At 33.6% G+C, this 134447-nt stretch overlaps 3 protein-coding genes and 1 long non-coding RNA gene across 6 annotated transcripts; 3 read left to right on the top strand and 1 right to left on the bottom strand.

The window, feature by feature from the left end:
* The first annotated feature begins 18269 nt into the window (after positions 1-18269).
* On the top strand, positions 18270-20133 carry LOC141536744 (uncharacterized). Of its 2 annotated transcripts, none has more exons than XR_012480790.1 (3): positions 18270-18494; positions 18570-18724; positions 18807-20133. It is a non-coding gene; the product is annotated as an uncharacterized LOC141536744 (long non-coding RNA). The 2 variants fall into 2 exon arrangements; XR_012480789.1 differs by having other exon boundaries at positions 18570-18728; positions 18807-20132.
* Positions 20134-30199: 10066 nt separating this feature from the next.
* Tna (Zinc finger MIZ domain-containing protein tonalli) lies at positions 30200-44860 on the top strand. The gene is made up of 8 exons (XM_074257537.1): positions 30200-30571; positions 39492-39679; positions 39767-41149; positions 41251-41436; positions 41513-41655; positions 41761-42259; positions 42339-42569; positions 42682-44860. The coding sequence occupies exons 2-8, from the start codon at positions 39590-39592 to the stop codon at positions 42817-42819; spliced, it is 2670 nt and encodes an 889-aa protein (XP_074113638.1). The 5' UTR covers positions 30200-30571; positions 39492-39589; the 3' UTR covers positions 42820-44860.
* A 3245-nt stretch (positions 44861-48105) lies between these two features.
* On the bottom strand, positions 48106-56395 carry LOC141536765 (cysteine-rich protein 1). 2 transcript variants are annotated; one of them, XR_012480795.1, is made up of 4 exons: positions 56229-56395; positions 49764-49916; positions 49446-49687; positions 48106-49357 (listed from the first exon to the last, which is right to left on the bottom strand). XR_012480795.1 is itself a non-coding variant. In XM_074257482.1 (3 exons), the coding sequence occupies exons 1-3, from the start codon at positions 56266-56268 to the stop codon at positions 49647-49649; spliced, it is 234 nt and encodes a 77-aa protein (XP_074113583.1). In that variant the 5' UTR covers positions 56269-56395; the 3' UTR covers positions 48106-49646. The 2 variants fall into 2 exon arrangements, 1 of the variants encoding a protein (XP_074113583.1); XM_074257482.1 differs by having other exon boundaries at positions 48106-49687.
* Positions 56396-64250: 7855 nt separating this feature from the next.
* LOC141536900 (protein pangolin, isoforms A/H/I/S) lies at positions 64251-121147 on the top strand. The gene is made up of 4 exons (XM_074257689.1): positions 64251-65432; positions 65500-65572; positions 77736-77839; positions 118754-121147. Exons 1-4 carry the CDS (start codon positions 65283-65285, stop codon positions 118829-118831), a joined length of 405 nt encoding a protein of 134 aa, XP_074113790.1. The 5' UTR covers positions 64251-65282; the 3' UTR covers positions 118832-121147.
* Positions 121148-134447: the final 13300 nt, after the last annotated feature.

The raw sequence follows: 134447 nt of genomic DNA on the forward strand, positions 1-134447 counted from the left end.
TTTATTTGCATAGCACGTGCGCTCGCTTTACCGACCAACGAGCTTAAGCCTCGCAACACATCCTCACGTACGGTCATTCATTCTCATCCATCTAAACCATTCCCTACCGTAAACTATTGCCTTTTTGTGCATGGGTTATATTAATTACTGTTAATTTTTTTATGAAACAACAATATAATTTTTTTTTAATTACACCGGTGTCTTTTATTTGTCAAATCATAACGAATGGATATGAGTGTTTGGTGAAAATGTTCTACGTAAAGATTATCCTAAAAGCAGCGGTAATTTTCGATCTTCGATTACTGATAGAACCGCTTTTTCAGAAGCACCAGAGGTGGTGGCGGCTAAAACAGTTAATCTATCTTTACTAGCTCTCCCAGCATGACGTTCATCTCCTTTGAATACGTCAGCCATTATGAGCTTATAAAACGAAGTAAACTCTTTAATACTCACCTGAGAAAAAATGAAATTGATCTACGTACGTCTTAATTTTAGAATGTTTATAGATATGAAAAGATCAAAGGAGATCTTACCTGTAATGCACAAATAGTTATTAATATACGTAGATGTAAAAAATTTTTATAGATTACAAGGAGACTAAGATGTACGTATTATCATTTTTTAGCAGCTTTTGATAGTCATTTACGATATTTCACGAATTCTGAACCAAAACATGTTGGATGTATTATTAATCAGCAGAAGACAGATTTCTCGCTGGTTGGAATTTATCAATCAACTTTGTTTAGCTCAAACTCAACAGATCTTAACAATAATGAAGATGTTAAATTTTTGGTGAAGATCGAGTTTAATTCCATGAAGTGACTCCCACTACAGTCTTAGGATCAAGAAGCCGTGTTGAGATCCAAATGCATTCCTTTCTCTATCTTAACTTTTATTCGTTTCATTCTTTTTATGCATATATGTATGTATACATATAAGTATATAAAATATTCCGTCTTGCTTACACAAACATGTCCTTGTCCTCGGACTGAGCTCTGTAGCAGAGCGCAGGTCCTTCTCTGCCCAGATACAATCTCCTTAAACTTTTACACACTCCCAGCGCGTCATGGTGGTACTAAACTCCCACCCACTGATACACACGTTCCTGGTGTTCCTTGTGCTGGTGAAAAAGTATATAGGTACAGATAATACGGGTCTATCCTCAACTCAGGCTTGTGTATTTGTATTTGTACTTGTATTCTATCTTATTCTAACCAGCATGTAGCTATCAATGTGGTATCGCCCGGGTTTATTTTCTTTCCGCATTTCTTCTCGCCCGAACGAACTCGTCTATAAGATTAATTCCTCTTTGTGTAACTATCCAACGGCTAAGTAGCAATGCTACCCAGAATCTAGTAAAGAGAACAGCAGCATGCAGCCATAACGTCTGTCCAGCAGCTACTTTGTTAAAAACATTACCAACCCAAGTCAGAGTTAGAGCTTGATACACGTTTAAATGTATGGTTATGGTTACATTACTCCTTAGCCGGTAGAGTTGTGAGTAACCCATTCCGCCATGGGCTTTTTCTCTCCCACGGTCGTCGTCGACGCCGCGACTGTCACGGTGGCGTAGGAAAATCAGGTTGTTGCCCCCTAAGACGTAACCAACAATGATGATAGGCCAACTTATGCTGCCTTTTCTTATTTATTATACTCCTTTCCTCTTCTTTTATCCTTCTCAACAAGAACACACGTATTTGCCAATGTACGTTTATAATTCGCCCACGTACGGATAAGAGCTTGCTATTTATTACTTGTAGTGTCAGTCTTCATTTAACTTTGACCTTACACTGTTATTTTACTGCTTGTTGCTCCTCGCCCCCCCCCTCTCCCTCATCAAATACGAAATCTTCCGAATCTCCAAATCACTAAATCGAGGGTCTATTCTCAAAGGGCTCAACTTTCCTTCTGGTCCCGGTTCAACTCAGCTCCAGTTTTCTTTATGATCACTTCGTCAATAATTCATCGAATTCCTAGCTCAATTTCTTACAGCTTTTTTATATCGATAATTTGATTGAATCATGATAGTAATTTTACAGAATGTAACATTTTACGCAAATAATTATTTTTGCAAATCACACTAATGATTAAAATATTGCATCAATAGTAAATTTTCTCGAGTGGCAATGAAAATGGCTCGTTAGTACTTTCTAACCTGGAGTCACAATGAAAATTCTCTTACCGTTTGCCATTTACCCTACATTTAAATTAGTAGATCACTCTAATCTTATAGATTAAAGCAAAGTACTCTGAATTAATAACAAAACTTTCTTTTATCAGAAATCTCATTTTTTTCGTTTCCTGGCAGCCACCCACCCAAGGCCCATAAACGTACAAGACAATAATTTTAAACGGAAAGATCTGAATAAATTCTTTGAGGTTCCCATAACCCACGTCTTCACCTTTTAAGCCCCCTGAAACTGAATTTTTAAAACACTGTCATGGTTATTTACATGGCATCGTCATCGTGTGTGTCTTCCGTCTCCGTCTTCGTCTGCCTAAGCGATTTTCATTTTCTTAATCTCGTCCTGTTAGTCTTCTCATGTTGAATCTGAAACTGGTAGAGTCTCGTCTACCGGTCATCACATCTTCTTGTCCTTATTCTCGAACATATTTCTGTCTCATATAAAATATCATCCTCTTACATTAACATCACTCATCTCTTTCTGCTCTTCTTATTCTTCTTCTTCTTCTTTTGCTTCTTGTTGTTGATCTTCCTTCATACATATATCGAACTCTCACGCCACACACCAAGAACAAGTTCGACCGCCTCAATTGCTCGGCATATCTTTCTACCTGCGGCTCAGTCTTCTTTTATATTGTCTCTTATTTTTATTTCTCTCTCTCCCGGTCCGAATCTCAATCCCAGTCCCAATCTGTCTTTTTCTCTTTCTCCAGGCTGGTTTATACACAGACACACGTGTTAACGGTCACAAAAGGTGCCTGACAACGATGCCGATGAGAACAACCAACAACAACAGTCTACAGTGCCTCAATACCAGTTTCCCCAACACGTACCTGATATTTCAGAGACAAAGACAAAGAGAAGGAATAACAAAAAACGTAAACAACCAATACGATTAGATCTAGAGTGAGCACGTGAGAGGAAGCACCAGGATTCAAGAAAGAGATACAAACAACTGCATAGTTAAGAGTCCGTCACGGAAACACCAAGACGCGTGCCCGTGATTCGACCTCCACTTGCCATGCCGCAACACACACCATACCGGCATCAAGTTCGTTCCCCGTTTATTCGTCGATGGCGCCACCGACGGCGTCTCTCTTGTCTTACTTGCTCTTATCCCTCAAGGTGCGTTGGCCTCCTCCTGTACACTTATATTCACCATCAGCAGAAATATCTGAATTTGCGAAGCTAAAACGTTCTTTCTCTTCACAGATTGGCTTGCCGCGACAGGAGTTTAAGCCTCAGCAGCCTTACTCTGGTCCAGTACCATCACCATCACCACCACCACCACCACCACCACCAGTCAAGTTGTTCCACCACTCTCTTCGGCCACCTTCATCTTTTTCTCACGCATCACACGTTTGTTTTTATGCTCCTTGGCTTTTGAGAGCATCGAAAATATCCACTGGTTGGCAGTGTTGCTGTGTTGGCAGTGTAGCAGTGAGCCCGTAGACGACCTCGCTGGCTAATGTAGGAGATACCGGGTCCCCCTTAACCGGTATAATTATTCCCCTCAAGCGTGGGCAGACCACGGCGTTCTGGTTGGACTCTGCTCAACACTAAACGAACAACAGAATCAACATATCTTTCTTTCAAGAAAAATAAGAGGTTAATATCCAAGACCATCACTCTTTTAAAACAAGACCAATACATAGTCCCCCTATCACCCCCAAGACCACTTATGACTGTAAACTTTATTAAAGCTTAAAGTCCTAAAGGAATGCATGTCAAAGGACTCCAATACACCAGGATCCGAGATACTAGTGAACCGGCTTCATCAAGATTCCAATGCTTATGATTCTTGGTCTTCTTCTTTCATAAACTCTATAACCTAAAACAAACCGATTCCTGAGAATTCCACCAAGCCCTTGATAAGAGAACGATGGTCCTAAGTTTGATCCTCGGAGTTTCAGCTCTGGTAATATATTTAGTCTTCCTCGCTCCTGTGGGATCAACTTCTCGATCTCAACTCTCTTCAGCTCGAACAAATTTGCCATACCATACCATACCGTACCACCATCATCATCACACACGTATACACATACTGGGAAGTTTGCTCGTGAGTCACTCCTCCCGTGCTCGACCGCAAGTCTCTCGCGTCCATTCCTCACTTAGCTATCTCACGGTCCGATGGCCCCTTCATTCTGCACCCGAGAGATACTCGTCTTTTATTTATTTTCTTATTCATTTTTATTATTTTTTATATTTCTTTCATTCTTTTTCATCGCTCCAGAAAATGGTTCGCGTATCAACGATCGGCCATTCTCAGTCTCAGTCTCTTTTCTTCCTTCCTCTTTCATCATTATCCAATGGACGGTGGAGCAAGCAAGAAGGTATCAAAGAAAAGACTTTAAGTAAAAATGCTTCCATTAAGGATATTGAAAAATGAAATAAATTTAAGTTGGTGCTTGTGGCTTATTCACCGCGATGAGAGTTAATGTAGGTACTTGACATGGTTAAGTGCACGGCAAATGAGACCGATACATTTTTAAGTCTCACTCTCTGATATATATCTCTTCTCTCTCCATACAAACAGAGATCTTCAAGATGCCCTTTGTTTGTATACACACTGACTTTATACCAACCGGTACAAAGTACAGCCACCAACGAGATATATATTGTTGTGATATATAGAAAGAGGCCACCACCCTTGGCATCAACTTGGCCGCTTGGATTGTTCTGCTGGCATCAAGTACACTCCAGAACGTCACTGACCCCTTACTTCCTTTTTCCTCCCTTTCTTTCTTCTTGTTCTTCAATTCCTTTTCTCATCTTCACGTATATTATAAACTTGTGTCTACGCGATCTTCAGGACCTAACGGTCCCCAGTACAGTCGTAGTCCAAATGAAGGGAAAGGAAGCTTCTGTAAAAATTCACTGTGGATACAACCCCTAACACGCGATTATCATCAGGACTACTAAAATACTTGGAACGTGAGTTTTCAGCATAATGTATATAGTCTAAAATAAAATATGGTCTCAGCTGGTAGCACCGAGGGTTTTTTGTCCTCGTCCTCATCCTGCAAATGCAGATTGTCTCCACGGTAAGAATGGAATGCAAGAAGAAGAATAAGTGAGGTAAGGACCAAGGATGAGGAAAGAGTGGATCAGCGTTGGCGGTAAAGAGGAAGCTGGAGAGAAGGGAGAAGTTGAAGGAGAAGGTGAAAATAGAGGTGGAAGTGGAGAAGCTGGTGGAGAACTTCAAGAAGGAGTTGGGAGAGCAGAGCAGTGCAGAGTACTCTGGGACCAGGTTGGTTACTCTGACTCTCACTCAGATAACGATCGATGCTCGGTTTCCAGTTTTTCTTCTTTCGGGTTGAGAGTGTGCGCTCTCCTGACGCGGATTCGCACTACTAAGTTGGTAACTATGCAAATTATAAAAGAGACTTGGTAGCTCTCTTTACCCCTCACCGAGGATCTTTTTATTTTCATTTTCATTTCTCTCTTATTTAGCATACCTTTTTTGTTATTTATTTTATTATTTCTTTCCTTTTGTTATGTCTTTTCTCTTCTCCACGTAGCTCAACACTCTGAGGGGCCAATCTCACTTCAGCCTCCTGGACGAGTTCTGTTTTTTTTTTTGCTCCAAAGTCTCCGTCGGCGTCGTTGCCACCACCATCTTCATAGTCGTTCAAACAATAAGAAAGTCATTGGGATTTTATTTTCAACCGTCTTCATACATATATACATACCGCTCTCTTTGTTACACTCGCTCTCTTTACTTGTTTTACTTTGGTTCTTTGGCTGTTTACCCTCCTCCGCCACCTCCATTATCCTCCACCTCAGTCACTCTTTTCTAATTCTTTCTCTCTTTTGGTTCTCTTCATCGGCAAGTTATCCGTCTCGGTCAATCTCACTGGTTATGCTTTCGAGTAGTACTCTTGCCTCTTGCCTTCTGTATTTGTGTGTGCTGTGCATGAGAAGTCCGTTGAGAAGTTGCGACTAACTGAGTAACTGAGTGAGTGAGTAAGCGAGCGAGTGAGTGAGTAGATCGTCGACGGCCCTCGATTTCTCTTTTCTTTTCTTTTCCAAAGTCGACAGAGCACATTCTACGCGGCCCTCCTTTCCACCTCAACTTTGTTTTGTTTTTTTTTGTTTATTTTTTTTAGTATTTATTTTATTTTTATTCTTATTTTTATACTTTTAGTTATTTTTTTTTTGTATTTTCTTGGCCTTATTCGCCATTTCTTGTCTCCTTGTTCTTATTCTTCTTCTTCTTAGTCTTCTTTCTTTTAGTTCTTAGTTTTATTATAATTCTTATTCTTGCGTTTGACCCGAGTAAAGCGTTCGTGCATCTGGGATTTTCAATTAAATGAAATATTCAATTTAAACCCGTTGAAACGATAATTCTGGGGAGCGGTCTTTCGAACGGTATATATGGCACAAATTATCGTTACTCTTATTGTTATTGTTGGTGTTTTGTGCTGTATGATGAGGAATCGTGAGAGTCCTGAGGCCAACGGACGAATCGAATGCCCGCATGATCAAACAGAAATGAAACTACTGCTACATTAAACTAGTTGAGAGAAAATGAGAGCGACTATTATCTGGTATAATAATTCGCGCATAGTTTCACCGGGCGAGACGTCAGCGTGACCAATATACTACAGAAAAATCGCTAGTTAGCTCTTCAGACACACAAACGTCTTTGCTATCCAAATTATTTACGCTACAATATTACCCTAAAATGCATAATTTCTAAGATCAAAGCGCCCTAAGTTGGCGCCCAAGATCTGACTTTTTAAACGTATCAGATCTTACAAGAATTGGCGTTTGAAATGAGTTCCATGGATCATTGGCGATTGATCATTTTGTTGATCAAATGAAGCTAAAATAGTTACGCCTTTAACGGATTTCAACACTGTCCGCTAAAAAATTCCGCAAAGGATCTTACACGAGTTTTGACTTGTCATGTAATTATATTTTTTATTTATATATCCTACCGTACACGTGGACATACGATTTAACAACCGTTATCTTCTTTTGTGAGGACACTGACACAGTTCAAACTTCAGTATATCAATCATGTACAGTTCAACTACTGTACTATTTATTAAAAAATAACTTTACCGTTTCCTCGTACGACATTCGGATCTTTCAATCCCCTTCCAAAACAAAAGATCAAAAGATTATAAAAGTTAAACAAAACAAAACTAAAACAATAAATTAGTGTGGAATAAAAAAAGGCGGCTAATATTGGATGTCAGTGTAGGAGCGAAATGCCGAGTTTGAGGAACTCTGGATGTAACATCTCATGACAAAGAGCAACTAAACCTGCTTGACAACCTGTAAAATTCCTATGAATGAGTGTCGGCTCATCCACTATCCACAACCTCCGGTGACCGAGCAACGCGACCTAACCTGCAAGCCATCTTTAAATTCCTAACCTGTACCCTCCTACTCTGTAGGCACCTACAGGACTACTCATATCGAGCGTAGCGCGTGCTCAAACGAGTTTACACCAGATAAATTTAACCGTTTACCATCTATTTTATTGTATAATTCCTGCTCTAACCTCATACTATCAACTTCTAGCCAACTTTCTATACAGCTGATAATGAAATGATTTAAGAGGAAAAATTTTAGCAAAGGACTGTATTTGCAGGATTTCAAGCGTTGTACCAACACACTCATAAGCTTGCATATTTATTACCTAATTGATGAATGAGTCGGCGGTTTAATAAATGCGCCGATGAAAAGTTAAAATACTATTGCATCAATCAATATACTTGTTATAATTATAATTATCATGATAATTATAATAATCTCACGGTCGGTGTATGTAGTATATATAATATAGCAGTGTGACGTTTTTATTGAAACGTGATGTCATCTCGAAGTTATCGGCATTAGCCAGATCGTATTATATGTTCCGTAAAATGTATAATAGATGAGTGGTGTGTTATACCATATTATATTATATTATTTGGGCAGATAATTTCAAGATTCAAGATGAGATGAGAGTATTTTATTAACATCAACATCAACGTTAGACCCTGGGTGTTAATCATCATCTCGTTCGAAAAGTAGTCGAAGATCTTTACTTGGACAAATTTTATTTGGGCACGTGAGATACACACGCATTGGATGATACCTGGGGGAGGGTTCAACAAAACCGGTTATATAGGTACTAAGACGCGTTAACTTGTTCCAAACACCATCAATATTGGACCAAAAATTCTTATGGTTCGATGTACCTTTTCATTGTGTATGTACCGTACGTTTGTGTGGTTAATAGACGGTTGCGCAATTTCAATAGGTTATTAAATAATAATATTTTTAATTGTTGACTAGAAGGCCATAGGATTTAGATTATTGTTTTTATCAAGGACATAACGAGAAATCTTTGAAATCGGCCTCGTCGACGCGTCTCCGATTACCGATTTGCTAAATGTGTATTATTATATTTATTTATATGGATGTATACATGTGGATTTTATTTAAATGCGAGTGTGTGGCATTAACGTCGCCATGATCACGATTAATGCGTCACGCGGTCGCACATTAATGTACGGTCATATATTTGTATGTATAGATAATGTGTACTCTACAGCACAGTATATTACAGAACCAGTGTGTATTGAGGTTGTGTGTGTATTTATGAAGTATTTCTTGTATATAGTATGTAGTTTGTAGTATACAGTAAGGCTAAAGATATTCTTCCTGGTTATGCACTCGTACCACTTAATATATGCATCATTCATTAAAAAATATTCATATTTTATTGTTACTATTCATTTTTATATGTATCTAGGTTTTTAAAACTTATTGCTGGCGAAACATTAGTTTTGAATCTAGATATAATTTCATGCCTTGATGGTTGACACTATTTCTGATCAAGTAATCATTTATCTGAAAAAAATAAGTAACTCACATGATAACCTACGAATTTATGTAAAGGCATCAAATTTTTCTCAAAAGTTTCAAATTCTTTTAGACGGCCCATACAAGAAATTAAGATCGGCCCGATATTGGGCAAAGATTGGCAACCTATCTTCAAATATTGGCCGAGTATCCTGAAATATCGTTGGGCCAAGGCTGTTGGCGAGCTCGGATGGTAACACCAAGCCGATATAGGCGACTGAGTGTCGGCCGAACACAGTAATCAAGCATTGGCCGAGCATCGGCCAAGTATAGGCAGAAAAATCCAATTTTAGCTAAAATAATTTATTTTTGAATTATTATTATTCTGAGGTGATGGGCTACTGGTTGATAGAAATTTATTCTGTGAAAACTCAGACGTGAAGGGATTCGAACCTGGTCCGTCTATGTGGAAGTCTCAAGCTGTATCTTGATTGTTGTTACAAATTTTTCTATTTATTTCATAATTAAACAATTTCTAAATTTTAATAATAAAAAATAACTTCCCAGTTTTTTTTTAATTTTCATTTTTTAAGCAACAAATTAAAAATTATTCAAAAATGAATGATTTATTAGTTAATAACTATATGTGGGTCATCCCATGTCAAACCGACAAATAGTTGGAATCGACTCCTTTCGATTTGGACAAATTTTGATCAGAAGTTTTCTTTTATCTTATAACGAAGTTTTGCCAAAGGAAAAAAAATAAAAAAATTTTTTTCAAAAGATTTGCAAATTCAAAATTTCGCGATTTTTTTAGTTTTTGAATTTTGTTTTCGTAATATCTCGAACGCTATTATGGATACAGGAATATGTTTGTTTGTTTGAAAGGGACACTTAGGGTTATTGAAAAAAAAAAAACAATTTGGAAAAAAATTTTGAAAAATGCCAAACTTGTTAAATTTTGAATTTTGGAAAATCGTTAAAAATGACGTTCTAAGTTAAAATTTTGGCTCAATTTTTTATGTTAAATATTCTTGCATAACTAATAAATTCGTGAAAAATAAAATCGCTATAAAAAAAAATTAGGAAAACGGTTGACCCTGAAAGGCCATCCCTGCAACTTCTCTCTAATTTTCAAACTGCAATAACTTTTGAATGAATCGACCGACTTTTACGTGGTTGGCGGCATTCGACGTTTTTTTTAAAGCCTCATGAAGAATCTTTAAGTTTGAATTGATCAAACGAGAAATTTTAGAGTAATTCCGAAAATACACTTTCTCCGGTTTTCTTTTGATCACGATATCTCTCGAACTAATCAACTAATTTTCAAGGTTTAGAGCTGATTAGTTTTTGGAATCACATGCATACATAGTGATAAAATCGCGGAGATAGACAGGGAAGCTTCCTGTGACCTTAAAACGTGGAGATCTGATGAAAACTCGATTTTTGCAAAACGGGGTAAAAACAATAACTTCCCGATTTTTGAAAATCTTCGATTTTCCTAGAAGGAAGTTGAAAATATTTCAGAAGATTTTTGAGAAATTTTAACGACAATAATTTTCAAAGGCTATTCTTGCAAAATTATACTTATTCTTACTTTTTAAATAGATCTTTTTGACAATATCGTTTTTCGTAGGTTTTTTAGCTCCGACACCAATTGTACAAATAAATACTCACCAAATAAATACTCCAAAATACCAAAGTCTGATAAACAAAGTAAACTCCCAGTTAAACGTTAAATACCTATCCCATAAAGTCATAAAAGGGGGTGTGTGAAGTAAAAGGAGCAGTATAGAGGCAAATAACGAAAATTAGGGTTCCTTCCTTTCTCACGTGCGAAAGCATCGAACCGTGGACCCCGGTGAATTAAAACCTAAGAATAAGAACAAGCGAATACATGCCTACAATACATACCGAGCAAAGCCGGTAATGTAATATAATGTAATGGTATTAAGAACAGTACATACACACACTCTGGCAAGTACCGAGTTAAACTCCTATCCCCTGATATTCACATCGACATCCTCATCCACATCCACATCCGATGGGAGCCCTTACCATACAACATACAACAAACAACATATATAGAATATAGAATATAGAATATACCTTTACTTAACTTCTTAAGTTCTTTCTTCTCCACACTACATATACATATCTACATATACATAGCGCGTATACTATCCTTACCTTACGGGCTTAACGTCCGTAGTCCGTAGTATAAGTACTGATGTTCGCATTACTTTACTCCTCTATACGGGGTCAATGCCACCGTGCGTTCCACCGCGGCCCCACTTGACTTTTCTCTCTCACTCTTGTGTATTGTGGCTTAGCCTTATCCGTATACATCCATACATCCGTAGATATAATATAAATACACAAATGCCTCCATGTCTTGTTACTATTTACTCTTATGAATTTTCTCAATCTCTCAAGTATATACACATGCATTCTCTTTAATTTTATCTCACTCATAAACCGCAATCCGCCTTCTTTTACCACCGCCCTCGCTTATTTCCTTCAAGAGCATCATCGTATATACTCTAACTCAAACTCTGTACTCGGTGTAGTATAAGTACCTACCCAACTTATTCCTTTGAACCAGAGTCACTTTAGTGCGTTAATGCATTTCGCTTATTATTATATTTTTCGACCCTAAGACTTTTGCCTTACCACAAGTTATTTTATTTCGAGGAATTTCACCCCACGCTTGGAATGGACTAAGTGACTGGTATTGGCAGATTTAATTAAAATTATTTGACAGCACAAAAATTTGAGTCAAAATTCTGGATTTACTTAAAAGAATCTAGAGTAGATTTTTTCTTCTTCTTTCAGCCAGAAAATCATAATCTCAATTAAATTCTCATTTCAACAAACATACTCAATGATATTCTGTAGTCTTACCTCATCCTAAATTATATTTTGTAGTTCTCGCTTCATCCTAAATCATTAAAAAAATGTTATCCCTCTCACTTAAGTTTAATGTTATATATTATATTATTTGTAACCAACCTACAAAACTATTCAAAACATTTAGTACTGTTATTATTATTATTATTATTATTATTATTATTATTATTATTATTATAGCGTTTCAGAGCATTCCGGGCATCACCACAATACATTACTTTGTTTTTCTTTCTCTCTCGAAATCTATCCAATCTCATATTATGTTTCCTATGTAACTCGTATTGTATATATATTCGAGTTAAAGTGTGGGAGAGAAAATTTAAACTGTAACTTTTTTACACATACAACAGAAATGAGATGACTTTAAATTTCAATGCCCAGCTTTCATCGGTACAAATAAAATAAAATTCTATAACCTTTCATTCTCATAATTATTCCTAAATAATTCAATTATAATATAAATAAATAAATAAATCTTCTTTCTAATCTAATTAGTAAATTTATAATATTCATTAAAGTAATTGTTAGTCCTTGAAAAGAAAACTAATTCATACACTTGAGATTGTTTTAATATCATTTATTAAATTTCTCATTTGATTACAAGCTTTGGATAATAAAAAACAATAATCATTGAAAATTTATTAGATTTATTCATACTACGGTACAACAATTTTTTATTTTCAACATTAATTTTTGGTCATCTCTACTAAAATCAATCCTTTCGAACCTCAAAAATTTAATAACCCAAAAACTTGTTTTCAAATTTCAGCAACGAAAGTATTAGCGCTAAATTTTTCTGCTAAACGACCTTGCAAAGAATTAGACTTCCACAAATGTCAAGGTTAAGTTAGCGTCAAAGCGTCAGCCTTCACAACTGTCGCGACAAATCTTCCAGCTACTTCAGCATAACCTGAAAGCTCAGCTTCATATTTAAATGGAACGTATATGTTGTTCTTCTTCATCATCTTCTTCCTCTTCTTCTTACTCTCCTTCTACATCTTCTCCGTGCTCCCGCTCCCCTTCGCAATGGATTACAGTCTCTTTATCTTTACAGTCTCTTTATATAAATGTACACAAAGAGGTCTTTGACCTCCCAAAAATGTATTAATAAAAATACTTTTTCTGATTCACTTACAATTAATATATAGTTAATCATTTATCAATTATTAAAGACGACTCATTACTCATAACATTCGACGACGGTTTTGTCATCGTACGATAAACACTATCGGTTATTTAGAGCCGTACCAGATAAGGGTTAATCAAATCGCAAATCACAAGTTAACTCGAACACAAGTTATATATATATCTATATATATAATAAAAAAAAAGACATAAGAGAAATGAAGGAAAGAGAGCGGCGTAAAGTGATGAGGAGTTGTCGGATGTGCTCAAAGTGCATGAAAAAAGCACCGTTGTGGCATTATAACTGGACAGAGGGTCAGAGTAGAAATCTTCCTTTCACGTGTTTGGTTATATTATATGTAGACTCTTTTATAGTTCTTACTTATATCAGTTTATTTAGTGCAATGGACATTAAAATCAAACAGTATATCATACTAAATGCCGGGTAATCATGTTCTATTTAATTCCTTTTTTATATAATTGGGCCCAGGAGACATGCAACATAACTGTCCAATTATGGCACGTACCATTTTATAAGAAAAACAATCAACTGTCACCTCTATCACTTTTCATGCTGTTTTTGATCAAAAGCTGCTTTTGGTCTAATAATATAATTTTATAATCGAAAATTTCTTCAATTTATAATCACAGTTTTATTGCATTTTCTCTACTATTTTACTTTAAATAACTAAATAACTTAAAACATCAATAATTAAGTCGCAAATAACTCTCTAGTGACTAGTGTTGAGAGTTAGTTGCGATCGATAGATAATAACTCAATAAACTCTGTCGATAGTTACGTAAAACAAACAAAACTAAAATAGAAAATAATAGAATAGAACGGTATAGTCGAGAGTTTTACCCTGATTTTCCCGAAGTGTAAGTATAAGTATTCAGGCGCTGAGGAAGTAGGTGGATTGGGATCATCGGCCCTAACTACATCCACATAAACTTATACTAGCCATATCAGGCTATTTCAGTTATTCTAACTACACTGCTATTTTAAATGCTTACATTGTAAACTTGTAACTACGATGTAGATCCCAGATTTAATTTTACTTCAAGTAATAATAGTCAGGACAATTTGGTACGATTTGCCATCATGAGATTCGTAGTATGCTATGGCGTCGCGAGAGGTGGCGCAGTAAGGTTATGCGTGACCGGGAAAATCAAAAAATGTTGCGCATTTCATCGCCATTCCATGGTTCAATATTGAGTCCGGGTATATGAAGTTTAAGCTCGGTATATTAATGTATAGGGTTAGTTTGGTGTGTAGTGTATAAGTGTATTAGATACTCTACACAATATTTCAAATGAGACAAAATAAAATATCGGATATTTATAACACAGTCTTACTCACATGCAGACGTTTTGAAATTTATCAAGAAAGGACTCTGTCTTTCTTTAAGGAATTTCCGCTATCATTAGAATGGGTATTTCTATATGCTCATATATTTGCTTACCAAGGCTAAATATAACACGCAGTCTGGGTTCTTTCAAACTTTTTAATCGTCGAGAAATTCAGACCCGAAATTTTTTAACTTAAAAAAAAAGATGAAAGATGAGTTGTGATGAATCAGATTCTTAGGAAGTTTTTTTTTTTTTTCCAAAAAAAAGAAATTTGAAATTTGAACCAAAGATAGAACATTGTAATATTTTTCCTGAAAATTCAAACTTTTCCTGTAATTCATAATTCACATACAATATAAGAATAAATTTATATGTATATAACTCGAGGAAAATAATGAAGGTGGGTTTGTGTAAGTACGGAAGGGTCGAAGCAACAACGCGTTTTTATCCTCCCACTACTTGTTATTCTTAGTCTTAGCCTTAGCTTGCTCTTGCAGACTCGGTTCAGTTGTCTTCATCTTGTTTTAATTCTTCTTCTTCTTGGTCTTGTTCTGCTGATGATGCTAAAGTGTGTTTGTATCGGATCCACTGTTGCTTTAGCATAATATATAAATCTTAAGAGCTTCTATTGAGTGTGTGTTCATGTAAACTTCTACATGTGGAAGAAAGATTTTGCTCTAAAGGCTAAAGCTCATATTAAGTAGATACAGATAGAGTGAAGAAGAGAATTGTGGAGATGGAACCAAGCCAGAAGCTGAGGAGTCGACTGAGTGGAGGCGCTGATGCTGGTTTTGTTATATTGTCGTCGTCCTTATTTCTTAGTGTCGTTGTATTATATAGTAGTACGTACTTCACGGTCACTTGTGATTCTCGTCAACGACCGGTTCACGAATTACATTATATAGATATATACTATATTACAATTCCAATTGCAAGGACGTCTAGCCACTATTTAACGTGGTTTATCTTTCATGTTTATATTAATATACTTTGTCAATAATTAGTTATTAATTTTTTTGTGATTCTTTACATTACAATCAAATCCTATTTCGTCTCTTTTATAGAAGATTAATTCGATTCAAATTTTTCAGAATTTATAACAATAACTTTCATTGCTGCAATAATTTTTTTACTTTTCGAAATAATTTAAGGGCTGCAAGCTATCAAATATAATTTTTAAATCACCCAATTTTATCCTAGATTAATTTTTATTAGAAATAAGTTTGTTTTATTCCAGCTCGTAACTATAATTGGGTGATTTGGTTTTTCATGTCATTTTAAAAATTTAATTTTTTCTCTATAATAAGATGAGCTTTTACGTTTTTCATCTAGCAAAATCCTGAAATGACACCCCTGTCGATTTCACCCACTTGATTCATTGACTGATCGTTAAAATTAAACAAAAAAGCATGGGTTGTTTGATCCAAACACTCTTTCATTTAAGAGTGTTTGAAATTATTGACAAGATTGCGAGGCCTCGAGCTTTCTTCAACACTCCAAAAATTTATCCAACCGTGTACGTGAGTTTTCAGAGTAACCTCTCAACTATACTTCTCAATACTTACAAGCAACCCATCTACACCCACATTTACACCCACACCGACAACTTTCCATCATATATCTTATCCTCTTCTACTCTCATTTCTTCACAACTTGGGTTTACTTTCTCACTCTTATCCTTCTCCCTCGACAAGTTGCGCTCAACTCAAACTAAAACCCCTTATAGGTATATATAGTAGATATATATGTGCAATACTCTAGAGTCTTCATCGTATACTACATCGAAAGCGGACCACCTCTTTGCTACCACTCGCAACACCACCACTACATCTACAACCACTTGTGTAAACTCACCCCATACTCATACCTTTCCGGTTATATACTTTACCCAAGAGAGACTTACTACTACTACTACTACTACTACCACCATACTATACATTTCTTTTATCTCTCTCGACTATATTTAAACTCTGGTCTCCCTTATTCACATCATCCATTCTATGAACCAGTATGTGTGTGTGGATGTATGTTCCAACTCTGTTGCTCGACCTCTTGCCAGTCACATCCTTTACCCTCCGTTACATATGCCCCTCTCACATCAACTTATACCCTATCCCCTGTTCTACGTAACTGTATTGCACCCTATACTCCACACACACCCCACAACCTACGCTCTACTCTTCTTTCATCGTTTATTCCCTCTCGCTGATGCTTTTCCTCCCGGGGGTTTCCCTTCGCTTCTTTCCATTCCACAAATCTTTGTCGAGTAGCATTTCGTTTCGTTTCTGTTCTACAGGATTATCTCAAGTCGACCTTATACTTACTTTCTTTTCAGAGAAAGATATTTATGCACATACATTTATTCAGGGAGTAATTGTTGATTAAAATCACCAGCCCTTAAATTCTTTTAAGAATCATCATTCTGTTAACTTCAAAACTTAAGTTTCATCTATAAATTTCTTGCGCGCGCACTCGCCATTTTGTCAAGCAACAGTCGCCATTTTCTTAAGTAAAGACTCTTCTTTTTTTCAAAGATCAATTCTTTAGTGTCTACGATTTTAAAAACCACGTGAGACGTTGAATTCAATATTAGACACTAAATATCTTAGATCTTCTTCAACACTCCAATATTTAATTTCATGATTAATGATTTGAATACTAAAATACTTGTCGACTTGAAATACGAAGAGCAAACAAAGAAATAATTACAAGGCTCACCAGAACAGAAAGATACACAACATTAGTACTTATAACATATCTGTCATTATAAAATTGCAGGTCAAGAACAACGTCCTGCCGTATAAGTGCCTCGTCCTGTGGTAATGTGCCTGTGGATCACTTTCCCGTGAGTAGTAGTGTATAGAATCAAGCTAATACCACACTGTAGCTGTAGCTGTAGCTCCTTATACCTTACAGGCGATATAATATCGCTATATTATATTATATTGTACCACCACCACTAGTACATTGCACGAATATAGAAGGTTACTCTCAATAGTACAACTTTGATCCGTGTGACGGTAGCGAACCCAAGCATCTACTGACGCAACAGATTTGCAAATTAGTCGTAAAAAACTTACTATTTACGATCTATTCAATTGCCCAAAGCTATTACTCTGCAATCTGTTTTATATAATGATAGCGACAAACTCAAATTTAATAAAAAAAAAAAAAAGACAAAAAATGAAGAATATATATATACACATTTTTTTTTTAAAACGCTTCTGTAATTTATGGCAAAGATAAACAGAGATAACTTGATTAAACGTTTAGTTTACAAGGTATTTTTTCCTCTCCATCATTATTATTATGTACTATCTGGGTACATCATGCACGTATTGTGAGGCATGTAATATGTGCTGTTAACCAGCATTGTCGACCGTGAGAATTCGTATTACTATTACCCATATTCACACTATACCAAACAGCTACTAGTCTTTAATAATTCTATATTTTTCTCATTGAATCTAATGGAATAATAATTTAATTGAATTATACGTTTTTTGTATTGATCAACAAGCTAGATTGAAATGGTTGCTTTAATTAGAGCGTGACCTTGACTCAATTTGTTATAAGGTGCGTCGTATATATATATTTATTATTATATCTTCGATGCAAACATCATATCGATGTTATTAATCGTAAATTTTATCTTTATGACGCGACGCTGTTGCACTCTAGCGTCTTCTATTGTACTATTCATTCGATAAGAACAATATCAAACAATATAATATGTGTGGGTGTTGAGCTCACAAATCGGCATCACGTGATCATCTTACAATGATTAGCATTAAAAACCACAGCGATAACATATTTGTCGCAAATTAAGTTCGCTGTGTTCATTACACGCTTGTCGACAAAATATAAAAATGGTGTGTATGTGTGTGTGTGTGTGTTCTTATCTCCGTTGCCTTGGAATGAGTGCACCTACGATTTTGCCCATAGCCATAGCCATCGCCTCGGCTTTACCTTTTACGTTAAACTTACATCATTTAGCGTTCATTTTTTAATTTTTTTTGCTATCGCAATGAGAAAGTCCCGAGCTAACCTCACTTTTTGCTACACATACTTCAAATACTTTTATTAATAATTACAATAATAATAATAAAAATGTCAAATTGTAAATCGAAAGTTTGTTAATTTAAATTGTTCATTCTTCGAACCAACGATAAAAAAATAATTATTCATTTTGCAGGTCTAGGAAGACGGCTAGATGACATCCAAATCCTGAGGTGACAAATCAGGATTTTTGCAAGAAGACTTGTAATTTGGTTTTCGTTTTAGTGATGCAATAGGAAACTAGAATAAGTGTCAAGGACTACATCTAAAAAATGTTCAAATTATATGAGTGTATGTATGTATAATATTTTTTTTTTTTTTTTATTATTTGAATAATAATGTAGGGGAATTGAAACGGGCGTTCTCTCTCAAGTTTTTAAGTGTCTCGGTATATATCTTGAGTAAAGTGAAATCGTGGCGCAGTGAAATTCATCTCTACTTTTACATCACCATGAGCCACACGAGTTGCTGTATTTATACATTCACACATAGACACTGTACAGATATAGACGTACATGTGTACATAATATTAAGTCAAACTACCAGCAACTGCGCAGTGCCAATTCTCACTGATATTCGACATCCATCACTTTCTCAATAACTTATACACTAGAATGCTGTTAACTTTATAAAACTCAACGGAAGTCAATACTCCCACAATTTCATTATAATTATCATGCCCATAATCTCCAATAAAACGACGTACTAGTAATAAATAATAAATATTTATGTTAAATAATGGAAGGTTTGATCAATTTATTTACATTTTAGTATAAAAAAATCTGTTAAAATTGAATTTTGACTCCACGAATAGGAAAAATAAAATTTGATGCAAAGTAATATTACAATATTGTTTTGTAAATTTAAAATCGATTTATTAAGTTCACTAATCTTTGTATACGGGATATTCCATGCCAAATCGATCACTTTTGACTCCAATCCCTTCCGATTTGGCTGAAAGTTTTTTATCCTTTTCTGCCCGATAAAAAACGTTTTTTAGAATTCTTTATAACTTTTTTACTCGAATAAAAATGTAACTATTTCTAAGTTCAACTTATTGACACGTTGTTTTTTTCAAAAAAAATTTTTTTTAATGTACCGTTAGAAAAAGAGTAAAAAAATTAAGAAAACGGTTGACCCTAAAGGCCATCCCTGTAACTTCCCGCTGATTGCATATCTAACCGCTTAAAATTGCACTTAAGACGTTTTTGATCTTTCCGAGCTCAAAAATATAATTTGTTGTATTTTGAGCTCTCTAAGCTCAAATAGTTCGCTGTTCTAAGTTTTCGAGCTAATTAGATTTTGGGATCGATCGGTAGAGCCATTTGAAAGTTTTTCAAAAAAAACTATGCTTGAAAAAATTTTTTTTCATAGTTTTTTAGAGATTTCTCAAAATCTATTCGCCCGAATCGGTCCAAATTAAATTTAAACCCTAAGTTTGGTCAAGCTCTTTCGAATGACGGCTACTGCGATTAAATCGGTCAAGCCGTTCAAAAGTTATGAGAGGTTTACATAGTCAGAGAATAATCAGGGAAACTTCCTAGGACCTCAAAACGACGAGATCCGGTGAAAATTCGATTTTCTAAAAACGGTATAAAACCAATAACTTCCCGATTTTCAAAAATTTTCAATTTTCTTAGCGGGAAGTTAAAAAACATTATTCAAGCCTATCTTCATCGTTATTTCATACGTTTTTAAAAAAAATAAAAAATTTTTTGATTGCCATTTTTTTTTTTTTTTTTTTTTTTTTTTAATTAATTAAACTTCTAGTGACTATAGTGACTATTCACTATTTTTACAGTGCAGAGTAGATCACTAATTCAAATAGCGGTATATTTTTCACTACTAAATAGTGAATAGTCACTATTTCATAAGCGACAGTCACTATTTCGATTTAAGAGAGTACATTCACTGCAAATCCTAAAAGTTGTTTCAATAGCTACTTTTCTTTTTTTTTTTTTTTTTTTTAATTAAAGAAAACATAATTTTTGTGTTCTTTTGAACTCTCCGAGCTCATAAAAATAGCTGCTCTATGCTTTCGAGCTCAAAAGTCTGATGTGACTTAGATACAATATCATATTTTGGATTTTCAAACTACGATAACTTTTTAATGGATCAACCGATTTTTATGTCACTGGCGGCGATCGATGTTAATTTTTAGGCTCTATCAAAAATTTGCAATGGTAAAAACTGATCTAATGAAAACTTTCGAAGTTATTTTGAAAAAAAAAAAAAACCTTTTTTTTTGAATTTTATTTCAAAGACTTCTCAAAATCTAGCGAACCGAATCGATTCAAATTTTCATAAAATTTAATGACTATGATACTCTTTGGATTTATTGTCAAATTAGTCTAGTCAACAAGTGCCTTTTAGGTCAAAATTTTTTCGAAGGCTTGGAAAAATATGATTGAGGTGTCATTCGATTCGTTATCACATCTAGAAAGTTTTTGAAAAATTTGAAGATGCGCTCGCAAAAACTACGAAAGTTATAAACAATTAACTAAAAAAAAAAAAAGGCGCTTTTGTTAATTAACAATTTTTTTTTACCACTTGCATTCAATATTAAAGAACCATTTTTTTTTTTTAATCATAATTTATGTTCCTCTTTGATAGCTAAAAAAAAATCTGATTTTTTTAAAATTTGCATTGTTTATTAAATAAACAATTTGTTATAAACAATTAAATTTTTTCGGTATATTTTTTTTCTTACTGTACACTATGAAACACAAACAACTAACTACTTTTTTTTCATAAAAAAAATTTATTTATATTTTTCATTGAATTTTAAAAATTATTGCCTTCTATAGTCCATTAGACTCACCTGATTTTTCATGTTTAAACTAATTATATCTTGTTAACTAATTGCAATACGATAAAAAAAGTCAAGACTTACTTGTTCTTTATTAATCAAGGAATAAATTAAGCCCAAAATTCATAACAATGTGGGGATTAACAATTATTTAGTTCTACCGATAGGAATTCATTCTATGGTCATTGAAAAATAGCTCAGCGAAGTGAAAAAAATTTGAGATTCATAGTTTAACAATTATCTCACTTGTAATGTTGATTTACAAGCTATACGAAATTGTTAATTAACTAATACATAAATTAATGAAAAATCGCGATAAAAAATTTTTAATGGCAGATTATTATTTATTTGTCTATTCTGTAAGTGTCTGAATTTTTTCAATTTTTTATTTTAATATTTTATATGTTTAAATAATATTTTTTGTTAAAAGGTACCAAGGGGGCGTGGCTTCGGGATACCCGAGCGCCCGTTTTCGGGCGTATTTTCAGCCCTCTGTAAAAATTATAAATATTTATCCTGAAATTCCGGGAGTCGAGACTTTTTTTTAGGAAATTTCCTCCTGTTTTTGGAACTTTTTTCAAATTTTTGATATCTCAAAAAGTTTTTGAGATATAAGCAAAAAACTAAACCCCCCCTTTTTTTTAGTTAATTGTTTATAACTTTTGTAATTTTCGCGAGCGCATCTTCAAATTTTTCAAAAACTTTCTAGATGTGATAACGAATCGAATGACACCTCAATCATATTTTTCCGAGCCTTCGAAAAAATTTTGACCTAAAAGGCACTTGTTGACTAGACTAAATATCTATATTACCAAATATCTATATTTTATAAAAATATTAAAAGCTTAAAATTATTTCTTAGTATCTTATTGTTAAATAACTTTTAAATTAATAAATGAAAATGTCATTGATTTTTTGGTAAAAAAATGAAGTTTTTTTTTAATGGTTTTATGCGATATTTATTAAAGTTAAAAATCCTGAAAGAAAATTTCACTGCTTTAATATAATATACAACAAAACGATTTCTTATAATGAATATAGGATAGACAAAATTGATAAATAATCAAATACAAATTCTACCAAACCGTATAATCTATTTTTATTTTATTTCAGGATCTTAAAGTTTAATAAATAACCCATATAATCATTAAAAAAACTTCATTTTATTACTGAGAAATTAATAAAATTTTCATTTGTTATCTTAAAAGTTAATTAACAATAGGATAATAAACAAATCATTTGAAGCTATTAATATTTTTATGAAATGTAGATATTTGACAATAAATCCTGAAAATTTCATCAATTCATCCATAACTGTTGATTGGCAATCTATTTTTTAATTAAAAATACTTAAAATTTTCATTATAAAAAAATTGTTGTTAAAATGAAAATTTTGAAAAATCGTTTGGGGAATTAATTTTTCATCGTGATTATTTAAGAAAAAAATTTATAGACTTAATTTTCAGGATCAAGTGGAAAATAGCTCAAAACTGTCATTAATACAATTTTAATGGGCACAACCTGTATGAAATTTTCAAAAAATCGATTTTTTTTCATATTTCGATAGGTTATATCTTTAAAAAAAGTTTGGAAAATCCAATGAGCATGCCTTAAGCGCTCACGTCGTACACAAATTATTTAAATCGTAAGAAAAATTATTCGTTTTTTTTGTTTGAATTTTCCCGCGAGTAGTATTATCCCCTTTGTAGGTCGAGCTAAAGAAAAATTTTAACAGATGATAATACAGTTAGTAATTATACCATCATGTATGTATAGTTTCTGCTTGTTTATAGTTATTTCAATCCTGTTTTATGAAAAACTAGGAATTCAAATTGCGCGCATACGCGCGCCTTAATTTCGACCAATAAGGAATCGGGGACCATATTTTTTCGATATTTCGATATATTTCGATACTAACCAACTTCAACTTAGTCATGAATTTTATATTATAGTATAATAATATAAATGGCTGCCGAAATCGCAGAAAAAGTCACCGAACTGACAGTCGAAAAAAATTAACTGTATCGAAACGAAATTACTTTGACATACAATTTTGACAAGGGTTTTGACAAACATCCTCAGGAATAAAACAAAAAAAAAAAATTAAATCGCAAAAGTGGGTTTTGACAAAGTTGTAGTGTTGTCAAGCCCATTGCACCCGTGAATACAACGCTCTTATTCACTTAATTCATCAGAAAAAACGAGTTTTTTCTGAGAAATCTTATTTGATCGATAAGAAAAATTTTTTAACGTGTTCTGTAGTTATTATTATTTATTTTAATATGCTTTTTATCCATAATTTTTTTCGTTTAAATTATGAAAATCACGTTTTAATCGAAATCACGATTTTTAGGCGAGAGTAGAGCATACCTGCGCGCTTCGCGCTTAAGGCATGCAATAACATATTGAAATTTCAAATCGAGATTTCAAACAATTTTTGAGTTACAGCCACTCAAAGAGTAGCCATTCGGCTGCTAGAATTAAGCATTTTATCTTTATACGCGTTTTTCGAACTTGCTAGAGTGATTACTCAAAGACAAATGATCCGATCACTACCAAATTTTTTTATGCATGTTCTGTATATAGTTCTCCATACGATGACCCTCAAGTTTTTTCATCTAATCAAAATTTCAATTTTGGCAGGCCAAAAACGAGGAAAATTTTGGGTAAAATTCAACTTTTTTTTTTAAAACGCCGCCATTTTGTCAATTTTTGATATGTTTTTCGGCTGTGGTTCATCATACACACAATATCTTCTAGTTTAACGAGAATTTTTTTTTTTTTTTGGTTTTATCCACAGAGAAGGCCGGAATCACTCCAGCAATGGACCTTTTTTTTAGCGCCATCGGAAATCGCGTGTAACTCGGAAAATATTTAATTATTTTCTTCAAAAATTTTACTGTATGTTTTTAAAATATCTATTAATATACCCTTAGAATTTTAAAATAATTCATACAAGAGTTTTTTTTATTTTAATTTCTAAAAATCGCCTTTTTTTAAGCTGTCACACTTGTTGTGTCTCTTAAGCGCTTAGGTACGGAATTAGGGAGAAGTTGCAGAGGTAATTTTTTTTCTTTATCGTCTATTGAAAAATAATAGCATTAAAGAAAAATCCCAATAAGTTGAATTTTGACATAAATTATCTCTACAGTGGAAAATTTATATGACAAAACCCTATTTAACGAAAAACTCGATATAACGTAGGAAATACAAATTTTTTTTCAGCTCACAATATTATTTTTATTTTTAAACACTGTACATAGCGTTATAGACACTTTTAGTAATGATATAATCCCTTTAAGTTTAAATGGGGTGACCGTCTCAAAACCATAAACATGCCTAGGAAATATTATAGACTGAGTATTGTAATTACTAAAGCAAATGTACATTATTATACCCACATAATCTCATTTGATTTATATGCTTTTTTTTTTTATGTTCTTGCAGCCTTTGTTACTTTTAAAAATTTAGTAGAGAAAAATTTCTTCAGGCAAAAATTAAAGATAAGTTCGTTGAAAAGTTGAAGAGACTAAAATTTGAAATTAAGCAATGCTATCTTGGTATTACATTAACAGCGCCAAAGTAATTGTATGTATTTAATAAAAATCATGACGTTTTGTGAAATAAATTAGAGTTAAAGTACTTATTCATCGAATATTAGTCGTTATACGTCTTCTCTCTGTTTAATGAAAACTATTTATAACGTAAAAAAGTATCCGGTCTCTTAAAATTCGTTATATAAGGCTCATTCCATCTCAAATCGACAAATAATTGAAATCGAACTTTTTGATTTAGACAAATTTTGGTCAGACATTTTTTTTAATCATACAACGAAGTTTTGCCAAAGGAAAGAAAATTAAAGAATTTTTTCAAAAGATATGCAAATTCAAAATTTCGCAATTTTTCAATTTTATTTTTGTAATATCTCGAACACTTTTATAGATACAGGTATGGCCTTTTGTTCATTTGAAAGGGGACACTAGGGGCGACCAAAAAAAAATTATTTTTGAGAAAAAATTTTGATAAACGCCAAATTCGTCAAATTTTGAATTTTTGAAAATATTCAAAAATGATGATCGACGTTAAAATTTTGGCTCAATTTTTTTGTATGATACCTTGTACTGATCTTAAACGATCCTGAAATTTTTAGAAGGGTGTTTTTTTTTTTTTAAATTTTTTTTCGTATTTTGCAACGTTTACACAGTAAAAAATTTTGCGTCAATGCTTCAAAAATTGTGTTAAAAATTTTTTGACGCAATGACGCAAAATTTTTTACAGTGTAAATGAGGTGAAAAAATGTTTGAAAACCTTAGTTTTCACATCAGCATTTGCTAAGATTCACTAATATTCCCAAAATTAGGGAAAAATTAAGTTTCTTTATTTTTTTCCAAATTGAAATTGCGAATGAAAAAATTTTTTTTTCACTAAATATCTTCACAGATTTTCTTAGAAAATTTGTTTGAAGTTCTAATCCTGCCTTTGAATTTTTTCTACGGTCATCGGTTGTTAGATGTCAATGGTTGACGACATAAGCGTCCTTTTTCGTTGAGTTTCGGATAGCTCCGCCACAAATGGACACAGCAAAAAAACAAAGATAAGAGATAGAAGGTGATGAAAAAGGCTATCTAGTTCTTATGATTAATCAATCAAAAAAAATTTTTGTGAGTCTATGGAACAAAAAAAAAGGGGTGAAAATTTATTTTTTTTGCTCCCTTAATTTTTGCGAAAACTGTACTTAGTTGAAAAATCATATTGTTACATATTTAACAATATATTGGTAAAAGATGACAAGTCGAAAATACTTTGACATCAAAAATCGGATTTTTAAAGAAAATTACTAAATTTCTGTATACTACACTTTCGAAATTATTACTGAAATGAAATTATTTTTCTTGTAATGTTAGGAAAATAACTGTAAATTTATTACACATTCGCGCAATTTTAGTAGACAAATTGAGATTTTTAATTTAAACCATTTTTTGTATTTTTACATAACTAAATTAGTAAAATCACATGTTGTCCGTTTATTATTAACTGTGATTCATGAAGATGAGAAATTTTTTATTAAATTTATTAATAAACGTAGTATTGAAAAATTACAACAATAATTACGAAAATTTGCTTCCAAAACATCATGGGAAATATCTGATTTTTTTCCAAGCAGTGTCAATAGTAATATTATGGTCATAGAAATATATTTTATAACACAAAATTCTCTAATAACTCTATTTAAAAATAAACTCCCGAAAAAAGAAAGCATTGAAATTTTAGTATCAGCAACGAAGATGTTAGAAAACCTTTTTAAAGTTAAGAATAATGGCATTTATGACCCTAAAATACCCAGGTATGGACGAGACAATGCAGTGAGACTCAGGTATAAATCAGTATGAGAACTCAAGTCTACTCTGTCTGTACTTACTATACTTTTACTATACTGGGAAAATTTTAGATAGTCGAAGTAAACATAATCCGTTATAAATCGACGCTCTAGAAGTTTTCAGTAGAGAAAAATTAAACAAAAGGGGATTACTAGACATTTTGACATTTATTGCAAAACTATTGATCTCTGAATTCTTGTCATAATTTATTCAGCGCTAAGGGTAGTCCTGTAACATTAGTGATAATTATTTTAGTAATGACAAATATTATTTGAAAAGATCTTAGGCTTTAAATGGTTCGGGGAAATTTTTTTTCTTTTACGTCCAGACGAACTACGTAGTTAGTATTATCATTTGTTCAAGTTATTTTTTGGAGATTAAGTCGTGCGTCTAGTCTGTTAATAGATGAATTTTCGGTATTTTAATTTTAGTACTTAGTGACGTAAATAAAAACGTAACGAATTAGTACGTCACTGTACTGTAAATATGTATAGTTAAGCGTTAGGTGATCAGGGGAGAGTTGAAAAACATATAAATGACAAGCTGCAACTTGTATGTACACAGATAGGACGCGCGTGCGCTCCCGCGTCCCGCGTAGATATATAGCAAATGCGCGCGCGGTTCCAGCCAGTGGGAGGGAGGGGGAGAGGAGAAAGAACAATCAGCCACGGATTTAGGTGTTAAAAAGAGGCAAAAGGCTAGTGTTTAGTTGTTTAGTAATATAAAGAGCAAAGGCTATTTGGTGAAGTTCTGTTACGGTTGAGCAACTTTCCTTAGAGTCTGATGATCAATGACAAGATCAAAGTATGAGATACAACAACATACGGAAGGAGCTGAGCGTAATCTCATTAGTATGGCACGTGCCGTGCGAGCGCCTCCACTGGCTCCGCTGCCTCCAGACGCGTCACAAAGCCCGACTACGACGCTTTCAACGGCCTTCGACTCGAGGTCTTGGTCTCTTTCATTTTCTTTTAATTTTTTTGTTTTATTATATTATAATATACTGTAGTATATTGTAGATTAATACTAATACTATACATATTTTTTCAGGAGTATGAGCTGTGAGCCTACCAGCTAAATGATGACCCCATATCACGGTGGCAACCAAGCACGTCAACCATCCGTCCAGACTAGCGTTCGTTCTATAGACTGTAGACGCCTGTAAACTAAATACACGTATTGACCTACAATTTTTAGCCTTGGTTTATGTTTTTAACGTTCTCAATATACTGATTCACCGGATGAGCTAACTAATAATTCCACAATTACACCGCTTCTCTATAAACACTTACGTTTGCGTTTATAAATATAATAAGTAATAAAAAATAAATACCATTTGTTAGTATAACCAAGTTTTGCAATAATATTAATTATTTTAAATTGGAAAACTTTATTCTAAATATTACAAAAAAATTTGATTTTCTCACTGAGCCCAACGACCTAAGAATTTCATAACTGCGCTAAAAAAAAAAAAAAAAAAATTAATTTGATTTCAACGAAAAATTCTTTCACCAAGAAAATAATTTTGATGAATTTAATTATCTTAAACAAAAATGGAAAATTCTTCGATCAAGTAAAATTTACTTAAGCTACAAAAAAAATGTCTTAATTTAAGAATTTTTTTTATTCAATCAAGACGATAAATCTCTCAAAATGATTTTCTTGCTCTACGAATTTTTAAAGTGAATCAAGTTTTTTTTTTTTTTTTTTTTTTTTCAGTATGTTTTATAATAAAACTTAATGTTTTGACATTAACTATTCCATTAATCACCTAAGCATATTTTTCTTGCTCTAACTTAAAAAAAATGGAATGAAATGGATTTTAACAGTTCTGAAAATTAGTAAAATAATTTCTTCACAGGATTACTTAGTCGAATGACCTTGAAGTGTCAACAGTTTTACAGATGTTTGAGGTTGACCGAAAACACGTTTAAAAGTATTTTTCCAAAAAATTTAACTCAGGATTTGAAATTTAAAACCCTTACTATCTCTTTCGGGTGTATATAAAACTCCGAAAAACTTTCCCACAGATACGTTAAAACTTCTTTAATAGTCATAATACGTTTATAGTTTGAACTCATAAATATATTTTATTTACATAAAACTCTTGGCATCGACAAAATCTTCATCAATAAACCCATTGAAAAAAAGAACAAGATCCAGCGAAGCTAAATAAAAAACAAATTTCCCAGAAAAACAACTTGAGAGTTACAAATGACTCAAAATGTATAATAAAATTATAATATTTTATTTATTTATTTATTTTTTTTTTTTTTTCAATAGACCAGACTATAATATCAAGATACGATAAAATCAGAATTTATTTTTAAGCTATTAAGAATTCATATTATATTTTTCTTTGTAGCCTCAGTTTAGTGACAATTGTGTATAATTAGTTGACAACCCTGTAAAAATAATAATATAAATATAGTATAGAGAACATTAACACTAAACAGCGATGCCGAGATATCTTACCAAGCATTAAATATATCTTGCTCTTACTACTGTACTATTATATGTATGGTTAAGTTCAGTATACATACATATACATAGATATAACAGAGTTTCGTCGCAAGGGGAGAGAGAGTATGGTACCAAAAGTGAAGTGTGGGGTAAGGTGGTAGTATTCTGTGGACACATACGATATATCCACAGAAGAGACCTTTCTCTGGATGTCGTCGGGACTCCACCCACACCGGCGTCTGTTCACCCACACACACAGACATTCAACAAAACAAGACAAGAGCTACAGACTAGTATGTATTGTATAGAGTATAATACACAGACAGTAAGCAGTATAAGTATAAGCATAAGCGGGAGTACAACAGCAGCGCATACTATTCCACAACAATCTGGCAACAGTGGCTCTAACTCTGCTATAACCGATATATTGTGCCGTCGAATTGAATGGAGGGGAACTAGCTCAGGCTCAGGTCAAACCTCCCTACCCTAGCCTCTAACTCTCGGAATACGACACAACCCCTCATCCAGCGTTCAATGTAGTAGCTTCGTCCTCCGACCCCGCTCGTGCTCCACCACACATACACGCGCATACACACACAACACCACTTATCACTGTCTCATTCTTCTTTCTACTGTCCTTCTCATATCCCCCACTCCTTAGAGAGCACACGGCCGATTTCTCCCACTCAAATGTCGACAGACGTTTCTCATACTCTTCCCCCCCCCACACACACACACACCCACAACTTGCTGTTCCTCAGAGTCTTCAGTGTTGGTGTGTCGGTGTGCTTCCCCTCTACCCCTTTGCTGCCTCTCGATATCGCAAACAAATTCTTTCTCACTCTTACCCATGCATTACTGGGCCCTCGACGACACAGTACAGTGTCGCCACCGCAGTACTCCCCCACTACTTAGTATAGTAACAGCAGCCAGCATTTGGACAGACTACTATACGACGAGGACGAATGGACGAGAACTGTAGAACAGGGACAGACACACGGGGGCAACTAGAGACACACAACAGAACAGAGAGACTGCTCCTGCCGCTGGTGCTTCAACAACCTCTCACCAGTTTCAGTTTTCAGTCTACTGAAAGCCAGACAGTATTACTTTTGAGCTGGCCCGAGCACGTTGTAGGGACCAATGCTTTCTCGACCAGACACTATTTATATTTAACTTTGCTGTTTATCTGTTTATTTATTATTAACTAATTGTTTTATTTATTTATAAATTTGCATTTCTGCTGAGCATTACTCTTGGACATGGTTTTTTTTTTATTGAGTTAGTGCTGTGTTGTTTATTTTATTTTGTTAACTGTACTATAAATTTTTTATTTTCAAATTGTGCTGTGGACCAAGTCTAGTTCAGTGTCTGGATTATTGTAATTGTAATTCATTACAAATACAATTTATAATTATTGCCATGTGTTGTGTGAGTGCGATTGGATTATAATCATCAGACTTTTGGCGGGAGGCTTTTTTAAAAAAGGTAACTTATTAATTTTTTTTTTTTTTATGATTGACTGGTAAAATTTGAATTATGAATTTCTCCCGCGTAGACCGCCAAATAATTTCTAATGAAGTAGGGTGATTAAAGTTTATATTAAGTGAATGAAAGATTGTATTGAAGATAGAATGAGTGTAAAGGCAGACGTAGACGAAGACAGGTTCTTAATTTGTGATATAACTAGGTGGTATAGCGTCTAGCCGGCTTTAGGTTAAATTGAGAAACGGAGTTTTTAGCGCGCCGACAATACTTTCCGAAGTCGCCACAAGAGTGCATTTACTGAGGATCACGTTGTTTTGTGGATTTTAATAGAAATTGAAATAACTTTTTAATTGAAATATTTTTATTTATAGAACTTAATCTTTGTATATAATGTATGGTTTTTTGTTTTCGTTGTTTGTCTATCATTTTTTATTCGACCGGTTTGACCTCTAATTCGATTTCTTTTTTTGAGTCTCAAGTCTGAAGACTGTTTTTGTTGTAATGGTTTGTAAGGAAAGAAGTGAATGAGTAGAGCAGAATGGAGTAGATTTATGAAATTAAATGAAATTAAAAAGTTTAGAATGGATACGACGCTTTCACAACTAGTGATTGTTTCTTTAGAGATATGTCAGAAAGTCACGTTCATTATATTTATAAGCTTCGATTTATTGTCTTGTCGAAATAGTTAATTGTTGAATTTTATTTTTTTAATAATAAAAGAAATTTTTTTTTTTTGAGTGAGCGACAATTTTTATTTCTCAAGAAAAACTTTTGGATTTTTTTTTTTTTTTTAGTATAAAATGAGCTTCTTTGAATTTGAAAATAAATGTTAAAAATACTGAAAATATTCATAAGTATTAAAAAGAATTAAAATCTCGTTATTTTTAATATTTTTTAAATCTTTTTCTTGATTAGCTATCTCATTAAAAAAAATTCAAAATGATTTGATTTTTAATCATTTTGAATGATTTACGATCCTTCAAATCCTTTTTAATATCATCTCTTATAAGCATTTAACATGAGATAATTTTTAATTTTTTCTTTTTAATAAGGGATCACACAGAAAAAAAAAATTTTCGTACTTTTCTCTGAAAAACTCTAAAAAAGACTTATCTTAATTCTAAAAGACTTCTAGAGACTTCTTCAGAGTTTTTGAGATAAAAGTCCGAAAAATTTTCACCAGAGTAGAATTAATTTTTTTTTTTTTAATTTACAAAATTTTATTGTCTCAAAAAAATTATCTTCCTGTTCCAAAAAATCTTTGAGCTTCTTGACAGTGTTCTTGTTTCAAATAAATTTTTTTTTTGTACATTAATTGGTTAATTTTACAGAAAAAAAAAAAAAAAAAAAAAAAAATCCGTCAACTCAAACATAAAATCAGACTAATTAAAAATGATTATTTCATCAAAATGTTCATAAATCAAACAACCGATAATAATAATTGCATAACAATCCACCTCAGAATATTATGTATTCTAAAAAAAAATACATATCATTTTGGACTATTAATAGAAGTTACTCATTAAAAAAATTAAAAGAGTGATATCAAAATTTGATTGAAAGATAAATACATTTTTATTTCTATTTATAAAACAGTTTTAAAGCGTAAAAGCTGAAAAATATAAAAGAATAATAAATAACAAAAAGCAAAATAAAAGAACACATTACATTACATTACACATACAATATACAATATTGTTATACGTCCTCGCCGATAACATAAATCGATACGAGGACAACCGTCACGTTATCATGTGTAACTTATATATATATATATATATATATATATATATATATATATATATATATATATATATATATATATATATATATATATATATATTAAAGCACGCTTTAATTCAACGCACTCCCACTTTAGCAGCGCTCACGACTCGTAATCATTGTTTCTATACTTTGACTACCATTTTAAAAGATTTCCGTGTAATTCTTCCATACCGATAACAATATTCTTATCGGTATATTTAAATAAAAACCTGACAGTTTTATAAATTTTTATTTTATCCTCAGTTAAAATTCCAAACAATCTGTTAATTAATTATCATAAATCCGCAAAAATTTTAATAAATTTCATTTTATTCTTTTATTAAGTAAAGTTTGTACGTTATAAATTACAAACTATAAACGAGTTTTTTTCACCGAATGAATGAAAACCAGCGGGTGGTCTAGACTAGGGAGAGTACGCAAAAAAACATCGAGTACGAGGGGAAAAAACGGTTAGGGGGAGTGTAGTAGGGAGAAATTTATTTTCTCATCACGTTTGAATTAAAACGCGTCCTTGATTTGTCCTTTTGTAGTTCAATTCTTTACTAGGTTTACAATAACATATTATGTTATATTATAAATAAAATTGTATTATATGGTAAGATTATAAGTGTAAATTTTTGCATGTGTTCATGTTTATGTTTTGACGTTAGTTAATAAAATAAACGGCGGATGAACATAAGAGAATTGTTGACGAAAGCAGCTATAATATCACGCACCACTAACCATTAGATATTTCCCTGACAGCACCTGATAATTTATGTAAACAGCTATGATAAATCGACGTCGGTGTGCAGTTTGATGTCTAACGTCTGACGTCTCACATAAAATACTAGCTTGTTACACTTATTTTATTACTATACGACTCAATATTTTGCTTTAACAGTATTATCAACTCGAGTCAAAAATATAAAAATATTTTTCAGATTTATTTTAGAAAAAATTAATCAATTTCATTATTACTCAAATCAAAAAACAAGATTTTAAATTTATTCGTGTCATTGACGTATTTGCTAAATATTTAACCTTGTATACCAATTCAAGGCTTATTTATATTACATTACATTATATTAATATTGAGACATCAGACGAGTTTTATTTTCCGTGGTTATGCTTTTTTAAACGATATTTATTATAAGAGAAATTTTAAGTTCGGTGACACCGACTATTAATAGATGGTTAATTCATTTTTTCGAGCTCATTATTGGTAATAACGTTATCGAAGAGCCTCAGGCTGTCAGCAAAAGTGGTCTGCAGGTAAAAGAAAAAAAAAATTTTTATCTCAGTTTTATATCAAAACTAAAAAGCTTCATATTTTAAAAAAGCAATTTTTTGAACTTTTAAATATTAATTTAAAAACACAATCTTTTCATAAATTGAAAAAAATACAAACAAGCAGATTGAGGCTTCAAAAGTGACATCGACGCGAATTACAATTTCACGGATTAGTTCCACGGCTTAGAGTGTAAACTCAGACATGATATGAATGGGTAAGCCAAAGATCATCTAATATAACTAAACGTAATATATGTAATGTCACGAGGGACATTGTTACGCATTATGTTATATATTATCCACTGTACATCATACGTACAGTGAAATGTACAGTACAAAGAATTCATAACGCTGTTTCTCCCGTGTAAAACTTATTGTTTATCTACACTTTGTCCAAGGTGACACTCATTTTTTTTCAATTTCATAATTACTTATTACGTAATTAAACAATTGTTATCATTTTGTTGTATTTCCTGGTATTTAAATTTACCTTACATTACCATAAAACAGTGAATAATCAGTTTATGAACAGGATAATTGGCAACACCGCTTTTTTTTCTTCTCTTCCTTCTTTTTCTACTTATTCTTAGTCGTAGTCTTGTTTTTAATACTCATGTGTTATCTAGTCCGTCAACTGTCATACGTAATTTAACACTATATTAAACAGCACGTGCTCAGGCACTCCAATACGCTGTTACAAAACATAAATAATAAAAAAAAAAAAAAAACCAACTAATCTAAACTTATTAATTAATTAGTTAATAACTAATTATCCAACTAAAATTACTTAATTGTTGTTGATTTAAATTTGAATAAATTTATATAATGGTCAGAGGGTTAAGTTCCTGAGAAAGTTTTCGAGAACGATTGGCCTAATGCTTCCGCGATTTCGTCATCTGCCAATCAGTTTACCGACAACTTTCTCCCAATCTCCATCCTGCTTATGATGAACTAGGCTCATTATTTTATTATACTTATTACAGTTTATTTAACATTCGGCAAAACAAAGTTTGGGCTTAGTTATTGAGATTTTTGTTTTCAAAACAGTGATAAAGTATTTCGGGCATGCGTTAAGTAGGAGGAGGAAAGCATCAAGATAGGATTGACATAACTTATACCAAGTATAAGAAACTTAAATAACCGAGTCGATTATATATAAATATATATGTATATTAAATGAACGGTGTTGACCCGACCGCAGTACCACACTACACACCACATTGCATTTGTGAGTGTTTGTTGTGTAAGGGATCCAGGGAATAGAACAGAACGCTTTCCAACGCTCATTTCCGCTTGGAAATTAACTTAAAACTTTGGATTTATCGGTATTTGGGTTTGTCAATGTTTTTACGGTTACTTTGCGTCTAGTATCTTGTCAGAAGGGAAAGAGAAGAATGTCTTTTAATTTTTTTAATAGACACCATAAATATTACATTAAATTTGCGACTAATATAAACTATTTCAACAGTTTTTCATCCAGATGAATATACAATTAGAATTCAAATTTGCGCGCGCAATATCTTGCATATATTTTCATACTTATGATATATTTGACCAATTACGTTACGAATAATTTACTTACATAATATATTTTCATATTTTTCATCTAAATTATAAGAGCGGACTAGAATTCAAATTTGCGCGCGCAAGCGCGCACCTCAATATAGATTTTGCATATATTTTCATGCTTATGATATATTTGACCAATCACATTACGAATAAATTGGGTTCTCATATATTTTATCTCAATTTTATGTTGAGATCTTGACTTGAATAAATTGCAAGTATCAAAAAATGAATTATTGAATTAAAAGCTTAAGAAAAATAAATATAAAATAAAAATTTTATAAAAAATATTAAATCTTGAATATTTATACAGATAAATCACAAAGCATCGCGATTGTGATTAAATATCAAATATTATTTTTCAAGTTAAAATATTTACGGCATATTTAGCTTTCCAAGCATAACAAGTACCGTTTTGTTGTAGTTTATTATTATATATAGTGAAGTACAGTATGATAAAATAGTAGTAGTATTAATATCGCGTTTAATGTGATTTTTCTTACTATACATCAATGCTTAACTCAGCATTATATAGTATGTATGTATAATATATAATACAATATAATACCGGTACGTTATAATCGACGACCTCGAGCTTTGTATTGTACACTTAAACTCTAGTGTATAACCAATGGTACGCGGTCACGATTATCGCTCTGCGATTCACCTTACATTGCTAAACTCACCACTACATACAACAATTATTATATGTAATGTTTCGATATATGTAATGTACTCACAACCCGTGCAAATTCTAAAAATAGTAAAGTTATTTCTACAAAGCTAATTCTTAACTTTTAGCATACTAATTTGTGATATCAATATTAATATCTCAACTCATGCTTGAAAATAAGTAAACAATTTTTAGACACATTAATTGCTGTTAATAACGGAAATTATTAATAATAATCAGAACCATGATATTTATAATGATAATTACAATAATTATTATGATTTAATATTTAATAAAATCGATGAAAATAGTGGCGCCATAATTATCGCGGTGAGCACCAAGCAAAGTGCCGAGCACCGAGTGGTTTTAGTACGGCGGCTCAAGTATTATATTGTTATCGCAAATACTGCAAACAGCCCTTGCGTAACGATTTGTATTACGATCACACGATTTATTGCATAATAACCGCCGTATATGTATCCCTTATTACGTTATATTTTCCACTGCTAATATATTTATAAAACGAGACTGATTTTACTCTAATATTAATTTCGAAAAATTTTAATAATTTTTTATCAGTAATAATTACAATTTTGGAGGCTTGATTTTTTCTTATACTGGGTGGTATTATGCTGGCATAAACGTTCAGTTAAAAAATCAAGTAAATCAGTCAATTATTTCGAGAGTTACGTAGCCTTTTTACTTCGTACAGTATCCGCTGTACGGATGTACGGAGTAGGTTTTTTGGGTCTACGAGTTACTAATTTCATATAATCCTTTCTCAATTTAGTTATTTAGGGTGTTGTCTTCCTGCCTGGTAATTTTCGTCAAAATTTATCTTTTAAAAAAATTCAGGGATAAAAATAATTAAAACAGTACTTCTGAACATATGTGGGAGTTGTTTATAAAAAGTTATAATTTTATTACAGAATATAAATATAAAAATGTTGGTTGGGTTTAGTGACGGATTTCTCAGAAAAAATTTTCTTTATAGACCAAAAATAAAATTTAACGACGAACAAAAACTAATATGAAGAAAAAATATGTTAAACTAGTTAAAAGGCACGCTCTCCAGATTCTGGTTGTATATTATATGTACTGGAGCAGATGTTATTTCCGTTCCGTATATAACGTAGCTTACTTAAATATATATTTATATTTATACTATACGTGTAGTAAAGCACAGAGATATAGATGAAATGAAATGAAATCGAGTGACGGTAGATGGTAGATAGGAGGGATAGACCTCGTGTGCAACACGTGTTGTGACCAGGAATTCAAGTTGTATTTTGGTCGCGCGCTGCGTCAGAGTTTTAAAAGTCTACTGATATGACTATGATGAGCCGTAGGCTTTCAATCAATAATCGTAATTTCATATTGAATATAATATAATGATGAATATTCTGAAAATATATACCATATAAGTCGATCAAGTGTAGTTGTATATATATATCCGATTAACGAGCCTTTACTTGTTGAAAAGCGGCGTATACGTCGTTTCAAAGTTTTAGCTGTAGTGTTGTGACGACGTAACGGTGGGGGTAGCTAGCGCGCGACCGCTAATTTTAGAATTACATACAAAGTCACGCCGGGTGCCACGAGCCGTTTTTACGACTATAATACTACCTAAGAGTTGTGAGTTGTTGGTTTATTGTACGTCTAAACCAGGGTAATCATTTTTTTTTATTAACTTTTTTTTAATTATAATTTTTAATTGAAGAAAAAAATTAATTAACTGATAACAAATTCATTATATAACTCATGAAGATAAATTTACGTTAAAAAATCATTAAAAATTGAGAACAGACCTTGAACGATTTAATAATCAAATATGAAGAAAAAAAAAAACATTGTGAATTTTTTGTTATCTCAATCATAAGTCAATCGATAGAGTAATGTTTATCGAGTGGAAGAAGTAGGTGTTTTTTTGTTAAACAGTAATTGTTAAAGTCTGGAGAATTAAAGTTAAAGGGTGCGTGAACGGTTGGTAGTTGACGAAATATTGACATCCAAGAATAGAATAGTATTATATCGGTGTAGTATATATCAAGGTATAGCGGATAGGAGAGTAGTGATGGTGAGAGTACGGCGACAAGGAGGCAGTGAGAGCACAAATAGGGTGAAGGCGCGGGGGCAAGCGGACAAAAAATGCCCCTACCCCGAGAGGGGTTGTATATTATAATGCTGATGGAAGAACAGTAGTTGTATATTGTTCAGACTAAAGAGAAGAGTTTCAAGCTGAAGCATTGAATTTAAGGGGAGGCTACACTGGATGACGTCAACTTGAAAAACCTCTCCCTTTTAGACACTAATATATGTATAGATATATATTTCCCTGTCTAACGAAAACCAATATCGACACAAGCCACAATGACTAACAATCCTTTGTCTTCTGGATATTCATATTAGAATATTCCAAATTTTAATTTTTTATAAGGATAAATAAAAAATTTGGTAAACATTTTTTTTGGAGTCCTTTAGAAGAAATCAAGTCAATTGTTTAATTCTTTTGGAGTTACAGAGCTTTTTTATTACGTACAGAACACTGTACGAATCTACGGATTGAATTATTTTCGTTTACTAGTCACCAAATTAGTTTAAAAATCAATGAAATCTGTTCCTTAGATTTCCCTTTGTAGACTCTCACTTTTGACAACTATCGAACCAGAGAAACATAGATTCTTATAGAAAAAATATTTTACAAGCATTCAAAGAGAAATTTAGTAAGTTCTTTGTAGACGAAAAAAAAAATATATTTTTTTATTCTCCAGTTCTTTAAACTTTGGGGGAACGTAAATAAAAAAAGCGTATGTGTACAAGGCGGTTACGCGAGCGTACGACGCAGTGTGACAGTGGTATGGGGTGTGCATGTTATATATTGTATGTTGTGTGTTATATGTATATGGTGTTGTATAGAGTGAGATTCTGGGAGAGGGTGAGAGGAAGATAAAAAGGAGAATGTAGTCCTGCGCACAACTACAAACACACTGCGGCTACACTACGCGACTGACGACGGGCGGTAAGCATGTATTATATGTATATATAACCCCGGTGTGTGAATACCGAGCACGTGCATTTCCCACAGAAAACCAATGGGACCTTTCTGCTGTTATGCTCTACTCAGTCTTCCACCGTACGCTCTTTAGTATACATATAATATGTATAAATAAATAATATATATATATATATATATATATATATATATATATATATATATATATATATATATATATATATTTATACGGTATAGGAAGAGAACGCGCGCGCGACCAGCTGGGAATTGATGGTGGGTTCTTTCGTTCATTCGTCCGTTCGTTTACATTTAATTGTCCATAGCCTATACATCCATATCTCACTATGTAAAAAAAAAAAAGAGATGAAAAAATTAAAAAAATTCGAGTAAAAGATAGGGAAAAACGTTCCATCCGCCCTAAAACACAGAGAGAGAGAGAGAGAGGTGGATTTTTTTGTACAGCCGGATATCGACGATCTATTCTTTGTAAATTTTTCTGAGAAAATTGAAGAGATGATAGGATTTTGATGGGGTGTGCATGTGTGTGTGTGTATGTGTGTATGGGTTAGAGGAAGGAGAAAACATAATTAATGTAGCACTAATTGTTACAGATCAAACGTCAGAGGTGAGCGCGATCATCATCAGGTGAAAATCGCGCTGGAACCATCCCCTGAGTGGGGGTGGTGGTTGAGGGTTTAGTGCCGGGGAAATGGTGGCAGCTGCCACAGCTACGGCCATCGCCACTGCCTGCGTGGTGGCCATGCAGGACCGCCAGGACATACCTTCCCAATTCAATCAAGTAAGTTTCCTTCTTCCCTTTTCGATGGTGTTGAATCGAAGGATTAGTTATGAGGACGTATGATTAATTTGGTTTCTTAAATTTCAGGGCCAGCATGGAATGCATCAATCGTACAATACCGGGTACGGCCAACGCGTAGGACCGATAGGAGGAATAGGATCTACGATAAACAACTACAACGGAATGAGCTCGATGGTACCTGTTCAACCAATGAATTCTATGAATTCGATGAATACTATGAACGCGATGAATGGAGGTATGAACCCGATGTCAATGAACGGGATGAATGGGATGAACGGAATGAGTCCAATGAGCCCGATGAACGGCATGGGGACCGTCAACAACAACATGGCGGGCATGAACTCGATGATGCCCAATGCCATGCAGATCAATAAAATGAACATGCAGCAAGCCCAAGCTCAGCAAACGGGATACCCTCGAAGATTAGCACCCTACCCAAACCCCCAAATGCACATGGTCCAGAAGAGACAGCAGCAAGTTGGATACGCAAATGTCCCTCCAAATCCTATGCAGCAACAGCAGCCAGGGTTCAACACGATGCCAAACAACATCCAGCCGAATCAATACCCCCCAACAAACTATCCTTCAACTCGACCGCCGCAAAACTTCCATCCGCAGTATCAGCCAATCCAGGGCATGGGAAATCCCAACGGAGGATTCCCACCCAACCCCATGATACGCGGGTCCAATATGAGACAGCAAACGCCCAACTACAATCCGGTAGTAACCCAATCAAGCAATCAGTATTACGGTAGTAACTCGCCAAATGGAGTTGTAGGCCACCCATCTCCTGTGGTGAACATGGGCAATGGAATGCCCAACCACCAACAGCCTCATCAGCAGCAGTTCATCCACCAGCAACAGCAACAACCGAATCCCGCCAGTTACGTCAATACCTCCTATCCTACGAACGGCCAGTACACGTCTGACGTATCGATAAGAGCGTCTGGTGCCGGGAACATGAACTACCAACACAGTCCCATTCCTGGTAACCCCACGCCCCCTTTAACCCCAGCTTCAAACATGGCGCCCTACATAAGCCCGAATTCCGCAGACATTAAGCCGAACTTCAACGAGCTCAAGTCGACGGTCATGTCCCAAAAGGACGAAGAACTAAGACTTACATTCCCCGTGAGGGACGGCATCATTCTTCCACCTTTCCGTCTCCAGCACAACCTAGCAGTCAGTAACCACGTGTTCCATCTAAAATCGACGGTGCATCAAACCCTGATGTGGCGATCGGATCTCGAGCTGCAGCTGAAATGCTTCCACCACGAGGACCGACTGATGAACACTAATTGGCCGGCTAGTGTTCAAGTGTCGGTTAATGCAACGCCATTGGTTATCGACCGGGGGGAAAACAAGAGCTCACACAAACCTCTTTACCTCAAAGATGTCTGCCAGGCGGCTAGGAATACTATTCAGATAACCGTGTCAGCTTGTTGTTGTGTAAGTAGAATCGATAATATAGAACAAGAAGACTATTAATATTTAAAGAATAAATAAATTTTGATGATGATTCAATAATTAATCGGTATGTTTTTTTCCAGTCGCATCTGTTTGTCCTGCAATTAGTTCATCGGCCAAGCGTAAGAAGCGTACTGCACGGTTTGCTGCGCAAGCGACTACTGACCGCGGATCACTGTGTGACTAAAATCAAACGGAACTTCAATAATACCATGTCGAATAACGGGATGCAGTCCGAGAAAGATGTGGTTGAACAAACCGCTCTTAAGGTATGAATACATATTCATTATTTTTCACCTGCAACATAGAATTAAAAATAAACCATTTATTTTTTATTATTTATAGGTATCGTTAAAATGTCCGATAACGTTCAAGCGAATTACGTTACCGGCGCGAGGGCATGAGTGCAAGCATATACAATGTTTCGACCTAGAATCGTATTTACAACTCAATTGTGAACGTGGTGCTTGGAGATGTCCTGTTTGCACGTAAGTATCTGTTAAAATCATCAGTATCAACAGAACATAAATTGATTAGGATTTTCACAATGTGTAATTGCAATTAATAACACAATATTGTTTGTCATTTAACAGGAAACCAGCGCCATTAGAAGGCTTGGAAGTAGACCAGTACATGTGGAGTATTCTAAACACAACGTCTAACACCACAGTAGACTTAGAAGAAGTGACGATAGACGCAGCGGCTAAATGGAAGCCTTCGAAGCCAACCAACATGGTGACAATAAAAACCGAGGAGGACTTGGATTGCAAACGGATGATCAAGGCGATGTCACCGGGCAGCATGAACATGCCGACGATGATGAATTACGAGATGAATCAGGCGATGAGTCCGTACATCCCTCCCGACATGAACAGCATCGTCAGCGGCTCCATGATGAACAACACGCCACCTACTTACGTCAACAATAACATCAACCACAGAAACTCATCTGGCGGGTCTTACGACATCAACTCTGGCACGCCTAACAGCAACAACGACTATTCCAACGGTGCTGGTCCGTTGACTCATCTTAGTGATTCCGTCAATTCGCTAGATCAGCTCAATGCCATGGAGAAATCTTTGACCGATCAGGTAAGCATCGAATTGTAATGATTGGTTGGATTTTTGTAGAGACTGATGACTTATCATTTAATATTGTGTTTTTTCACAGATGCCGCACACACCTCATACGCCCCACACACCGCACACTCCTCACACGCCAGGTGGTGGCAACAGTGGACCACCCAGTGTACCCCCAGCTTCACAAGAATCAACGGGTAACCTCAACACGTCGGGTAACAGCACGACGAATATCAATGACAGCACGGATATACCCTCGGATTTGAATTTCGACCCCGCAGCTGTCATCGATGGTGAGGGAACTGGTCAAGAAGCATTGAATGTAAGTATGCAGTGTCACAACACTGTCAATTGATCAATATGATGAAAAATTTTGGAAATTTTGTGTTATTTCGGTATTTAATGGCTAATAATTTTTTTTCTTGTACTTATAGTTGTTGCCAGACAATGTAGTAGACCCAATGGAGTTACTATCGTATCTGGATCCACCGGATCTCAATACACCGCCAAGCAGCGGTGCAAGCAGTGGAAACCCATCCTCGAGCGACGACATTCTTGCCCTCTTTGAGTAAAGTGCTGAGAGTCAAATGGTTATAACTAAACGGATATGTAATAATATCCTTCGACGGGGATTACGATAGAGTCTACGTCATCTCGAAGGTGTTAACACCTTAAAAACAATGGTACAAACAAATTTAGCTACTGACATAGGGCATAGTCTTTAAATTGATAGACAATGGTTGTATAAAACATGTAATCATTGAAATCGGATACATAGCGAGAAAGTTATGTATTGTTAGAGCTAGTGCTTCTGTATAAAATTTTATCCTTAAAGGACCATTAAAACTGGATTTGCGATTTATACTTTTATGATAAGCAAAGTTAGGTTCGGTTGATTTTTAGTTCGAAATTTTCTGTGAGTTTATTTGAGATTTTTATCAAAAAGAACGAATTTTCTTAACAAAACATTCGGTTCGTCTGCTTTGTACGAAAATGAAAATAAAAAAAAAAAACGTAAGATGGCGCTGAGTGACTTTTCGCTTTTTCGTCACCAGACATCTTGTTGAGAACAACTTTGACGCAGTAAACCACAGAAAAATTCAGTAATGCCTAATCGACACCCGAAATATGATTTGACTGATCGTAAATCTGGAATTTAAATAAATCTAAGGAATATTGTTAATAAAATAAGTATATTTCGGTCTTAAATAACGGTCTAACGACCTCTGTACAGTACATTATAATTATTATTATTTAAATTAATTGATAAAATATTTTAAAATAATTGGTATTTTATTTTTTTTAAGTGTAAATAAGTAATAATTATTGTTTAGGATTAAATAAGAAAATTTTGAAAAGGCTTTGGATAGAACGCACAGAGTGTAGAATAATTTTTAAACAACACAAGGTTATTTGTTGATTAATAAACAAATTATTATTGACTATCATAATTGATTAATTATTGATTAAAAAAGGGAGTTGGGGATATAAATGCCAAATTTGCCATTTCTTTTTTGTTTTTAAGTATTTAAAAGAGAACAAATTTTTTTTTTCTAAATAAAGAGTATTTTTTAAAATAATAATAACTAGTTTTTTTTCCTGACAAATGTCGCCGAATGTAAATAATAATAATAATAATAATAATAATAATAATAATAATAATAATAATAATAACATTTTTCTATTTTGTTTCTGTAAAAGCAGCTGTGGAGTCATTGAAATTTTTCCTTATTTGAGGTTGGGTTTTACATATTCTTCATTGTTTCACGAGAAGCTATTTGTCTCCATAAAAATCTTCCAAAAAAAAAAAAATAAATAAAAATAAAGGCAATTATTGTTAATTTATAGTTTGAATTTAAAAATTTTTACTTGAAATTTAAAAAAACTCTTTGTTTTGAAACTAAAAGTATGTAAAATCTTCATAACCTCAAAATAAACAAAAATTAGCAAATCCTATGGGCATAAAAAGAAGAAAGATAAATAAAAAGAGTGCCTATTGAGACTGCCAGATAAAAAGAAGGAGAAAAATTGGATGAAAAAGCCCAAATTTTGACATTAACTGCTTTTACGTTGGTATTTCTTTGTGATTGATAACAGATTTAATAAGTGTAATTGACTAAACAGAAGAGAAATACTTAAAGTGATTCATGTAGACTATAAAAAATTTTATAAATATAAATATATAATAAAAAAACAAAATATGTATTTATATTAGTGCGTTTATTGAACTAAGACGCACAATCCAGTAGAAAGAATCTTTCTATTTAAAAGATATATTATTTACTTATATTATTATATAAAGAGAATAAATTGCGATTAAATTTTATTATATATATATATATATATATATATATATTAATATTACTTACTACATGATTAAATAAATGGATAATGTATATGATAAGGCGAATTATTGTATGATATTTGTACATATTGATTAAAAAATGGAAAATACAAAAAAAAAAAATGATGAATAAATGGTTAATTAATAAGGAGTTTAGAAGAATAGATTAATAACATAAGAAACAAAGTGGCGGATACTTATTGGCCAGTTATAAACAGTAATATTAATTAATTATGATAATAAATAAATAAAACAATAATAATAATGAATTTACTGTTTATCTTTATTACTTCTTACCTATTTTAGTTTTTTTTTATGCATGGACATTTTTTTAGATTAAGATCTCAATTTTGGTGACAACAAAACTTTATTCGTGAATTTTTTTCTTTTTAAAATAATTAAGTGACTATTGGCAGATTTTAAGGTAATTATGAAATTAAACTTAATAAAAAAATTATATTTTTCATAGTTTTTTCTGATATGCTTGTTTTTATATACGAAGAAGTGATATAAAAGCTTAAGAATATGAAGACTATATCCACTCTTATAATTTAGATTAAAAATATGAAAATATATCATGTAAGTAAACTATTCGTAACGTGATTCGTCAAATATATCATAAGTATGAAAATATATGCAAAATATTGCGCGCGCAAATTTGAATTCTAGTACTAATTAATTTTAAAAAATCTAGTGATTTAATTCGATATTCCGTATGTAATTTTCAATTTTGAAATAAAAATTTGTGCATACACATAAATATACGCAGTTGTTATAATAAAAATCCAATCTCATAATTTAGATGAAAAATATGAAAATATATCATGTAAGCAAACTATTCGGAAATAATTCAAAGCTCTAAGAAGTAAAATTTGATGGCAAAATCATAAAATTTACTGTTTAGTAAGATACCGGCGTGTAATAAGGCCTAATTAAGGGAGATTTTGAAAAAAATTGAAAATATTGCATTTAATAATTGCAATATATCATTAATTTTTTAATTAATACATTAGCCATAAAATATAATGGAGTAATGGTAATTTTCACCATAAACACACTCAAAATTAAATTTTTTCAAAAAACCTTACGGATAGGCCTTATTTTACTCATGTTTTTAAAATATTCCACAGACTTTAACAAAGACGTCATAAAACTTAAAATTCGGAAATTTATGACAGTCAAACTCAAGTAGTTGCCATTGTAAAATAATCCCTTTAATGACTTAGACGAACCTTCGACACAAACGGACAAAATTTTACAACCCATCTGTTTATCAGATGGTGACTAGACTATTTTTAACTTAGCAAATTTTCCCACACTTCGTTTAAACAACCCTGTGTTAAATAAATAATACTCTTTCCAGAATCTTCTTGTTTAACCACAATTCCAGAGCTCCAGTTATTTTCCACCAAACAAAAACCAAAATACCCTTCCCAAAATTGCACTCTCTAACTGACGATAGTTTGACCACGCTCGCCGAGCGCCTTATACCTGACCTTTACCGACTGATATACCGATTAAATTAATGTAAAAGTATAGTCAGTACTCAATAAAACAACATTACAAAAACGAAATATTTGTGATCTTTTTAATTAAAAATTACAAAATTCTTGTTAAATTATTACCAGATTAATTTGCAAGAAAACAGAGATCAATCATCACTTAAATTGAACAACAATACTTTTTAAGATCTTGATAAAAATTAGAGCAATGATTTTAAATTATTAAATATAAAATTATAAAAAATGTTTACCATTTACTCAAATTGTTTTTTAGGATTTCTTCTGCGCTACTTTGGCATATGACGGATGATGAAATATAGAAGATTTATCGGAAAAAATACGTTGTAAAATTTATAGAAAAGTTTGTAAAATTTACAAAATTCTATCTATAAGTCGACTCATGCAATATTTACAAAACTTAATAGATTATTTTTACGTGGTAAATTCTGTTATTATAAATCTATAAATTTAATAAATTGAGTCTATAATTATAATATAACTTTTTCTGTTATTATTACTGGAAATTTATTGTAATGAATTAAAAAGCATTACTTGAGTCAGCATCATTGCAAACTAATTTATATCACGGTTTTGAATTTTTTCAAAAATTTTAATTTTTCTGATTTTTTACAGTCTACTTCAAGACAAATTATTTTTTTATAATCAGTCAAAAAAAAATTTGTTCACATATAATAAAAATTTTAAATTTACTATTAACAGATTATTATTTACATTTTTAATCAATAATCAAACATAATTTTAATTCAAGAAGTTACTCTGCAACGATCACATAATATTCTTATAGCCCTGAATAAAAAAAAGTATTGAGACAAAGAAAAAAGTATTGAAAAGTATCGGATTGACTAGAAAACCAACACTTTTTTCTTTGTCTCAATACTTTTTTTTTTAATCAGGGAGATTTCATAGTATTTATCTGTAAATTTTACAAAAAAATACGTAGTTTTCACGTAAACTCACAAGTAATAATTATACTTTTTTTCTGTAAATTTTAAAGAATATATACTGTGGAAATTTTGAAGATTTTTTTCTGTAAACTTTACACAGTTGTTTTTTCCGTGTATTCATCGAAATTCAACGAAGAAATATATTGGTACGTATTTGAAGCCATTTTTCGTATAAAATAACCCATAGATCCAAAAAAGTAGTAAGAGATTCCAGCAGCCAATCCAGTAGGAAGCTCTTGTAGTGTCTGTGGAGAATCAACCGATCAGGAAGTTTACTTTACTTACCGATTACTTATTTCTTCTCAACGATGACCTAAAATGTTGTTTGTCAGTAAATTACCGCAAATCGGAAGTTAGTAAAACTGACTAACCAAAACACTGAAAAGTCCTGTAGATGGAAACACCAAAAATTATCCTTGAAATCTTTCGAAGTATATATATATAATTATGCATATTTACATTACATAAATTCAAGCGAAATCGTTTTTTCTCGGGTTGAAATTCGTCCGAAAAAATTTGGGGTACTCCATGACGCGCGTCAAGTACGATAAAAAAATTTTTTCTTAATTTTTAAATTTTCAACAAATTTTTTTCAATTTTTTCAACATTATGACGGTTTCTTGGTATTTTTTTGTATTTAACTTTTTTTTGTATAGAATGAAAATTATTGTAACGAGTCTTATTTTTTTTGCAAAGTGCAGATGTTATTGAGATGAGTTTTATGAACGTGGACTTGGCGCAATTTTTACAGTGAAACTGTTTTTGTTCGGATTTCATATCTTTTTGTTAAGTGTAATTTTTGCTCGCCTCTTAATACATTCTTAATTTTAAAATTGAACTTTTCCCGCGCAAAATTAGAAATATGTAAATAAATTAATTAATGCAGGTAAAGCTATTATCATATAAAAGGTTATTTGTTCGTTAATTTTGAAAATCAAATCCTAACAAAAAAATTAAAATTCTGTTTCTCTCATAGTAGCTAGTAGCATTAAAAAACTTAACGTGACTGACCCGTGTAAACTCTTCGATTTCAATCAATTAACTAGCTTATCAATGGGGATTTTACATTTTTATTTATATACAGTAAAAATTTTAACATTTTTTTGAATTAAAAAAGTTGTTGATTTGGATTTAATACTCTAATACACATTAATTTAATAATAACAATAATTCATTCAGTAATAATAATGATAATGATATTTTTAACCTCAATTTGGTATTACCGATATAATTAATTTCAGTCTCATAATTTTTATTATTAGTGTTATTGTTATTATGACATTGTTGTAAGTAAATGACACAATACACCATGCGCATAATTGTAAGACTTTTCACCTAAAGATTACAATTATTTGAAGTCCACTTGATTGGATAACAATGCAACCTATCGGCAACGACCACAAAATCATAGAATGGTACACTATCCAATGGGAATAACCTCTGATTATGATTGTCCATGTACAAAAAACCTTTGTTCCAACTTCAAATTGTTTATTTCTTGTAATTTCAATTATAGAGCTCACAGGACAAAAGGGCAACGTGTAGTTTTTAATAATTTTATAATAAGTTTTATTTTAATAAAGTATTGAAATTTTTTGTTAATTGTTATGGATTTTTTTTTTTTTTTTTTTTTTTTTTTAATAGTTCGTAGTATTTATGAAAATAGAATTGATGAAAATAAAAATAAAAATGTACATGCATTGATTAACAATTCTCTCGATATTTTTAAAAAATTTAGAATGAAATGAATATTTATTAGTTACTTATTTATTTACTTAATGACATTGATATTGGTATTACCATTATTATTATTTTCAGTATTATCGTTACTATTATTATTATTATTATACGGCTCCGTATACATGCGAAGTTTTTCGAGTAAAATTTGAATTTCCCGGGAATTTATATTCCTCCGTACACATCCGGAGCCGTATCGTTCATTTGCCGTACCTTTAGGCACATTCAATTTGAATTTATTAATACTTTCTCGCTAAAAGTTTAAAGTAAATCAAAGCAATGAAATAAGAAGGTAATTGTAAGCGAATCACCGTAGTTCATTAGAACATATGTGTGTGAGTCCCTTCAAGATTGGAGTTTACTTGAAGCTACAGTATATGTAGAAAGAATTCCAGTGTATCCTGGCGAGTGTAGATCCAAGCTGCGAAATATCTTTTTTTAACTATAGTTTCCCATCTATCGAAGGATTACTATGCATTCTCGAATTATTTAGTCTGTGGCAGATCACTTTGCCCATTGAAAAAAAGTCAGGATCGAAATTTTTGCGTTGCTATAGTTTGTGCTGATTAAATTTAATAATATTAAGCAGATTAATTGTTATTATAATTGCATATAATCAATTAATATCAGGAAAATAAGGTATGAATTACCGTTATAATACTAATTTAAGGAAAAAAAGGACCGTAGAATTAAAAATAAATTTGCAACCTCTAAAAAACGTGATGCTTACAGTAAACACAGTCGGTAGTCTGGCGCTCCGTTTACAACGGAATTTTTGAACGGAACTTGGCACCAGATTCTACCGAATCTGTGGATAATAATAGAATTACAGATTAGCTTCATGAAGAAAACTAGTCGTATCTATGACTATTGATGCTTCCACTTCTAAATCCTGTAAAGATTCATAAATAATGTACTTTTCATCGCAGATAAAACAATATTTTATGAACTAAAATAAACTAAATTACCTGCAGGACCAAAAAGAGCTGAGTAACACGGTAGGGTGCAGTAGGGTTTTCCTCCATGCTCAGAATGTTTTCCGACTTCAATGGTCTTGTTGCATTTTTCACAGCGGAGGCATGATCCATGCCATTCTTTTCCCAAGCAAGTTTTTCGCTCCGCTGTAATTTATTTTAATAAGTTATTATCACATATTAATATTAATTAACACATTCCACATTAAAGATTATATATTATATATTATACATTCGATACTCTCAATCCTCCAATTGGATAATTAAAGACATAGACCTATACTCGGTGTCATGAGGATACGACGGCAACAATGCTGCCAAGTAAATGTGGATCCATTAGTAATTTCGTAATTATTTATTTAAATGGCAATACCCATGAGTATCTAGGGTGTACTCGCAATTATTTGACGCGTGAGAAAATAATAGATACCCATGGGTTCTTAATCTTTATTTCCACATATATTCATATGTGTAGGTATTGTCATTGCGCGTTCATTTTCCGCATTTCTGTGACTGGGACATAGAAAAATATTTATTGTTTCGTTGATATTCATCAGTACATGGAGTTAAGTAATGTTAAGGATTGTAATTAGCGTTAGAGTCAAATTTTTATGCGTTGAAAAAACTACTTGATTTAAAAGAAATATTCGTGGGACACGGCGAAAAAAAACATAAGAATTTTTTCTTTATTAACATGATAGAAATATCCATGCGACATAGGAAAAATTCATTTATCACTAAAATTTATGTAACTTAATTTAATAATTACAAATTTACACAACAATTTTCCATTTGAGCAATTTCAGATAATTTAAAAGTACAACAGTGATATACAGTCGGTTTGTGATAAAAAAATTCGAGGAAATTTTTTTCAAATTTTGCTTTACATTTCGAAAAAATTAAAAATCCAGCAGATTATGGACGGTGTGGCTTAAATTGCCATAACTTTTTCAAAAATTGACTTATCGGGACGTTGTTTTTTTCAAAATTTTTTTTATTAAATGTTCTTTAAAAAAAAAAAAATAGAAAAAAATTATTCAAACCTATCTTCATCGTTATTTTTTAGATTTTCCAAAAAAACTCCGAATTTCTCAATGATAAACATTTTTAATTTCTTTTTTCTTTCTTTCGTATGAAACTTTGAAATTTTCTATAAATATCCTGAAAATTTCAGAATGGTGTTTTTTCGGTTTCTATTTTTTTTCAATTGAAAAAAAAAATTTTTTTCATGTCATAAATGAATTTTTCTTATGTCACAAGGATATTTCTATCATGTTAATAAAGAAAAAATTCGTATGTTACCATTAGAAAAATTCCCATGTCAACTATTTATTTTTTTATTAAAATATACATTTAACTAATAATACTTTTTATTTGATTAATATTTAATAGCAGTATTAATATTTAATTAAATCAATTTAATTAATAATTAATTAACTCATTTAAATATTAGAAAGCATTTAGTAAAAAAATTATAATTCACTGTTATTAAGTGCAATAAAATATTATTTTCAATCTAGAAGAAATGTCTATTTTAATAATTGAAAATGCATTAGTATAAGCCATATTAATTTTTAAATTAGTTCATTATAATGATATGGAATTCTTTAAACTTGAAAATTACGCCTTCATTCAAACGATCGATTATCAGTGGATCGATTCTTTCACACTCGATTTTATTAAGGATCAATTCTTTCGATAAAATTTATCGCGATTCTCGAGATCGATTTTTCTTTTGGAATCGTGCATCCCTATTCTAACTTAGAACTTCTAAGTACAAAAATACTAGAATATACAACTTGACATAGCTATCGACTTTCATGCCACCTAGAACTAATTTCATACTGTTAAATTTGGGAGTCGGTGTGCGCGCGCATCGGAAAAATTCACCCTCATCAATTTTCTCCAACGCGCCAAAAGAAGTATAACTTCAAAAATATTTTTCTTGAAAAGTAGTTTGTACATATGTAGGATAGTAGAACTGTATAATACCAAAGTATGTAATAAATTTGGTAGGTGATACACCAGTGGAGAAAAAAGCATAATAGCGAAAAATGCAGAGACGCGGTGCTCATACAGCCACAGAACATACAACAATAAAGTATCCGGCCGCGAGGACTACAACAAAGAACTTGACGGCCCGGCATTTGGTTGTTCGAGGCAATAATGAGAAAAAGAGAGATGGAACTCGTTTCGGTGAAGAATGGCCAGCAGGAGTCTCTTGTCAGATACAAACACCCACACACACACATTCACAAATCCTTACAAGTATGCATAGTATGGAAGTTTCTGCAGTCGTAGGAGTCGTAAGAGTCGAAAGACGTACGCTCTAAAATAACCGAGGAAGATTACCTATGCGCTGTATTATATAGCCCGAGCTGGAGAACCAAAAGAGTCGAATCTGAATTGGAATCGGAGTAGAAAAAAAAAGTTAAAGCCACTGTAAAGGGGTAGAAATGTAAAAAGTTGCCGGCATGTAAAAAAAAAACATTTTAAAAACTGTATGAGTCGGTGAGAGACGAGTGTAGGGTGGAAGAGCAGGGGGTGGTATGTATATGCAACGCATAGCCACCGATTGTTTAACGCCGGGCGCAACGATGCGTGCTGAGCGCAGTCTGTCGGCTCTCTGATGCAAGGAAATGCCGACGATCTGTACTGTCTATGTATCTTTGTACACATTCTCTTCTTACACTTCATGTTCTGTTTTGTTTTTGTTTCTTATTCTTTTTTGTTTTTTCCCGAGCTTCATGCTACTGTACGGATTCATAATTAGGAGTTAATTAACTAATGGTTCTGTTTTGTTAACTCCGAAATTTACTAAGTGATTACTTGATTTTTATAATTTACACGCAATAATTGTTAATTGGTGGTTATTTTCATTTTTAGTTCTTTGTTTTATTGAAATTTAACTAGGGTTTAAAATTTTACGAAAATAATCTAAGTCATTATCTTTTTTTGTCCATTTGTATACATTTATCACAAAACTTATTGGATATTTTCAAAAAAATTTTTTTGGTAGTTTGGAAAATTTTTTTTTTGTTTCGTTTATTGCTATAAGTCTAAAAAAGTTAATTTTTCAGAAAATTAAAAAAAAAAAAACTATAACAGTGATTATTTTAAAATTTATACGTTTTCCATGTAAACATAAAAATTTTTCAATGTTTTTAAAGGTGTTGGGTATTCTCTTCCCAGGGACAAAAAAAAAGTTGCTCCAGATTAATTTGAAAAAAAAAATTTGTTAAACTATAAAATATTTCTTAATTAATAGCCCGAAAAAATTAAGAAAATGAAAATTTGAAAAAAATTGCAGACTTTTGAAAAGTAGTTCTACTTAGCTAAAAATTGAGATGATTTTTAGCACGTTAAAATTCAAATTTTTATTCAACAAAAAAACTGGAGAGTTATCGTAAAGAGATTTGAGTACTGAAAAAAGTAAAAAAATAAAATCTAGTTAATGATTTTTTTACTAAGTAAGAATTGCAGCGAATTGTAAAAAAACTATTTTTTTGAAAATTTTACTCAAAAGCGTGTAACAATTCTATTTTGGAGCTCGGAGATCTAAAAATATAAAAAAGAGATAAAAAAAAAAACGTCGTAATAGGTAAAGATTTGGAGCACTATCCTCTAAATGAAAATCTTTAAATTGGTCATAGGTCGAAATTCGCAAAAAACGGGCCACGATTCATTATTGGTCAAAATTAAGGCGCGCGCGTAGCGCGCTATTCAAATTTCTAGTACATTTGAAATTAGCGGGAAGTTGCAGGAAGGACCTATTGAATCAATCATATTACAAATTTTTTTTTATCGTTGTAAGATAATTAATAATATTTGTAATTTAAAAATTGGAATTTCATGTCGTTTGATATCTCAATAATCTAATTATTATTTTTATCAATAATCAATATTAATTCATTAAGGAAATTTGATACAACAGAAAAATTTACATTAATAATGCTCTTCAAGAATTTTTTTTATCGTGTCAAGATTATTAACATAAAATTAATTATATTTGTAATTTAAAAATTGTAATGTTTAGCCGTTTGATTTTTTTTTCTATCAAATAACATACATTAAATTATTAAGAATATTGACACAAAGCCTTAGGCTCAACTGAAGTATTTTCAAGATAATCTCAGTTTTGTTTCAATTAATATTCACAAAAAATTAATTACCGAGTACAAAGACCTTGTTATTCATTTGATTGCTCAACAGCGATCTTATTCTAAATATGTTTTTAAACAGCCATAGCTTTGTGAGTGAACAAGAAATCTAACGAAATAAAATTACGTTGCTAAAATATTAGTAATTAATATTATTTTTTTTTCTTAACGGCCTACTCCAACATTATTTACATACTATGTATATGTATGCAGGTAAATGTTACTTTTAGCAGATATAGATAACAATATCTTGACAATTAGACAATTTAGTACAAAATACCGTTTGTGTGCTAGAATAAACTTTTCTACTGTTATAGAAAGTCAATTGATTATTTTTAGAAAATTATTATTATTACTATTTTATAATTTGAATATTAGCAATTTAATAACATTAATGTTTACAGCTGACGAAGCCTTTGGAGTGACATAATGTTTGTCAAGGCACACAATATATACATATATATTTTTTTTTCACCGTTCAGGGTCACGATATATGAGATCATTGATACTTTTGGAGTATTACAGTTTATCTTAATCCAGAATCTTTGATTTAATATTTTTTTTTCTGTAATCTTGTTGTGTACACATACATTAAATGTATTGCTTTGAATTCTCGTATTTAAACAGAAAATGTAAAAAAAAAAAAGTGACAAATTACTTGTAAAAAATTTGACAGTATTAATTTAATTTTTTTAAATAAAATTTTCCGTTTCAATTATTGAATAAAGTAGTTATTAAATTTTTTGAACATATTAAAAATAAATTCAAAGTTACAACAGTAATTTTTTACATTAATTGTTCTGAATTATCAATATTTATTAAAAATCTCAATTGTTTTCTTGATATAAAAAATAAATGAAAGTTTATTTAATTGCAAGAAAAAAAAAATAATTTAATTTAAGAAAATATTGAAGAATTCCGGAATATTGAGACTAATCCTACAAATTTTTTAATTCAATCATTTTTTACTCTTAATCCAATTTCCCATAGATTGCAAGTACTACGTTCCATGTACTTATCATACGCGAAAATGAAACAAAAAATAATAATAGGCCGGAATTCTTAAAAATTATATTTTTACTAAAATTTGAAGAGTTAAATAATAATAAAAATAACAATTATGATAAAAGCAATAAGAAAATTAATAATAATATTTTTTTTGAAAAAAAAAAATTTACATGATCTTATATCACCAAATATTAGAACAGAAAAAGAAAGAAAGTATTGAGTCGAGCGTAAATTTTCTTAAATCAAGAAAATCTTAAGGAAGATTGAAAATTTCTTGAACTAACACGGAAAAAACAACTGTGTAAAGTTTACAGAAAAAAATCTTCAAAATTTCCACAGTATATATTCTTTAAAATTTACAGAAAAAAAGTATAATTATTACTTGTGAGTTTACGTGAAAACTACGTATTTTTTTGTAAAATTTACAGATAAATACTATGAAATCTCCCTGATTAAAAAAAAAAGTATTGAGACAAAGAAAAAAGTATTGGTTTCCTAGTTAATCCGATACTTTTCAATACTTTTTTCTTTGTCTCAATACTTTTTTTTATTCAGGGCTATAAGAATATTATGTGATCGTTGCAGAGTAACTTCTTGAATTAAAATTATGTTTGATTATTGATTAAAAATGTAAATAATAATCTGTTAATAGTAAATTTAAAATTTTTATTATATGTGAACAAATTTTTTTGACTGATTATAAAAAAATAATTTGTCTTGAAGTAGACTGTAAAAAATCAGAAAAATTAAAATTTTTGAAAAAATTCAAAACCGTGATATAAATTAGTTTGCAATGATGCTGACTCAAGTAATGCTTTTTAATTCATTACAATAAATTTCCAGTAATAATAACAGAAAAAGTTATATTATAATTATAGACTCAATTTATTAAATTTATAGATTTATAATAACAGAATTTACCACGTAAAAATAATCTATTAAGTTTTGTAAATATTGCATGAGTCGACTTATAGATAGAATTTTGTAAATTTTACAAACTTTTCTATAAATTTTACAACGTATTTTTTCCGTGAAGTTACATTTTTTTACGTCAAGAAAATTTCTTCTTGCTCCAAAATAACTTCGGTCTTCCTTATAATTTTCTTGGTTCAAGAAATTTTTTTTTTCTGCGTATGACTTATCATGAATCAATAATAATTATTTTCTCAAACAAAATAAAATTATACACGAGATACTACAGGTGTAATAAATTCCGTCAATAAAATAATTGAAAAAAAAAAATAAAAATGTGAAAAAAATAAATAAATAAAACGCAATAAAACAAACTTACCAAAATAAACAGGTTTGTTACACTTGGGACAGATAAACATAATTGATGAAATAAGTGAATTAAATGAAGGCAATAAATGTATTAATAATAGTTATTAAATAACGTAATGAGTAATGAGCAATAAGTAATAAATAATGATGTTTCTTGCAGCGTGGTCAAACGCAAACTGGGCATCTGGGTAAGGTACAAGCATAAGCATAAGCATAAGGTAACAAGATACCACCACACCACAGTTGATTGAGCGTGCGAGCGTTACTTATTCTTTGTATATGTTGTATATAATACACTCTATACCATATATTGTATATTATCATTATGTATTTGTATATCTATATATGGCAGGTACATACTCACATGTATTATACGTATTATATTAAATATACTGTTGAAGGTGATGTAATGCGGATGAGTGCAGGTTTTAACGCGCATTTTTCATCTTTGAAATTTAAAGGTTTTTGTGCTGCAATCATGACCTGATAAATCACAAAAAAAAAAAAACCAAAAGGTAGTTTTAAATTTTTGTTTTTAATCTGAAAAAAAAAATATCTTACTTAATAATGTATATTTATTTTCAAAAATTTCAGAGTTTTTTAAATTACCTTTTCAATGGATAATTTGGGTATACACGATATGAGTTCAAGAAAAAACACTGCATCGGAATTAGAATCTGATTATTCATTGCCTACAAAATAAAACCACGTTCTGATCATAACGGTCCTGGATGATTATGTTATTAAACCAGTGATATATTATAATATTATACATTTCAATGTCAATCAATATTACTTGAGTATTGTCACATTTTTTTTTTTTTTTTGATTAATCTTATGCAATACATATTAATTTGTTTCAACAAATACTTGCGCTGATTAATATTTTAAAGAAGAAATATGTAACAGTTTTTAAATATTGTATTTATTTATTTATTTTTCAATGAGTATTTTGGAATTATAGAATAATAATAATAATTATTATTATTTTCATAATTCCTAGCAACCTTCAGTCACTATGCGACTGCCAAGATTTACAAATTATTATTAAGAAAATTTAAGCTTAATGATTTTTTGATATTTCTGATCGCATTATAGAAAGTTTGGATACTTTTGAAATAAATTTGAAAAATAATGGAGAGAATAAGCGAAAGAGAAATTTAGTATAGACCGGGTAGCTCAAATGGTAGAGTAGCCGATATGTCTTCGGAAGGTTCTGGGTTCGAATCCCAGTCCGAGCTATCTGAATTGTTTCTCGCATATTTTATAAACTCACATTAAGAAGATCCTCTCCATATTCCTTTCCCATCAAGTATCCTGTTACGTGAATGTGAATCGCTTCACGTAATAATTAACCGTAACTTCCTATTCTTTTCCTCTTCACAGTATTATTTCGAAAAAAAAAAAAAAAAACAGGATCAATTACAAATACTTTAATAAATAAATAAGACGGAACAAATCTATAGAACAAACAAACTATTCAAAACTGTTCCAAAAACCTAATATAAAAAATTGACTATCACTGAAAAATATATAAAACTGTAAAAAAGCCCAAATTCTTATCAAGACTTTTTTGATGATAAAAAATTTAACCATAAAAATTCTTTTCAAAATAATAATTTTCTCGTTAAAAATTTTTCCTTACACAGAAAGAATGAAAGTCTTGAGTCAAGCGTAAATTTTCTTAAATCAAGAAAATCTTAGGGAAGATTGAAAATTTCTTGAACGAAGTTAAATTTTTTTAAGCCACGAAAATTTTTTCTTGCTCCAAAATAACTTCGGTCTTCGTTATAATTTTCTTGGTTCAAGAAATTTTTTTTTTATGTGTACTCTCAATTATTTAAATCATGAATGACTATCGTTAAAAAAATATTAATAGCGAGTGAGTTTTACAAGGTGTTTTGTTTGCGTCCAAGTCTTTTCAGTGATCAGCTATTTGGGATAAAAATTTTCACCTTGAGAAAATTTTTCTCTTGAATATTTGATGCCCATTTTATACTATTTTAGATATTGAAAAAAAAAAAAATGATTCAATATTATTTGATCCGCCAATTTGACATGGTAGTCAATAAAAATATATTATCGAGATGTTTAATTTTTTGGAGCAAGAGAAAAGTTTCTCAAGGCAAGAAAATTTACTTTTATCAAGAACTAAATTTTTTGAAGCAAGAGGCTAAATTTTTTTACAACAAGAAGATTTTTTTGACTTAAATAAATTTTCTTGGATCAAGATACGTATTTCTTAAAGCAAGAGAATTAATTTTTTTTGAATAAGTGAAATTTCTTGTGTCAAAAAAAATTTTGTTTTTTCGCTCAAGAAAATAATTAAGAAGAAAAATATTTTCTTGACTCAAGTGAACTCTTTTTTTTGTATAGTAATAATATTAAATTGGATGAGTCTTAATTTATTCATACGGTCATTATCTCATCACACTTGTACTTTAACTGCAATTATAGTTTTATTGCATTAAATATTTCAGTACATATTGTACATACAAAAAAAAAGCGAAAAGATACATTAATGTTTGAAAACCATCACTAAATATGTTAATTAAAAAAAAAAATTGTCTTCAGTACTTTTACTATAAAAATGCTGCATATCTTCTCTTTGTTAACTATATTCACGTTATTTTAAGCGTCATTAAAATAAATCACGAGAAAATAATAATAAATCTGTTAACATGGAACAAACCAGTAAACATTTCACAGCACACATAAACGTCATTGTCAATAATATACAGCAAAAAATCTAAAACAAAAAATAATTTATGAATTACTCATATAATTTGTTATCCAACACCTCATTACTTTGCACGCAATGCCTTAAGTAATTTATAACTATAATTTTTATTAAATTATCACTTTGTTAAATTAATTTCCCTGATAAATTTATCATTCAAACCTCTGACCATTTATAGCTTTACCGATGCATCAATTAACTAATTAGCCAATTTGATAAACAAATTAATTAACAAAAAAGAACTTTTAAAATATTTCATATCTCATATTAGTCAGTCTAGTCTGCCCTCTTTAGTAGAACTTAGGTACCTTCTACAAACTCTAATGGTAACGGATTTTTGTAATATCAACTAATCAATCATCGATCAATTAATTGATTGATCAATCAAATTTCAAACTTCCCGCTAAAAAAATTGAAAATTTTCAAAAATCGGGAAGTTATTATTTTACCCCGTTTTCCGAAAATCGAGTTTTCACCAGATCTTGACGTTTTGAGGTCCTAGGAAGCTTCCCTGACTATTTCCGCGATGGTGTCTGTATGTCTGTATGTATGCATGAATGTGTGTATGTATGTAAACCTCTCATAATTTTTGAACGGCTTGGCCGATTTGATCGCGGTTGATGTCATTTGAAAGGGCTTGACCAAACTTAGATTTTGAATACAATTTGGATCGATTACGACCGGTAGATTTTGAGGAATCTTAAAAAAACTATGAAAAAAATTTTTTCAAATCAAGTTTTTTTTTAATAACTTTTAAACGGCTTGATCGATCAATTCCAAAAACTAATCAGCTCCTAACATCAAAAAACCACGTCGATCGCCATCAAGCCGGTCAAAATCGGCTGATTCGTTCGTGAGTTATCGTTGACGAAAGAAATCGAATAAAAGCGTTTTTTTCAAATTACACCGAAGCTTCCGGTCTTATCAATTTTTGTTTAAAAATGTATCATAGAATTTGAAAAACTGCGTCGAATGCCGCCAACCGCGTGAAAATCGGTTCATTCATTCAAAAGTTATTGCGGTTTGAAAATTCAAAAAATAGTGTTTTATAAAACTTCTATCAGACTTTTGAGCTCGGAGAGCTCAAAACTACATCAAAATTATATTTTTGAGCTCTTCGAGTTCAAAAATGTAATAAGCGCAATTTTTAGCGCTTAATTACAAAAGTAGTGGGAAGTTACAGAGATGGCCTTCAGGGTCAACCGTTTTCCTAATTTTTTATTTTATTTATATTATAGTTATTCTTCAGAAGAAATAAAACCTCAAACTCACGTGAGTTTTCAAGCGGAAAAAAATATTTCACTGAATTTAAACATACAAGATTGTTAAGAAGATTAATGCAGTAAATTTTAGCATTGCAAATTAAGCCGCGATAGAAAATGACAGAGAGTACACAGAGGCCAGTGGTGATGCTAATTAAATACGAAAATTGGGAGGTAGCGAGTGGACAGCGTTAATATCACCAATAATCAAATTATTCCATTTCAGTGGACAGATATATTGTATATATGTATATATCTGTGTGTATATAACTAGACATATATCGGAAGCATATATGCGTATGGATGGTCCATGACATCGTATTTAGTCAATACGTCTGTACTTACTATTTATATACACTATAAAAATGTTATTGTTATTAATTATTGATGTCAATTTTTGAATTTTAGTCTCAGCTTGATGAAAACATTGGAATTTAAAATCTAAAACAGAAAAAAGAATAAAACTTTTTAGCAGTTTTTATTTAGAAAACGATTTAATTACTTTACTTAATAAGAACATTATTTGCTTGGCTGATATAATATTGAGAAAAAGTATTTCTTCTCAGTATTATGTTATTTAATAAGTAATCGATTAATTCCTCAATGTACCTGTAACTTAGTTAATTAGTAAGCTACAAAAAAAAAAAAAAAACATACCATCTATAGTCTATTTAATTTTCGTGAGTAGAATTTTTTAATAATAATTCTTTATAATGTAAAAGACTCAGTTATTGACACTGGCCTAGCTGTTTGACACTTGCAATTTTATTCTAATTAAAAAAATAAAATATTCTCAAAAAACCAATCATCTTAAAGTTTATAACTTAAAAATTATGTTTATTAATTTATTAGAGTTGTTTTTTTTTTAATTAAAATAAAATAGCTAGGCCAGTGTCAATAACTAGGTCTTTTAAATATGTTAGTTAAAAATCTAAAAATGATAAAATGTGTATCGTTTTTAGAAGTTAAAAAATCAATTTAGATTAACAGATATCCAATAGATATCATATCACTCTAATAATTTTAGATGAAAAATATAAAAATATATCATGTAAGCAAACTATTCGTAACGTGATTGGTCAAATATATCAAAGCATAAAAATATATGCAAATCCTAAATTCATGCGCGCGCTTGCGCGCGCAAATTTGAATTCTATTTTCTTTTATTATACAAATTATTACAGACAAAGAAAAATCGAAAAACTACTTTATAAATACACGGAAAAAAAAAAAATTACAGTATATAATATAACGTGGCGCTTCGTGATAAAAACTGGAAAAATTGCAGTTTCAGATTTTAAGCATTAAAGATTTTATAAAAATTATATTGTAAAATGTAATATTTACATTGAAAGCTTTGAAAATTAATATTCAAAGTTTGAATTAGAAAAATGTTATTTCGAACTGTAATTTTTCTTATTTTGAATACGACAGGACACTTATTACTATTTATAATGTAATTTTTTAAGTTTTTCTTTTTTCCGTGTAGTAATAAGCGTCACTTCGTAAAAAAAACTAGAAAAATTACAGTTTGAAATAACATTTTTTTAAATTCAAATTTAAAATTTTAATTTTCAGAGCTTTTAATGGAAGAATTACATTTTTACAATGTGATTTTCACAAAATCTGTAATAATTACAATTTAAAACTGTAATTTTTCCAGTTTTTTTATACGGAGCGCTACGTCACATTATATAATGTAATTTTTCTATTTTTCTTAATTCCGTGTACTAGATCAGTATTAATTTATTTTCCTCTATTAAGACTCAACAATTATATAGGCCGATGAAAGGGTCACTCAATACAAATATTTACAAATAGTTAATAATTTTGGCAGAGTAATAAGTTTTTTTTTTTAATCGTTCGATTCTACTTGAACCAAAACTAAATGAATCAATTAAATTCAAATTAATTAATTAAATCAATCAAAGCTTCAAATTAATTAATATATTAAGAAAAATATAAAACAATAATTATTTTGAGTTTCTGAAAGTCTGATTTTCGTCAAGTTTTCTTCATAATCTATCGTTATTATCAAGAAATGATCCTGGAATTAATTCACGAAAAACAATATTTAATCAAATCGATTATATTTTTTTTTTTTAGAAGACTTAAAACAAGAAAAAACTTTCTTGAGTCAAGAAACGAAGAATTTTCTCTTTATCGTAGAAATATTGTGTATACTTTGTGCTTCTTTTAAAAAAATGAATTATTATTACACAGAAAAAAAAACTTCTTGCAACAAGAAAATTTCAAGGAAGATATAAAAGTTATTTTGGAGCAAGAAGAAATTTTCTTGGCTCAAGAAACTTTCAGAGACATCATTTAAGAAATTTTTTATTTATTTATTAAGAAAAACCCAAATTATAAGATATCTGTAATTTTTTTTAAATAAACTGAAGTTGATAAACATCTTATTATTATTTTTTTTTTTAATAAATAATTACTACAACGAAAATATCATAATAAATAATAATAAAATTGTAATGATTTTTCCAACTTTAACTTTAAAAATTTTTTTCATTCTATATTAAAAAAAAATCTAAGTATACTGTTAATGTCACAAACAAAAATTCATACTTTAAATTATATATTGAAATTCTCAAGCGTTACATAATTTTTTAATTTTTTTCATTATAATTAAAAAAATATCTTTAATATCTTTAAAAAATTGCACTTGTAGTTTTTTAAATCTTCAAGATCTAGAATTTTTATTTTAATTTTTCTGTAATAATTTTGTCAATAAGAAAAATCCTAAACTGTTACATATCTGTAAGGAAAATTTTTTGACGAGCAAATTATTATTTTGAAAAGAATTTTTATGGTTAAATTTTTTATCAAAAAAGTCTTGATAAGAATTTATGCTTTTTTACGGTTTTATATATTTTTCAGTGATAGTCAATTTTTTTGGAGCAGTTTTGAATGATTTGTTTGTTCTATAGAGTACTTTTTGAGTGTGAATAGATCATAAGCTACTGTGCAATTAATACCTGATATTTGATCTGAGTTTCTAAATATTTATATTTATATTTTACTAAAAGTTTGATATTTTATTATGTTGTTTCATTATATTACATTATTACTTAAGTTTTTGATAAATGCAATTTGCAATGAGGTTGAGTGATTTACGTTGATTGAACTGTTCAAACATAATTTGGACTTTAATAACATATTTAAACTTTCAATTTTTATTTTTACATCTATTTTTTTTTCTGATTGTTTTCATAAAATGCTATACTCTGTATTATTTTTGTATGGACGGCCGCAAAAAGTTTCAACTTCATGGTCGATGAATAAAGAAACAATAATAATAATAGATAATAGATTTATTCCGTCTTATTTATTCATTAAATTATTTGTAATTGATCCTGTGATAGCACTATTATTTTTCAAATTTATTTCAAAACTATCCAAACTTTCATTTACATACCTCAAATTAAAAAAAAAAAGATTCTTCATAGCAACAAAACTTCTATAATACTTGCATCTAACCTCACTTCCAAAAACCAAGCCCTTTCCATTTAAATTTCCAAAGTAAAATCTATCTTGAATAAGTGTAAATCTCGGACTACTGGGTGGTCGTTGATCGTCCAAACAGCAAATAAAATCCCCGAGTAGAGTTAAATGGACTACTCATTTCTCGTAACGTCATATGACGGTGCAATGACTACATATGACGGTCTCATATAACATATAACATATAACATATCTACAACAGCACACACACATAATACTCAGATATATTACAAATACAGATATATTTATTATTTATACACATAAATACATACCGCTTGAAGTTCGCGGCTTTCCGTAATAGCTCGCGGATCTTCGGTTCAACCGGCTGGCAATGCTCATGGCTGGCACTACTGACTAGTAGCTTCTCTCTCTCGCTCTCCGAGTTCCGAGGTTCAGTTTCTTCTCTTTGTATACTCGGCGCGGAGGGAAGCCGCGCAGCGAATCCGTCGTCGTGATTGGTCCACGCGTGGGAGAGCCGCCCGCCCGTGGCAGAGCTATCCGGCCGGCAGTCAGCACCGAGCATCCAGGTCGAGCGCACCGCGAGTGTTGTTATTTTATATTTATTATAAAATATAAACAATAATAAAATAACACTCACAATAATAATAACTTTTTAACTGCTCGGCGCTTTTTTAAATCTGAAAGAAGAAACATAAAATTAGTAAAATTAAAAATAATAATAATAATAATAATAATAATAATAATAATAATAATAATAATAATAACAACTTTAAAAAATACTTACCATGTAACTAAAGTTTTAATTTTTTGAGAAGAAATTTTTGTTATTATTCCAAGAATTAGTTTTTTTTATTTTAATAAAAATTTATTGAAAGAAAGAAGATATATTGCCGCGCAATTGGCAGTATGGCATGCCGCGGGTTACTGACGAATTCTCGCAGTGCTGATCCAAAGTTGTTGTTGTTACTGTGTGATGTGTCAACGGTGTCGACGATACCGGGTAAGAGAAACAAAAGCCCAAGTGTTTTCTGGCTCCTGATCTGAGTGAAATATGAATTCCGTTTATTTTCGGTAAAAAAATTTGTAGTTTTTATTTTATAAAAATAATTATTAAATAAAATAATAGACTTACGTTTTCTTCGAGCACCGTCATGTACAATTTTTCATTTCTTCTCAGTGATAAGTATAAATTTCTTCAGTATTGTGCTACAGATTGTCCTAGTCTGTACACCCTCGCTAGAAGAGAATGAAGAAATAGTAATAATTATATTTATTAGAGAATTGATTTTTATGTAACAAGTGTTTTTAGGAATAGCCATTGTAAAATAAGGTGCAGTGTTTTTAGGTTAAGTGACGATTTATATTAATTAATTATTAATTAAGTAATTGTTAAAAATTAAATTTAACTTTCTGCTAACCCTTTCTTCACTCTACTGCTATACTTGTAGGTATTGTTGTAAAATATTTGTTTCATATATATTATAAAGTGGAAAAGTGTGTGCGGTAAAATAAAAGAAGAAGCTGGTGGAACGACGCCCGATCGGTCCCGTCGGCGGACGGTCGGCGGTTTGTTATTAACAGAATAATGCCGCACGTGAGCAGCAGCGGCGGCGGAGATGATCTCGGCAGTGAGGACGAGGTCAAGGTTTTCAAGGATGAGGGCGAGGACGAGAAGAGGTCCTCCGAGAACCTTACCGAGGAGAAGAGCTCGCTTATCGATCTCACCGAATCAGAGGTGCGAGTGATATATTATCAAGTATTTTTATATTTTTGAGTTTGTAGTTATAAAGGATGTTTTTCAGGAAAAGGGATCGCTTGCGGGAGCTGCATATGCAAGTAAGGCCTCCTCGAGGTCTGATCTCAGTCCGGTCTTTGGTAAGTCATTTTTTTTTTTTTGGTTTTTATTTTTGATATCTCATTTTATGAAATGTGAAATTAGCTGATTTCTTTGATTGGAATTTGGTAAATTTTTTATGAAAATGGTGGACTTGAAGAAATGTTTTTGAAGAGTTTGACTTTTTTGATTCGTCAGAATAATAATTAAAACGAGAAAAATTTATAGTACTGAAATCAACAAATATACATGAATTGTTGTCAAGAAAATTTTAGAGTAAATTTAATGGTTAAAAATTGAAGAAAAATTTAAATACAATTTTTTAAAGATATATTCTGGTAATATTTGAATTATTTATTAAATAAAACTAAAAAATAATTTACTGACTTAAGTTTTATGAGTTTTTTGGTAGAAATTTAGTACATTTAAAGAAAAATCAGCTTTTCTATAAAGAAGAAATGTATAAATTATTTTAAAGACTTTGATTTTGTGGAATGTAAAGTTGAATTTATAATACTGAGATAACAGACATCTAATCATTTTTAAGATTTTCTGAAACAAATAAATTATAAAAAAGATCAAAAAAAATTTTTTTTTTAAACTATGACTGTAATTACAAAACTGTATTTTTGTAATTCTAATTTCTTCATTGAATAAAACTAAAAAATTGTTGATTTCAGCTTGAATAAAATATCTTAGCTCGAAAACTTTTTTTCTTCAAGGAAATAATTTTCTTTAATTATGTCTTCTGAGTCAATTCAATTTTTTTATTACTTTTAATACTTTTCTCTTTGTGATACATTCATAATAAAAATTCACAATTTTAAAAAAAATGAAGCTAATTTCAGATTTATACAAATTTACGAAGTAATTGCTTAAAGAATTATTAAGGAAAAATACAGTAATTTAAATTTTATCCATGATAAATTTTTGAATATCAAAAATTGGTAAAATATTTTTAGTTATTTCTTTAGAAATTAATAAAAAATTATTTGTAAAGAAGTTGAGAAATTTCTTGGAATTAAAACCTCTTGGAATAGTAGAATTGAAGGTTTACTGTTTATTTTTCCTAAAAAATTTTTTATTTGTTCTACAATAACAAGAAATCTGTTAGAAATACTCGTCTATAATAATTAGTAGCAGTATCATAGATCTGTACGGAAAATAATTGTAATTAGTAGTAAAGAGATTGTTTGAAGTCGCTTGATGGAGATTTCGGGCAGATTTAAGTTGTTTCGGTGAAACTGACTAATTGTTGGAACATTTACTGTCACACATGCTGCCAAAATGTGTACTCGGGGTTAGATTTATGCACTTAGATACTTAAGTTTACTTAAGAGTCAACCAACCCTGAAATTACTTGCATTTTAAATTAATCTTACCGACTAATTTACAACCGCGACTGCAGTTTATTGCCTATTTATATTTATATTCGTTTAGTTATTCTGATACTTAAAATTTCTTCTTTCCCAAAATTGAATTATTCTTCCGTAAACATTTCAAATAACAATTTTCATTAAAATTTATAGTAATTTCAATATATATAAAAAAAAAAAAAAAAAAAAAAAAAAAAAACTATTTTCAAGATTACTATTTTAAGAAGTAATGAGATTAATAACTAGTTACAATACGTAGCTGTGTGTATGTATGTCTAGTTAGTAAAGATACACACATACATGAAAGTTTACAACTAAAAAGGAGGAGTAGAATAAGCAGCAGCTAGCGGGCACTCAAGTGGTTAATAATCCGGTGATTGGAATGGCCGAGTAGAGTGACGGTGGTCTAAAAGTTGTTCGCCGAAACGAGACATTTGAAACTTCTATAACAACCGTATACATTCATTACTTTTTTATTTTATTTCTCAGTATTTTTTGTTTACTTAAAAACCTTTTTACTTGTTCTATTATTATTTTTATTATTATTATTACATGTATTCATGCACATGTGTAACGCAATACCAAAATCCTGGATAAACAATTCTCGAGCCATAATCTGTAGCTGCAATTAAATTTAAAGATAACAAAAGGACCCAATTTGAAATTATTCACTAATTGTCTGCCAATTTTATCTTTATCAATATTTACACTAAATTCCCAACAAGAAACATAATTCTATGGATGTAACACCTAATTGTAACAACAGAATTGATTTCTACTTTTAAATAGAACTATTATTATTACTTATAATAACAATTATTAAAAAAAAATGTTGAAAAAATGCAATATATAATTTGGGGCTTACTGTAAATATACAAATTTAACATACGAGACGTCTGGGCTCTGAAATGTAATGTAAAGCCTGGCTAACAACTAACAACTCAGGCCAATGATATCTCGTTGTGCGAAGTAATTGACGAGTTCGCGTGTAGGCGGCCGTTTATGTTAGATCGCCTGGAGCCGAGCTGTACAATATGGTGTTATATTCATATATTGTAGGGTGTATGGTGTAGTGTATGGTAAATTTGAGATTAAAGACTAAAACCAAAGGCAGTAGTGTTGAGGATGGGATGCTAAGATGGAGAAAGAAGCTTACTTTAGGGAGTATTCGTGAAATAAAAAATAATAAGACTTACTATACCGAGACCAAGAGAAAACAAGAGGCTGCATCACCATGAACTTGCTACGAATACCTTTCTGAACACAGCTACACCATATCAGATCATCTCTCTTGCTCTCAAGAACTCACTTTAACGCCTACTGTCTCCCTCTGTTTGAATATATTTTTTTTCTCATTTCTCTGGCTCCTTTCTACGCTTATTGCTTAACGGGTGTGCGAGATTATTTCAATTCTTGCATAAATTCGTAATTAAATATTAAATTTTAACACTTTTGTCTTTTATAGAGGTCTTGTAAGACCATCAATAACTCTTTTTTTTTTTTTTTTTTTTTTTCTATGAAAAATTATTGTAGTCATTGAAGAAACTTTTCACCCCCTTAGAGTTATTAACAATTCCATCCTGTTCCAACAAGACCTTTAAAGAAAAAAAAAAAAACCAAGTCACCAACCCCTGTAGTTTTTTAACTGCGGCCTTTTCCTTCATCCGGACATATCAATGTTCAGATGAACGAAGTCCGTTTTTCACCATGAAGATAACAATTTAGCTAGTTGGAAACTTTGGGAAAAATCGCTCAGGAGGTTCCTCTGCCTGAACCCTCGTATTTATAAATATATTTAGTGACAAATGATTTTAAAAAATGAAAGCAGACAGGAGGTTTGAGTTGAAATGAACCTTAGGAAAAATAGCCGATGGGTAAATGGATATTGGTGGTCCTAAGACACCCGGTATACCTTCGAAGCGAACAAGAGACCACTCTCGATTGTGCTAGGGAGTTAAGGTAGAACCTCTACTTCTACCTGCTCGCTAACGAGCCTACCTGCTGATGCAGTGGTCCTGAGCGCCGAAGAGAAAGACAGACTACAGTCCCTTTACCTTTAGCTTTAGCTTTACCTTGTCCTTTTACTCAACCAACTAAACTCAACTCCCTATTCTTATTCTCATTCTCATTCTTATTCCTATCGCGATGTAAGGGCCTCATACTCGGGATTTTTTAGTTGTATTCTCTCAACGGATCTCGCACTTTAGCTCCTTGTGGAGTTGCACCTTCCTTTATAAACAAAATTTATACGTAAACCATTTTTCCAAGAATCTAAGGCTAAGGGTAGATGAATGAATGTATCATTATTATACACATAAACGTTTTTTTTTTTGGGAACACAGAATGGATTATCTTTTTCTTTAAATTCACCTGATATTTTTTTCCCCTCGCTTCAATGATTTTTTTTTTTTTTTCGTTGCCGATTTAATTTTTGTGGTATTTTTTTGGTAACGGACTCTGGTATGTACATGCTACGGAAATAATTAATTATAGAATAGAGTTGTATCAGAAAATGGTGAATGGTTGACAGGAAATCAGGTTCCTGACCCATGGCAACACGTGCTCAACACGTGGGTCATTTGATTCACATCGTCACGCAATGTTACGACTCAAAAATACATGTATGTATAATAAATTATACATTAAACGTTTATTTTTGTGCTAGGCGGGGAATTTAATAGACTAAAACGATTTGTTGCTGTTAATTAAATAAAAATTTTCAATTATTGGTGATTAGAAAATGAAAGATTATTTATATTTATATTTTCGGGGCGTTGAGGGGTGTGGATGTCGACAAAAGATTACTATACATTACCATTGTCACATTATTAAGATAATTTTATGCCACAAGTTTGTATTGAATAAAAAATACCGACAGGTCAATAGTTTAAAAGATACAGCTATTTAAAGACTCTGAGGTAATGCTTATTCAAACGATACACTTTTGGACGGCTGTAACGACGAAAAAAAAATTTTTTTATATCTATGGATGTATATATTCTATGAAATAATAAAAGAGTGAATCTCAAACAAGTTATCGTTAATTTTTTTTTTTTTTAGAAACTTTTTAGTGTGACAATTTTAACATCTGCTGGTGAATTTGTCTGTAAAAAGTTAACTTCATTAGGTTTCCTAGTGATTCACATCCGCTTGAAATTAATCGATAATTTATATAAATTTTAAGCGGAAAGCGAAAAAAAAATGTTGAACGTAAATTAGATAAAAATAACTTAAACACACTGAATGATTATTTGCAAAATTTATTGCCTACATTTATAATGGAGAGTTATTATTAAAAAAATTTAAGGGCATGTTAAATAATACAAAAAAATGAAATGAAAAATATGATAAAAGTATCATTATCATGTTGAAAAAAAATTTATTGGTAGTAAGGATAAGAAGAAGATGATGAAGAAGAAGAAGAAAGAAGCCAGAAGAGAATAAGAAGAAGAAGAAGAACAAGAATTACCGATTGAGGGGCGTTGATAATTACAATCGGGTGTATATATGTATTTATGTATGTTACAAGAAAGGGAGGATGATTATGATTATATAAAGAATGTATTATGGTTAGGCAGAAAAGAAGATGACTCGAGTGAAAAGGATAAATGCTTATAGTATGTGTGTTAAGAGAAAATAAAAATAATAATGATAAGCAATAAAAAAAAATTTTGAAGAAACAGAAAGAGAGAGAAAATCGGGGTAAAAATGAATGGAGACGAAGAAATACATATTGGGAATGAGAATGAAAGGCAAGAGACTGGAATATAAGAAGAAGAATAAGAATAAGAAGGAATGGCAGCAGTAACTGCGGTATCGGTCGAGGTTAGCAATCTGTGTAGTGTTTTACGACAACTATAAATATGGCCATAAAGCTCTTTGTTTAGAGCAAGTCCGGCGTTTGAGTCTTTCTGAGGATATTTTGCTGAATATTATTTTGGACACTTTTATAAAAGAAAATTTTTTATCAAAAATTCATTTTTTAAGTATTGTTTGCTCATGATTTTGAGTAAAAACACGTATCTTTAGACTATTTAAAACTTTTTTAAAAAATTTTATAATCTAGTTTAAATTTAATCGTTAGTTTTTATGAGCCTTAATATATTCCACTTTATTCAATAAAATTTTTGTGTCGGAAAATATTTAATACTCTTCTATTCTTGAAAATTACTATAAATTCATTGGTTATTTCAAAATATTATTTTTTTGAATAATATATCACAATAAAAGTCGTTTTGTTATAAAGAAATAAAACTTTTGTGAAGCGACTTTAAATTCAAGGTTTCATCTGAACTTAATGTATACAAAGATATTCCAAAACTTCACTTTCTTTTTCAACTGACTTCTTTTCTTAATTATAACTTGGGAAAAAATTCTTAAGTCTAAAGAAAAAAAAATTCCTATATCTTAATTTGTTTTGAAAAAACGGTCACGAGATACCTCGGGCATTTAAACCCATGTTTTCCTTAAAGTAAAGAAAAAAATATGTTTCCTAAAAACCAGACCCTAAAACACTTACAAATAAAACTAATCTTTCCACAATCTTAAAAAATAAAATATGTAGTAAAAATTGAAGAAAAGAACAAGTCATCAATTTTAATCTTAGAATCTTGGACATGGAATATTTTCCACTCCAAATTTATATTTTCATACATACACAACTTTGTCCACATATTTTCGGTCCTTTTACGGTAAATTGTCTGGATTATAATTTTTTTTTTTAAATTTAAAGAGGCTCTAACATAAGAATAAGAATACGAGACGTTTATGGAAAAGGAAGCTTACAAATAAATAAAAAAAATCTCCAAGAAACGATTGGGTACATAATAAATAAATATATAAAGAGATATATGTATAAAGTATACAGTATAAATACTTATAAGAAGTTGAGTTAACTAGGACTAAATATGGTAGCTCCACCCGGTCTCGGTAAATAATTGTATCTTGTAAAAGAAGCGGGACTAGGTAACCAAGGATTTATATGGGCGTAACCGACGGGACTCGACACTTGCTCTCAGGTGCACTCCACACATGATCTCCTCGGTCGGTGTTCTTTGTGCTAAGAACCACAGACAAGTGTAGGAGCAAGTCTGCTGCATAGAAAAAAATTTCCACGAATACCACGAAAGATCGCGGAAATTTGAGTAGAAAAACCTGATTGACCATCAATAAATGATTCACCAACAAACTATAAAAATTTGGCATTATCATCGATTTGGGCTCGAGTATTTATCATCCAGTTATCCTTGTGATAAACTTTACCGGTCGCACAGGATTGTCCACGGGTGTCAAACTTATCGCCTGAGCCTGGATCCTCGAGTGGAGCCAGAAGACTCAACAAAGACCGGTTATAGTTATAGTTAGTGTGTCAGTGTTTAGCTGTGGTTGTCTTGCAGTACAACAGCGACGTCTTTAAAGAATGCAGTATTGCGGTATGACGAGGATAAATATGAGAAAGGAGTAGTGTGGGCGAAGGTACTTCCAGTGGGTTACACCCTTCCAAGTTGTTGTACAAGTCCTTTATTTTATTTGTGCCCCAATCCAACTAAACCAAGACTTCTTGTGTACTTCTTTCGTTGTCCTTGTCCATCATATTCTTTCTGCAGTGCAGAAGCGGATTCTCACTCTTACTCTCACTGGCAGCACTTCCACTCCTACAATACTGGCATACCAGGCCCCTTTGGTTACTTTGCCTTTATTTACCTGATCCTGGGTATCCCCGAGGCCACGAACTCAAAACTCCGACACCTCGTGGCCTTGCGGCGTTGTCGCTTCAGATTTCGCACTGCCGTTAAGTTCGGGGACGATTTTTTACTCACTGTTAAGATTTTTGTTTATAAATTTTATGATCGGGTATGTCTGTACTGGATAATTATTGTTATTTTATTAAACAAAGATAATTGTATGTATGCAGAATGAATTTGCAAGCGGATGTATGCAGTTTTGGACATGCTTCCGGTTTAAAAAGTGAGAATGGGTAAAAGAAGGTCGTTGGACCGAAAATATCGTCTACACGTGTGCTAAACTTTAAGCTCGGCTTTAAAACTTGTACGATAAATTCTTTACTTCGTTTATTTCTTTCTGGAAATAATCGCGAGCACGACTAAACAGCCCGAGAAACCTTTTTCGTTGAGATTTTATTTATTTTAACTTCCAACTGCCATTGTTGCCTCGGAAAAATATTAATCCGTATAGAAAATTTTTTTCAAGAAAAATCTTGAAGTTGTCTTGAAACTAGAGTTTAAATTTCTGACTCAAGGATAAAAGACTTTAATTTTTTTTTAAATTTAAATTTAAAATTATAAAAAAAAAAAATATTTCTTTTCAACTAACATACAGAGATGCTACCTCAAATTTCTTTTCATCGAAGATTAGACCCCGATTTCATAAATAATTACCGATGTTTTAACTAAACAATGACTCGGCAAAATCGTAAATCTAAACGTATGATTTGTAAAGCAAAATATGACATTAACACGGTCCTTTCTCGTATTTCTTGTCATAGTATTATCACACAAAGTTATCTTTTATTTAACATTAACATTCATTGTACATATCTTACAAGAGAAAAAATGAAAACTTAACTTTTATCTCCACACATGCTTAACCTTATCTTGCTTGACTTATTTATTTTTTTTTGTTTTTTAAGTTTCATTAAACACTTTTAACCCCTGCACACTAGGCATAACGTGCCTCAACCACGACAAATTCACTTAACATCTCAGTACGTTGACCAGAACGAATGAGCACGTTTCGTTGGAAATCTCACGATAATTTAATGCCATGTTGTCTTTGTTCCAACATTTGTTTTCAAGTTTAAAAACTTTTTTGGTACAACTTGATCCATTTGGACTTAATGTAATGACCTCTTAGTATTGCAAACGCGTAAACCCACAAAAAAGATAGATGAAAAGTAAATAGATGTATAATGAATATTGAAATTCGTTCGGGCATTTTTCGGACACTTAAAAATATGTTCCAGATCGTCTAAAAGGAAAATAAAAGAAGTGTTGCCGAATGTAAAAAAATAAAAAAATGCTTTTGACAAATCGGCAAAGGGATTGAACAAACTTAAGGCACAAAAGACGATGAAAACATTGAATTTTAGTATAAAACACCGATTTACCGTCGATTTCTCGGTAAATCTTGACGGGTGATATTTAACTATAAAAAAAGGCCGTGACTAAAAGCAGTTACACTTGTTGCTGTTGGTTCTTCGTCTCGGGGGGACTGAATGTTCAGGGATTCTGAATGTTACAAAACATTAAAATAGGCTAACACTAAAAATTCCACACAGAATCCATTGGTACGTCCGTTATACTTTCCTGTAGATTTTCTTATTCTTTACTCGGACAAAATAACACCACATCGAGAGAAAATATGCTAGGATAAAGGTAAAGAATGAGATGGAGAATTGCATGGATAAAAAAGACCCCCCGTGTCGGGGCCCATGAGACCGGATACGAGTACGTATTTTCTATTGACACCGAGCGCAAAAACTCAAGGCAAAGGCTCCGGCCCATCTACGTGATCGTTTCTTTTTTCTATTACTTATAAACATATATATCTATGTATATATATATATATATATATATATATATATATATATATATATATATATATATATATATATATATATATATATATATATATATATATGTATGTGTTGTATACACTTTCAGGGTTAGGAATCTGTGCGGTCCTCTGCTCCCGCGGGGATACACTAATCCCTGACCTTTTTGCTTTTTTCATTTTCATCTTCATCTTCATCTGTATTCTCGAGGGAAAAACGGAAAAACTATGTAAAAACTACTGATTCATTCTCTCTTTCACTCTACCACTCATCTACTCAACACATTCGTTAACAGTTTTTTAGTTTCTTCTTTTTTTTTAACGACTACTTTTTCATCTTACACTGAGCACCAGTTTCGACAAATTGACCGTTCAAATGTTATTTCAAACATGTGTGTTATGTCAAATTAGTATAACGGATTTTATAAATTACTTTTTTTTTTCTTTTATTTCAACAGATTCACTTTTAGTAAACCATTAACAACCTGACTAATCGTCGACTATTAATAAATTTTTGTATTATGCGTAAATTGTTACAGTATAGGCAATAATTGGTTACAAAGTGAATAAAACGATCCGTAACATTAACAAGTACCACAATAACCGCTAGATAGCGAAAAATTTTCGTAGGGAAACCGCAAGCTAAATTGAATATAAATTTCAACTCAGTCAAATAAACAAACAAGGAACAGGAAAAAAAATAGAAAGAACATTAAATTTGAGAACCGCCGGGCGTTTTGTGATGTCGGCATGTCGGTAGGCCAGGTTATACAGTTGATGGACCAGAGCTAATCTAAAAATCGCCGGAACTTCACAATTATAGTAATTTACCAGCCGACAACAAGCTACACATAAGCCAGCCTCACGATCGTATTAACACACTTTTCACTTTTATAAACCTTTTTTTATTTTATGATAATATATTATTTATCCTATTGTATAATTTATCATTATCATTATCATTGTTAGTTTATTCAGTCACCCTAACCTCTTCTCTTCAGCCGGAATTGTCAAAAAGTTTTAAATTCTCACATCAGCATATAATTAAACAATAAAGAAAGATAAATATCGGTGACGGGTGAACTAGTTGACTTATTAACCCAACTTTAAATAGTAAACAAAGTTGAATATCTTAAGAGAGATCGAAAGTTTCAAACTTGTAGTTTGACAGACTTAGACTTGTGTTATATGTTTGTTGGACTACTAAGCGCTCCCAAAACGATAAGTATATGCATAGTATGCAGGAAAGGAGGGTAAGGAGGTGTTGCGGTGCAAGGGTGTAAGATGTACGATGGATATAATACTCCCATACAAATATATAAATATATATTGGTAATAAACTCGGAGATTGTAAGGCGTGTGGCGCACATGTGCGTTGAGATAACCGCGCGAGCGTCGTTCAGATGCGCGCGCTTCTATTTCTTTCTTGTCATGTGTTGTATGTATATTTCTTCTGATACATGTGTACGTAAGTTTGTATTTCACAGGCGCGCCGGCGTCGTCATCCATTTTGGCCAATAGGTATACGATAATATTGGAGATTATATTTTAATTTGGTCTTTATGTATTTATATATTATACGACGTTCAATCATACTATTTATAAATTACAATATAAATTTTTTAATTATTCTTTTTGAGAACTTGGATCTTTATTAGCCTAGGCTTCTTTTTATTAAGATTTAATTATATATTTACTCCCCTTTAATCGTTTTTGTTACATAAATTGCAGCTCCATGTGCCACTAAACGTTTTACGAGTCTATTATAGAGTTAATGTCGATGAAATTTTTATCTATAAGCTAGTTAAAGCATTGGTTTACAGCTCAAAAAATTTTTAATCCTAATCTTGTTCAAGTTTATTTGTCTTTTGATTGATTGTATGGTAATACTGTCGATATTGTAAGTGTCGAATGTAAAAATACAAATTTTTCGTTTGATTTGAGTCGTAGATGTATCATGTAATATCACGTTAGAGAAAAAGAGACAGAAATAACTTCTCGTAGCTCTTAACAAGGAGAGAAAAATATTGTCTGAATTATTCAATCTAACTTCAAATAACGTTTCGTCAGAATAACAATTCAGTTATCTAACTTAGAGATTCATTTATTTTATTTGAACATACAACGAATAGCTTTCGTAAACATACACAGTTTTTTTTTTTACAGACAACTGTTTTGTCAATATGAAGATCCGTAAAGCTAAATTAGCTATACGATGGATCGTTATCAGTTTAAAGTTCGTGAATTTAGCACAATTCTGCCTCTTAAAAAGATTTTTTTTTTTCTAAGGTTACTATTACGTTAATTCAGGGTTGCAAATTGATAAATTAAAAAATTTTATCTTTTTTGTGTAGAATCAAATTAATAATTACAATTATCATTTGAATTATCCATCAATAAAATTAAAAATTTAATTGTCCATTAATAATTAATTCATTGATTAATTATTAATTCCTCTAAAAAGAAATAATTTAATTTTATTTATTTCTTCCTAGTAAACTTTTCTTCAGGTTTTTTTTTGTTGTTTGAATTTATACAAAAAATATACTAAATTACTTTGTTCAATACCAAGTTCTTTCGAAAATAAATATTCCTTGAAATTGAATTTTTAATACCTTGCAAATTTAATAAAAAAAATTATTACTTCTTTGTAAAATGCAAAAAATTGAATTATACACGGAAAAAAGTAAAATGTAATAAATAATAGTCAATTTATAGTAAGTAATGATCGACTGTTGAAAATTACTATTTCAACCAGTAAAATTGTGATTTTAATAATCATTATGTAATAATTATCATTTAAATGCTTCAATTTATTTTTAAATGGAAGAAAATATTATTTCAAACAGTAATATTCGCTATGTGAATGTCTGAAATGTTAAAGTATAATAATTAAAAATGTTGACTTTGATATTTATCATTTCGTACCTAAAAAATGATCGCATGATATGTAAAAAGTATAAAATACAGTTACTAAATTTCTAATACAAGGAACGTCAATATTTACAAAGTAAATAATTAATTTATTATATTTTCTATCAAATAAGTACTTTTTCCGCAAATCTGACTTGACACTTTGTTAATAATATTAATAATAATGATAAAAAAATTTATTGTGTTTGAATTACAAAAATATAAAATGTTTAATTAAATTTTAAGCGGCAATTCTACAACTGACAATATTATCTAAAGCGATTTTTTATCCAGCATTTATCCTAAATGATGATGAGTGAATAAAAATATAAAATCTTTTCAGGAAAAGTGGACCCGACGCCTCACACCTCATCGTTCAACATGGGTTATCTCGTGTCACCGTACCCCTACCCCAATGGAGCTGGTGGACCCATTCCCGTCTCAATGGTAAGTTATCATTATCAATAATTTACTTTATTTCGTAACTCAATACATATGAGTAGATAAATAAACAGTTTCCACGCGCTGAGAATTGATAAAAATTATATTATAAATAATAAAGTCAAAGATCATTTGGAACGTAAAAAGTAAACAAACAAAAAATTTGTTTACTGAACGCGACAGTGTTGATAGGGTCCCGTGAAGTGATGAAATCAAGAGGTCTCTTGCACTAGCACCGTGATCAATGAAATTTTCCGGTGGATTCGCGTGCCTGCGTTCCAATGAGTGCAATTGAGAGAGAGGGTGCGTGTGTTAGCTCGATGCAACGTGCGTACTCTATACTATCAACACATATTCTAGTATACTCATACACACACACACACACACACACACACACACACACCGCGAAAATTGATTCGCGTGTGCGCGCGCGAGGTGGTCACAGCGGCTTTCAAAAGGCGCTAATTTAACTGCGGTGAAGTATACATTGGGCTAAATACTCACTAAAATTCCCTCGATTTTAACGTTTAAGAGAGCATGATAATAATTAAACAAAGTAGTAATTTTCTGATACGCTCTGCTTTACCGATTACTCTTGGACAGATATAGAGAACCAGCCATGATAAGGAAAAAAGAATAAGAAAAAGTAACGTTGGTCACGATACCAAGTGCTTTTTTTAATCTATTCTCCATTCCATTTCTTATTCTCCGGCTCGGACTCAGCTTCAGCCTCGAATTTACCTACTCCATACTCCATACTACCCGAGGCACTCATCTTCTACCGTGTCATTATGTCGTTATTTCCGACAACGAGCGTGTCTCATCTAGAACCTACCTACGCTTCTATATTCCTTTCCATCGCCTCATTCTTTTTTTTACCCAGCAACATGTGTTGAGGTGTTTTGTATATACCAAAAATCATTTTTTATTATCCATATATCCTTCCCAATCCTTCCCTTAGCTTCTTTAATCTAAATTATTATTCCGTGTTTTTTTTTTTTATTCATTATCTTTATATACCCCTTTAGCATAATCATAATTGTGGTAAAGTAATTAACAAAAAATAGTCCCACGATTGGTAAATACCAGTGAAATCCAAAACCTCATTTAAAATCAGAAAAAAGTTTTTAACAAACACTGCCAACAAGGCGAGGTTTAATTCAAAACAATACAATAATGGGCACGGCCGAGGCTAGGTACGAAGGCAACATGCTCATGCTCGTAAGCCTATAGTACTAAGAATCTCCGATACTGGCGGTGGCGTGGCAAGCAGTCATGCTCTTATAATGGTACACGATGCCTCTTTGTCTTTTCCACGCATACATACCGGTATGTCCTTATATACTATGTACTAAGCAACTAAAAACGGAAGAGATGGCATTGTCCCCATTGTAAACCACTGTTCACGTCCCCACACATGAGGAGCTGGGGTCCAAGCTGTGCAATCTCTCGATCTAAGATGCCTTTCTCTCTCTTCCACACACATGAATTATATCCATACTCTACGCTTGTATGAATAATAAAGTAAAAAATCCTCCTCATATGTAATTTAATGTGGATTCCGTTGGGTATTTCCTCACTGAAATACCGCTAATTGTTCGCCAATGACCAGATATTTTATTTAATCGCGTGGGAGAGTCTGTCAGCAGTGTTTCAAGGCCTCCAGAAACGAAACGATCAAACTCAACACCCACGTAGGTCGTTAACACGTCAGATTTCTAGTTTACCCACCAACTAAAGACTGAAACCCATACAATAAACATAGTTATTATTTTTATTGTACGTGTTTTTAGTGGCCACGTAACGCCTTAGGAATTCGTCTTTTGAGAAAGCAAACCACTAGATTTTCCGGTTGTACCGTCCGTGTCTTCATAAATTTGCTAATGGCCACCTAAGATGTGGATGATATCGTATAATCTTGAGCCAAGCTGAGTATTGTTGTGGATATTATTTATGTTTGTTGTATCGAAGTACGTAAACAAGGATGAGGATTATAAGAGCAGCCGATCTAAGTAGCCGACAGCCGTCTACGGTTGTCATGATCCACGTTTTTATTAGCTGGGCAAGTTGTACCTTTGGAATCTCGCGAGAGCCTGCAACCCGTCTCATTACTTCGATGTACTGGCTGTATATGTGTACAATACAAGGCAAGGGCACGTACGCAGGAGAACAGGAGAAGATATGCGAAGAAAAGAAGAGAAGAGGAAAGACTAAAGACGTATCTTAAGTGATAGCTGTGAATCGTTAATAGTGAGCTGCACTGTTAAACTGGTCTGACAATTTCACGCTTACGGGTCCATCTTTACTCAATCCAAGATTTAGTGTTTAATGTTTTATGTTGTCCCAAATTTTTGTATTTATTTATACTTGTTCTGACTCAAACACGGAAAATAATAGAAGTGTAGTTGTACAGTTGTAGTCCGGCAGGTAACACACATCAGGCAGTCTGATGAAAAGTTTCACCGGCAACACCCCCATTGAGTGTAAGTAATATAAGAACCTTCGTGGGATAAATGGGATAGAATAAATGTTTGAAACCCGTAATATTTTTAAGAATGCCCAGAACTAACTGAACAGCCTACAAACGTAGCTCATGAATAGACCGAAAGCAAAATAAAATTTCAAAAAGTTCTTAAAAAAAGTATAAGTATCCTTAGCCTAGAAACGAGTCTCAATCTTTTTTTTCCTTTTTTGTTGGCATCGTCTCGACGCATAACTCAACTTTTGAGTCGTTCTTATTCTCGTTAAAGTGTTCTCGGGGAATGTCGAGGGCGCAGTTTGAGATAATAATATGAAAGATTGGTCCACGCACCTTTTTACCTTAATTTTAAATGCCTCGTTTTATTTTTTAATGGCCATGTCCCATAACGTAATTGGAAGACATGATTGAAGAAAAATTGAGTTTAATGATGTACTAAAGTGACTGATATTAACAATATTTAAAAAAAAATTATCATGAATTGTCACAAGTTGATACAGGGAATATATTATTAAAAATAATTTCCGAGGTTCTCACTCGCAGATACGTCAAGAAATAATTTAAAAAATGTTGTTTAGATTTATTTACATATAATTTCGAAGGTGTCCATTTATGTGTAGCTTAACTGATCAAAATAGCCCAGGTATATAGCCCGGGTTGGGACGCTGTGGAAAATAATGGTACAAATAAAAAACCACAAAAACCTTTTTTATATCAGGCGTAGGTTAAAAATGATAATTTTAACACGAATGACACGAGAAATTTTAAAGCGTGGGAGTAAATTATCATTTTTAACAATTTAAATTTTAATGATAAATAAAATAAACCGACATTTATATTCTCACGTGTTGTACACCTGTACAATATAATAATTGTATTTGAAAGCGTATTCATCACTGGGCATTGAAATATTCTTAATTCATAGATCGCCCAAATCTTAATAAATGAAAAGAAACGGGCATGCTCACACTCACACATGTTCATCACACATGGATTTGATCTATATATACTTGGCGCAAGACACCAAACGCAAAAGACGTTTATTCTGAGTAAGTATCTGAATAAAGAGAAAATAAAAGGTTATTTGTTGGTTATTGAGCTTTATGGGAAGTATGGAGTTTAGTTTTGTTTGGACAAACGTAAACGAGGAATTGAGTTAATATCAACACATATGGGGAAGGAATGGGTGATTGTAGGCGATGAGAGGGGCGTGTCTTTACTCGTATCGTATCGGTGTAATAGCCGGTAAACGGTGCTATTATATATTATACATATATTACCTACATACATTTAAAGAGTACGGTGGCTAAAAATATGTGACGTCATTCTTTATAACTCTGACCACACCCGGGTAATAAAAAAATTAACGTGTATAAATTCATCAGATTCGTTTCACTAAAGGTGTTGTTATTATGTTCTTTTCATTTATTTACTGCCGATTTAACACACGCATTGTAAAAATTAGCGCTATAAAACATTTGTTTTTATACGACTCAAACAATCTTGTCTTGACTTTGCATTCGAATAAACTCCCGTTGGTCAGTAAACCAAACTTTACCTTTTTTAACCAGAGAAAAAATTTGGTGTAATGAAAAAGTGATTTTTAGAAACTTTAGAGGAAAATATGGTTTTTTTTTTTTTTTTTTTATTTCTGTGGTTATTGGAATTTATTGAGCCTCGGATTCGCACCGATAGATCTAGAATATATTTAGATATTTATTTAAAACCTTTAATTAGCTCAGCAAACTGATGACAAGATTACAAAAAAGCTGTCAAGCACGCGATGTTAAAAATTCAATTTCAGAAAACTCCAATCGGTAGATTTCAACGAAAGATCTTGAAATGGACATAAACTAAATCGGTAAATAAATATTTATGATGTGATATAATTTATTTAAACTTTTTTATTATTTAATTCCTGGCCTGGTCTCAAGTCCTTAGTCTTTAGTTCTAGTGATTTAATATAATCCTTGGCTGCGGTTTGTGACCGTTTACGGTTTTCCTGCTCCCGTGTTCACTCGGCTTGAGACGAACAGAACTAACCAAGATTTTCCTCGATCGATAAAGCTCCAGATCGATTTTATTCCACTCTCGCACCGGTTCTATCTTTTGCTGCTGGGTAATACAACATCTACCATACAGCATAAAGGATGCCTACTAATATTATACTCGTTACTCTTATTTTATTATTTTACTTTTTCGTATCGGGCGTTCCTTGCGAGCCGATATTCCTGGCGATGGAAATGAACAAGAATAAGTATATAACTATAGAACTTGAATAACATCAAGAGCAAAAGTAAAACTTTTCGTTTTACTAAGAGCAAGAAGAATAAAAGTCTAAATAAAAACACCAAGAATAAAAATTGACGTCCACATACACACGTTGCAGGCAGTAATTGAGCTCTTGGCGTATTCAATGGCGTCTTTTTCACCGCGTACGCAACTTTTAAAAGAAGAATAAAAAGAAGGAGAATAAGCCAAGACAGAGATAAAGAAAAAGAAGAAGCTGAGGGAGTCTGTCCATGACTACTAGTAACCAGAAGACGCCGCGGTGCGCGACACTACAACAAAGTCAATGACGAGTGACGACAATACTAGCTCAGTATACTTTCAAAGTTAATTAATAGAAGGGGCTCACTTGCCAATACTTATGAGTCCCCTTTTACAGGTATACCCTACTGACAAAGGATTCAACATAAAGGGTTGCGTGGGACACGCAAATCATTCCCAAATGTCGGTTTAATTTTATTCAAAATTTATTAATGCAAGTGCCCTAAATGTCGATTAATTGTAAAACACGCCGGTTTTACTTCTGTCGTTACGTTACTTTTAACTCCTTTGCAATAACTCTCTTCATTACGTATTCATCAAAAGAAATCCATTTTATATTATTCAACAAAGGGTATAATTCTACGCTACCAATATTTATCGCTTCTATCAAAACCCGACAATGGAAACTTTGCATAACGGTTTTCTTTTTCGGACTCGTGGAACCAAGTTACAAGATTCACGAGGAACAAGCCAAAACTAAAGTTAACGACAAAGAAAAAAGGAATAAACGACTACCATCTGCGTGTATACATAAAAACAATGAAAATTCACCACCTGCCATTTTTTCTTTCTCTGTAATTACAACGAAATTATGTTTGCTACGTTAAAAACAGCCCATTACAAGTTACATGAAACTAGCTTTAAGATAAGTTATTTAAAAGCTGCTTACACTTTGCGCGAGCTGTTAAAACTTTGATAATTATGGTGCAGTTAATTACCCTATTAAGAGCAATAAGCTTCGTATTTTTTGTTAATTTATTGGTGGTTTTGGTGAAACTTATAGAAATTCTTGAAAGATTTTTAGTATTCATCGATAATTATGTTTTGGATCAAATCGACATCAGTCAATTATTCCGTCTAATAAACCAAAAGTATGCGTGAAAACCATGATTCGATTAACCGCTTTTGAGTGTTAAAGTACTGAAGATTCCCAAAAACGGTAAATAGATCTCCTCTATTTTAAAAGGTGAACTATCCGCGAATAGACACTGCCGTAATGAATGGGTAAAAATAAATAAACAAGGTTGTCATTGTTATAACCGTTGTAGAGAATCACTAGTATTTCTTGTTTAAAATCGCTGGTACAAACTGGTAGCTGTGGTGATAGAGCTAACAGAGTTAGAGGTAGATGCAGATGCAGAGGTAGAAGTGGAGGTCCAGCCAGTAGCCAGTAGTAGTGAAGGTATTACTATATCCATAGTTCGGACGAGATATAGAGTAAAATAGAGATACTGTTAGCTCTTTGTGGCATAGTCCGCGGTTCTCGCAACAGTTGCCTCTTTGATACGTTCCACGGACCAATGGGTTCGCGCTTCGTTTTTCACGTAACACCACCCTTGAATAATGCCTACCTACAATCGTGGCATCCTACTTGACTGCCGCTTACTACTCTCGTTTTCCTGTTGTATACATTATCTATTATGCCCTTCTACTTTGCTCTCTCTTTCTGTACTGTGCTGTACTGGTTCTGTGACCGCTAACACTGAGCTGCAACGTGGTAATTACTTTTTTTACCATGATATTTTTTCATCACTAAAGTGTTAATGTTATTACCAGTGGCCTTGACGTTCTTTGTTTAAGCCTTTTTATTTCTCCACCAGTAGATTCTCCGAATGTATACGCAATAAATGAGGATAACAATAGAAATACTAATGCTAATGATGAGGATCAGAATAATGATGATAAGGATAAGATAACTTTGAATCTGACTCTGACTCTGTCTTCAGATACATTAGACAACTTTAACAAAAATTGCTTACAAGCGATATTAATCCTCAGTAATTGTAAGCTCGTCTGCACTCGACTACCTCGAAAAACAGAGATCTTACTTAATAAGGATGATTTACACTGTTCACAGTACTGTGTGGGCATCAACAGTTAGTTAACGTATCTATATTGTTTATAACACCGGTAACTGTGATTTAATTACTATTATTATCATACATAACTAATGCTTCTGTGATTATTCAAGTCAGCGTAAATACCACATAGCTTTATTTTCTCAAAGCCAATACTTAATCCAATTAAGTATTTCAAACCCATCTCTAATACCTATTGAATTCAAAGATTCGTTCAAAATAGAAGACAAAAAGATCCCGATACAATGTCTAAAGTTTAGACATCATAACCACACTCTTTTAACCAAACACTAAAGATTTATTTTACTTAAAAACCCGCAGCGAATAATATCTCTTTGTAGATTTTTTTTTCTACTCATTAATTTTGTCATCGATTTACGATAACTCGATCTAGGTGACAAAGAATTTTGTCTGATTGCATGACTCAGTTCTCTGGAATTGAGGTTTTTTTATCATCATACTAACAGATTCAGAAGCTGATGCTGATTTTTATTCTGATGAGAACATTTCGTTTTAGGTTCAGGCTTTGATTTAATCACACATCGTATATAATGAGAATTTTTATCCAGAATCGCACTTATTTCCGACCAATAGTTCCCCATGGATGAGATATAAATATGTGTTTTCTAAATGACATGGGAAGAGAATTCAGGTCTTGGATCTTCTGAAGCCACCGAAGCAACATCAATTAGTAAAACGCACGTGTGCCTGTTACTATTCAGATTATTAAAATGAAATAAAAAAAAAAGTGTTAAGTAAATGAATCTCGTTTATTTATATTCGTCTACCAATATAGCTATATACAATGCATAGGCGCTAAATATACATAGCTAATCGACATACGAATGTATAAAATATAATATAATGTGTGGATATGTGATGTTGTCGATAAAATAACTACTCAATTAGTTTGCGTGACGCTATCATTTAGTGTGATGTGACCGCCAATGAGGATAGTTTGTAAGATCCGCAAGTCTGCGTCCTATCTCCTATCTCTTGAGTCCTCAGCCACAGTTAAACCTCTCTTGAGAGGAGAGTTTAGCTCTGTTGTTGATTCTCTCATTCGTATGGTGTAGTGTGGTATGCCATGGATAGAAATCGTTTCGTTTGGTTCTGTATTATATAGTAGATCGTGGATCGTGGACCGTGGATGATCGTGGGGCGCTTATAGTACGGCGGTGTTGCCATGCCTCGCGCACGCACCAAATATTTGACGCTAACCATCGGTGAAACACGCTTGTTCCCTTCGGTTTACTAGCCAGCTCGAAAACATCGGCGCTCCTTGTTATTTGCATGTCCCTATAACACATACTCCAACACACACTCCACACACTCAGAGTTTATGCCTCGTAACGTACTATTTTCAATTTAACTACCTTTTTCTTTTTTTTTCTTTTTCTAACCATTCATTTAAACTCTCCTCGCAAATTTAACTATTTTTTTTTTCAATTCTCAAAAGTTTTTTCAACTAAATTCTAGTACTATTTTTTTAAATATTTGTCTAGAAAAAAAAATTTTTTAAAAAGTGTTGGCGTGTGTGTATGTGTGCTTAAACTTTATTTGACCTGAAAGAAGGCTTTGTTTTCTTTATTGAAAAATGAGGTAAATGCTTATGCGATATCTCTTCTTAAGAAGGTTCGTGACGAGAATAATTTGAAAACAACAAACGCAAAATTATGAAAACCCTGGTGGTGTATTATAGTAGTCGATTTACGAGCTATGGTTGCTCGAATACGCCGGATGCGCTGATGATTCGTTACGCCTTGCTTTAGCTCGAGTCTTAACTTTACTCTCAACTTCTCCCAGCTCCAGCTACGGCATAAGCAGTGTAAGTGTTGTTATAGCTTAGTCTTATTCTCGATGGTCTTGTACTGGGTTGCCTGTAAGAGAGCTAACATCATAACAGCACAACGCTAAGAGGGAGAAAAGATGTAAGAAGGTCGTAATTTTCGCATTCTCTTTTTCAACTTGAGGCCTCGTCGTTCATCGGATATATAAGCTTGCTAAAATAGCTCGAGGCATCATCGCCCAGTAGAATTCAAAACATACAACTCTGCCATCCACTTTTACTCTTTTATTTTTCGAATTGGCTAGTTTATTTTAAAACCTTACCCTCCTGCCAATCTCTATCTGATTTATCTAAGATTGTTAGAAACCTGTCATGTTTCTATTACTTATGAAATATGCACTAGTTAATTACACAATTATACTCCGACAAGAGCTATTTACAACCGATAGAAATGTTCTCAAGTCGTTACAAATGAGACACACCACAAAAAGCCAACTTTTAGATTGTCCACTTGACGTCGATCGACCAGCTCTCGGAAGTAATGTACTCAGTATCTGCCTTACATTACACATGTAATGTCGGGATACACGTGTGTGTTCTCATTGTCAATGCTCACGCGAAGGAGATTTGTCTGCGTGGAGACTTAACGCCGGAAAAAGAGCATTCATATGACGAAGAGCATTCAATGGTGTATGTATGAACCAGCACTGCACACATGGTTAGAAATAGTATGGTATTAGTGTGAATATATGAAGATACAGAACCTGAAGCGAAGGGGAATAACAAGAGGGACGATGGATAGTATCCAACAGGGCGAGAGTGTCGCGCATTTAGATAATGCGTACGCTCTCTTCGCACTCAACTCGTCCGTCGCTCAGCCGTAAAAGCCTGAGGCAACAACGACGAGCGTCCTTTTATCCTCTTGTACTAACTTTGGTAGCCGTACACAATCCCAGTGCACTCTCATGTCTGTACCTCTCTAGTGTATATATATATATATATATATATATATATATATATATATATATATATATATATATATATATATATATATATATATATATATATATATTGTATATGTATCACTATAACGTCTGGTTATTGCGACAAGACAGTCGAGAAAATGTCGTGTGAAGTCTTTCCCATTAACGCTGTGTAATTGCGCAAAAATATGTGAAATAATGCATACACCCAAAGTTTACCAGATGCTTCTTTCTTACAACTATTACACTCTTTATGCTCATATACCCATTGCAATCAGACATTACTTTGCTTTATTGCGTACAACAGATCCATCTTAAACTATTACTTACTCTTATGTATCATCCACGCCGTTTAATTGTGTCATTATAATCATTTCTGTTCGCTGAGATGAGATGAGATGAGATGAGATGGATAAAGTGCTTATGCCGTCTCGCTTTAATCTGTATTTCAATGGTATAATGATTTTTTGGGTGAGTGAAAAAAATCAGGTCTTTTGACTATGACGGTGACTTTGGGAACTAATGATGATGACGACGACGGTGACGATGACGATGACAGTGATGAGGGGTTGGGTGGGAAAATTGATTAGAAAGTCGAATTTGAATGGTTTATTATATGGTAATAGTGAATTTGATGATACACATTATCAGAGGGATGATGTCAGCAGGCACATGCGTTGAATTTGAAAGTAAAGGTTTGTTTATGTGTACGCTGAGTCTGTATATAGATAATATATGTTATTCGTTTATGGTGAAAGCGGTTGGCAATTATTCTTCCTTGAAATCCTGAGGGAGAGAGAGAGGAAAGGTATCAACCGATTTCTCATTTGCATGAAAAAGAGTCTGTTCCGAGGCCAGGTATTGCTATTTGCTGGCCGGTTTTAAATATTTTAGAGCCATCAGTCTGAAGAGGAAGTAGAAAAGATGAAAAAAAAAAAAAAAAAAAAAAAAACAGTAAGGTGATCGATAAAACGGGCAAAAAAAAATATATATATATATGCTTTATTTTAAGAGTTTTGAACATTGTGTTGAAACAAAGATGTTTGGTGCTTGACTTTTGAGATTGATAAATTGAAGAATTTTTTGAGGCAACTGGGACTGTCAAAGAAAAGAACCAAAATGGAAAAGGGACCAGGATCGGGGTAGATGGGCTAAAGTCTGAGTGGTTTGATGATAAATGATTTTACGAGTTTGAAATATCTTTCGGAAGGGGATTGGGAGACAACTAAACAACTCATCGGATATGCTTTCACGTAATTGCATTTGGCTCGCCCCGCCTCACCCGATGCTAATATCTAGGGCTCGGTTAGCTCACACCTAGCGAAAATTGCAGTAGACAATACAATTCGATTGTTCTCTATTTAAGACTTCTAGAGACCCCGACCTCATTGTATTCCGTATAATCCTAAATTATTAATTATACAATTGCTATAATAAGTACAGGGAAAAAAGAATAAAAAGAGAATAAAATAAATAAAATGAAACGGCTCGATTCATGATCAGCTTGATTGCTTCAGGCAGTAAAAAACCAATGAAATAAAATATGTCATCAATTATCTGAGATGACAACCCTGCTTCTTATTTATAAATATTATCTTCACCAAAAAACAATCATTCACCTAAGCAATTTTACTAAAATGTTTACGTTCAACATAAAAAATAAAACGAACCCAAGTACTAAATTGAGCCGAAAAAAAAAAAAAAATAAATAAAATGATATGAGATTGTATAGTATTAATTCATCATATCCGGTATATTACGTAACAAGACCGAATAAACGAGTCTGAATCGGTGAAGAAGGAGAAGTGGAAGGGAGCTTGATAGAAAGGGAGGAGGCACATCAGCATCAGGAAAAATGAGTTTGGACATGTCGGAGGTGTCTCGTTTCCATGTACGAGTCGAAACGAGGCTCAGAGAGCTGAACACTATCATTTGGCGAATAACCAGAGCCTTGCACAGCCACGGCTGGTGTTAGTGTTGTGGAGGAAAGAAGATGAAGAAGGGTCCCGTTAGCTTAGGGTCAAAACTCCTCTTTCTCCATCCTTGTTTTAAGCTTCACCTGATGGATCCGGCGGTCACCCCCGCGACCCAGTCCCTTCTTGGTGAAGACTCGTCTCACCCTTCCTCACCTCTACCACCGTTTCTCATCTTGTTCAGGACGAAGGCCGAGTAGGCTCCTTCTTCCCAGAGTCGGGTACAGGTATAATGTATAATATAACCCATGCCAGGGAAGGGAAGCAGGCACCTTGGTCCACGGTCTCAACTTCTTATTCTCTTCTCTCTTGTTGTTTTACTTTTTTGTTCCTTCTATCATTTTTTACTTTTACCTCCTTTTTCTTTCATCCTTATTCTTTTTCTTTATAAGAGAACGAAGAGAGGTTATTTATTGCAGGTTTGGCGTTTTTATTGGATTTACACAACTTAAATACCCGCGTGAGACGTTGCCTACTAGCATCAACATAAATATTGTATTTTCAGAAACGAAAAATCGAGTGAGAATGGGTATGTATTGGAAATAAATAACACCACACTACTCGTTTATATCTACAAATACATCCTGCGTATAGAGTGTCTTTTCGATTAACGCTAAGCGTGGATGAGATACGATGAGCACCGCTGTATCAAATTTCCGAGCCTGACTTGTGGTCAGCGTTGTAAAATACCCGTACAGTCATCGCCCCCCTTCCCACACACACACACACATGACCAAATGTACAGATAAATAAATAAATAAATAAATAAATAAATAAAATAACCATCGGATTATAATTCTCTCAAAGTTCTCTCCCTTAATCAAATTTATTTTCTTGTTTGCGCCACGCGTTACCGGCCTCTTAACCCGCAACGGATCGTTGTACTCTCCTTTCCTTCACAGAGTGTAGGCCGATAAATAATAACGATAAAGTGAGAGAAATAATAAAAATGCATCGTATCGCTGGCATATATCCCCCATCATGTACACTATACACCGTACACTACACACACGAGTTCATTGAAATCTCAAGACACTTGAGAATGCGTCTGAATTATTTTTTGCTTCACTCTGGTAGACGTACGTTATATTCGTAACCACGATAATCGCCTTCTTATCTACCGGGTAACAACGTGTAGGCATTCATCCGTCATCCAGTAGCTCTTTCGCTCCCACTTAAAACAAGTTCTTGGGTTGACTAGAGCTAGTAGATGATGTGGGAGGTCCGACCCTTAAACTCCCGGTTCCTACTTGTCAATTCAGCTGTCCTTCGCACATTGTCCGCCATTGCTTCTATGCTACTAGGCATATACAATATATACATCACATAGACGAGCATCTCTCTACTTGGGCATTGAGCGAAAAGTCGAGCCCTCGACCCCTAGAGAGTGAGATGGATAGGGAATAAGAGAACATTCTCTGACTACGTTTCTGAGCTTCTCTCACTTTACTTGTAGGACCAGGGTCGTGGAATGCTATGAAAATCGATTGGCGAATTACAATTTCGCCGCCTACTTTACCCTTTAGTAGTTCCCCAATCGACTGGTGGCTGGTGAGCTTCAACCTCAACCTTTATATCTATATCTTTATCCATATCTACATTATGAGCATCAGCACCGGCATAAGCCTAAGGAGGTTACTTGTAATGATAATACGCCTTAGCGTGGGAAGAGTAACTCTTTGATTCACTCGAACCAATTCTCTCGACCTTGCTCTCAATTACGCCAGAAAGTCTTCATGCTCAGTGTTAAAAGTCACGCGATCAAAATGAAACCCATTTCAACAAGTGTTGATTTGATTAATAAAATTCTAACTTATCATCATCATCATTATCATTATTATTATTGCTCACAGTGCGACGATAGTCTTTTTTCGATTGTATCGTAATTTTGAAAATAGAAAATAAAGTGAAGGTTTATCGGTGACATACAATATATACAATAAATAGATAACGATACCAGAGTCCAAATAAACCTTGGATTTATTTATCGAACCAGCGGACATCGGTGTCTTGATAAAGAAGACCGTTTACCAGAAAGAAAGACCGAGACGCCTACGCTGGCGACTTGTCTGCATCGATACATAGCTTACATTATTACGATAACAATTATACCCCGTAAGACGTGTCGAGAGAATGCTTAATAAAAAAAGAAACAAAAATAGAATGTAAAAGAGAAAGAGAGCTGGAATGCGCCCGGAAGTTCCGCTGATTCGATTATCATATCAACTTATCGTGTCGGCACTCTTGTTTGTCCGGTCACGTAACCTCAAACATCCATACATAATATTAGTAATATAGAACAATAAAGTATGCTATGATTATGAATTGATACATTTAATTATGATCAAGCCTGATAGTTGATAGATACTATCTCGGTAATAAATATTGCGTGCTACTGTCTACGTCCCTGATATTCATGTACAGTATCGAGGCGTTAAATTTTACCAGTAGAGAGCCGAATAAATTTTAAAGACTAAAGACAATAGCATAAAGAATAAGGGGATCCTTGTTACCGACTCAGTCTAATTTCTATGCAAATCACTGAAAACGAAGGACTAAAATATGTCAAGCCAGTAGATATAAAGAGAGTGATTGATGACGTAAATAACGAATGATAAAAGGAGGAGGGTTCGCAAAAAAGGCAACTACAGCCCTGCGACATCTTGTCCTTCTGTCTCTCACTTGTACTTGGTTGGACACATACACTTATACTTGGATATATTAGAGTTAGCTTCAGTGTAGAGTATATCACAGTGTAGTGTGGCGGAGAACCTCTAGATAATGGCAATAAGGACCCTGGTCTCTCTCAACTCAGAGACCGGACGTGATTTAAGGGGTTCTCAACCAGTCTGGTGTTTTGTATACAAATACAACGCTGAGAAGAGAATTAAAACCGGCGGGAGCCGATGATGAGCTCATGCACTATGTGAGGGACGTGAAGCGGTGCATTGTCACGTGCCACCGACTCGTTAACTGCCCTAACGACTAACGACCAGACCAGAGATTCGCGCGTCGTGGTTTAATCGATAATTGGACAATGGAAATTCAGTCTTGACAGCAATTATCATAAGGATAAAGCAACATACTACGTATTACATACATTATACCTCACCTCCTTACCACATATGTACTTAGTACCGTCGACATGTTTAAGTTATATTTATGTAGAGTACTAAAAGCCTTTTTTAATCCGTGCCGTCGTAGACGGTAGTGTACCAATGGGTATACTGCACATCTTGCAGACGCGATGAATAACAAATCGACTCGCCCAAAGACTCCTCAACCGATTCTCCGGTCACGTCGATCCGATTCTCGACTAAGAGACGAGAAAATAAGACTTGGGTTGCCTTATAACTTACATACACATAGCATATATGTTTGCAACGGTCTTTAGAGCACACTAGTAATTCTAATTCTCAAACACAAGTATTCAAGTTCTTGGAAATTTAACGTGACTGCCATGCTGAATGAATTCTTGAAACTTTTACAAAACTATCGCTCAGAGATAAACATATAAACTTATCAACAATTACAAGATTATGTCAATATGATTTTTATTTTTCAATCATCATCCAAAGTAAGAGTGTCCTGCATAGATACAAAGTGATCGATTATCTCGAGATCAAAGCAACCACTAGCTCCGTAACTCTCTTACGTGGTTAATTTATTAACAATAAGTATATTATAGCCTCAGTGGTGCCTGATTTCACCTACTTAGATTCAGACACTTGTCTTGTCAAACATAGGCACTTATGCAGAAACTCCATCCCATTATAACAGTCTCATTATCTCAGTAGTAAATTATATTAAAAATTATCTTCTCCATACATTTAAGCTTTGAGTTTAATCTTAATTGCCGCTATTAATTAATGTAAATGTTTTGCTACGTAATTTAATGTAAACTACCGGTTGATGTGTCCCATAAAAATTAACTTCTGTTTTTTTTTTTTTTTTTTTTTTTTTTCTTACAGTTGTATAAGAACTCATTATTTTGATTTCTACGCCACTGAGTATCAGAAGGGCTCATTATCCTTATTGAAAACCGGCTTTTTTCGTAAATTTTATTATATCGGGTAATGGGTCTGCTCCTCTTCATCACGTTATACGCTTGCATCACTAAAAAGACTGGATACTTTGGTTTTAGCAACGAAATGGGCCTCGTATAACCGTGATAAAATATGACAGCCAACCTTCTTCTTATTTTCTTCTTCTTCTTTTATAGACATATTGTATATATCTCGGGTCTGGTCTTTTTCTTTACCTCATTTACTTGATCAGAATTCACCGTGAAAAAGAATAACGTGCCATGATTCTCAAGTACCCTATTATAATTTATAAATATACTAAATTTACTCTCCAATTGAATGTATTATACACACATAATATAATATACGATTTTATTATTTTTGTTTCAGGTGAGTGCTTATCAGTTTATCTAAATTATCGTTTGTAAACCAGATTACATTCTACCACACGAGTAAGTTTTACACTCTTTGATTAATCTCTTGAGCATATACAACATTCAAAAGCATTCAATTCACAAATACCCAAACATAAATATGTATATCATTAATATTTGACAGACAGTTAAAGTTAGTAGTTGCCCTACAAGTGTAGTATATATCCACAAGTAAGTATCCAAATAGAACACTTGCCAGATACAATAGACTGGTGTGATATAATAGATGTAGTGGGCTCAGCGGGGTGGGCCACTAAAGCCATAAGCAGAAATAATAACGTGTATAATACTCTCAGTGGCTTGCTCTGTATATTATATTAAATAAATATGACACGCGTGTAATACGACTGTTAGAAGAGGCGCGGTCGACCCCATTTGCACCCCATCAATCGCATGCGGTTGTCTATCCCCCTCGGCAGTAAGCCCCCTGCCATCCCCCCTTACCCTTACTCTTCTTCCCCCGAACAGCCGCAACATGACCACTATCCATTCATGTTAATGCTGGGAACCGGTACATATTACTCAGAGGCTTGAATTTTCACATCTACGATGATATTCAAAATACAACACATTGCTTATCATCGTCATTATCCTCATTGTCATCCTATCTCTTTGTTCTCCTAACTATTATGCAGCAATGCGATTGTAGGATCAATATCATATAACCCAATATCGAATTACTCAAGGTAAATATTGTTAAACATATTGTTCGGTTTAATCAAACATCGTCGCTCTTCATTTGTAGGATGTCGGACAGCACATTATACATATTGTGTACCGGAATGGGTTGAATGAAAATCTGTTTCCTGACAGTCCTGGATTAAGGTGTTTACTTTCAGGAGTAATTATGATTGATGAATAGATAGGACTGTCGCATTCCCTCATTCCCATGATAGCCGTAGTCCGGAAGTCGCTGGTGCGGGTATGGGTGCGGGTTCCGCCGATACTATTTACTATTATATTCTCCAGCAGCCAATCATCAAAATTCATCTTTCCCCTTTACTTTATTATCCCCCGTTCTTAAATATTAGAAGGTTATGATATAGAGGTATTATGGTATTAGGACCGGGTCCCCACTTAGCAAATGATTTATCAATTGAGCTCAACAATCCCTAGCCAAGTTGGTATAGTGTTGAAATATTATAACATCATCATATTTCCCCGTATGGTACACCCTAATATTATCCCTCTTGTGCCTTGTACCCTCTTAAAACTCAAATACCATGGATTAACATAACAATGCGTGGCTAATTGCGGCCTAATCGTTGCTCGGGGCTTTTTAATATATATTTTTTCTGCAATATCTTTTTGGTAGTAATGGTAATGATAATCATTAGATTATACTTTTATACATAAACAGTATAAGATCATCAGAATTGATAAGACCCGGATGATCAAATTTTTGAATGACTTAATTCAATAAGTTGAAATAAGAAGTATTAGTTGATTCAGGATTAAAGAAGGAGGGAATAAATATATTTTTGTTAAGTTTTGTCAGATCAATGCAGAATATTTCAAGAACAGTGTGTAGAAATTTCAAGTTAATCTGTAAAAAAACTCTCGCAAATGGAACATTTTTAGTCTTAGTTTTCTCCACACAGCTTTCAGCGCATGCGCGGCAAGAATTCGGTGGCCAAAATTTTTTTTGTAATTTTAAGTAATTTTCATGATAGCTGAACTGTTAATTTTTAAGTCAAAAATAAGTTTCTTGTCTTCTAATTGCAAGTAAAAATCCAAACAATTAAAAATTGAACTCTCCGAGATTTTTGCAAAACAGGGTAAAACCAATAACTTCCCGATTTTCTTAGCCGGAAGCTAAAAATTCATAAGAATATGTTTTTTTTTTTTTTTACCGAATCAACTACTCTTCCTCTTCTGTCTGTTATAATATTTAGTCAAAAGCTAGACCCACAAGTTTATCAAACAAACCATTGAGTTAATAATTACCAACGAAAAAGAACTGTTTGTACTTCTCACGTAATTAGTAGACTGTTTATTATGAATCGTAAAGTTAACATTTAACTTATAACTACCAGTTATAATTATTTAATAAATCAAAAAGCGATCAGCCTACAACAATTAAGTCCAAAAAATGTACATCGCTAATTATAGTGTCAAATACAAAAAATAGTTAGGAGTTTGACAGTTTACAGTAAAAAATAAATTTTAATTTACCCAAATCAAAAGTTACACTAAATTTACAAGTATACGATAGCCCTATATGCTCGTATAGTTGACTGCTGCAATGACGTGCTAATTATATGATTTCACATAACGAAATACGGGTCAAGTCCTCATTCGCAACAGCAGAGGAAGGGGTTGAGATGATAAACTGCATTCGCAGAAAAATCTTTTTTTTATATTACATGTCTTATTTTATGTTTGTGGGTTTTATATTTTATGCTGTTAGCAACTGAGGCCTAAGTCTCATTTCGCCATACCAGAAATCACCGGCCACGGCAAACTTTTCAGCGGTCACCGCTCCATTCTTTTACTCTTTCTTTTTTTTCATTCTCAAAGGGTTATAAATTATAGCGAAAGCCATAGAATGAGAATATACAATCCACAATTCAGAATCGGTCCACCCGAAAGTCTTTTACGACTGTGGTAGACCGTATTCAAACATCTTTTTGCAAAATAATTTGAACCTTTAAGATTAAGAAGAACTAACAAACGTTTCAATAAGAATCACGAATACATAACAGTACATTGCTACTGAACCCCTTTTTAATATTAAACCGATCAGTGGCTCAATAATACTTGACCACTATGTTGACTCAACTGATCGCACCCGCATTAGTCTATTAATATCATAATATAAACATAACCGGCAGGTTCGCGGGCATTCAGGCGTCCCATCATGCGTATACTATAATATGCGTGAGCTAAATATGTATAATACAAGTGAAGGTTAGGATAAATGAAAGCGTAGGGTTCGGCGATCGGCTGAAAGGGGGCTCGATCCGAGTATAATCGTGGGGAGCAAGTGGCGCGTGATGAGCGGGGTGTGTTACATCCATATTACCGATACAAGGGATCCCTGCTATCCAGTTCTTTTAATTCTCCGATCCCCTATTTTCCTTTTTTATATTTTATAAAAAATAAAAAGAAAGAACTACATTTTCTAGTTTCAGTTTAGTGTCTTCGGTTATCAATTACTTGGCTAAAAATAATAAGGAACTCTTTGTTAAATAATAATAATAATAATAATAATAATAATAATAATAATAATAATAATAATAAAAATTTGTAGTCACATCATATGTGTTGGTATATATGCTAAGAACCGCGTCGGCAATTTAACACGTGCGTGATCGTGATATCATGTATGTAGTGTACACATGATATGTTATGGATATGAAAAACGAATGTGTATTCTCGACTCACCAATGGGATTAGAGTTATGTATAAGACAAGCTATAAGCTATATTTATACTTATGTATGTATGACGTTACAGGTTATACTGAATGCGTATCTTTTATCTTTAATTATTTCATGCACAATAAAGTTATAAATTATTAAGGAATCTCACTACTTACTGTTGAGTGAAGAAGTATTTTACCTTGAAAAAGTCAATGATCGGCTCTTGGATTTTGCAAATATCAAATATATGTTCCTGCTCATTATAATAACTAAAAAAAAAAAAAAAAAAAAAAATAGAGGACGTGATGGCAAACTAGTGCACCCTTATTAAGATTCCATCCGTGGAATTCTACCTGCCCGAAGTTGTCCGCTACTAGTCTTAAGTAAATAAAGCGGAAGACAACACTTAACTTTTCTACTTGCCTTTGAATTTTATTGTTGTTTTTTTGTTTCATTATTTTTCAACGGATAGTGGCAATGAGTCCTCAAACTGTGACATTAAAGTTTGAATTTTGTTGGGTAAACTACAAACTACAAACATACATGTCGTCATACTAATTAATTACATAAGTATGGCAAACAGTGAGTGAAAGTGAGTTATGGATAATCGAACGAAAAGTGATCAGATCAGATAAGAGGTATAAATAAAATATAGTAATTTGTCCGGTTAGAGTATGACAGTGACATATGTTTGTCTTGTTAACTGGAAACAGTTTTTACTTACTCTTGACGTCTCCAATGTGTCTGACACATAACCGCGAGGCGTACTATCACCACGTCTAGATATGACTCGCTTACTACTTCAGCAACCAGAAACCACTATTAAACTTTTGATTTTTTGAGTTATTTTGTATGCCGTCGCGATAATCCTCAATGAAACTTTTTAATATTTCTCCGAGGTGTATTTGTAAGGCTGTCACTCTAAAGAATATTTTCCTGTCTCCTGACTACCGCGATTTTTCCAAGTCTTTAGGTGCCGCAACACAATACGACGCCTATGGCAGGACGATAGTCGAGGAATTTGTCCGATTGTCTTTTCCAAGAGTAATATCACCAGTATTTTATATTTTATCCAGTATTTCTACTCTTTTTACACTTGTAACACCGACTGAAATAGAAGAGAAGAGAAAAGATAGAAAAGTGAACAGTAACTAGAATAGAGAAAAGAAATAAAGACACTGACGAACGGCGTGAAAAAATAGGGAGAGATAAAAAGAAAATACTTCCGGGCATAATCCGTAAGCGCCAGAACAAATCAAGCTTACACCATCCCGATTCATTGTTCCATGCCCAGAAGGTATTCGTGTCGCGAGTCGCGATTGCCGAGCGAAGATGATGCTCATACCTCCAAGGCTTCTACATTCAATCCCATGTACCTTACACCTAACACCGCAATCTACCTAAAAACTAAAATAACATCTCCTCAAAACTCTTCTTATTGTGCAATATATTATTTCATTCCATGTCTAGTTACCACAAAACCTTGGACCGTTACTTATCAGTCATCATGATCAATGATCAGTGATCAGTAATTATCATGAATAAAATGTAGCTTAGATTAAACTTGACCAAAATACTTGTAGAATTGAACATGAATACATTTGCTACAAGTTAGCTTTGATCAATCAGCGTGAATTATTTGAATTCCTGAAGTAATCGTATTATGTCTCTTCGGAATTCTCACGGAATCCACTCCTTCCATCTTTCACTGCTCACTTCTCACAATGTCTACTGGTTTTAACCCCTATGCGCATGAACATAAATTTATATTTATAGACACAAAATGTATGTAAGTATACTTAGCGTTATATATTAGTATCCAAGAAAAATATCGACAGATTGTGTACACATCGTGTAATATTTACTGCTGAATGAACATCAAGTGATTAGTAACTTGATTGAGATTAATGGAGACAACTCATTGATTTTGCCTTTTATAGATACAAATACTCAACTATTTTCCTTTTACTTTGTATTATTGTCCTTCTAGTTGTTGGTTTTATTGAATTTAGTATGGCCCAGAGCTTAAATTTTTCTAGTGACCAGTAATTCAGCGAATTGGTGATGTTTGTTGTAAAAACTTTGGTATAAAAACGTAATAAATGTAGAAAGTGATGGAAGTTAAAAAAATATACGACAGTTGGATAGGATGTGCCTGAAATGAGAAGAATAGAAAGAAAGGAACCAGAAGACATTTAAGGGCTTCGATTCTAGGAACTCCCGGACATTTAATTCGGTAGAGTCGAAAACGGACCACGGGGCGTCTTAGTCGTTTTACAGCCAGCTCTCATGGCCGTAGCAAGACCACAGGGGGGCTTCAGAGTTTCAGACAACTATGCTCGCTTGGGAAAAATCTAAATTATAGTAGTGGAGTATGTAGTACTTAGTACGTAGCTCTTTTGCATCGTGGATCTAAATGATACCCTTATGACCTTGCCCCTTACGAATTACGCGCTTAAACTCCTTGGTTCTCGAGATAAATCTGAAATGAAATAGAGAAGAGATTATCATCTGAGAATAACATTTACAAAAGTAATCTTGATACTGCTGATCATGACGATGACGATCAAGATGATGATGATGTAAACGGAAAATAGTGACAGCATATTGTTGTGTGGTAGTTTGTTTGACGGACAATCTTTTTGAGATATAAGATGACAGTTATTTTTGAACCGGTATTGTAAAATATAATAAACGTGCCACTGACTAACGTTGCTCGTTAGCAAAGACATAAATCGTTTCTTGTGTACCCGCGACAAGGTCTCTTGCCAAACGGTCGTGACCGACTAGACTGTATAACTTTGGTCTCTGGATAGTTAGTGTGTTGTTGTGTGTTAGTGGTATAGCAAGCAGCCTGCTGAATAGAAATAAAACAACAGCCAGTAAACCAGAAGGGAATAAAAAAATAATACAAGTTACTGGTACGAGGGAGAGGAAGAACCTTTCCGCGAATTCAAAACGGGGAGAAGAACAGAGCAAGTGAGGTCACCATCGTCGCCAGAGCCGTTGTTTCCCCACTATTATTTTACATTACCACCGTCACCCGATACTTTTCCGATCCTATATTCGATTCAACCGATTATTCGATTACGCGATAAATAATTACTTGTTTTTATTTTATTCCTTTCCTCTCATTTCATTTCTTTCTTCATTATAAAGTTCTTTTGTCGCGGTTGACGCAGAAGAGACCTCAATAGAGAAAAAACGTCGCACCTTCTTCACCGGCACTTCAATGTAGTCTTATCAATAGAATTAAAAAATATCCAGGTGACATGCCTGTAATCTTCAATCAACCAAGGCGATGACATGCAATTACAGAACATATGCCGGGTTACAAGTGGGTACAAGGGCGTGCAATGGATCCGGGGATATGAATAACCTCGTGAGCGCTTATAACAAGGGTAACCATCATTATCATTATTATTATTATTATTATTATTATTATTATTATTATTATTATTATTATTACTACTGTAATAACATTCATGATTATAATTACAATCGTCATGATGATGATTATCTATCAAGCATTTCTATTTCTCGAGGCCAAGTCCCATTGAAAGAAAACCAGGTAACTCTCAAGTAACGTTGATTGGATTGGAATAGCTCTTGCTTCTTTCTCTAATAAATTCAAGTAGTCTGTACTGGATTTCTTCATTTTTTTTTATCTGATAGCCCACCCGTCATTAATGTTCAATCGACATTCGAGAATCAAATCCTCTGAGGAACAAAATATTAAATATGTGTTCGTATTTGATTTGGAAAATGGTAACGCCACCAGCAGACTTGATCATCAGAGAATTCACCCCACGAGCAGCACCCGTAATTGCTTCCTTTGAGTAGCTGCGAGGTGTAATTTAGTCTCAACCAACAACCTTAACTAATTAACACACCGAGTTGCAGCAAGTACCGAGTAAGTGAGTGAACGAGTGACTGACGGACGAGACGATGTTGCGTCTGCTTGTTGATCCAAGTTATACCGACATGTCGTATACTCTGGGTACTGATATCGTATCCGATTCTCAACAATTTTATACCCATGGTGTATTTAACACGTCTTGTATTAGCGCCTTCATTTACTAAATTTTCACCACAACAGCTAATAGCGTATAAATGGAATTATTCTAACCGAAGGATTAGATTGTTTTATAAGCTTAATCTCCGGACGATGCTGGAACCTACGCAAAACTATTTCTTTGTCTTAACGCGGTATGCAGATGGCCGAGAAAGATCTTTGGACCGCACGCGGTGACGATGACCTCTCACGGCACAACCGTCAGATAAAACTCTTTAGAGATATCTCAGCATAAATATAAACACATCCACTCGTATCCAACTTATACTTATACTTGGAAACAAAGATTACAATTGTAATGCTACTCTATCAATAATCGATTAAATTGAAGAGATATTGCAACAACAATTTATATATCTACAAACAACGACATTTTAGTCTTGTTTCGCCGGCAATAAATCTTGGCGTTTAAGTCATCGTCTAAGGACGATGACTCTCGATTACTATGGGATTTAATTAAGTATGTATCGAACGAGATTGTAGCTAACTATAAGACGAACATCGAGAAAAATGGGTTATTTATGACGAGACTTTATTTTTATTTTGGTCTAAAGTTTCTTGATCCCAAGAACAAGCTTGTCCTTAGTTTAATTAAACCCAGCTTAGTTAGTTACGTATTCTCTTCCAAGTCAATTTCCTTTGGATCTTGAATTAGTCTCAGTTTGGTCGTGGTCTAGGCTATTTTGCGTACAAGAGGTCCTTTGGTCTAGTTCCCAAGACAAATCCACCTGTCCTAGGATCTAGTTGGTGAGAACAACTGGTTATTGGTGATCCTCGTATTTAACACCTGATTAAACCGGGAGTGTTGGCGTGACCAAACCGATTGCTATATGATCAGCTCTCTCTTTCTCTCATACCTTCTCGGTCTCAGTCTTTCACTGGCCATGAATTGTTAGTGTGTGAGTGAGGCCCAAGACAGAGGAGGCTCTTTCGCAAAAGGAAGAAAGTGATAGTCAGAATGGAGAGCTAGGTGAACGACAGAGAAAGGGGAAGAAGAAGCTGTAGTAGAATTGTGGAACTGGCTTACTACCTATAGCTAGTGTAGGCCTCGAGCGACAGCGTAATCACCTGGATGAACTACCACACGCCACCGTGGCATTGGCGTAGCCCCTTCTTATTAGTTGTTATAACTTCGATGACTAAGCCTGACTGCTGTATTAATTGCTCGATACATATACAAACGTACCTTTTGTTTATTTATCCATTTAATGCACCCATTAACCATTACACATTAACCCTGCTTTGGTTTTTTAAAACTCCCGACGGTAAAAAATCCGCATTAATGATCGTATAAAGGCGTAGGTGAGACCTGAGACCTTTTTATAAAAACGTGGAAACGTTTTTTGCATTTAGTTATACATCAACGGGAAGTTTTTTTTTTTTTGTCAAGAGCCAGCAAGTAAAGACTAGTCACCTGCTCGCGTCTACGTCCTTTGAAAATTAAAATCTGGCTAGGTCGAACCGGCGAGTCGTGAGCGCGACCCTTGAACCGAGGAAAAATGTGCACATTGACGATGTCGATAACTACGGCGCCGTCCGTCAATCCCAACAGTATACAGTCTCCTTTTACTCTTATAATATTTTCTCTTCGCTGTGAGAAGTTACCTTAATTCTCTTGCAGAGCTGTTTTCACCAGCATAATGTTGTTTCTACTCATACCAGCTAAATTACACACCTCATGCCTTATCAAGGTGCATTTACAGACCTTGAAACTTTGGAAATTGACGAAATCAGCAACAATGATGATTGAAATCGTTAGAACTAAATTTACAATAAAATCGTAAAGTATCCTACGGGAATAAAACATAGCAGAAAGGACGCGTATTGCGACACTCCTCCGAACATAAATCTTACAAGCGTAAAATAACGAGCGGTCGGTTTTATACTTTTTCAAACATAATAAGCCGTTAAAAAATACCAGTGTTTTGTGGGACATTAAATTGACATTTATTCAGATTCTTATTAATGTTTCGGTCAAGTTTTTAACTTTCTTGCAAAGATTTACCGTTGTTTATATTATAATAAAACTAAATTTTGTATCCAGCCATGAATCCGAAACTATTTTCACAAAAATTGGAGACTAAACTTTTGCACTGCTATCCAGAAAATTTTTTGATGCTATCAACGATTTTTTTCCTCTACGCCTTATGTTCCTAGGCCAGTCATCTATAAGAACAATGCAACCAAGCAGCAACAGGACAATAATCCTCTCCGTCAGGTGAACTTTTAGCTTAATCTAGGGTCCAATCTTTCTCATGTGAAACTTTTATAGATTTAGAATCTAACTAAAATGATGGCAGTCGGACCAAAAATTTTCCATACCAAAAATTCAGATCAACATAATGAGTGCTAAAAGTGATAAAATGATAATGATAATAATAAATGAATTCTCAGAACCTTGACTTAAGACAGAATCTTCTTCTGTAGAGGCAAAGCTCAACTCGCACGATTTGTGATTTTTTTTTCGTGGCTCCGAAGCGAAAACCACGGACGAGGTCAGTCGTGGATTCACTCACGATTCAGATATACTCTGGGTTTATACTCTAACACCGTGTATAAATGAATCAGATACCTTTATCATTATTATTATTAATATTGTTGTTGTAACAATATAATGATTATTATACGAGTGAAATCTTGGTTTTATTTCTGATGTGTAAGAACGCTCAGCAGGAGTTGCCACGGACCAACACCCTTTCCTTCACTATTAATCATCAAAATCCACTTTGCTTTTTCTTAAGTCAGACTCTTCTTATTTCGTTTTCGACATGTGTATTTATTTTACTTTTTTGCATCCTATCAAATCACTAACGACTCACTGGTCAAGAGCGAGGATAAATGAAGAAAGCTAGACTTGTCATGGCCTTGAATGCCCACGAACTTACTGGAACTCTGCCAATGGCGACAGATGTTACGACCTGTTAATCTAATATAAATTACACTTTACCCAGGTACTGATTAAATTTACACTACACTACTGATAATTGTCATCATTAATAATGATTTTATTCTCATCCTTTCCGTTTTTTTTTTTTTCACTTAAACTTCGAAAAGTTGATCTTCCATTCATTCAAAAATGTTGCACCAAATCTTTTATAATTCTAAAATTTTTAACATTTTCTTAATGTATTTTAGATTAACAGATATTCTTCAATAAATTCTTTTCGTTATTTATACCACAAGTAGATTTTTCCTTCAATTTTCCAATAAAATATTTAAACAATATAACTGCAGCAAAAAACGGCAAAATTCGGATAATCAAAGTCCCCTAGTACAGCCGCCAATGTGTTCCCCAGCCCCTTGTTCACCGCATTAACAGGCATGACTTGAAAAATGTGGTTCCTAACACCGAACGTCCGCTGATCGTATACACAGGCGTCATCTCTATCTCTTTTTATCTCACTTGCCTTGCAAACTCATCATCTCTGGGTTATACGATTGTATTTATTAACGCGTCTCGCTGCCTCATTTCGTTTATTCGCCTGCTAGCTAGTTTTAACATTGTTAGATGTCCAGCAACTAACACACACACACACACACACACACACACACACACACACACACACACACACACAGGTGACCCGTGCCAATAACATTCTAAGAAATTAGTTGTAGTCTTTTTAAATTTATCGTTGTCTCATATAATTAGCGTACAGATTTTTTAAATTTCGTCTAAGCTGCCCGCTATATTATATTAACCTCCAACATTCGAGATCCAATAAAACCGTGTAGTGTCGACATGTTTGATCGATTCTGCTCATGTTTATATTGATTATCTAACACTTCCGAAGTAAGTATCTACATCTGTATACTTGCCACTTTCCCAGTTTTTTTAATAAAGGACCAAGAATTGTAAAAATTTCAAATCTTAGATTGAATATTTGATGTTTAACCATGATCATAGAATAAGAGTGATTATGAAAAATTAGCCCACGGATCATATTTACTGTTTGTATATCACATCACGCGATGATACATTCTGAAATAGTACAAATTGTTTTAGTATATGGTGAACGGTATCATAGATACTGACCGTATGCAAATACATAGATTAGTTATATATAAATGGGAGGAGAAACCAACATACAAGCATAATAAATGCTTTAAATTATAAACACATGCAAGCTCACATTTGCACACGCAACGTGTTACGTGCCCGCGCGCTTCTATTCGTTTTAAAGACTTTGTAATTTCAGTATTTTCAAGGTCGCTCTCAGTGTGTATATATGTATGTGTAGCAGACATTCAAAAAGCATAAGTAAGGTATTAAACCACTTTGCTTTGCTTTTAACGGCGTGTAATTATATAAATTTACGACAATGACAACCGAGCAGGTTTTCCCCTAGCTTTCTGTCTATCGCTCATTTACAATGTTTATTAACTTATAATTATTTTAGGCTAACGAGCGGGGTTTTCTTTTAATTTATTATGTCGTCGCAGTATGCTTAATTGGAACTACAATTTACTTCTATTTTGGCAAATAACTAAACTTCTTTTATTTTCACTTATTTTTTCTGTTCTTTGATGGATACTGCCTTCTATTTGATATTTTGTTAATGTAATCCTCTAGAATTATTCAAGTCAAAACTTCGGGCTTTTATGCTTAAAAATAGTAAACAATACCCTAAATTTCTGATCATTAAATATTTTTTAAAATATGGACCGCATGAAAAGAAGAAATTGAATAATTAACAGGAAGTTTCTTTACGGGCAGTATTCTTCACTAAAATTTTCAACTTGACCTATGTAAATAAGCTACTGAAAAACGTTAGTTACCAAGTTGTTTGAAAATGTAAAAAATGATGAACACTTATATATTTTACCTGCTCCAATTGCCGTGTCTGCATTACCCTCGAGAGTGGCTGAGTCAGAATTTACATGAAGAGAATCGTGGTACCATGGACTCGGTCAAAGTTGTCCATATATATACATATAGAATCGTTTTCTTTACCTTTATATCATCCCTGCCTCAAGTCACATCCATAATGCATGGAGTCGCATGTGTGTTGTGACTAGAGTCGCCACAGTTACTCTATCTAGGGGTTAAAACGTCTTGGTTGTTTTATCTTAGAGGGAAAAGGGACCGGAGACTGAAGACTGGAGACCGAAGACGATACTCACTGATCGGGCTTAAATAAAATATACACATACTTATTTCCTACAGATCCTCTAAATAAACGACTCGTCACTTTGCTTTTTAAATCTCTCTATCTTTCCATTTGTGCTGGCAAACTAAACCTTTAGATTTAGATTTAGATTCACTTCTCTGTCCTCAATATATGTACCTTATATTTATTCTACCTCAAAACCTTTTGCATGCTTGATAGCTAAATAAAATTTTTTTTCTTGTTTTCATAAAATTTATAAATTGTGGAACAAAATATCGATTTTTTTGAAGCTTTTAAGAATTTTACACATCATCATACGACATATGTTAATACTATGCTTTGAATTGATAGTTATAGCAGACATTTCATCGTCGTACTATATAATTCTAAACGATCGAATATTAATGTTTCACCAAGTGAAAATCTACATAAAGCGGACAATAAATTACATACTGCAGTCGATAGATCAATTCACAAACACACACACACACACACACACACACACACACACACACACACACACACACACACACACACACCTGCATGAAGTTATCAACTCGTATTTACAATAATTTGAATATTTAACAAAAAACTGAAGTGAAGCTAGCATATGAGATTTACCGAAAAGAAACTTAAAAAAAAAAAAAAAAAAAAAAAAAAATAAAGCGAATTCATCAAAAAAGGATCTTGTGTGTACACTGCACGGTAATCCATAAATACATATATATTGTAAATTTATGGGGCGGATAGTTTGAAGGGACGTTGAATCGAGTGGGTGGAGAAAGGGTGGCTCGAGGGTAAGCGTGCGTTTGGGTGCAACCCAACTCGAGAAAGACGGAAAATTACATATTGCCCATAGTGATATTCTCTGGTCTTTTTTAAAATTTTGTTCACCCTATTTCTGGAGCATCGAGAGAATACTCTGTGTGCAGTGTCCTCGCAAACGGAATACTCGATGAACATTAAATATTCATACGCATCAACCCGTTCAATTAAATTCTCTCATAGCCCACCTGTGTCTTATCTGTCAATTTTTTTCATAAATTGCAGGTGAATTGATCGTTGTCAGAGCAATATTCAGCAACAATAAAAACCAAGACAGAAGTAAATTTTTCTTGCACAGCAACTCAGCAAGTCTTGAGGCAAAAAGAGGGTTTATTTTTAGTTCGTTGTGTTGGGTTGTAAATCACTGTGCGAGACCTCACGCACAATAGTATTTAAAAGCTTACTGATGGCTATATATAAAAATATTTCTGAGGAAATGTATGTAATAATGGCATAAGCAATTGATGGAACACTTTGTGGAGTGTAAGTGAAAAAGCGGCTGCATGAATTTACTGTAAAAAACAAGTATACTAGCGGGAATTTACGCTCGTATACCTAAAGGAGATCGTATATTGTTGAGCAAAAGTGTAAGCACAAAATATGGATGAATAGTGTTTAGTGTAATGTGCTAGCCGAGAAAAAAAAATTAAATGGAATAGAAGCCAGTTGTGCTGCCGTAGGCAACTTGGGAATCACTATAGTGATAGGCGAGCATAGAATATTAACGAGAATCGCGCGAGCCAGCGGGCCAGTAAAGAAGATGCCTACAACGTGGCAAGTTGATGGGGAACTAAGAACAGAGATTCTTACTAATCGTTTCCTGTATATGTTTTATAGTACCATCATCAAGTATTATATTATGTTCCCTTGTTATGTCTATAATTATTTCCGCATCCGAGTTAAATTGTCTGTGTGATATGGTTTATGAATAAGCTGATAAATGCTGGAGCTATTTAGCGTAATTTATTAATTATTCTACCGGCCACCGAGGAGAGCTCTTAACATTTATAGAAATATTTCTAATAGGCTTCTAATCCTGCTAATTGACCGATTGCCCGAAAAAAGCAACCCTAATTGTAGGACTAACCATCGGAATAATTTAATGCTCGTCCTATTCCGGGGATTATTTACCCTGGTGTCTGTCTTTTTATCTTGCTATTGTTGGCACGCTGTTAAGGTTATTTTAGGCTGCTAAAATATACCTGAGTTAGGCTGAGGTCTTAGACTTATAATAGACCGTAAGGTATAAAGAAACGAATTAGAGGAGATTCATATATTCAATAGAAAATGGTGTCGGGCAACATCGATTGAAATTTATATAAATTTTCTAAAAATTTCGCTATATGTCTAAATCTTAAATTGAGATGTCTAGTTCGAAAAATTAGTCATGATATTAAGATAATTTGTTAGTGAATCCTAGTATAAATGAATAAAATCAAGTGATCAGTGTCCCTTGACTTAGAACGTTAAGATAAAAGAAAATAGCAACTGTCGGTAAGGGTGTGGAGTAGCAGAGCGGATAGAATAATGACTGGCGCGTCATCCGGATGACGCAAGGTGCATATCTAATGACAACCTGCCCCCCGTTTTAATCCTACACATGGAAACATGATGAGAACATGACTGAGTAAACCGGAGGTGGTTGGATATGCACATAAATAAAAGAATAAATACATATATCCATATCCATATTCACATCTACAAATAGGATTGACGTATAAATACAAGTGTGAGTAAGATGAATGCAATGCGCATGTCCATATACCCTGTCTGTTACTGGTATAAGAAAAGAATACGACGAAGGGTGACGGAGGTGGATTAATAAAAAGGAAGGCTTGACCGTGTACAAGAGGTGGAGAATTTTATATTAACGTCGTGGACGAATGCGCGATGGCCGCGTGGCCAGAAAACCTTACTATATATATACGTCGTCGACGTAGTATATAGTTTTTTTTATAACTTTTTTGCCGGTTGCCGGAAAAACGGAATTCCTTGCAGCTCAACCCTCGCGTTTGCATTAATAATGGGACTGGCTTGTACGCTCACGATGAAAAGAAAGGAATAGAGAAAAATATATATATATATATGCACATGATGGAAAATTTAATTCTTCAGTCTTCTTCCTATTCCAGTTAAAAACTAAATGAAAGAAACCGTTTTGTTATTTTTTTTTGTTAAATAAAAATTTTCTTTGCGAGTTAAATGTCGGAAATGAAATTTTTTTAGTTCTAAATTTATTCATCGAATGCTATGTGCATACTTAAATTAGTGGTTGTGTAGTGTTTAAGTGTCCTCATATTCACATTTAGCAAGAGTTTTGTTCAAGAGCTGTTTTGAGTGTAAGAGCTGGCCTAGTTTTCTGCAAAAGCGGTCAATTAATGTTGGATGACGAATCCACCGGGATATATCACTAGTACACTCCTGAAATTCAACATTTTTAGACAAATAAGCGGCAAATGCGTAGTACTATACTAATTAAGATAGGAATGAGAGTAAGAGGCTCTCTTGTAGTTTTCACTCACACCTAAAGCACACCAGTTAGATTTTTATACAGCTAGTTCGTTTTGTAAGAGAAAAAGCGACTTTTAAATATTTTTCAGAAAGGTACTTTTTAGTAAAGATCTAAAACGCTAAATTACTCAAGTATGTTATAGGCTAAGTTTTAACGTAGACATTAAATTCCCGGAGAAAAACAAAAGTAACAATTTTGGTGTTTAATCAAATATCCATTTCTAACTTCATTTTTTTCTTTCTTTCTAAAAGTTTTTTTCTTACCCGCTCAAGTGATTTAGTGCTTCCCCGTTTTATTGAATGACGTAACACAATTCCGATTCGATAACCAATTGATTTAGCCCGAAAAAACGTGTATTTAATAAATTTCATTGCTATTTCTTCTAGGGCTGATAATTTAAAAACCAGTTGACAATAAATTCCTTTTAAAAAAATCGCAGAAGTATAGTATAAAAAATAAAAAAAAAAAAAAAAAAAAAAAAATGAATTTTGCAATAAAATCCAGTTGTAAGGGATCAGCAAAAGCTGTTGAATCCGCTCTTGGAGTTTAAAAAAAAGTAAAGGGACGTTTTTTCACTCCCCTCTGAGACTTTGCTTGACGGCTGAGCTGGTTTTTATTAATCTAGGTCTGCTAAAAGATTTACTCTGCAAATATCTGATATTCATCCTTTATAAAACACTATTCAAAATCAATCCGCACCGCAATTTAGTGGCATTTACCAAAAGATTTATATTAAAAGTTAACAAAAAATCCTTGATTATTGTACTGAATCTGAAAAACAAAACAAATAAGATTTTCAAGTTAAAATTTAAAACCTGTTGCGTTTATTTCAATGGTACTAATTTTTTTATGAATTTTTTAATTATGATAAGTTTGATTGGTCTCATATGTTATGTTTAACTTGGTATATTTTGATCTTGGTAACCCTCGGCGGATCTTGTTTCACGCTGACTTGAAAAAATAAACGCTCTGAGTTAATTCCGTACCAGATTTTACCGCACAAATATGCCTGTATATCTGGTGTGCAACGTTTTTACAACGGAAATACGTCAAAAGGATATTTCTAGAATTATCAATCGAAGTATTTTGATTCTGAGTATAAATATTTATTGAGAAATTACTGCATATTTCACTTGAAAATGATGACATTAACCGTACGCAATATTATGGACTCTAATTTACACAAAAGAAGAAATTTAAGTCTTCCTTTCTTGTCAATCTCCTTGAAATTAGTTCAAAATTTATAATAACCTTCTTTGAGAACATCTTTCTTGATAAACAGACACTAAGCTCAATGATTTCGTTATGATTTGATCGAATTCCAACAACTTCACGGGTAAATAACCATGAAAATAAAAAGATGAATTTATAAATAAATTTGAATAAACGTATAGTAGGGAACAAAAAACGAAAATCGATGATTCCTGGAATTTTGGGCATTGTTAGTGACCGAAAAGTTTGCAACAATAGGAAGCGCCTCGCACACTTGTCGAACCTAGGGAGTAGAGCTGGGAATCCATCTTTTCAGAAAATATAAAGAGTAGGTACTGAAAAGGAAATAAAAATAAGAAAGACGCCCATTTTTTTCCATTCGAGATCCCTTAACCGTGAGAGATCTATATTGCGGGTAAATATTTGGACATCAGTGACCACGAAAGTGGAATCGACACAAATACAAGAGTTGGGGTCATTGGAGTGTGGTTATAGTACCGTGAGTAGAAAACGGCAAAGGGGAAAATATATCTGGGAATCCTAAGTATAGCCAGATAAACGAAAGAAGCCACCAAGAACACGGAGACATTGTCCGTAAGCTTACTGAACCGCGATAACGGAGTTACCGATTTTGGAAATAAATCTTAACTATTACATAGATGGATATTGTGCTAGGCTATATACACTCAAACTCGGACAATTTGTATGGAAGCAATACTGCGTCGTAATTTAACTCTTCACAGATCCTCTAGACTCGTCGGAGGTATTATACAGATGTCATGAATTCCGATAAATTCTCAACTTGAATTTGTAAAACTGGACTAGGCAAACAGATACGACTTTACTGCCGTCCAATTGGCAAGTTGTCAGACCAGCATGAGTATGAAGGCTGGATACTGTAGGATCCAGTTAATCGTGCGTGTATAAGCGCTTGTATGCTGGCGACTCGGAAGGAACTGATCGATTCAACACCACTGCATAATCATTTATGGGACAGTCGAGCATTACGGTTGTTTTCCTCGACATTTTCAGCTGGTTAAACTTTAAACCCAGGGTAAAGGCTTGTTACCAAAGTATTGTCTATCGGGAGGATTTAAATTTCAGAGAATGAAACTTCTGATCATCTTCTGAAATGATTGATTTGACATTGTCTTCCTGTGGCGCAACGCTCGGTTTCGGCGTTAAAACCCAGGTAATACATGATCTGCCGATAGGAAAGGAATACGTTTACTACCTGAATGCAAATTATGATTCTTTTTTAAGGAACGAAAGAAGCATTAAATGTCAGGAAGAATCTGGATATTTTTTTTTATCCTAAAACAAAAAAATACTACGGCAACAGGAACGTGTGTGACTGCGTGTTTGCTTTAACGTCTGAACGACTTCAGAAGACGCTGGTCTTCGTAATTTCTATTGAACATTCTTCTTTATATCCTGATATTTACACAGGGCACACAACTTGTGTTTTCGCGTGCGTGTCAACGTTGCGGTTAGGAAGAAGAGCTAACGTGTGGGTTAGCTTCACTATTATCCACTTGCTCCTCTTTTAAATTTTCTTTCACGTTAACATTAACGGCGTCAATCGTATTAGCGCATATATATATATATATATATATATATATATATATATATATATATATATATATATATATATATATATATGAAGGGTATGGTAGAATAACATAGAGAAAGAAGGAAAAAAAGAGAAAATAACGGAGAATTGGAAAGACAAGAACCCGTACGTGAAAGGTGGAATTTATTTTTACGAAGCTATGTATGTGTAGACAAGTGTGGTGAGGAGGGAGTACCACCCAAACTATCGTCGGCACCCTTGTCTTTGATGTTCGAACGACACAGGTATCGGCGCATAAATATTTAGAGTCACGGCACCCAGCGATAATGTAGGTATCTTGTTCTAGAAGACTACACCAGCCACAGTGAGATGAGAGACGACTGAAATCATTTTCAGTATGTAGGTTACGCTACACTTTTGTATCATTTTTGAAATAGGATTTCCTTTCTTTTCGATCACAATAATAATAATAATAATAATAATAATAATAATAATAATAATAATAACAGCCGAGGAAAGACATTTGGTGTTTTGTTTATCGGGCCGCGAAAGATGGAATAGAAATAAAAATGGAATTTATAAAGAATTGTAAGGTATAAATAAAAAAAAAAGGTTGAGAGTACTTGATAGCCAAGTTTCAACTGTTAGGACCCTTGTCATGGTAAGTTTGGTCCAGGGCAGAGAGAAACTTATGAAGTAAATTAGAGAACAGAGTTGTGCTGCTGGTGAACGTGACAACCTAGAATTGCAAATGGTTGTTGTGATCGAAGGAAAGGAGTTTGACGAGAAGCCCGAAATTCTGATGTGGAAGGGTGGTGGAAATGACTTTATATTTGGATTCAACGGAAAAGGGGTCGAGCTTGCGATGAAGGAGGGTGGTAAACGCTAGCCACACTCGGGAAATTCAAGAGAAAGAGAGAAGAGCCAGAGGATAGAGAATGAAGGATGGAATTAAGGGGGCGGGTAATTACAAAATATAAAGGGTGGGTCGGCCTCGCTATGGCTCCATGCAGCCAGCCACTCAGCCAGACTGATGAATATTTCACGGGACTACATTAGCTAGTGAGAGAAAGCTTGTATATGACTCTTTTATTCCCTGGGCACATTCTGCGTCATATATTTATTTTGGTGTAAAATAAAAATTTAGACGTATTTTTCGCATGGATTTTTCATGTTAAATATTAACTATTGATTTGGAACAAAGAAAATAATAAAAATGATCAGAGTTTGTATATTGGGAGGATATAAATGGAGGCTTTTGAGAAATGGATAAGATTTAAAATGTATTGGCGTATTATTCGCAGAAAGCTGCGGACAAGGATCGAATTTGAATAGATCGTACAAGTAGATGGAGAAATCGGCGACAGGAAGAAGTAAAAGGTAGAAGGAGTAAAGAATGGTTGTTTGCAAAATAAAAGTCCAAGCGAGAGGGTAGATAAAAAATGGCCGGTGCTAAATTCCAATGGGCTTGAGTTCCAGTCACACCGACCACTCGGAAAGGGTCTCTTGGACAAGAAGTAGTCGAGTAGTACAACACGAGGACAGTCTCACAGCAGTAGCAGCACTCTGCTTCTTGTATCAGTAGCAGTAGCAGCATTTCCTTCACTGGGGGACTGCCACTGGTTGGATGTGAAGAGGCCTCAGAGACCACGAGAATCTACGAAACTCATGGAGCACTCGTGTGGCTGCCTGCTGTTGTGTTCGTGAAGTTCCACCGATACTCTCAACACTCTCTACCGGTCTCTGTCGTATGCACACGTATGCACATAACAAACAAAAGTTATCTCCCCTTAGAGTTGGTTGGTTATAGCAAAACCCCCTTGACTACTCGATCACTCTCTTCTCGTTCCAGGGTTTAAAACTACCCGGACGCATATCGACGACGGAGCTGGACCACTTCATGTCTAGCGACCCTTTTCGTCGATGCACATTCGAATTTATTGGCGCGTGCTCGAATATTCATAAAAAAAAAGAACGTTGTACAAAACATAAATGTATAGAAAAGCACGACAAATTAAATAGGGTTTTTTTTTTTTTTTAGAGCTCCAAAGAAGGGTATATACAATCATTGACAACTGAGTCAGAGTCAGAGTTTGAGTGAGAGTGAGTTGGACTTATTGAGAGGGAGAAAAATATGAGATGGAAAATTTCTATGATGAAATGGAGTAGTGGTTATGATTGAAAAGTCGATTGTTAAACTGGACAAAGTGTTCACTGACTTTGCAGTTTATTCTCTCGCTAGGTTTTTTTATTACACCGTGTATGTATATACTGGTGGTACTCGTTTGTTGGTTTGTACCAGTGATTTCACCACCGTTCTTCTGCACTAGTGCACTGTATTTAAAGCCCTTCAAAAATCTCATACTCGTGTAACTTTATTTGCATTCATGTTTACATATTTTGTATTTACTTATTAATTGTTTTAACAAATAACGTTGCAATCTCTCGACTGCATGAAAATTGCTGCTCTGTAAACTAAATAAATAAATTTTGATCGAGTAGGCTATAAAGAGTTTCCTCGTACACTTATTCTTAATACAGTTCAACTGTAAGTCACGTTTATCTTATATGTACCTAGTTCACGTGAAAATCTGCGAAATAATTATCATTCCTGTTGCGTTTATACCGTCCACAATTTGCGAGTCCGTAAGAACAACACACACGTCTCACGTCTCTGATAACTTAAAAATTCCACTGTTTCTTATTTGCCATGCGAAACGTGTACGTGCTCTCTCACCCACACGGTCGTGAGTTAGCTTATAACTTTCAGCTTGTCTGTTCTGATGTATTCAGACAAGACAAATGTATAGATGCCCATCTGAAAATTTAACAACAGAAATAAAAGAAAAAGTCTGGTTTTGAGTTCTCTGAAGACGAGTAACTAATAGGACATTAATATCAAACACGCGACGGATCTGATGACACAACGATATAATTGGGGTTAAAGTGCTTACAAATAAGACAGGCTTGCCACTTTATTGGAGTCTGGTGCGTATGAGCAACAATGGCGTCGTCATCATTACTATCACCCTTTTACTTTGGGTGTGTGAGCAAGACAGACATCATATTATAAGCGTGGTGGAATTGTACTCATGGGTTGGCTGGTTAAGCCCCTGGAGGCACTGTGTAGCGTTAATATAGAGAACGGCGAACGCTGCCGAGCTCTTTGCCACTCCACCGAGCAGAAATTGATAGGATAAATTCCGGGTCTGAATTGGCTCCGTCGAGCTGGAAAGGCCCCCTTTCCTCCTTCTTTCTCTCTTTCAGTCTAACTCAGTTCGTCTCTCTTCGCTTTTCAACCACCTCCTCATCTACTCCGACCTCCTATACCACCACCTTCTTCTAGTTCTTCTTTTCCTCCCCTTAAACTTCCGAGCTTTCCTCTTGTTGTCGTCCATCTTTGCCACCTCGCAGCTTTTCTCTTACGGTTCTATTCGCTTCAGCGTCCACCCTACACTTTTCTCCTCCTCAATGCTATTATATTCTTTACATTTTCATATATATATATACTGGCAAATACGTATAATATGATGACGACTGTGTGGTCTTGAGACGAGAGTATCATTAGCGTATACACCCTGACAACCGTTTTCGTCGAAAATCCTAAAACTTCTCGTTTCACTGCGATAAAATACGTTTTAGCTTCGCTAAATTAAAACAATAATACTTCTCACAAAAATTAAGAGAGTCGGAAAAAAATCCAAATTTTTAGGTGTTTTTCTACAGTAGCGACTACAGTTTTATATTTATAGTCAATTAAAAAAAAATTGTTTTTTGAAAACAAAAAAAAATTTTTTCAACAATTTTCGAATTCACCAAGTCACTAATACAGAATTAAGAAAACAATAAATAATAAAACTTTTTTTTATTTTAATGAAAATTATAACCTCTTCAAAACAAAACTCTTGCTCCTTTAATTTTTTAAAAAATTCAATCAAGTAAGAAAAAAAAAACGGTTGGTTGGATCAAATTGAAACTTTGTAGGGGTTTTGTAGGTATATTAAACAAAAAAGTTAAATCGAAAAAATTTTTTTCAAGCCCGTAGACTAAAAAAATTTCGAAAATTTTTTTCTCGGTGGTTTTTTTGAGATTACTCAAAAAAACATTTTGAAATTCAGATCCCAAAACTAAACACTTAAAGCTACAATCTGATTTTTTTTCATTTGCTGTACGACTATTTTTCTTCAGGTTACAGCCTGTTGAAAAACCTCCAAAAATTCGGATTTTTTTCCTGCTCTCTCAATTTTTGTGAGAAGTATACTCATATTTTATACAATTGACAAAACACGAGTAGCATTAAATAAATTTTTTCATTAAAGCCAATCCTTGTCAAATTAATTCATGATAAAGTTCACAGAGTAATGAATTCTAGAATCGATATGTCGTAATTATAGTGGTCTGTTATATAGAGTCAAACTACACTCGAGAATTCAAGAGGGTTGTCTCAGATTTTGCGTAAAAATAAAGACTCAGATATGTATAAATAGAACGATGGAATGGATCACAACCATAGAATAGTTAGAGGGTTTGATCAGAATAAGAAGGACATATACATATATGCGAAAAGAGAATGAGCGAAGCCGAAGCCGGATTACAACTGGGGGGACCGATGTAGAATGCACAATGGGAACAACTGTCGTATCCATTATGCGTACTTAATTAGGCCTTAGCGTGTCGCGGTATATATTGCTAAGAGGGCGTATGTTCTGGCTCTGGTGCAATGATGGACAAGATACTTACCGGGATGACTAGAGAGACATCAGTTGTGTTACCTATGCGTTTATCCGAGCATGGTACATCAACGTGCAAGGACAACTAAAGAGTCCGGGGGGTAGACGAGATTATAATCTGTCCCATTATTGTCCCATCGACGTCCCACAGGGGATTTTACATTCAACAATGCAGTTACACTTTTTGTGCATTTAACGTGGTGCTCATCTCCCATCCCTCTGATGAAAGAGAATAAACAGAACGGATCACTCGTGCTCCTTCCGAATCTGTAACTAACCCCCTCAGGGTTAGGCTATGGGACAGTCGGACAACATTATCGGGATAAATTTGTCTCTAGCTGAGTATTAAGTTCAAGCTACTATTGGGGTTCATCATTTGCCAAACCGTAAAAAAAGGGTCCGAGTATAATCCTACCTGCATATGATGTTCTGTCATTGTTTGCTGAGTCCAATGACATACGGGGAACACGTGGATACGGAGAATTTTTAAGTCCCCCGCTACAACTATATACTTCTCATGGGCTTTAGAACTTTATTATTTTCATTGAATGCGTCTTTTAGCTGGAAACTCATGTAGCTCTTCTAAAGTTGTGAAGTCGTGTGTGAAAATCTTATGAATTATAGATGGCAGCATTGAAAGAATCTTCACACCAGAGTGATAACAGTTATTAACGCATATGTTGATAGTAATGACAGGTTGTGTAATAGATGTATTGGTGTGGGTACGCATCTAACTAGTATTTCAAGTTCTGTTACACGTTTATCTGTCATGGATTATTGCTAAGGTATACACAGTGTGCTCGATGATGTGTTCAATGGTTTATAGAGTTGTGATAGCTAGATAAAGGAGGAGAGGACAGAGCAGATGAGGAGTCTCTGACGAAATTCAGGATACAACGCATCAGTTGGACATGTCCAATTGGTCAAATAGAATGACGCTTCACCTCTCATTGGTTCATCGGTACTGGATACCAGCTTAGCTTAATTCGGAACATGCTGAAGTCAACATAGGAACTACAAACAGGATTGCAACAGATAGTATTGCAAATAGGCAAATATCAACCCTGCTAACATACTACACACCCCATAGACCTATACACAAGGATTTCTCTTCAGCTCTCTGTTCTGAGTTTCTCAGTGTATACAAATCCCTTTCACTTGGTTCTATTACAAACAACGTCACCATTACCTAAACCTTACACTCACATTTACATCAAGAATAATACAAATATAGTAGCATCCACATACGCCAAAATCAAACACACAGAATAGGAACAATCATCCCAACGATTCAATCAAAATAATCTTTCACTTGGATACAATTAAACTTTTTTCCGTTTTTAATCTGTGTACTTTTCATTAGCATAATACTCAATTCTATTTATTCTGCGTACTATTTATAACGAATGTATTTTATTTGTGATTTCAGGTAAGTTTTTCAAAGTTCAATCAACGGTGTCTCGAAAGCAATGTCAATATATTTTCCAGAACAGTAAGTAAAGTATAAATAGAGATTTAAGTCAAAAGTTATCGGGCGTGTTCATGAAAAATATTAGTTAGCATCTGAAGAGGGGATTGCTCTCTATAAATCTAGTTATACTACTAAACATAAGCTCGACGATGATGCGCTAATGAGCAGTGTCTGTTGCTCTAAAATGTACCGGTGCAATTTTAGTAAACCCATGCAAGGCCATGCCTCATCAACTTTGATCATCAACGTCCTTTGCCTCTCATCAACTCGTTTATTATCGTTATCCGCAACGTCATCGAGTATGTAGTTGCTAGGTATTTGTCGGTGAGAAATGTAACCTTTCAACTTGTTGTAAATGACTAAGCATATCTTACTTACATCGACTCTAAATTACCCGAAGCAATACCGTGTTGTAGTCTCTGCACAAATTTTCTACGAAGAATGATGAAAAAACGAGTATCGCGCATAGTGAAGAGTGAAAGAGTGATGGATGTTGATGAACCAGAAATCAAGTTAACAAATCAAGTCATATTTGCTTTGAAACTCTATCAAAGCAGGCAAAGTATATACCTATAGAAAGCTTGATAGAGCCTAAGGCTGTAAAGGCGGTGGCTGACTACCGCCCATCGGACTAAGAGGACCATAATCCAGTTTCTCTCTGTGTTCATCTTGTTTCACCTGTCGCTGCGAAGGGGTACAGTAGACTATCCTTAATAGTGCGGTAGGAATGCTTCTTGTCCTTATCCTTTCTCTTCGTCCTTACTCTCCTCGTACACATAACTATCCTTTCTACTCGGTAGCATTCTCCGACGCAGATGCTGCTGATGCTCAAGCTGAAAAACTCGTGGGTGGTCGGTGTTCGCGGCACGCCGATCGTAATTACAGGTTCCTTATTTACCGCCTGTTACACACTTCGTTAGCACATCGCTTATAAAGTAGTTGTGTGTATCACTCAGTATGTATATAAATATATAGACCGAGACAGAGAGAGAGAAAGAGAAAGGATGGAGTTTATTGAGTTAAGCTGAGTTAAGGATAGATGGAGGATACTTGTTGCCTTTACGCTCATCTCACGTGTATAAAAGTATAAAACGTCTCGTATACGTCTTGTCAAACTTATTGCCGGATTTGGTCGGGCCGTTTGCTCTCTTTTCTCATACTATGCTCTGCAGACCGTACATCGTACATCGCTGAATGAGCTACACTGATGAGTGTACCCAGCTACCCAGCTCTTACTATCGTGATCCAGGTACAGGTATTTATGAATGAATCGGATCGCGTGCGTGCCAAACAAAACCCTCCGATTATTCTACTCTTTCACTGTATTCGACATTACTCGTTCTCTCAATTACTTTATTGACTTGTATTTAATTCTGGTGTGCAATTGGGCTTCTGTTTCATAATTTATGGTTCCTTTTTTTGTTATACAACTTTGAGTAAATTATTCCAAGAAAAACTGTAGGGAACGGCAAATTGGAGGAATTATTTTTCAACTGTATGATAATTGTAATTAAAATAGTTGGTGAAATAAAAAACCGAGGTAAAAAAAAGTACGTCTGAGGTCGTTGGTGGTTAGCCGCGCAATGCTGCTGTGAAACGAGCAAAAGAGCATCAAGTGTAATGTATGATGTATAGGCTTATATATGAGAAATAAGAAGGAGTAGGTGAATAATAAAAAATGAGAGAAAGACGACGATGATGATGGTGATGAGGGTTGGTTCTGTAAGAACCAAGAGAGTGCACGTTGACGTCTCTTGTTAGAGTTAGTACCTACATAATTGGAACGGTCGCGTGCTCCTGTCTACGGACAATAGAATCGTCGTAGTGCAAATTATTAAAGTGTTTCGCAACGTCCTTTACTTGTGCGACTGCTACTACTGGTATTGCTACTGCTGCTGCTACAACCAAACAACCATCTAGAATGTCATCTCTTTCTCCCATTTCTTTTACTGGTACCCGTAGAACAAAAATAAGCTCAGATGTATAACGAGCAAAAATAAAAAAGTAAAGAAAGTATATAGCGTAAAAAAATAAAGAAAAATAAGCATAATAAAGAAAAAAAAGTGAATGTTCTTACTGCAGTAGCTTAAGAGTGAACGCATAATATTCAGAGATACAACTAAAGTCTTTTTTATTTATTTTGATTTTTTAGTCGAATGTATTCCAAGATGAGAAAACACAAGAGAATGAACGCTGAAGGAGTTCTTCATTCGTGACCGCTGGGTTTTTAAGGAATCAATAGACCTCTGACGTATATTCACAGATCTCTCAGTATATTTAGTTTCTTTCATTGAAAGTTTGAAAAAAAAAAAAAAAAAAAAAAAAAAAAAAAAAAAAAAAAACGAAAATAAAGATCTAGACAGATAAGACAAACGCAGTAGCGTCTACTGCACGGTCAAGCGTATTTACCGATGGTCTTTCAGCGACAGAAAAATTGCGAGTCTAAAGGAGAGGAGAAATAGATAGAGTTTTTACATCCTTGAATCTAAACTAGGAAAAACTGAAAAAACCTTTAACACAAAATATCCTAAGCTTAAATTCACCAAACGCCGCCCCCCCCCCCCGCTCAGGTTGCAGTATTTCCCTCAGCAGGAAGGCCTACTACTGAAATGCAGATGAGAAGAACAACTCTGGTGGCCAATCAGGGGTAAGTCCTATTTAAACCGCGGCTTCGTTACTCTTTTACTTATTCGGAGATCTCTCACTCTTATATCTGTATCTGTACTGTATCCTATGGTACTATACTGAAAGACATTTAGCCAGATTGGCTAAAAGGTCCTTTCATTAAACATTTCACTTTGTCTCATTCTTTTACGCTACATCTTTTATTTATCTTTTTTTAGTTCCGTTTCGTTCCATTCTCCTTCTACTTCTTTTCTCCTCTACTCTCCACTCAAGTTTGTATTTTAAATGCTAATTGCAACTTTTCAATGGACTGTGGTAGACTATTTGATTGTACGCAGGAGTGAGTTTTTAAAATAAAGTATAAAAGATAATTGTAAGGAATAATTAAAAAAATAAATTTTATAAAACTAAATTACCAAGGAGATTAAATTCGTTGCTGAATTACAAAAACGTTTATATTTGAATACAGTAAATATACATTTTTAATTATGACTTATATATTATTATATTCATTTGGATTTTTGAGTTGTTTAGATTGTATGACATTGGATGTATTTTCCACTTCCTTTTAAGCCTTCATATCTTATTATCACTCGTCTTTGCTCTTTGTTGGCTCCAGTAATTAAATTAACCGTTTTCTGGACAATCTAGCACTAATTTTAATGCTCTTCTCTTTTAACGAGTCGCATCAAGAATTACTAAAGTAGCAAACTCGACACTAATAGATAGATAGATTATTGAAATAATGATGAATAAAAGTAGTCGGTGTGTAAAGTAAAAAAAAAATGTCATTATGTGTTAGAAGGTGGATTTAGTCAATGCGTGTATTCTTTTGTTAAAAACGGTCGGATAATAAAAGAAAATACCAATAGAATCGAGAAAGATAATATATAACGAGGTTGTCGTTTTGTTACTTTTGGTAACGTAAGAACTAGGGAAAGTCAAAAAGCTAAAAATAAACGATAGCGCCTGGCTGGATGAAAAAAATGAAAAAATGTCGAAAATAAAAAGCGTGGCTTCACTGTCTCTGGTATGGCTGACGTCCATGTATTTTGAACCCTTATCCCTTACCCTTATTTCTGGTTTATGCATGACGGATGCATATAAAAGACTCAAAAAGTATATAGAGAAACAGCTAAAGAACACCCGGAAGAGAATTGAGAGTTTTTCTTTTTCACCATCATTTTTAAAGGACAATTATTTTCTTGTCGTGGACTCCCTTTCTCTGGAGCACCGTCTAATCAGAGAATTAAAGCAAGCCCAAGGCGTGTTCTTCTGGTGACAGAGAAAGAGAGAAAGCCAATTGTCTAGTTGCCACTGAAAAATTTTATCCTGGATGTATTTTTTAGCTCAAGTAAGAGGCGTTCCCTTCCGGTCTGAAGTAACTTATTTCTGTGTAAATGTGTGAAATTATGTTTTTTAAATGGAAATAAAAAAGTTCGATATGCAATACGTAAATTGTAATAGCAGCTTAGTTTTTGAGCATTTGCGTAAATTGGTAAATTGACGAGATGTTACGGAAACGCGGACTACCGCGGGTGAGGTATGGGGTGGTAATCAAGTAACTGCTGGTGAATAACTCGTCTCTAAACTCATTGAAATAGTTGTTACCAAGTTATGTAGTGGGCCAGCATCAAAGTTTGCATGCCTAGTTTGCTGTAAAATTTAACAACTACCACCACGGTAATGTGTATCATGTTCACCAGAATCTAAATGCTAATTTGTGAGAATCGTTGTGACTATTTAACAATCACAAACTCGTCTACTACCGGGCTCGGGGAGTGGTAGACTATAAACTTTGTACAGTTAGGTCAGACATTATTGTTACTTACATCATTAAAAAGTGTATCAAACAACTGTCGTATTGTGTCGTTAGTGTAACACTCTTGGCAACAACCGGTGTAAGAGCAGGAAGATCAAGCAGATCTCATCGGATTAAAAGTTTCGGAGAGACATAAATAAATGAGCTGCTGGGTACAATGGATCCAGAGATATGGAGTGAGGCGAAGACCGAGGGGAATAAAGATGGAATAGGAAGGTGGAAGCGAGTCGGTGTGTTTCGAACAACGAACGAACGAGGGACTAGCCGCTGGCTCCGGGTTTGCGTATCCGCTCTTAGTATATTGGAAGCGAAGCGATCCCTCCATCTACCTCTGCTTTCTACCTCTAACTCCGATTCTCATTATCATTCTCCAGATCCCTTACTCGCCTGGACCCAATCCTCTCGACTGGTCTCTCTCGATTCCCCACACCCAAACTGCTACGTCCACAAAGACTGTCTTCTCTCTCTGTTCCTCAGGTTCTTGCTTCTCTCTCTTCCTTGGTTTGCTTGCTTACTTTTATTATAAGTTGAAGATAGCAGATATATAGTTACTGGGTCTGCCGAAACCATCCGCATTGCAATAGCGAAGTCTATTGGTAAAGTTTGCCAAAACCCGGATCACCTTCGGATTAGCCATTTCGAGCAATATCGCCCATTTTTGTGGTTATCATCAATGCAAAAAAATATAAATTCTTAAGATTTATGCAAAATTCATTTACCGTATATTGTTTATTCAACGAAAGTTTAGATCAATCCTTAAATAGATTTATTTCCATGAGCATAACATAATCTTATAAGTGCAGTTTATGTCAACTATTTTTTCAATTGGAATTTCTATTTCTTTAAAGTCACAAGTCAAGAATAATACCCGTGAGCACTAGTAAAAGCACAGGCGAATTGATTAAACTACATATGAGTGGAGAAGAAGAGTAGTGTATAAAACCAGCCACCAGCTTGAGACGAGGAATAGAATCGAGTATGGGAAACCGATAGACCAACCGAGATTGGATAGAATAGGAAACCTTCAAAGTGGATGAGCGAACTGTATATATCCAGCAATATCGTATCCTATATGACGGGAGTGTATACGAAACGGGTTCTGGAAGGCTTAAACTCAGCCTCCACTGATATGATGATGCACGTGAGCCTTTTCAGCAAAATTACACTTATCACGGTCTCAAGAGATCCGGAGGCCTCTTTCTCGCAGACCATTGTAGATCATACTACCAGGTGTTTTTCCCTCCTCCTCTCTACCCTTCTTTTATCGCAATAACGCTCAGTGCACCTTTTACTACAGTTTTTATTCTCCACTTTGTTTTTTATGCAGATTGACTGTGATTAACTCACGAGCTTCACTTAAACCTCGTTATTATATACGCCAGTTCTGCAATAAGTTTAAAGCTAAATTATTATTAATTTATTGGACTTTTAAAAGTCGTTGATATCTTGTGGAAAATAATATTTCATCTGTTATTTACGACAATTTTTATTCTTTATTAATTTTAATACTAATCTACGATAATAAATTCACAGGACCAGTCAAAGAAAAACATTTACTAAAGGAATTTATTAATTAAATCTTACTTTTAAATTAAAACAGATAAAACTTCTGAGTGAATAAACGTGGTTTTAACAATTGTCAAGTCATTAACAATTGTGTTTGATGATTATTTAAAGTGTTAAACTGTAACCAGAAGACATAAAATTTCACGGGGTGATGAACAAATGATCTAGTATGGTCCTTTGATCAGCCTGACAGAAAATTTAATCAACTGTAATACTCTGGGTTTTTAGTTTTATTCATTTATTTATTTAGTTTATTTGGCATTACATCTCCATTAAATGATTCAAATAAAATACTAGTCTGTCTGCAGACTATAAGTAACATCACCCGGAGATCGTTGGCTTTGACATTCGATATGTTGCGAACAAAGCTGGAAAAAAAAATTACACCCGAGAAAAAACTAGTATGAGAAATACAATATATATTTGACTAACGGAATGGAGGCTAACAGGAAAAACCCAGAGGAGGGTTGAGAATAACGTATTCGAGTGCTTCTGAGTATCCGTGAGGGGTTGGACTAGGAGTTTGGGGTGGATCCTACGGCTAGATACATTTTCCTATACGCGTTCATTCGCTTTACTTTTCTCCAATAAATCTGCGCCTGGAATTCCAAAAATGTCAAATTGAAAAACGAAAAGAAAACATATTGAAACTGTTTCATATAAAATATAAAAAGGGTAGCTTGCTGTAACTGCTATATTTATTTTAACATTTTTTTTTTATTAAGGCAATTTATCCGTGAAATAAAGATAGTAAGATTTGTCCCTTAATTCCCGTTATTTTTTGCCGATGGAAGCAAAAAAGCATCCGGATCTTAGTATCTCAAATTAAAAGCTTTTATCCATCCAAAAACTCTCTCGTTTCTGGCATCGTGACACACGACACTGCGATTTACAGAAATACCACGTGGATTTAGCGCGTAATATTTTTTCTATCTCTTATATATTTCACAGCAATTCTTCATTCAATACTCTCGGTCACGATATTAAAACTATTAATACCAAATTTATTTACGTAGATTCAATCTATTCACGATGACAATTGGCAGTACGAAAACGTTAAAATTTTTTCAAACTTACCGAGCTTTTATTTTAAACGCATTGTGAACAATGTTAAAATATTTTTATAAATTAGAGCAGAAGCTGATCTAAAAAAAAAAAAGGAGGGGAAAATGTGATATCACTGTACGGGGAGAGATAACGATCGGGAATATTAGTTTCAACGTTGGTTCGTTTGAATTTCCATCGCTGTAGGGCATGCCAATGTTCATTACTTTTTTTTTTTTGCTCTTTATATTATCTCTTTTCTCACTCTAGTAATACACTCCATAGAATCACATCTAGTCGATAGAATCGCGATACTGTGAATGTGAATAGATTTTGTTCGTGATTTTTACTTGCTACTAAATTCACGAAAGTAATCTCAATATGAGTTGGATAGTAGTGCAGTGGGTTTCCTTCTTTATTTTTTTTTTTCTAATTTTACGTAGCTTTCGCAAAATCTCAATGTCTATAGCTCGGGGTATAGCTTGGCTATTCACCAAGCGAATCTATTCAAATGAGCATAAAAACACAGACGTCAAATTTTTACGAGTGGGTTTATCCTAGAAAAAAGAGCTAGCTTGATTTTATGAACGTTCGCTGATGTTAAGGTAACCCAGAGAGAAAAAGAGTAAGAAGGCCGACCCCAAAAATGATGCAGGTGGTTTCATATTTCTATTCGTTTTGTATACGTCAAACCCGGTGGGGATTTCGCCACCTGCAGGCTTAGGGTTCAAGATTAAATTCTATTCAGTTGATTTGACTTGTGAGCTGCATTAAAGAACATTAGAGTTATTAATGAATTTTAACACCAAAAGCTTTGATACCAAAACCTGGTTGGTCATGCAAACGCAAAAGACTGAATGGAATTGAATAAAAAGAAGAAGCTGCTGAAGTGGGTATAAAGTCTTGCTCATTAGTGGTTGCTAGTATTATCACCTTTTCTAAAACTGTATCGCTACAAAACATCCCACGTTCTAGGTATCTATTCAACCGTAATATTCCATTCAATTATATTTCTTGATTTAATTGCGTATAGGATGAAAACCGAGAAAACATTAATAATTGCTGTAAATGTCGACGAAAAGTTAGACCTGGACATTGACAACGCTGAAGATTGACATTTTGAGTATGAAATAAAACTTGATATTCGATATTTGTATTGTAGATAAATGAGGATAAAAAGAAGAGAAGAGGAGAGAAGAGTAGAGTAGAGAAAAAAAGGGAAATAACGATATAAAAATAACAAAAAGAAAGGTACCGGAAGAAGAGAGATAGGTTCCTCGCACCCCGGGATAGTGTCGTTCCACGAAGTCGTCGGGACGTTTAATTGAATTTCGCTCGCTTGACGATTGCGCGTTTGAAGTTTCTCCATTCCTCTTGCCCCGGGTCTGTCCGCGATCCCGGGTCAACGGTAGCTCATACTACCAATACCCGGTTTTCGAAGACTACCATGGCTACGACAACGACCGGGCCATACAGGAAGAAGGAGAGAAATCGTAAAAGCAAGCAAGCAAGTTGGAGAGACATTTGAAATCCCGAGGATGCAGAGATAAAAATAAATCGGCTTTAGCAGGGCTTCTGCGACAAGAAGTAGACGACAAGAGAAGTAGAGAAAAAATATATGAAATAAAATAAGAAGAGAGTAAGATAGGTCTCCGTGCCGTGAGGGGTTATTCTTAATATTTGTAAGGTTTTCATCTTTACGACTGTGTAGCCCCGGGGAAAACTGTAAAACGAACTAAGCAAAAAGGATGAGATGGAAAATCGACCAGGATACCTTCCGGTTTGCCAGTAAGGGAAGATAACACAAAATAATAAATAATAAAATATGAAATAGGAAAATCCCAGAGAATCCAGGATTACAGGTGGCTAAAGACGCTGACGTAAATCTTGGGATGATCTATTAGTCAATAAAACACCTTTAATATATCGTATTAATAGTCGCAGTCATTTAAAAGGAAAACGTTCACCAAACATTGATTGAAACCGTTAAACCTTCTATGTTCCGTTCACGCTTGTTAATCCCCATCTGGTTGATAACTGAAAACACCCGAATGCCCGTCGGCTGTGAGACCCGCGAGTGGATTTGGCCAGCAGTCTAAACCAGAGAGAACTGGAGACTCGGGGCATGTGGGGATATGTATGTTATGCTGTTGAACATATATACTTCCCATTTGAAAGCATCACCCGGAGCTCACGGCAACATAACTAATTAATACCTGATCTCACTCGCTAGCAACTAAGTTGCGTGGTGAAGGGGCCAATGTGCTAGTGAGAAAGGATAGAGGACGTGTATTAAACCGCCACTGAATATACGAATATACTACGTACTACAGATATACAACTACCCGTACTAGCTGGATGGATGATGAGCGAAACAAGAATATACTGTGTTAGTAAATGAGGGTGTTGTAACCCCTTCAGTTTCTGTACTCTCTAGGTTCTGGTGCTGACACCAAAGCCTCCTCACTACACTACTGTAGATGCCAGCCAACGCAATACAACTTTACAGCTCGCAGCACATTTCGTCGTGGATTTTGGTTATTCTGCGAGAACGGCCTTTATTTTATACATCTATGAGTTTCGCTTAACATATAGTCAGTGGTATGAAAGTAAAAATACTTGGAAATTACCACTGGGAAATGGGGAATTGTAAATTCTATGCATAACATATACATTTAAGATCCTCACAAGCAAAAAAGTTGCTTGAGAAAATATTTTCTGTAATCTATTTTACTTATTCTTGCAATAATAGATTCTAAAGATAGTTTCTTTTTTTTTTTCTTTTTCTTCTTTAAATACATGAATGATTTAGGATTAGAGTTTTGAGTGAATGAGGGTGGAAGTTGCATGGTATGCGAATAAAAATGTAGACTCTAAACTTAGGTATTGAGAAAAACGGGATCCAATATATATATAAGCGTTTGGTTGAACCAAAGACCAGAAGCAACCTCGCAAAGCCAAAGTTCCATCAGAGAGAAAGAGGACAAGAGCAAATCGATCGGATTTTCCAATCTCCCTCATACCATCGTTTCGCTCTATACGGACTGTATTTGAATTCCAATATCGGTGGATGCTGAAGCGCATAGTTGTCTAGGTAGCAGAATGTACAAACCCTATCTCTCTCAATCTCTCTGGTGCTAGCATAACACTAACATCCTGATTCTCTGCTAGCGTAACAGTAGTTGAAGCAGCAGCAGTAGCAGCTATGTCCGCTGTTGCAGTGAAATGTCGGTAGATAGTAGCTAGATACATCACATCTACCACCCATTCTGGTTTCTCTTGCAGCGGCATTCTGGCATGTATCCGCACACAGAGGATCAACACTAACGTGGCCTATCTCTATGCAGACAATCCTGTGCGCGTAGTTGCGACCGGCGCTGCGATTGAATGCTAGGAATTTCATCATGAGTTTGAGTCGAGAGTGAAGGGGCCAAAGGGGGGGGACACAAGCGGTGGCAGTAACAGCACCAGCAGCAATAGCAATAGCTGTGTGGATGTGGAGAGATCGGGAATAGAACAGGGAGACGAGCGAGTACCGCCCTCGGCCACCCCCTTAGCAGCCCCTGGTGAGAGCGATAGACGACGAGAAAGAGAGAACTAGAGAGCTAGAGAGAACGGGGCCAGAGCCCCTTACTTAGCAGTGGCCGTTCCAATCATGATTCCACGCTGCACCGTTTGAAGTCTCGATTGAAAAGGGGCGGAGGTTTGACTAAAGAACGAGTCCTGGTTATATCGACTATCCCAGAGCAATCCACGCTCAAGCTTACTCCTCGGTGTATCTATGTGACCCAACGCGTACATACATATGTATATGTCGTGGGGTTTGTTTGTGGGACAGAGGAGAGTTGAGGGTGGAGGGTTAGGCGCTCCAGTGAGTGGACCCGACTGCATGGGTGATATCCTAGCACAAACACTACCCGAGGGTCCAAACTCGTCCGCGTAATGCTATATGTCCGGAAATATCCCCGGGAAATTTGAGAAGAGTCTGTATCTCAAATACTGCTTAATCTGGGTACCGTCAATTATTTTAATTTTTAATTAGAAAAAAAAAAGTATCACCCCTTTCTTACTGATTATTAATTTTGCTATGACAAAGCTCGTTTTGTTATTTTCTCTAGGCACCAATGTCGCTCTTTAGTCCTGAATGTAATCAAAAGCTACATCACATCTCGCTAATCGTTCGTTTACGTTCGGAACCACCTGGCGTGATCAACGCTGTCACCGTTATTACGTCATTTAATAACACGTCTACGCTATAATTTCAGTGAGATTATCCCGTGATGTAATATCCACGGCTGCTTTATAGTAATAGAGGAAATAAAACTGAAGCATACATATTTTTTTTATATATTGTATGTACACATACAAAGGAGAACCTACGAACGTCTAACATGAGGCCTTCGATGAAGTGATACGTCGAGGGTTGATGCATGAATGAATCGAAAAGCAAAGGGTGTATCGAGATGCTATCGCACGTCTCTTTGTGATCGCAATCCAGTCAATGTGTGTACTTACTCAGAATCTAATAGACCTGGTGAAAAGCGCCCCGGTTGAAGGATCCAAGGGGATTGATACAGTCCATTTTGCTAATAAGGCGTTTCTCAATCTATCACCCCCTCGTATCTTTTCTCCTACACTTACATCATTTGTAATTGTTCTGGGTCAAGATAAACTCTAGTACAATAGACCTTCACAGTTGTTATTATATACACTACCGGGCAATCCAGCTTTTGTCGAAGGTAAAGGGAGCCCTTGAATAAAAATATTCGATCAAGTGATCTTACATTTTTTTCCACTGTATCTGTTATGTGTCTTTTTTTTTTTTTTTCGTGAGGACAAAGGTTTAAGAATCAACAAGTGAATCGTCATTGAATATCCGATCATATGAGATCTAATGCCCCCCTTGGTTGCTTATGAGTGTTCATATACCCGATATAACTATGAAATCTCTCGTATTTTTGTCATTCTTCTCAATTCTATTGCACACTCAGTAAGCAAAGGTCCAGCACAGGTGCTTCCGCATGACTTTTTTCGTATTGTATGATTACAAAATTTCACATTCCAAAGGGATCAATGAAGAGACAAGAATGACCTATCGATGTTTATTATAATTTAATTTATGAAAAAATATTAAAGATAAGAAATTAAAAGTGCGGATATAATTAGAATACAAAAACTGTATGCATATAAAACAAAAATATGAATAAAAAATATGGAAAGTGACATAAAAAAAAAAAAGGTCTTAAGAAAGAGAGAATGCAAGTTTACGCTGTATAATCTAGTATCTTTTCGCTGTGGCAATTAACTTCTCTCAATAATGTCACGTTCATTCTAGCCTCATTTCAAACGCGTAACAAACTTGAACCTCATTCCCCTGAGCTGCCTCGCATTCCCAGTTTCACTGGTACTCTCTTGGTTCTTTGTCGTATACTCTCACACTCTCCGATCCTTTTAACTGAGCTCCTAAATTTTGTAATCAAGTTTTTCCTTGACGCAAATAAAATTTGTAAATTTTCGCCTTTCCTCTCGAAAACGTAACTTAGTGTTCTCGCCGTCGCTTTTTATCTAACGTTATATTATATTCACACGTAGTATTCTCTCTGTCGCCCTTGCTTTATGGCCTATATGTCGTTAAGTACGTTTACTTTGATGTCAAGCTGAGAAAACGCCACTGCCGTTTAATTTACCGGATGATATATTTCCAAGAAATCTACAGCCTTACTCAACTACTACGACAGCGATGTCGTCCCAACATTTTCAATTCCTATCATCAACTTCTCATCTTTCCATCCCAATTACTCATGTATATATATATATACATATAACATATTTATTTTCCACCAATTATAATTTCAAGATAATTTAATTCCGTTTGAATTTCATTAAATTAAATTAAAGAAAATAAAAATCTCGAAGATCTCACTCAAGATTCCAGAAAGCTTATAAATACAGATTGTAGTTGAGTTGTTGTACAAAATTTTTAGTATGCGAAGCACAAAGTATGCCAAAGTTGAGAGCCAATAACGTTTGGAGGGTAGACAAGAGGTAAAGGCAGAGAGTGTTACGCCAGCAAACGTGTAGGCCGAGCACCCCGCGAAGTCAATGCAAGTGGAGCGAAAATCAGATTTGCTCGTTGTCGCCTCTGCCCTCCCGACAAATCCAGCCAGAATCACCCAACCACCTATCAGATCCACTCGTTCTATTTCCCTCTGCCAGGACATTTCACTCACCAGCACACTCTTACAGTTTCGTACCCCAGCATGTACATTTAGCGAGCTGCCAGCTCCACTACTCTTGCAATTCACAAGCCACCCCTCACTCTCTTTCTCTCTCAGCGAGTCGTAGCTGAAACGAGCGTGTAGCCCTTTGATCCTGCCGACAGTCACCCTCCGATCCTCTACCGCCCCCTCGAGTCTACCGACCTAACTTAACCCCCTAGACGTTCTCTACCCCTCACATTTCACATGCCACCTCCCAAATTCTCGTTCTCTTTCACTTGTGTCTCCACGTCCTCGCATGTCGCACCGACCAACTTCAAGTCTGAGTACACCAACGACTGCGACAATCCCCTTCGATAAATATACCAACGACACGCGACTATCTGCGTTTACACGTGCGTGATACAGCCCTCCAATCATCCTCCAACCCTTTGTCTTTTAGTTTTTAAATTATTTCCGTCTTCCGTTTTCCGTCTTCCAGCTACTACCTGGCTTCTCGAGGTATACACAGACTTTTTTTATTTTCCAAAAATGACTTTAGCAAACATTATACTGTTATGGATTTTATAAATTTAAACTTTAAACAAGATGATGATGTTTACCCGTCGCAACCCGATTTATGAATTCTGGGATAGATCAAATGTTCGCCGGATTGTTTCCAAGAGCACGTCATTATCAGTAAAAAAAAAAAAATTGATTTATAAAAACCTTAAGTATCATTTACAGCCTGTGATCATAAAGAGAGTCATTATCAATATAAGTGTTAATCATGTTTTTGTATTTCGGTGTATTTTAGCCAGCTAACACTTTAACTTTAGTTATCTCTTACTTTGTGTGCTAAACTTGAAATTGAACTAAAACTTCCGTGCTTCTCATAATGATCCTCTGAGACGTGTTAATAAAACAAAAGGTGCTTGTCTAGCTGGTGTCTTTATCCAAGTTCCAACCCGACGGACACTTGGAACCTCCGGGCTAATACTTCAATGTCTTTACAAGTAGTCTTGCCTTTACGTTATTATCATTGCGGGTACCAAGATGCTAATAATCAAGTGTTTATTTCAATGACTATTAATTTAACACAAAAAAAGTAATCACGTATTCTCTCAAAAGAAAACAATCTTTGTTGTAGGTTTTGAAATTAGGTCTAGCCAAAGAGTTTTTACTCTCAATAATCCACTTATCAAGCTGTAATAACAGCACCAGAGTTTTCTTTAATTCTTATCGGATCGGCTTGGAACATCAAAGGCTCGACAGTAGCGGCACGTTTGAATATAACCCGTATGCGATATTTCAGTCAAGATCGCCGTGTAAATCGCGCAAAACTAAACTCAGTCACACGGCCTCTGTTGAATTATATATTGCTAACTATCACACATGTAAGTGCGATAAACATTTGTTGTCGCGTATTTGCTTAGTAAATACTTGATAGTCACGAATTACAGTTAAAGTATCGGGTTGTATTTTCCGCTATTTATCTATATCAAAACAAGCGTGAAAATAAAATTGATTCAATAAAGTAAATTAATCTGCTGTTGGCGTTGAATTTTTTTTTATTCAACCCTAGCTGTGATAAGTTTAAACTTAAAAGTTCTCAACAAATTTTCTTGGCTATTTAGTAACGCATTACAAGTTTATTTATAAACTAAAGTTAAAATTTGCATGGAATCGTTTTTATTAAAAGGGAAAGTGGGCCACGTGTAGTCAGATATAGTTTAAAAAGAAAAAAAGAACTAAGTAGTACTAGATCTTCAGATGAATATACACACAATAAAAGCTTTAATGTTGTCTTCTCGATGCTTACTGAAGTTGGTGACACTTATCAGCTTTCTCGAAAAGTGGGTTACACCAAGTTTTTTCCCTTATTCACTACTTCAACATCGCCTTCATCTTCGACAATAAAACAGATACAGATATAAGAGCGATGCGCTGTCGATAAGAGTGGTGATGATACCTGATAGTAGTGATGGTGGAGGAGAAAGTCACTGTGGAGAGAAAATAGCTCGCATGGTGGGAGTAGATCGGTGTGTCGAGTGAACGCAGGCGCCGGTAGCCATGGCGACGATTCCTTCGGATTGGCCACAGCATCCACTTTAGTATCCCCGCTCTTGTGTTTCTACGTCGTAATCCACCATCGACAACCCCTCCGGTGTCCTCGTAACCGGCCATCTACCCTTACTTTTTCTTTACTTCGCCCACTCTCGCCTCAAGCTCTATTTTTTTGTTTTTACTACTCCCCTTATCTGCTTTTTTATACGTATTCTTGATATCTCCAACTAGCAACTTCCTAGGTTCAGTATTTACTGTGAAAAAAACTACCCAAAAAACCAGTCCCAAAAATGAACCAGCTTTCAATGAGGAAGAAATATCCGAAAATTTT

Source organism: Cotesia typhae, unplaced genomic scaffold, assembly GCF_013202065.1.
Source record: "Cotesia typhae breed Kobodo isofemale line unplaced genomic scaffold, CoteBio_Ctyphae scaffold_45, whole genome shotgun sequence".
Taxonomy (NCBI): Eukaryota; Metazoa; Arthropoda; class Insecta; order Hymenoptera; family Braconidae; genus Cotesia; species Cotesia typhae.

Coding starts and splice junctions, on each gene's coding strand:
- Tna (XM_074257537.1), top strand. CDS start 39,590: ATGGTGGCAGCTGCCACAGCTACGGCCATCGCCACTGCCTGCGTGGTG. Junction 39,680..39,766: donor TACCTTCCCAATTCAATCAA/GTAAGTTTCCTT, acceptor CTTAAATTTCAG/GGCCAGCATGGAATGCATCA. Junction 42,260..42,338: donor AGAAATCTTTGACCGATCAG/GTAAGCATCGAA, acceptor GTTTTTTCACAG/ATGCCGCACACACCTCATAC.
- LOC141536765 (XM_074257482.1), bottom strand. CDS start 56,268: ATGTTTATCTGTCCCAAGTGTAACAAACCTGTTTATTTTG. Junction 49,917..56,228: donor TAACAAACCTGTTTATTTTG/GTAAGTTTGTTT, acceptor AATAAATTACAG/CGGAGCGAAAAACTTGCTTG. Junction 49,688..49,763: donor AGCTCTTTTTGGTCCTGCAG/GTAATTTAGTTT, acceptor GAATCTTTACAG/GATTTAGAAGTGGAAGCATC.
- LOC141536900 (XM_074257689.1), top strand. CDS start 65,283: ATGCCGCACGTGAGCAGCAGCGGCGGCGGAGATGATCTCGGCAGTGAG. Junction 65,573..77,735: donor TGATCTCAGTCCGGTCTTTG/GTAAGTCATTTT, acceptor AAATCTTTTCAG/GAAAAGTGGACCCGACGCCT. Junction 77,840..118,753: donor GACCCATTCCCGTCTCAATG/GTAAGTTATCAT, acceptor TTGTGATTTCAG/GTAAGTTTTTCAAAGTTCAA.